The sequence below is a fragment of the Rhineura floridana genome, chromosome 7, assembly GCF_030035675.1.
Source record: "Rhineura floridana isolate rRhiFlo1 chromosome 7, rRhiFlo1.hap2, whole genome shotgun sequence".
In the NCBI taxonomy this organism is placed as follows: Eukaryota; Metazoa; Chordata; class Lepidosauria; order Squamata; family Rhineuridae; genus Rhineura; species Rhineura floridana.
The window spans coordinates 84380443-84524621 of record NC_084486.1 but is presented as its reverse complement, the minus strand read 5'-3'; the positions used below and the strand labels follow the sequence as shown (position 1 = coordinate 84524621).

Genomic DNA, 144179 nt, shown 5'->3' with positions numbered 1-144179 from the left:
GGATTGGACCAAGATGAAGGAGGTGTGAAAATTGGAGGGAGAAATATCAATAATTTAAGATATGCAGACGATACCATACTACTAGCAGAAACCAGTAATGATTTGAAATGAATGCTGATGAAAGTTAATGAGGAAAGCACAAAATCAGGACTACAGCTGAACATCAAAAACACTAAAGTAATGACAACAGAAGGTTTATGTAACTTTAAAGGTGACAATGAAGAGAATGAACTTGTCAAAGATTATCCATACCTTGGCACAGTCATTAACCAAAATGGAGACAATAGTATTTGAGAGAACTAGAAAAGGTCATCAAATGCAAATATGTATCACTGAACACTAATGTCAGGATCATTCAGACCATGGTATTCCCGATCTCTATGTATGGATGGGAAAGTTGGACAGTGAAAAAAGCTGATAAGAGAAAAAACAACTCATTTGAAATGTGGTGTTGGAGGAGAGCTTTGTGGGTACCATAGACTGCAAAAAAGACAAATAATTGGGTGTTAGAACAAATTAAACCAGAACTATCACTAGAAGCTAAAATGATGAAACTGAGTTATCATACTTTGGACACATAATGAGAAGACATGATTCACTAGTAAATACAATAATGCTGGGGAAAAGAAGAAGGCCAAACAAGAGATGGCTTGATTCCATAAAGGAAGCCACAGACCTGAACGTACAAGATCTGAACAGGATGATTCACGACAGATGCTATTGGAGGTCGCTGATTCATAGGGTTGCCATAAATCGTAATCGACTTGAAGGTACATAACAACAACAAATAACATTTTCTATCAGATGCATAAAGCTATTCTTATCTTTATGATCTGGGGGGATAGCTTAAAATCTATATAATTAACAGTGCCTTAATTAAAAGTGTGTGATACATATTTTTAAAATATGCATGTGTTGAACTGACATAACTGGGGGGGGGAAAACTGTGAGAAAGACATCTCAGGATACACAAAGGCAAGTTCGACATCAATAAAAGCAGGCTAGAAATTAAGGCTGCACCTCTGTGCACATTGGGAATAAGTCTCATGGAACTTATTTCCAGGTAAACATGAGCAGAATTGAATTGTGCAGGTAAAATTAGGTTGATAAAGGGAGAAAGAAATAGACATACTGGAGAAAGAGAAAAATAAAATGGAGAAGGCCCATGCATCAATTATGACATTGATGGGTGAACAACATCAGAAGGGAAGAGGGAGGAGTTAGCTGTGTACGAAAATGTTTCAGAAACGGGCTTAATGTTAGAGAAGACATCCACATTTCTACAGAACACAACAGGTGTTTCTTTTTATGATAGAACAAGCACTTTGTCCACAAGCCAAAGAAGGCCCATGCACTTATGCCTCTTGATTTAAGTATGTTAATTCTCTGTTTAGTTGTGGCTGTTGTCTATATTCAGTGTTGTCTGCTTCTTTCAGATTCAGCCAATGTTATGTTTGATGGAAATAAAATACACATTCACAAATCTCTGGGTGCTCATATCCTCAGTGTGGATACTGGACAGTCAGAACAGGCATTCATATCTGTCTGTGTATGCCTGTCATTAGCCTCATATGTATCTACATTATCAAACCTATACGTTGTTGCTGGTTTGTTTGTTTTTTTAAAAAGAGTTTTCTTACCACCAGGGCACATTGAGTACAGTGCTGAACAACTGATCAAGGTTTTCTCAGATATTAAAATCCAGATAGACTTTTTGGAAGGCTGCATGTTCATCTCATTTTAAAACTATGGTATTTAAAATTGCACATCCCAGGGGACAAAGGAGGAATGAATGACTTGCCTAAAACTGTTTCTGACTTTGACACTAAATAATAAAAGACTTTCTTGGCCAGACCAATTATAGGTCCAGACTGCTGGTTAATTTAAGTGATTCGTACCTGGAAATGTCAAATGAATTGTGTAGTACATACTTCATCATAGAACTTGTCTCAATTGGTAGTCCACGTTTGGGTTTCTTCATATGAAGATACCTAACTGACCACAGTTTTCTATCCTTTTGTTTATGTTTGAATAAATGTCTCACTATGGCCCTCACATTCCTCCTCCTTGATCAGGACATTTTCAATTAAAAAGTGCAAGTCCTTTTAGACACATGTGCCTTTTCACCATAATCTCCATGCAGACTATTTTGTTAGTTATCTGTTAAGGGAAGGAGTAGAGTTGCTTCTGTCTCTGGAAAGTCCTTGCCACTTTATAATGCCACAGAAAAGTTTCAAGGACACACATGCACAAACATGTGCTTCAATATCTATTTTACTCACGGCATCATTTTGTGTGTGTGTGTGTATTTGTAGAATATGCATCTGCATTGCACATATCTTTCCTTATTTAACAAGATGGGGATGCCCTTAAGTATAGGAAATATACATGGACAAGTACGGGGAAAATTAAGAACAAACCAAAATTAATGGAAATCACAGTGAAATGCAAGCAGAAATCTCTGGCCTGGACAACAATACAGAGCAATCCTTGTATGTTTATTCAGAAATAAGCCTTATTCAGTTCAATGGAGCATACTCCCAAGTAAGTGTGTTTAGGGTCACAGGCAGCCTGAAACTGCAATCCTAAGCACACTGACCAGGGAATGAGCCCCATTGAGCTCAATAGGATTTACTTCTGAGCAATAGGATAGCTACATATGCATTTTCCAAAAAAAGGACAAAATTTGCATACACTTTGCATATGCTACTTTAAATGTTTAGATACAAATATGGAAATACTCTATTTATTTTTAATACAATCCAGCTCACTAGAGGTGACAGGAGAGACTGTGACCTGCTCAGTTTACTGTGTCCACTTGCAACTTCATGGCCCCTGTTCTCCCTTCTTATGTTGCTCTCCTGGACTGGAGGACCCTTCAAATAGAGGACTGTCCTCTGTAAAGTAGGAGAATAGACCGAACTGGTTGGACCAATGGTCTGGCTCAGTACAAGGCAAACTCTTACAACTTTTTATATTTTACAGAACAGGAGCATAGGGCACCAGAATGCACTGTCTTGTTCTGAGCCCATCAGTTTTACTTTCTTCTCCTTTTGATGCATAGCTGAAAGGAAAAGGAAGGCTAGACAGACAGAGACAGAACAGTTATTGTGTGACAGAAAAATACTGCCATGCAAATTAATCTGTGATGAGCTGCAAATCCAAAAGTATTAATGCACGAATGGTTGAAATTGAGGTATAATGGAGGCCAAGCATAGGACTGAGAGGAAGTGCTCCAAGGTCACATTCAACTTGCAAAAGTGTGAGAAGGCAGGCTGGGCTGGGAAATAATAGCCAAAGGGCTCTGCAAGGCAGCAAGAAGCAGCTTGCTCTCTGTGTGGGAGGTTCTAACCAGGGAGTTTTTACTGCTCAACATTTAGATGCTCTGGCAGGGCTCACACTGAGAAAGTTCACTGAGGTCTCCTGCTTAAGGCTGCCCTCTTAAGCATTATTATGCAAATAGAGTTTTGGTCCTGGGAAATGTGGGTGCAAATCCCATCTGAGACATAGACTCACTTGGAAGACTTTGGGCAGCTCAGAGTATGTCTACACTACAAGTGTAAACTGATTTGGAACTGAAATTTTTACACTATAATGGTCATGACTGCTCTCAAAGAAGCATGGGAATTGTACCTGTATTATCCTTCCAAGGATTCTGACAACACAAATCACAATTCCAAAGATTCTTGGAGCAACCGTAGTTAAATGGGAAAGAGAAAGAATAGTGTAAACACACTTGCCAAGTTTTGGTTTTTCAGCTGGTGACCTACCTGACATGGTTGCTGTGAGAATGAATAAGACATGGACATATTACAAACTCTGAGGTTCATGCAGAAGGGGGAAACTGTAAGCATAGATTTTTAAATTTTGAACCAATACTAAATATTAGCTCCTTTTCCCCTGGAATAAATAGCCTTTGCAGACAGGACTAAAATCAAAAGCTGCAAACACAATTAAACAGTTCTGTCCCCTAAAGGCTAACAAAACAGGAACATTAAAGCAGGCTGAGTGGACAGGCAATAGGTTAGAGATCTAGGCCAAATCAGCTGTCTCTCACAAGTGAGCATGTTTGGCCTAACATGAGCCATTCCATCAGTCTGAAGAGCAGAAGGCCTGGGGCATGACTACCACTAGATGACAATTGAGGGAGGGCCAAAGGCAGCTCTTTTCTTAGCACAAGCAACAGAACAGCCCTGCTTCTCTACCTCTGCTCTTCAGACTGATAGAATGGAATGAACTATTTCCATCCCAGTTGATCATTGTAAGGATTTTGTAAGTTTAAGAACTGGTACTTGAGCTTGCTTTTCCCCCCCCCTTGCTCCCTCCCCATCCCTTTTCCTTGTGTGTCATGTCTTCTAGATTGTTTTATTACTGTGAGCCAGAATGGGAGCTTTATTTATTATTTATTTATTTATTAAATTTATTAGTCGCCCATCTGGCTGGCTGTCCAGCTACTCTGGGCGACGTACAAAATAAAAACATACATTAAAACATTAAAAATCTCAACAACAATAATAAAACCTAATCCACCCCAAAAGCCTGCCTGAAGAGCCAGGTCTTCAAGGCCCGGCAGAAGCTCATCATAGAGGGGGCATGGCGGAGATCATTTGGGAGGGAATTCCACAAAGTGGGGGCCACAATTGAAAAAGCCCTCTCCCTAGTTCTCCCCAGTCTAACTGTTTTAACTGGTGGGACAGAGAGAAGGCCTTTTGAGGCTGATCTTGTTGAGCGGCATCCCTGATGATGTTGGAGGCGCTCCTTCAGATAGACTGGGCCAAAACCATATAGGGTTTTAAAGGTCAGAACCAACACCTTGAATTGGGCCCGGAAAACAACCGGTAACCAGTGCAACTCCTTCAGCACTGGAGTGATGTGATCTCACCGGCAGCTGCCTTTAATCAGCTTTTTTGGCTAAAGAGTAAAGTAAAAAAGCTTTCAATAAATAAAATGTTTGGAGATGCACTTGCGGTTCCTAACAATATGTATGGCTGATGTATCCTCCCATATGCATCTCTTCTTGTTGGTTCTTACCTATAAAGCCCTAAACGGCATCGGACCGCAATACCTGATGGAGCGCCTCTCTCGCTATGTACCTACCCATTCACTACGCTCGACGTCGAAGGCCCTTCTCCGGGTCCCAACCCATAAAGAGGCCCGGAGATCAACAACTAGATCTAGGGCCTTCTCGGTGGTGGCCCCCGAACTATGGAATGCCCTCCCAGACGAGATACGCCTGGCGCCTTCTCTGTTATCTTTTCGGCGCCAGGTAAAAACTTACCTTTTCGCCCAGGCTTTTTAAATTTTGTAAATTTTTAAATATTTTAATTTAACATTCTAAACTTAATATGATCTTAATTTAAATCTCAATGGCAGTTTTATTAATGTTTTATAATTGTACTATATATATATATTTTTTCCACACTTGCTCATATTTTAATTGTGATTTTATTTGTTGTACACCGCCCTGAGAGCTTTCTGCTATAGGGCGGTCTAGAAATGTAATTAAATAAATAAATAAATAAATCTTCGCCATGTGTAGATCCTGAAAAGGTACAGCCTGGGACAGTGTGGGGGGTTCTCTGTGACATGAAAAGCGTGACTCTCTATTGTCCAAATAAACATACATTTCTTTTTTCAACAGCTTCCTTTATCATATGAAATCATGCAGAGAGCTTTAGATGAATTAAGAAAGCTTTATTCTCTGGAGTCAAAGATAGGGCAACTTGCGCTGGGATCAATGTGAGCATCATGTGGACTGCAAGCTCATTGACACAGTACAAGGGTAGCCTGTCCTGTGATAATAAAGCAGAAGACTGAAAAAGTTCTCCATCCGTTGCTGGAATGCAGGCATCCTGGCAGCAGCTATTTACCACCACTTGTGCAGGAACAGAGGACAGGAAGCACAGAACAGATAAGAGGTGTATGTGTGTCTGGGCAGGGGAGATTGGTTAGAAGCTGGGATTTGATCAAATTAATAGAATTAAGAATTTATTAGGCCACCTATGATCACCATCCTTCCTGTACAAGAACATTGTATGCAGAGTCCCATGATACAATAACACACACCCAAGCATCCTCAACTGAGAGTACTCTCCAACTTCTTGAGAATCTCTAAGAGAGCTTTCATTGTTGAATGGTCCTTATTGCTGGACACGTTTCCCCCCTGATATTTAATCTAAATCCACAAATTCTTGTTCTGCCTTGAATCGCTAAAATAAACAGTTGTTCCCTCTGTTCTTTCTTAACATCCTTTGAAATTGTCAACATAGACTCCAACCTTTCACCTCTTGTTAACTATTATTTGGGCAAAATCTAAACTCTTATGTTGTCCACATAGTTCTCCTCTGAATCTCTTCCAACACTTCAAGAGTTATTATTTCATTTGTTACATTTATATCCCACTTTTCTTCCTTGATAGAACTCAGCATGATGTACCTGGGGTCCCCAGAAGGTCCCCCATCCAGGCTTTGACCAGACCCAGTCCTACTTAGCCTCAGCAAGGTTGCTGTATCATGGCCCTTAGAGCCATCACCTTCTTTTGTTATGGTGCCCAGAACTACACCAATTAATCACATAAGATTTTAGTAGTGATGAGCAGAGCAGCACACCCTAAGCCTTGGAAACAATGTTTAATGTAGCATTAGTTTCTTGTTCCACTATATCTCTTTGTTGACAAATGTCCAAATTGTTACCCACTGCAGCCAGGCTTCACTTCACACACACACACACATCCCACCATAGCAGTGTCATTTTATCTGGAAAAACATAATTGCTAAGGCAAAGAAGAACTCCAATCTTACCTTTCTCCATCAGAATTATAGCCTCTCTCAGATAGTGTCACTTAGCAAATTGCTTCCTAATCTTCTTTTGGTACTCCTTTCCTTTCTTCTGTACAATGGTATATTTGAATTTTATGTTGTTGCTATCTTTTGGGTTCACTAAAATTCTAGCCCCTCCTCCAGTGTTGTAATCTTCCCCAGTTTTAGATTACCTGTGAATTTTACAGGTTTTCAAACTGCTCTTTCATCCAAGTCATTGATGAAAATATTGAAAAGTGCCAGAGCCAGCACTCATCTCAGCAGAATGCCACTGAATACTTGCTTCACCTTATTTTAATTTATTACTCCCTTTTGTGTGCAGTTTTTCAAACAATTGTTTGGCTGCCTTTTATTTAATATTGAATTGCACCTGCAAGCAACCTGAAAGCAATGAAGACATGGGAGATCAGGTTCAGTGTAACCATATCCTATACCAGCTAAGAGTTGTCTAATAAATGAAAGAGCATCCCTCCAGAACAGGGCAATGGTCTGACAGGGAAGCTACAAAGGCTTGGACAACAGTGTCAAGGCCTACTTCTGAGAAGGCAGACTGCAATTTCTTAAGAAGGCCCAGACAATAAAACAAGGATGTGCAGCATTCCCCACATAATGCATTTATCTCCTTCATCTAGGTATAGTTATTCTCTATAGAAGGGCTCAGAGAGCAGGATAGGTTTCAGGAACACAACTAGCATGGTGAGAAAGTTAGGAGGCTCATTAGGATTTGGATGGTATTCCTCTCAGAAAATTCCAGGACTTGTGTGCATACTCTGAAGGATATAATGCCATTGCTGTTCCCCTACCTTGCTAACACACTTCTTTTAGCAGAGGGAGACAAGTTTTCTACTGTTACACACCAAAATATAGCAAAGCCATGTAAGGGATTCCTTTATATTTCCCCCCAGCTATATTGGCTCAGGTATCCAGGCAAGCATCCACTCCCCTGTGTCACTTGTCTCTTTAAAGGCCTCGGCTCTGAGTTGATCCCCTGTAACCTGATACTCTATCACTCCTTCTGGTAATTGCTGGTACCACAGATAAATGTATCTGATTCACCCTTAGCGTAGCCAATGACAAGGCATGTGTGTGAAAACAAGATTTATTAAAGTACAGATGTTATTTAAAAAAGCAAGTTCACTTTGTGTCCATAAGCATATGGTTTCAATATGTTTCTCTTAGTCTTTCACTTAAGTTACTAGAAGTTCTCGAAGCTCTAAAAGTTCTACCTATCCTACCCACTCTACAATATACCTAATCTATCTCTTTGGCTTCCCCCAATCTAGGGAACTGTATTTTGTTAAGGGTGCTGAGAATTATAGCTCTGTGAGGGGTAAACTACAGTTTCCAACATTCTTTGGGGGAAGCCATATGCTTTAAATATATGGTGTGTATGCAGCCTGATGTTTTGCAGTGCCTGCTGACTCACCACTGTCCAGTACTTCGCCAACTGTTGGCTCCACCTCCTGACTCACTTGAATGGTATGGAGAAAGAAATGGTAGACCCAGCACTAGATGGAATAGTGTGCTCCTTGTCCAGTCTGGCCTTGCGCTTGCTAAATATAAGTAACATATGCTTACTCTTCTACATGAAGATATTTATATGGCCTGCTTTGTCCAATTCACAAAATGAGTCAGAGCCAAGCAGTTAATATCTTCCTCAAAATAGATACATTGTTGCACACACAGCAATGTCCGAGTTGTGTGAGACTTCCAGCGCCAGGGTTTGGTTTAGTTGGCAAGAAGGTCAGTAGAGACTGTGGTGTGTTTATGATATATGGTTTATTTACACATATTCACAGCCTGAGCTTAAGATGGACAGGTTCTCCGCATTAACAGTCCATCAGAACTTGCTCCCATCGCCCATAGCTTTGGAAGTTCAGACACAGAGAACAGGCTTCTCTGTGTCTTTCCAGCTTTACCCCAAGACGAAACTAAAAAAACACAAGCCTCACCTTGGCTCCAAGATGGGGGGAGGAGGGCCTCTCCCTGAAAAGAGTTCCAATAGCAATAGGATCTCTCTTAGCCACATCCCTTTGGATATGCAGAACGACCACTCAGTAAACCCATTAACTCACAGTCTGACTTGGCTAAATTATTACTTATGCAAAGGAAGCTAGTCTGACCAGTGGAGCAGGTTTCTTCCTTTGCAGACACACAATTATAAGCTAGAAAGGGTGTCAAATATATCATCCAAACCCACCCTCACAATCCTATAACAGTATATATGGATGTTTCCACAAAGATACAGTGCATTTACATACACACAATGAGTCCACTGTAGGTGCCCATGGTCTGCATGAGACTTGCCATACTGCTCCAACCAATGTAGTCCTCTCAATCTCTGCCTCTTTCCACTCTTTTATAACAGAGGCTGGGGATCCCGAATGAGTAGGTCCCAAGCACCTAACTTTCTGTATTGCCATGGTCTCTTGCCAGATGAGGAAACTGCTGACCCGTTCCCTCTTGGACTAGCACCACCACTGTGGATGGTCAGAGGTAATACTATAGTTACCAACTCATCAGATGCCAGGTGATACAAGAGACCAATAGGATTCTGTTGTTGTTATGTGCCTCCAAGTTGACTACGACTTATGGCGACCCTATGAATCAGTGACCTCCAAGAGCATCTGTCATGAACCACCCTGTTCAGATCTTGTAAGTTCAGGTCTGTGGCTTCCTTTATGGAATCAATCCATCTCTTGTTTGGCCTTCCTCTGTTTCTACTTCCTTCTGGTTTTCCAAGCATTATTATCTTTTCTAATGAATCCTGTCTTCTCATGATGTGTCCAAAGTATGATAACCTCAGTTTCATTATAGCTTCTAGTGATAGTTCTGGTTTAATTTGTTCTAACACCCAATTATTGGTCTTTTTTGCAGTCCATGGTATCCGCAAAGCTCTTCTCCAACACCACATTTCAAATGATTTTTCTCTTATCAGCTTTTTTCACTGTCCAACTTTCACATCCATACATAGAGATCGGGAATACCATGGTCTGAATGATCCTGACTTTAGTATTCAGTGATACATCTTTACATTTGAGGACCTTTTGTAGTTCTCTCCCCAGTCCTAGCCTTCTTCTGATTTCTTGACTATTGTTTCCATTTTGGTTAATGATTACGCCAATGTATTGATAATCCTTGACAAGTTCAATATCCTCATTGTCAACTTTAAAGTTACATAAATCTTCTGTTGTCATTACTTTAATCTTTTTGATGTCCAGCTGTAGTCCTGCCTTTGTGCTTTCCTCTTTAACTTTCATCAGCATTCGTTTCAAATCATTACTGGTTTCTGCTAGTAGTATGGTATCGTCTGCATATCTTAAATTATTGATATTTCTCCCTCCAATTTTCACACCTCCTTCATCTTGGTCCAATGTTTCCGTCAGTGTGTTCCCCTGTTGATTATTCAACATCCCTACTCTTCGTTTAAATTTCCCTTTAATTTCTCTGATCTTTTGGAACAGGGCTCTTGTTCTACCCTTTTTGTTGTCCTCTTCTATTTCTATACAGTAACTATTGTAATAGTTCTCTTTGTCCCTACGTACTAGTCGCTGTATTGTTGCATTTTGGGTTCTGACCGTGTTTCTATCTCCTTTTGCTTTTGCTTTCCTTCTCTGTTTAACCATTTGAAGAGTTTCTTCAGTCATCCATTGAGGTCTTTCTCTCTTTTTAACTAGAGGTATTGTCTTTTGGCATTCTTCTCTGATAATGTCTTTGACTTCATTCCATAGTTCTTCTGGTTCTCTGTCAACTAAGTTTAAAGCCTCAAACCTGTTCCTTATTTTATCTTTATATTCTTCTGGGGTATTATTTAAAATGTATTTTGGCATTATGATTGCTTTGTTGTTCTTCTTTAGCTTTACTCTGATTTTCAATACGACCAGTTCATGATCTGTACCGCAGTCTGCTCCTGGTCTTGTTTTTGCAGAAAGTATGGAACTTCTCCATCTTCTGCCACCAATTATATAATCAAATTGATTCCTATATTGACCATTTGGTGATGTCCATGTGTACAGTTGTCTTTTCAATTGTTCAAAACATGTGTTCGCAAGAAACAAATTATTGGCTTCACAGAATTCAATAAGTCTTTCTCCTGCTTCGTTTCTGTCTCCTAGGCCTCATTTCCCCACAATTCCTAATTCTTCTCTGTTCCCTACTTTTGCATTCTAATCCCCCATCAGCACATCTTGTTTTGGTGTGTGATCAATTTCTTCCTGTACTTCTGCATAAAATCTCTCCAATTCCTCTTCTTCTGCATTTGCCGTCAGAGCATAGACTTGGATGATGGTTATGTTGATAGGTTTCCCATTTAATCTCATTGATATAACGTGCTCAGACCTTGCGTTGTAGCTCCTAATTGCTCTTGCTACATCACTTCTCACTATTAAAGCAACCCCATTTCTTCTTAATGTCTCATTTCATGCATAAAATATTTTGTAGTTGCCTGATTGGAAATGTCTCATTCCCATACATTTTAGTTCGCTCACACCAAGTATTGTAATGTTGATGCATTCCATTTCTTGCTTGACAATTTCTAACTTTCCCTGGTTCATGCTTCTCACATTCCATGTTCCTATTGTGTGCGTCGTACAACTCCGGATTCTCCTTTTGCATCTGTGCGCATCAGCCTCTGGGCTTCCTTTCGGCTTTGACCCAGCTGCGTCATTAGTCACAGCGCTACTCGTACTTGTCCTTTGTTCTTCTCCAGTAGCTCGGTGAGTGCCTTCTGACCTGGGGGTCTCATCTTCCAGCACTATCTCGTGTTGCATTTTGGATACTCTGTTCATAGGGTTTTCGTGGTAAGAGATATTCAGAGGTGGTTTACCATTGCCTTCCTCTGAGTTTGGATGCATCTTAGTCTGGTTTGACCATTCTGCCTTGGGTGCCCCTGCTAGGAGTCTAGCGTCTTGGTCTAGACTCCTGACGGCATTGCTGGATTCTCATTCTGAGCAACCTGTTGTCTTGGCACTGATAGAGCATTCCTTGCCCTATCCATCCTTGCTTATGAGCCTGTTTATTTCTCAGCTTGATTACCAGGTTGTGTCCAGGAGCTACCACCCCTGATAATGCCATGAGCATGTGTCATTCTCCACTTGCCACACAGGTTGCTGATACTACACTTTCAATTGCCATGCTTCTTTATGGTGCTACCAAGACACATACCTGCAGTACCCTAAGAAAATAGGGCTACTGGGAAAACACACTATCAATTGCCACTGAAAGTTGGTGAGTTAGGGCAAGCACAACACATTCCCATCACTTTTGTCAGTCTTAGTGACCCCTATAGGTCAATGGGAATACACACACACAGAGAGGTATACCTTTGCTCACCAACCACCCCATTAACCCCCTAGAAAATCCCCTTCGCACCACACACAAATACTAATCTCTGTTTTCACCTTCCCAATCCCACTTCCCAACCCCCCTTCTTGCATTCTGCAACCCCACTTTGCACCTCTGTTTTCACCTGCTCCCCCATGTCTATGTCTCCTCCTCCCCCTACTTTTGTGCAGCTTCCCCTTGCACACAGAGCACCCCCTTGGTAACTGTCCTGGCTTCCAACCAAAGAAGCAAACTCAGGACTGGAAGACTGGATTTTTCTTCGTGAAGCTTTATTCAGGAAGTCAGTACAGGAACACAGCATCACATTCTAGGCATGAATCAGAATACTGGAACATCTTTCAGGGTACCAAATATTCTAGGTTTATATCAGGAACAAGGCATGGAGACAAGGAGTTGCTGTAACAGTGCTAAACAGGCATTACCAAACTGTTATATCAGAGAGGGACAGGGACTTACATCTACAGATTTATTATTATTATTATTATTATTATTTATTAAATTTATATACCGCCCGACTAGCAATAGCTCTCTAGGGCTTTCTTGCTTTTGCTATAAGGTGAAGGCTCTTTCTAGGAGCTGAAAGCATCTTCTGAAGCCATATCTTGTCTAATATCCTTTATCTTGGTGAAAGCATCAACTCTGGCTCAGACTGACTGTTTTCAATTTGCTCTGTCAGCTGTTCATTGAGTTTGAACTGTTCCACAGCTAAATCTGGGCTAGGTGCCTGGGCAGATTCATCACTAGATGGTTGAGGAGAAAGGAGGAGGGGTTCTGGCCTTTTCTCAGTAAATCTATTAGCAAGCCCTGACACTTCTGAAGACTTTTCTCCTGAGCCTCCTTCATTCCTTTCCGCAGTACTGGCAACCCCCTCCCCAAGATCTGTACCCCACTCCTCATTCTCCTACTCGTCAGAGGTTCTCCTTGGGGCCCATGACAGTAACCTCCTGCATCTTCCTCCTCCCACACATTGTGACTATTAAGCAGGGGTCCTGTATCATGTGCCTTAGAGGGGTCCTGTATCATGTGCCTTAGAGCCATCACCTTCTTTTGTTATGGTCCCTGTAACTACACCAGTTCATCAAATTAGTTTTTTGTAGTGATGAGCAGAGCAGCGCACCCAGACCTTGAGCAGAATGAGCAGGAGTTTGAGTACAGCAAGAAGGGAGTTGGGAAATGCTCTGTTGTTAGCTTCTGTGTTGTACTCATTTCTGCTATTTTTCTTTGTTAAAATTACCACCTTCAATGTTTCTCACTTCCCAGTCTATTCAGACTTCTCTTGTTGTGTTAAGCCATCACTTTTACCGTCAGTGTTACCTCCCTTCTTGCTTCCATGTCATGGCTGTGGCTGTTGTGCAACCTGCCTTCTCTTTGCTCCCCTACTCAACCCTAACTTCATGCAAATCCCAGGATTGTGATGAGGCACTAATAATCCTCCAATGGGGGCTGGCTTCATGAAAATCCAGGATTGTGATACAGCAGTACATATCCTCCAATGGGGGCTGAGTGATGGCGTTTTTACATTTTTATTATGTGTAAGATAAATACTCCTATAGGTTCTTAGGAACATGCACACAACAACTTGGATGGCTACTGTTTAGGCATATCTGTTTGCTTGTGGCTCTTCCTTATTGTTATTGTAGGAACCTGACAGGGAGAGCCAGGGAAGGGCGTCACAGGCGCCATCTCTGCTATCTTTCCGGCACCTACTGAAGACCTTGCTTAATGTTAAGTTAATTTTATATCAAGTTGTTAAACGCTTAAGCTGTCTGTTTTAGGGATTTTATCTGATTTCTTTTTTACTGTATTGTATTTTATTCCTTGCTGTGAACCGCCCAGAGAGCCATAGGCTAGGGGCGGTATAGAAATGGAAATAAATAAATAAATAAATAAATAAATAAATAATAAATACATTGTTAATAATAATCTATAGCATGTTTAGCTGTAAGTGATGTTTAAATGAGATAAGAATTGTCATCACACAACAACTGAGGTAGGCTTAGCTTGAGAGACAGTATCTTGTACAAGGCCACCCAGTGAGCATTATGGCAAAACACATATTTGAACCTCAGTTCCATACATTGAAACTCAGCATGCTTGGCCACTGCATACATCATATTCTGGCCTTTCCTCACTTAACACTCCCAAACCTTCCTCAGTAGGAAGGATGCTTCATCAGGTCTAGATGAAAGAACCTGGGGCCAGAACTATGAAGTTGGCACCAGAGACAGGCAGAGCTTGGAAAAGTTACTTTTTTTGAACTACAACTCCCATCAGCCCAATCCAGTGGCCATGCTGGCTGGGGCTGATGGGAGTTGTAGTTCAAAAAAAGTAACTTTTCCAAGCTCTGGCAAGTCTACTGCTCCCAGCAACATGCAGGAAGAGGCAGACTTGGTTCATCAGTCTTGCTCCTGCTGAGCTCACTGCCAAAAGCTGCTTTTTGAACTCTCCGTGAATGGGCTTCACCCTCCTCCCCAGGGCCGGTGCTAACATTAGCCCAACTAGGCAGCCGCCTAGGGCGCAGACCTCAGAGGGGCGCAGTGCTGACCTTTGAGGAGTACAGTTTTATACAGTTAGTTTTTTTAACCCTTGGAAAAAATGCAACTAAAATAAATTTAGCAGTTTCAAGTTTTGTGCTTTTCATTTTGTCTACATCTGTTTTTGAAAATTGAAGTTAGCAATTTGGAGTGTGTGAGTGCAAGTAGTTAGCCTTGCCTAGGGCGCAAAATAGCCTGGCACCGGCACTGCTCCTCCCCCTGTCATGATAGCACTAGTTGACTTTCTGCTTGCTTTGTCCAGCCTCTTCATGGGCCTTGACGCTCACCACTCTCATGTGAGCTGCTCTGAGGTCTGGCCATTGGTTTAGGGTGCCTTGAAAGGGCAGCAAATGGTTAGTTACTTGATTTCTTATTGCTTGATTTTTACTGCCAAGCTGGGAGAGAGGTGCTTGTGAGATTTTTTTTTTTGCCTGAAGTTCACAAAATAATTTGATCGGCCTTGGATTATCTGTACCTTGACTTGAGAGGGTGCACAATTTGTTGCCTCATCTCAGCCAACAACATATCTTGGGCCATCAATGGCAGTTGCTATTCTCAAGGGTTGCCACTGTAATAAAGGGGAGCTTTTTGCTGCCTTCCTTCCATGGCTGCTAGTCCAGGTAGGCCAGCCATGCAAGGAATTCGCAGGTAGACTGCCATCACACTTTCTTTACATTCCAAGTGGAAGTGAGATCCAGGGGTGTAAAGCAAATGTTTATGAGCAGAAGCTGAGAGAGCGAGCATCCAGCTTACTTGTCTCTCACTGGAGCAAGATAACTTGCTTCCTCTGTCAAACCCCATTTATACTACATGGAGCATGAATCAAATGGTCTAGGCATGTGAGCAGGAAATATCCCTTTGAGTCTGGCAGAAGACCCCAGCAGCCCATTTTATGAAGTATATTAAGAATAAAAAGAAAGTAAGAGGACAAGAAGCACAATGTTCTTTCAAGAAAATAAACAGAACAGTTTAGTTCAAGTCTGTGTATCCTATTGCAGCTACTTAAAAACAGGCTTCTGGTCTCCTCATGCATAACATACCAGTGTTGATGGTTAGGTAGAAGTAGAGCAATGAAGGACTGCAGTCCAGCTTTAAGGTTGCTTGTCCCAGGAAGGCCTTGATTACAGGTGGCAACCAGCCACTCACAAGGCTATCAAATAGCCAGAAAGATGCCCAGGGGATTTTTCCAGCAAGGTGCCAGTGACAGGCAGGTGGTGGCTGCCGAGGTATGAGAAACAGCCTTTCCTAATATGTATATGTTGGGAACTTGGAGACAATGTGACTCCTCCACTTAAAGATGATGGAGAATATATAGATGATATTAGAGAATATGAAGATATTACAGAAATTGGGCAGTCTTAGTGACAGGCTAGCATAGGGCAGGCCTGTGTTACAGCCATATGTTCCTGACTACTCTAGCCCAGTTTCTAATCTGATACAGTGGATTTACCCGGACTCTGAATAGCACCTTATTTGGGACACTTACCCCATTCATGCCTGGCATTCTGACTTAATTCTTATGGTTTGGGCAGGCAACCGTTACATTTAAATCTGTATAACAAACACCTACTCTCCTGCCTTTGCTCATTTGTTCCTTTTCAACAAGGGCAGGAAATAGCTCAGTCTTTATGGGCTAGAGTTGAAGAGCTACTTGAGCTCAGCCTCTAAGAAATGCAATTCTTTGTTAGGTTATTTCCACACTTCCTCCTTTTCATAACCTTCTGTAAAACCTTGGTGTTTACATAAGAGTCCAGGGAGAATGCCTGGTTGTGATGGTTCCTTGCATGCTAGAAACAAAGAGTTTATATCAGGCCCTTTTTTTGTTCTCCCTCTCTGAGGCTAGATAAGGGAAGTTGATCTATGAGATTTGATGGGCTAAGAATCAACATTTTAAAGTTAAGGCAGCAGCCCTATAACATATATATATAGGATTGGGCTGCAAGTGAATCATCCTTGCTAGCCTCTCTACTCCATCCTCCCCCCATCACACTTTTCTGCTGATTTCCACTAGCCCAGCCTTGCCAGCCTAGTGCCCTCCAGATATTTTGGACTACAACTCTCATCATGGAAGTTGTAGTCCAAAATAATAAAAGGGCACCAGGTTGGCTTAGGCTGCACTAGCCCTTTATTATTATTCCTCCCCTTGATTTGCTCTCATTACGTTTGTGGGAATATAAATAAAAATGGGAATTCTAACATTATTTTTATAGATTTATTTGTCCAATATATGTAATCTTTCACTGTATGGCCAACCAAAGTATCTTCCTTGCAAACTTGTTGAAAGTCCAAATACGTAAAAAAAAAAATTCCTTCCTTCAAACTTCTCCCATTTTTTCTTCTTTGAAGAGGAGTCTTTTTATTTTTTTATTATTATTAAATGTCTTAGTAAGAGGGAAATGGAGACATAAATCGGCATGGAAGATATGCCCACACAGCTGGAAGTTGCTCATGTCCGTCCCATGACTGAAGGGTCCCTAGATTAGAAAGAAATTACCTATTTTGTTAGAGGCCATTTTAAATTATAAATGCATTAATAGAAACTTTCCTGAGGCTTAAAATGGAAGGAGCTCTAATCCTATTGCCAGTTTCCTAGGAGTAAGCCGCACTGAACTCAGTGGAACTTACTTTTGAGTAGACATTTCTAGGATTGTGCTATTAGTCTCCTTTCTCCTCCTGCATTAAGGATACAATCCTGTGTCCACTTACTTGGGAATAAGTTCATTTAACTGGAACGTCCAGGTAAATATCCCCCTTTTCTTCAGAGAGCACAAGGTGGCATACATTATTCACCTAGGGTTGCCAGGTTCATGGCCTGAGACTGATCCTGTATCTTTAGGAGAAGAGAAAGTCAGCCAAGTGCAGGTGTTCTTTCAACACTGTAATGGGAAAAACCACAAGGTGGACTTCTCCCTTCCCCCTGCACAACTTTTAAGGATACAGAAGACCTCTTGGAGGCCAGGCATGGCAACCAAGAGGTCTTCTGTATCTTTAAAAGTTGTGCAGGGGGAAGGGAGAAGTCCACCTTGTGGTTTTTCCCATTACAGTGTTGAAAAAACACCTGCACTTGGCTTTCTTTTCTCCTAAAGATACAGAATCAGTCTCAGGCCCTGAACCTGGCAACCCTATATTCACTCTCCCTTTTCATTTTACTTTCACGACTCTGTGAGGTAGGTTAGTCTGAGAGTGTGTGACTGGCCTAAGGCCATCCAGTGAGAGCCTAACTGAAGAGAAGGGATTTCAATCTGGGTCTCCCCAGTTCTAGACCCGCACTCTAACCACTATCCCACACTGACTGGGACTGGGGAATATGACTAGGATATGGCTGTATATTAGGAATCAAATAGATGAGATCAGGAAACTCTGTCTGAATGTTTCACAGTTACATCACCCTTGCCTGTCCATTTCAGGCATTACCTCAATTTCTCCTAAACCAAGAACTTGGAGTTGGAGCCACTCGTGAAACAAACCCATTGCAGGCAGTTGACCATGAGAACCGCTCACATAGGCTAGTTTGAAAAGGAGAGCTTCAGTGAAAGGATCATTCTATTTAGGTGACTGTGTCCATAAGGAGAAGCAGATGAGCAGTCTGTGAAATAATTGGGACTTTCCCACGGCAATATGTACACATAGATTGCATTCCTCCACAAACAGCTTTGTTTCCAGAGTTCTGTACATCTTCTCAGTATGTCAAACTGCAGCATCAGCTAAGTCCTTTGTGGCAATGTGCTGGTGGGGGAAAGGCCCAGATGGGGACTGCAGCAACATACTTGTTACTTGCACACCACCTGATCAGCCAGAGAGCAAACATCAATGGATAATGTCACAGTTTGTGCATTGCTAAGAGACACGTCCCTACATGCATTTATTTGCTTTACCAAGTCTGTTTAGGCAGGCAGGTAGGCTTTTAAAAAAACCACACAGAGAGGGGATATATTTTCAAGAAATCCCCAACTGGGATCATGACCTAGTTAAGCAATTGTGAATTAGTAACTTGCTTCACTGTAGGAAGAAAGCTATCTAACTTGATTGCAACTGAAGAAACAACACTGCGAATCTTCCCCCTGCTCTCGTCATGTTGCTAGATTGTCCTAAGGTCCAAACATTTTATTAAGAACTATTCCTTGCACTTCAGGTTCCTTTGGCATAATGTACTTTGACCCTTCCTGCTCCATGTTCTGCACTAATACAACAACAACAACAATAATAATTTAAAACTTAGTCCAATCCTCTGCACCTCTAATAGTATAGTTTAGATTACTTTGATTCCTGCTCCAACAACCTGCTTCAGAAGAATGAGGCCTACTAAGAACATTCTGAATACTTTGCCTCTAAGCAGGTACAGATATACATTATTGTGTCCCAAACTAGGGCATATGGAGGCAACATCTGACTATTTGGCAACATCTAACTAACTGAAAGACAAATATCTGTGTAGCAGGTGGGTATACAGCCTGACCTCCTCTCAACTTAGGAATTTAATTGTGATTGGCCTTCTCTTCTGTGTCACAGCCTGGCACTCACATGGTTATTGGCATTAGGGTTGCCAGGTTCATGGCCTGAGACTGATCCTATATCTTCAGGAGAAGAGGAAGAGGAGTTCGCCAAGAGGTCTTCTGTATCTTTAAAAGTTGTGCAGGGGGAATGGAGAAGTCCATCTTGTGGTTTTTCCCATTACAGAGTTGCAAGAACACCTGTACTTGGCTGACTTTCTCTTCTCCTAAAGATACAGGATCAGTCTCAGGCCATGAACCTGGCAACCCTAATTGCATGATTCTTTTTGCTTGTTGCTGATTCATCATGGAAAGAACCTCACAATGTATAATCCTAGTGTACTCTGACAAAGATTCTCAGAAATTGCCTTGCCCATTGATACTATATTTTTTGTTAAATTGTTTTGTTTATGTTTGCTGCTCTGGGATCCTTGAGGAGGAAAGGTGGCATATAAATTAAATCTATCAATCAATAAAAGTGGCATCATTACATCAAGCAAACATGGAACAAAGAGAATGTCCTAAATTGCTGCCAGTTGATAAGTAGTACTATGTCCAGACTTGGAACTGACCTAATATGTGGCCCTTCAGATGTTATTGGATTCCAACTCCTATCAACCCCAGCCACATGACTCAGAGGTCATCCACAATTCTATATAAAGCAAGGCTAGGTCAATTGCCAATTGGGACCTGTGGGATCTTTGACGGAACATGGAATGGTTGGAAAGTCTGATTTCCCCCGATGGCCTGTATTATCTTAGATACTGAGTACAAGCAGATTTTAAAGAGACCGTTTATTGATACTAAAAAGGATACAGCTTGTGCTTGATTCTTCAACGGACTCTAGATCAGGCTGGGAACCTGTGGACTTCCAGATATTGTTGTACTACAACTCCCATCATCCCAGGCTGCCGGGCATGCTGTCTGGGGCTGATGGGAGTTGAATCCAACAACATCTGGAGGGCCACAGTTCCCCATCTCTGATCTATATACTAATTTCAAGCAGGATAGTGGGTGCACTGCTAAGTGCTTAAGATCAGCAGCTGGTTCTGAAAATGTCAGCCTTGGTTTCCTCACCTGTAAAACAGGAGTGATGATTACCTGCCTTCAGGGCATTCTAGGGCTTAATTTGCTGACATCAACACAGTGCACTCAGCTTCTCAGTTGGAAGATGTTATGGTAGTATATAATATTGTATAATAAATCAAAGGGAATTAACCCATCTGCAAATCAATCATGTCTATGTGAATCGTGAAACCCTTGAGAAAGGGTTTAACCTTTAACTGGCAGATTGAACCCAACATATGTATTTGCTGCATTGCAAATATTTACATACAAAAATCAAATAAGTCAGGATGGGGTGAAGAAGCTAATATACTTCTCTTGGATTGTACCCAGCAGAATATCCATGATGGAGGTGTCACACGTAAACTGCAAAAAACGTTAATAATATGTGCACGATTAATATACTTATACTTTAGTACTGATGTAGATCAACAAAGATAATTTTTTCTGTGTTATTCTGTTAAAATTCTGTTAAAATTCCCCAAAATTATCTACCAAAAAAGGACTAAGGTAGGACTAAGGTCATTATTATTCTAATTAGTTGTAGGCAGGGAACAAGCAGATGAGAACTCTTATACCTATGGTAGAGATGGGGAAGCTGTTGATACACATGTCTGTGGGAATCTATGTGTTTCCCCTCTTGCGAATCTTTTGTGTGGGCCATCTGCATGTCACCCTGGGAATGTATCTAAGGGTTAAAAACCTAGAGATTCACACCCATAGCATCCGTTTATTAAAGCAGGGTGGGAAAAGGAATTCAATGACACTTTAAACAATATGTCAAATACAAATCTACTTGTGCCTTTCACACAATACCCTGCATTCACAACCACAGAGAGAGCTTTGCTAACCAGAGTAGAGAAAAAGGGATATGGAGTTTTACTTATTCAGCGCTCAAAGAAGCTCTTGCAGCGCTCTCTCTCTCTCTCTCTCTCTCTCTCTCTCTCTCTCTCTCTCTCTCTCTGTGTGTGTGTGTGTGTGTGTGAGACAGAGAGAGAGAGAGAAGATATATATATATATATATATATATATATATAAAAGCCAGAATCAAGAATTATGGAATCAAGCCAGAATCAGCATGGGCCAGAAATTATTTACTTAAGGTTTCTGTGTGATTTTCAGCTCTTACTCATGAGTTCTCCTATGCAGTTGCTCTGAGTTAGGATTGCAGTTAGGCAATAGAATCCTTTAACCTGCTGCTTCTGAGTCTGCTGTGCTGTTTCTTGCCAGATGAGGGCCAGAAATTCCCTTCTTTTCTAGGAATTTGGTCTCATAGGACTGCATAGAAGGGAGGAGAAAGCCGGGGTTTACTATGTACTAGTCACTTTCATTTTAGGAGTGTAGTGGTTCTCTAGGTTAAACATTTCCATTTAGGTTTGGACTTGAGATTCCTGTCTCAGGGTGGGGTGTTTGAATACTGATCTCCCAGGATTGTGATGTTTTTGGAAATAAAAGGTATTGTCTTATTTCCCCAGGGTTTGATTGCATTGTAGTGGATTCTGTCTTTGGCATAGGGTTGCCAGGTTCATGGCCTGAGACTGATCCTGTATCTTTAGGAGAAGAGAAAGTCAGCCAAGTGCAGGTGTTCTTTCAACACTGTAATGGGAAAAACCACAAGGTGGACTTCTCCCTTCCCCCTGTACAACTTTTAAAGATACAGAAGACCTCTTGGAGGCCGGGCCTGGCAACCAAGAGGTCTTCTACATCTTCAAAAGTTGTGCAGGGGGAAGGGAGAATTCCACCTTGTGGTTTTTCCCATTACAGTGTTGAATGAACACCTGCACTTGGCTTTCTTTTCTCCTAAAGACACAGGATCAGTCTCAGGCCATGAACCTGGCAACCCTACTTTGGCAAGAGGGAATTTCACTTCCTTGGGGTTGAATTCACCTGTGGAGAGGTTTGACCAGGTCCACCTTTGGTTTTGTAAATTCCAGTATTGTTGCCAGTAGAGAGTCAGGCAGAGTAGAGGGCAAGGCAGACTGGCCCTCGAACGTATGTCAATATGTAACGGGGATGGATTCCCAGCAGGTCCCACTGGTCTTGCCAACTTCTTGTCCACTATAGGGAACCAAAGAATAGACTGCCGTGGACTGCCATGTGACTCTCCAGATGTTTTTGGATTTCAACTCCCATTAGCCCCAACCACATGATCAGTGATCAGGAATGAGGGGAGATGTAGTCCAACAACATTTGGGGGGTCACAAATTTATTTATTCATTTTATTATACAGCCATGAGAGTGGCTGTATACTATAGCCAGCGTGGATTTTTCACATTCTGCAATGTTAAATTGTAAATACCCCCATGCCATTCTGATGCTTCCCATAAGCTCCTTTCAAAACAAAACCTTAAAAACCTTATAGTCCCAAACTCAGAAAAGCTTGCTTAACAACCCTCTCAATTTTCATGTTGATAAACAAAACAGTCAGAAAAAATCAAGAGTTCAAAGTCTAAAGAGAGAGAGAAAAAATCCAGATGATATTTGGACTTTTTTCTGTCAAAGTTCTCATAATCTGTTGAAATTCATTAAAAATCAGCCATGTTCACAGAGTACCTGTAATCCTGTTACTGACCTTGCCCTGTACGCTGACCTTCATCTTCTGCAGTTTAAAAGTTAAAAAAAATGCCTGGCTGTTTTTTAATTAATTTAATGAAGTTTGCATTAAACTCAATGATAAGCCTGGGCATGCTCAGTAAGAACCAACTGTCAGTGTTCTAAAAGCCAGACTCATAGCTGCTTGGCTTGCTTAATCGGGGCCACACCGACACCAGACTTTGATTTAAGACAGTCATGGCTTCCCTCAGAGAATCCTGAGAAGTGTAGTTTGTGAAGGGTGCTGAGAGGAAACTCCTATTCTCCTGACAGAGCTCTAGTGGCCAGAGTGGCTTAACAGTCAGCCACTCTGATTGAAGCTCTGTGAGTGGAACAGGGAGTCTCCTAGCAACTCTCAGCACCCTTCATTAACTACACTTCCCAGGATTTTTTCAGAGAAGCCATGACTCTCCAAAGTGAAATCAACACCTGGTGTGGATATGGCCAGGGACAGCTTTGGTTTCAATTTGGGTGGGAAGCTACACGTGCCTGCTGTAGAATAAAAAGATGGGGGAAACCCTGAAAAGCAATGATACTGTTCACAGTGTTTTCCTTTTGGAAAGTAAAGGGACTTCCCCTCTGCCCAATGCCCACCCACCCAATCTCCTCCCCTTCCCCTCTTCCTTCCCTCCCTGCCCCTCCCCCAGGTCATTGTTGGACTAGGACCTGGGAGACCAGGGTTCGAATCCCCACACAGCCATGAAGCTGACTGAGTGACCTTGGGCCAGTCACTGCCTCTCAGCCTCAGAGGAAGGCAATGGTAAAACCACCTCTGAATACCATTTACCATTAAAACCCTATTCATAGGGTTGCCATAAGTCGGGATCGACTTGAAGGCAGTCCATTTCCATTTTCAAACATGATTACACAGAAATAAATCCAGAGCTTGGAAAAGTTACTTTTTTGAACTACAACTCCCATTAGCCTGATCCACTGGCCATGCTGGCTGGGGCTGATGGGAGTTGTAGTTTAAAAAAGTAAAATTTCCAAGCTCTGAATAAATCCCATTGAACTCAAAAAGTATTCAACTGATCAAACCCACGCTCCCTTCTCCTCCCTCCTATCCCCTCCCTCTTGCCCCTTCCCTCTTCTTCCCCTCCAATCCCCTCCTACCCCTCCCCTACCCCTCCCTATGGTCAGTTTTACCTATCTTAAGCATGATTGCGTGGGAGTAAATACCATTGAACTCAATAAGCATGCAAATGATCAAACCTGCTCTTCCCTGCCCTTCCTTTGCCCCTCCCCTCCTTCCGCTCCCCTCCTTTTCTCCTTCCCTCTCCTCTCCCCTCCCCGTCCTCCTCCCCCATGGTCAGTTTTACCTATCCTAACCATGATTACATAGGAGTAAATCCCATTGAACTCAATAAGCATGCAAATGGTGACCTGCCTTTGCCCTCCTTCCTAGAAGCAAGTCCAGTACATTTTCAATCAGATTTCATTTCTCTCTCATTCACTTAGTTCATGGAATGTGTTTCAAACATGCAAATTAGTGGAGAGAGACTGAATGGCAGTTGACTAAACTGTTGTCATCATATAGTCCCATTTTAGAATGACTTATTAGTTATCTTTTTAAAGAAGCTGGGTTGGTTAGCTGACAAAGGACAGCAATGGTATTAACATTTGGTTATCATGCATAAATGTATGTTATTTACACATAAGCATGATAAAAGAACAAGTTTAAAATCTAATGCACACTTATCCTAGAAGTAAGTACCACTGAACTTACTTCCAAATAAAGCATTGCACAGCATGTATTTTGGAAAGTTGGTGATCCTGCCTCCTCTTGGTCCAAGATCTGCTAAAAGAATCACCTAGGTTCACTATACTTGATCTCCAAGAACTGGATGTCACAGGTTAGATGTCTTATACTTTGACCTGCATTTTGGACAATACATTTTGTATTATACTGGATTAAGCAGTGTTGGTTCTCCACTGACTGGAAAACACTGGTTTGAGACCTGTTTGTAACAGTCAACACAGGACTTCTTTGCACTACTTTTTAATTGTACCCTCTACTCAAGATATAGATACATCATTGTTTAATATACCAGACAAAATTAGCAGTGAGAATTTAGATAAAACCTGTAATTCATAGGGTCCTTCTATCCTGAATAGAACCTGACTTATTGAACATACAAATTACACATATTCTAGCCTCACTTTTTTTAGGAAGTAGTTTACCTTTCATCCCTATTCTTCTTTTAACTAAACCAGTACTTGTCTGGCCTTGGACCTTGCCTTCTTTTCCAGGTACTATATATTAAGGATGCAATCATGCTCCATTAAAAACAGCAGGAGGTTTGTTCATTTTAAAAAATTTAAACATACAGCTGAGCTTATACATTTTCCTTCTGGCCAACACATTAGAAAAGTATATTACACCCTGCATATTTTCCAGGATTTGGAACTGTATCCCCCACCTGGTGGGAAAAGCTGCTGCTGATAAGAAGATATGCAGGAAAGTTCTGATAACAGATAATATCACTGTGTTTACTTCCAAAGGAGAGGGGTATTGCTATCTTCAGAAAAATAGAAGAAAACAATAGGTGGCATTTATTGTTTCTTTTTTTAAAAAATCCTTTGTGGATAATTTCTAAAATAATAATTTAAAAAAACTTAAAATGCAGCTGCAATATGTTGGCCTTTGACTTTAGGAGGACTGGATGTAGGATCTAAAAGCCAAGCATTTCAGCATTAATTTTCTTTAACCTGTTCCCCACGAAGAAAGGTTGGTAGGAAAGGCTGGGCCTCTCCATGGGTCCCCCTCTACACTACAACTATAAACTGTTCTGAAACCAGTTTTGAACTGTGTTAACTGTCATGGCTTCCCTAAATAACTTGGAAGTTGTAATTTTATGAGCATGCTGAGCATTTTTTGTTAGACATATTTTCTGCCCCCTTAAAGTTCCTTGGGTGGCCCTGGCTCTGGAATTGTATCAAACGGTTGGGGAACCTCTGGACTTCCAGATGTTGTTAGACTCTGCTTGTAGAATGCTCTCCCGGGGGGCAAGCCTGGCACCACCTTTCTGTATTTGTAGGAGCCAGGCAAAGACTTTCTTCTTTATGCACCCTTTTGGCCCTTAATTTGAAGAGCTGCAGGTATTTGTGGCCTCTTTTAGTGGGACAGGATTTGTAAGACCTGTCTTTTATCTGTACAAATGGACTTTTAGGCTTTTATCGGTTGTGTTTGCTTTATTGGGTTTTACTGTAAGTTGCTTTGAATCACTTTTGGGAGGAAAGTGACTAACAATAATAACAATAATAACAATGACCTGGGAGACCCGGGTTTGAATCCCCACTTAGCCATGACGCTCACTGGGTGACCTTGGGTCAATCACTGCCTCTCAGCCTAACCTAACTCCAGTGTTGTTTTGAGGATCAAATGGGGAGGGAAGAACCATGTATGCCACGTTGAGCTCCTTGGAGGAAAAGTGGGATATAAATGTAATAAACAAACAAACAAATGAACTTTCATCAACCCCACCTAGCATAATAAATGGACATGGATGACAGGAGCTGTGTAGTTGGGCTATATCTAGAGCTGCTGATTCCCACCTCTGTATTGTTGTTATGTGCCTTCAAGTCCACGACTTATGGCGACCCTATGAATCAGCGACCTCCAAGAGCATCTGTTGTGAACCACCCTGTTCAGATCTTGTAAGTTCAGGACTGTGGCTTCCTTTATGGAATCAATCCATCTCTTGTTTGGCCTTCATCTTTTTCTACTCCCTTCTGTTTTTCCCAGCATTATGGTCTTTTCTCGTGAATCATGTCTTCTCATGTGTCCAAAGTATGATAATCTCAGTTTCATCATTTTAGCTTCTAGTGACAGTTGTGGTTTAATTTTAACACCCAATTATTTGTCTTTTTCACAGTCCATGGTATCTACAAAGCTCTCCTCCACCACATTTCAAATGAGTTGATTTTTCTCTTATCCGCTATTTTCACTGTCCAACTTTCACATCCATACATAGAGATTGGAAATACCATGGTCTGAATGATCCTGACTTTAGTGTTCAGTGATACATCTTTGCATTTAAGGACCTTTTCTAGTTCTTTCACAGCTGCCCTCCCCAGTCCTAGCCTTCTTGTGATTTCTTGACTATAGTCTCCCTTTTGGTTAATGACTGTGCCAAGGTATTGATAATCCTTGACAAGTTCAATGTCCCCATTATCAATTGTAAAGTTACATAAATCTTCTGTTGTCATTACTTTAGTCTTTTTGACATTCAGCTGTAGTCCTGATTTTGTGCTTTCCTCTTTAACTTTCATCAGCATTTGTTTCAAATCATTACTGGTTTCTGCTAGTAGTATGGTATCATCTGCATATCTTAAATTACCGATGTTTCTCCCTCCAATTTTCACACCTCCCCCATCTTGTTCCAATCCTGCTTTCCGTATAATATGTTCTGTGTATAGATTAAATAAACAGGGTGATAAAATACACCCCTGTCTCATAGCCTTTCCGATTGGGAACCAATTGGTTTCTCCATATTCTGTCCTTACAGTAGCCTCTTGTGCAGAGTATAGGTTGCGCATCAGGACAATCAGATGCTGTGGCACCCCCATTTCTTTTAAAGCATTCCATCATTTTTCATGATCTACGCAGTCAAAGGCTTTGCTGTAATCTATAAAGCACAGGGTGATTTTCTTCTGAAATTCCTTGGTCCATTCCATTATCCAACGTATATTCGTGATATGATCGCTGGTGCCTCTTCCCTTTCTAAATCCAGCTTGGACGTCTGGCATTTCTCGCTCCATATATGGCAAGAGCCTTTGTTGTAGAATCTTGAGCATTACTTTACTTGCATGGGATATTAAGGCAATAGTTCGATAATTACTGCATTCCCTGGGATCCCCTTTCTTTGGAATTGGGATGAATACTGAACGCTTCCAGTCTGTGGACCATTGTTTAGTTTTCCATATTTCTTGACAGATTTTTGTCAAAATTTGGACTGATTCAGTCTCAGTAGCTTGTAGCAACTCAATTGGTATGCCATCTATTCCTGGTGATTTGTTTCTTCCAAGTATTTTAACAGCAGCATCCACCTCGCATTCTAAAATTTCTGGTGCTTCATCATACGGTTCCTCCATGAATGAATTTGCCATCCTGTCATCTCCTTTATAGAGTTCTTTAGTGTATTGCTTCCATCTTCCTTTTATTTCATCTTGGTCAGTCAGTGTGTTCCCCTGTTGATTATTAAACATCCCTACTCTTTGTTTAAATTTCCCTTTCATTTCTCTGATCTTTTGGAACAGGGCTCTTGTTCTACCCTTTTTGTTGTCCTCTTCTATTTCTATACAGTAACTATTGTAATAGTTCTCTTTGTCCCTACGTACTAGTCGCTATATTGTTGCATTTAGGGTTCTGACTGTGTTTCTATCTCCTTTTGCTTTTGCTTTCCTTCTCTCTTTAGCCATTTGAAGAGTTTCTTCAGTCATCCACTGAGGTCTTTTTTTTTTACTAGAGGTATTATCTTTTTGCATTCTTCTCTGATAACTTCTCTGACTTCATTCCATAGTTCTTCTAGTTCTCTGTCAACTAAGTTTAGAGCCTCAAACCTGTTCCGTATTTGATCTTTATATGCTTCTGGGATGTTATTTAAATTGTATTTTGGCATTATGATTGCTTTGTTGTTCTTCTTTAGCTTTACTCTGATTTTCGATACGACCAGTTCATGATCTGTACCGCAGTCTGCTCCTGGTCTTGTTTTTGCAGAAAGTATGGAACTTCTCCATCTTCTGCTACTAATTATATAATCAATTTCATTCCTATATTGACCATTTGGTGATGTCCATATGTACAGTCTTTTCGGTTACTCAAAACATGTGTTCGCAAGAAACAAATTATTGGCTTCACAGAATTCAATAAGTCTTTCTCCTGCTTCGTTTCTGTCTCCTAGGCCCCATTTCCCAACAATTCCTAATTCTTCTCAGTTCCCTGCTTTTGCATTCCAATCCCCCATGATTATCAGCACATCTTGTTTTGGTGTGTGATCAATTTCTTCCTGTACTTCTGCATAAAATCTCAATTCCTCTTCTTCAACATTTGCTGTTGGAACGTAGGCTTGGATGATGGTTATGTTGATAGGTTTCCCATTTAATCTCATTGATATAACGTGCTCAGATCTTGCATTGTAGTTCCTAATTGCTCTTGCTACATCACTTCTCACTATTGAAGCAACTCCGTTTCTTCTTAATTTCTCATTTCCTTCATAAAATAATTTGTAGTTGCCTGACTGAAAATGTCCCATTCCCGTCCATTTTAGTTTGCTCACACCAAGTACTGTAATGTTGATGCGTTCCATTTCTTGCTTGACAATTTCTAACTTTCCCTGGTTCATGCTTCTCACATTCCATGTTCCTATTGTGTGCGTTGTACAGCTCTGGACTCTCCTTTCGCATCTGTGCGCATCAGCCTCTAGGCTTCCTTTTGGCTTTGACCTAGCTGTGTCATTAGTCACAGCGCTACTCGTACTTGTCCTTTATTCTTCCCCAGTAGCTCGGTGAGTGCCTTCTGACCTGGGGGTCTCATCTTCCAGCACTATCTCGTGTTGCATTTTGGATACTCTGTTCATAGGGTTTTCATGGTAAGAGATATATAGAGGTGGTTTACCACTGCCTTCCTCTGAGTTCGGATGCATCTTAGTCTGGTGTCTCAGCTTTGACCATTTTGCCCTTGGGTGCCCGTGCTAGGAGACTAGCCTCTCGGTCTAGACTCCTGACAGCATTGTTCTCAGCATCTTCAACACTCTCAACCCCCCTCACCACATTAAGGTGTACATCCTAGAGGGAGCCACCCTTGTATAAAAGAATGTTATCGGTTGCCTACTTTTCCTTATTTTTAAAAAAATATAACTTAATCCACACATTTTAAGAACTGTAAATTGTAAAGTAAGAATTGTAAAGGAAGGGGGCTGTGAGTTTGTCTATAGTGCCCTTATTTTGCTAAGCACATCATGTTATCTAGTTGACATACCCACAAACATCATACTTTGATCTCTTTTGGGGCCCCATCCATCTACATTGTAGATAGGTCTGACTGCAGGATCAGTGGGGGCTGCATGCATGTACAGGAAGGAAAGGGTTCACAATGTCCATTCAGGTTTGAGTTAAACACAATGACTTGCTATTAAGTTATCTGAAGCTTGTCAAAACCATAGTGGCACTGGAATCTACTGTGTGTTACACCCCTTCAGATAGCTCAGTCTCACAAGGAAACCATTCCACAATGATGGCAAAAATCATGGCACAGTGAAGGAAAATTACCTGAATCTCCCTCGAATCTGAACAATCTAGCACCAGTTCCAAATATTCCAGGGAAAATATCTGTAAAAAGGACAGTGCAAGCTGTTTCAATATTTAGAATACTGTTATCCCAAACATAAGGAAATGGAAAGACTTTTTAAAAAATTGGTATCTTTTTCTAAAAGAGTATCACAATAGACATGAGATTTTTTTTTAACATATACACTGATGGAAAACTGGAGTACTTAATTATCAGCAGAGCTTCCAATGCAGCTGCTACCAGAGCATTAAATTATCAGGATGTTTTTGCATGTTACCTAGGAGTGATGGTGGGGAACTGTTATTGTGTCTCGCAAGGAAATGTGTGTGTGTGTGTGCACACACACGCTTTTCCATGGCTGAATCATATGCTATACTCACACTGGGAGCACATGAATCTGGCTATAGGGAAAATGCATGCTTCACTTTTCTCATGAGAACTGGATATTTGGGAGAGAATGTCAGGTTTGCCACTGCTGGATAATATGCAAGGTGGCCCTTACAGAGCTTCATCCCTTTAACTAGAACAGCAAATGTTCCTCCTAATCCTAAAGTGTTCACATGCATCTCATTCTAATTGCATGCTGAAACCTTTCTAACCTAGTGCTGGAGTCTCCAGCAAGGAACTTCACAGCATGCAAAGTGCATGGAAATTAACTAGTTAATGAAGAAGTAGCAAGGTTTAAATAGACCCAATTAGATTTCTTGTGTCTGTTTTGCTGTTTCCTTAGTTTAGTTTCATATTACTCTTAATACTATACAGTTAATGGTTTTAAATGTATATGAATTCAAATTATTTAATATATGGAAACATATCTTCTGGTATTTGTCAGATGAAGGTCTGCTCAGATAGGTTTGGAACCCTCACAAATATCTACAAAACCTCCACATAGATATTAGTGTGAAATGTGTGTACAGCATGGGTGATAACCATTCTACCTTCACATCTCTGAAAAAGATTGTGTATTGCAATCTGCAAACAGGAAACAAGGTACTTCCAAGTTCCATGGGGACTGGCACACTTCATTGAAATTTTTTGGAAAGTTTCCTTTCAAAATGTACATTTCCTATCCCCCTTGAAAAAACACATGTTTATTTTTCATCTAACCCAAATCTGTATATGTTGATATCTTGGCACTACATGCATAGAATGTAAGCTACTCTGCATTATATGTAAAGCCCCCTTTAGGCATTCTTTGGATAAGGAAGACAGTCAGTCATCTGGGAAGTAAGATCACATCATTAAGACCTGTACAGCACTTGGCACTGTGGTAAATAGTAGCAATAGGAGCCAATAATAAAAGATGATATATTCTACTAGCCAAGTAGACTGGGATGGTGGAATAGAGCTGCAGAATTTAATAAACAGTGGATGTGCTATGGGGCCTTCCACCTTTCCTTGTTGTGGTAGAAGCAGGAATTTTCTTGCTTGCATAATTTTCAATAATAATAAAAATTAAATACTGCTAATATCTGAAGAAGCGTTTGTACAGGTAGATCCTCCCCCCAATCCTGCTGCGCCTGCCAGTATTTCCTTTTTGAATTTAGGGAACACATTGTAATTCAATGGTAGTGTATATATGCTTTGCATGCAAAAAGTCCCAGGTCCAACCTCTGCCATCTCCATGAAAGTGCAGGAAAGTCCCCTGCCTGACAACTTGGGGAACTGCTGCCAGTCCCAGTACTGAGCTAGACAGCCGAATGGCCTGATTCGATATAAGGTGGCTTCCTATGCTCCCCATGATACACCTGTTAAAGGTTTAAGATCTTATTCCTCTGGTGCATCAAGCAATGGTCACCCTCGACACAGCAGCTGGTAGGTATACAGTATGGTATGCCGGCAGTGTGTATGTGTATGTGTATATATACAGTGAGAAAACCGGTATCATGCCTATTACATAGGTACACCTGACCACGTTTCCCCCACCCGTTGTGGGGTGTGTAGTGTAACCCACTGTGACTCATACCCTGACATGAAGCATACAGAGCGGAGTGTGTGTGTAAGCTGAGCAATGGCTGGCTCCCCTCCGGCAGAGCGAAGCCGCTGTCTGCAGCTCCCCACTCCCAAGTAAGTAAGACCGCTGACAGCAGGCTAGCGGCCTGCTAGGGCACCCTCCCAGCTTCCTCTTCGACAAGGAGGCCGTTGCCCCTTTAAGAGAGGCCGGACGCGTTGTGTTTAATGTATCAAATTGTGGCGGGTCACGTGAGGCCCTGGAGAAGGGGTTGAGCAGCAGCTCGGCAGTAGCCACCGAGAGTCGATTGAGCCGGGACGCGAAGGGCTGGTGGTGGTTGCGGCTGGGCTAGGCTGGGCGCCGACCCGGTGGAGGGAGGGGACCGAATCAAGGGGAGGCCCAGAAGTGAGACAGCGGCTGCCTCCGGATTGGACTCCAATTTCTCCTCCTCTTTCCCCCCCTTTTTTGTCCTTGAGGACTCCACATTTTGTGATTTATCTGAATCGATTGATTGATCGATCGATCGATCGGTTGGCTATTGATCGGTTAAAGGGGCGCTGCCGTTCGGTAGACGCGAAGCCGGGATCGGATTGAGCCGCTGTTCCTTTAAGCCAAGCCGGGGGGGGGGAAGAAGGGGAAATCCTGCGATGCGCCCTTGATCTTTAGTCATCCTTCCGCCCTTGAGTTCCTTCATACCCTCTTATTCCCCCCCTTTTCACACCAACCCTAATGCGCTTTCACCACCCTTGGGAGAAGAGGAGGCGAGGAAGAGGCGGCGGCGGCGGCAGCAGCAGCAGCATCGCTACCTATTCCCATAGGCAGATCCCCTTCACCTTGATTGCCACCCCGTCGATCTACGCAAAAGACTTCATTTAATTTTTATTGTGCCATCCGCTCTCTTTCTTTCCCCACTCCCCGGCTCGGTCTCGCATAATATTGCAAACCTTGGGGGAGGGGGTTATAGGGTTTTTAATTCGTTTTTATGTGCGCAGTGGAGGGGGGGATCTCTCCTAACAAGACAGAGCTCTTAGCTTCCTCCACTCCTGCGTCTTGGATGGGAAAGGTTTTTTTAAAAAAATCTATATAGTTTTTGTGTGTGTGTGTGCCGGATCTTAATAATCGATAAATGAACCTATTTTTCCAGTTTACGTGATCCGGAACTGGTATATTATTCTCTGCCTTCGTTCAGTGCGGTAGCGCGGCGTTAAGATACCTCTCCTCTACACCCCCCCTTTTAATTTTCGTAGTGTCTTTCTCTTGGGTTGAAATCGTGGGTTTATTCTGTTTCTCTTGCCTGTGGGAAAGGTGAAAGAGATCGTCTGATCCGCTGGTCTATTAGTTTATTCTTGTTATTTGTGACTGAGGGAGCTTGAGAGAGAGAGGTGCGGAAGACAGAGGTGTGTGTATGTGTGTGATAGTTTTTAAAATAGATTCTTTTAAAAAAAGATGGGGGGGACCCAAGATGGCTGGAGGTGGTTGTGAGGAGCATGTAGGGTTTTTTTGATCTGATGATAAAAGCTAAAAGGCACAGCAGCTGCGGCTGTATAAACTCAGTTTAAAGCCCTCCCCTTCCCTCCCTCTTTTCTCTCCCCCCCCACAGCAGGCGCACACTTTACAGGGTGGTGCCATCCACCAGTCTCTAACCCCCCTTCTAACAGAATTGTTTCTACTTTCTTAAAAAAAAAAATTAAAAAAATCAGCTCAAAATGGCTGAGGACTGACTGTCCTCTTGGAATTGTACGTTTCAGCAGTTCCCTTTAAGCTTGTGCGTGTCTCTCCTCTCCCCCCCCTCTCCCCTCTCCCCCTTCCTTTTTGCAGGCTGGTTCCAAAAGGAGAAATAGCTTTCATGTCAGAAGGAAAACAGAGAAGCAAAGGGGAAGAGGCAGGGGCTAGGCTCTTCATTAGCAGTTGAGAAATTCCTATTCAGTTTGATCAAGGCATACTTGTTTTCCTTCTAGCGAGAGCAACCCATCATTCTCCAAAAGACCAAGGATTTTGAAGTGGGGAGTATGTTTCAGTTTCAGTCTTGCTAAAATAAAAACAGAGGCAGATTTGAGAAGACAAAACCCCATGGGGTATTGTGAGCAGGTTGTTTCTCTTGGTTGAATTTGTCTTCGGTGGTTTCCACCCTCCTGTGTTGTCCTCTCCCCCCCTTCTCTTCATTCCTATTTCTGAAAGGAGCAAAGGATGGGAGGGTCCCTTTGGCTCTGGGCTGGAATTTCATCTGAATGACTGACCCGTCTTCCTACTGAGATTGCACTGTCCCGAAGCCAATGAAGATTTTTTTTTTCACCGTTCAGATGCATTAGAAGTTAGATTGTCTTTTTTTACTTTTGTGTTTAATCTTGTATTTGGATTGAATCGCTCTCAACTTGTTGTGACTTAAAGACTTGAATTCTGAACTCTTTGATGGGAAGAAAACGAATTTGAAAAAGGAGTCTCTTGAGTTTGGTCAGGAGGGATAAAAGCTCTTTCAAAATATCAAACATTGGGCAAAAAGTGATAATTTGGCTGTATTTAATGTAGAAGTTTTATATGGCATTTGGACTCCTTCCTTCTGGATCTTGTATGGATTTGTTTCAGTTCTCGGTAAGTTTTGTTTTTGCATTTTATTATCAAAAGTTAAAGCTTTATGTAAGAGTTAAGATTGCTTTGAAACCTTACAAGTATCTTTGCTTTGCAGCTTTGATTTGTTAATTTAATTGCATCTATTGGATTTTGCTGCTGGGTTTTCTGGGAGTTATTTTATTTGAATTTTAGGAGATAATTCTTAATTTTAATTTTATTAATTGTTTTGGTTCATTAGCAACTTAGTGGCCTTTCTATTGCAAAAGTGGAAACTCATCATCACCTGCGTTAGACCAAAAACTGACATTTTAAAGAGAGATTCTTAAAAATAAAAAATCTGTTGGTGTGGAGACATGGCTGAAAACTGGAAGAACTGTTTTGAAGAAGAACTTATATGCCCTATTTGCTTGCATGTCTTTGTGGAACCTGTGCAGCTTCCTTGTAAGCACAATTTCTGTAGAGGGTGCATAGGAGAGGCATGGGCCAAAGAGACAGGGCTGGTGCGTTGTCCTGAATGTAACCAGGCCTACAACCAGAAGCCCAACCTTGAGAAGAACTTAAAGCTGACCAACATTGTGGAGAAATTCAACTCTCTCAATCTGGAAAAGACTCCCTCAGTATTACACTGTGTATTCTGCCGCCGTGGGCCACCTTTGCCTGCACAGAAGATCTGTCTGAGGTGTGAAGCTCCATGCTGCCAGTCCCATGTTCAGACGCACCTGCAGCAGCCCTCCACAGCACGTGGGCACCTCCTGGTGGAGGCGGATGACGTCAGGGCCTGGAGTTGCCCCCAGCACAATGCCTACCGATTGTACCACTGCGAGGCTGAGCAGGTTGCTGTCTGCCAATTCTGTTGCTATTACAGTGGGGCACACCAAGGACATTCAGTGTGTGATGTGGAGATCCGGCGCAATGAGATTAGGGTAAGTGTGGAACATTGCCTCTGTATTGCTTTTTTTCTGGAAAGTACTAGCAGCGTGTATGTGGTGCTGTACAAGAGAATCTGGAAAAGCAAATTCTCTGCCCACAGTCTCCAGTTTCTAGAAGACAACCCCCCCATGACATCAGATCTGCCAGGCCTGATCAGAGCCCAAAGAAGGGGCCATTGAGACAAGGTAAATAATAACTGGTGGTGCAGAGAAAAGGTGTCTCCTCCCCCCTCCCCGATTTTCTTGATTGCACATCTAGTGGATCAGTATTGGCCCAGCAGCTCTGCTTTTTAAGTTCTCATTCTGCCAAGAACAGTTTTATCCTTAATGAGAGAGGTTGCCTGTCTGCTCTCATGCTGTCTTTTACAATAATGAACCATTCTGCCCAAAGGTGACCTTTTAATTTTTCTTTATTTTTGCAAGCCTATAGAATATATCTTCCCATCAGTGTCAGTAAGGTTTTTTGTAGGTTGCTCTGTGCAGTCTTGCTCCACCTATCCCAGTGCTGTGCTGACATCTTAAGATGTGGTGAAAATGACAAAAGCTGACATGATCTTTTCAGGCCTCATTAGAAATGCATCTAGGGAAATGGACCCTTGCTGAACAGGATGTGATGGGGGAAGGGAGGAGATAAAGCCTGCATCCATGTGTGTGTGAGTGTGTGTGTGTGTGTGTGAGAGAGAGAGAGAGGCGCTTTCCTTTCAATGTGAATGTGACTATTCAAACAGTGTGTGAAGTGGGGGGATGGGGTGTGCGGTGGTGGTCTCTGAGATTGTTTGTCACCCTGTGCAAACAATAGGACCTTTAAATCTTCTAACTGCTCTGTAAACAACTGGGAGAATAGGAGGAAGTCTCCTAAGCTGCAGGTAACTTGTATATGGTTTGAGATAAGTGCAGGCCTATTAGCAGGTAAAAAAAGATTCCTCCTGTAGATACTATTCTCAGTGGTCAGCAAGAGCTGCAAATGATTCTTGGCAATTCTCTCCTCCCCACCCCTAAACCTATTGCTTAAAAAGAAAATAAAGCTCCCTTTGCGCTCTGGCCTGCCCTGGGAACCTTTCTGATAGGCCCAACCCCTGTATTTCTCTCACAAGAATGGGGCGGAGAGGAAATCCAATGAACTCGAAGGCTGAGTGCTCTGAAATCTGGTTTCGGGCAGCTTTTTCTCCCAGGGGTTGGGAGCCAGGCCTTGATTACAATGCAGCTCTCCTGTTGTAAGGCTTGTCAATGTCAAATCACCATTTTCCTCTCTCCCTTCCCCATCTTTCTGGGCCAAGCTGCTACGAAAGCGGGGGTGGTGGTGGTGGAAATTCCACATGAACTGTCAGTCTCTCCTGATTTCCTTGGCTTCATGCTCCAGAGGCAGGTGCGAGGCCACCTCTTCTTAACTGTCCAGATGGGAAGGTTATCCCAGTGACAAGCCATTTTTTAGTATTGGGGAAAGGGAACTTCCTTGGTATCACTGCCTAATGCCCAGCAGCTTCAGGGTAACATTTTACCCGAACGTCGGAGGAGAGTTTTGGGGAAGGGCAGGGGAGACCTTTATCCACTCCCCAAGTCATTCAAATCTGTGGTTTTTAGATATTTATTTGAAACCGAAGATGCATTGTTGGTATTGGTGGTGCACATGCATGCTTTGGGGGTTGAGACAAGCTCTCAGTAAGAATCCATGAAGGCTGACTGGGTATACATTCTCAGGATCACTTAATATGGGCTTAGCAACCTGATTAAAAATAGAAAAAGGTGGCTACTGAATGTTAAAACAATATATTTCACCCATAAACTCCCATGGGTTGTCTACGGTAAAATGAGGTTCTAATCCGCTTTGGTGCTGGAGAGCTTGGAACCAGAAGTGGTATTTACTCTGGATTAATATGGAGTTCAAGGGTGTGTGAGCTTGAATGTGTGGCATAAGTCAAACAGCGTACAGGTGTCGTAATACAGCTCTTCTCCCAATTCTGGCTGCCTCGGCCTTCCCTCCCACCACTTTTTTTTCTGCTTAGGCTCCTGCCTCTTCTTTCTGATCTGATCCAACTGCCTTGAAATCTCAGAGCAAGCAGTGCAAACAGGCCCTCAGATTCTTTTCAGGCATCATTGTGTAGGATAAATATTTAACAACAAATGAACAGTAGTGCCTGTAAAACAGGGACAACTTCCTGTGTATTCTAATGCTGCCAAAATGAGTCACCATTCAGCCATTAAAGGGGGTAGGTGGGTGGAAAGAGAGGAACTGTAAATAAAATTGCTATCTCATTAATTTCCAATTGGACAGCCAAGTCCTTGTGGATGAGGTGGGGGTTTTCAGGATAGAAAGAAGAGCTTGTGAGCTTGGAAGAGGAAGGCTATTTTTCCCCCTTCTGGGTTTTTTGGGGGAAGCCAAAAGACCTCAGCGGAGGTGCCAGTGGCTCCACCACGCCCACACAGGAAGAAGGAAGATCTGGCTAGGCTGTTGAGAAGCTAAAAGGGTTGGTTTATCCCATCCCCCTCCTTGCTTTCTATTAATAGGCCCCCATGAGGGAGAAGAGTGGAGGAATGCTGGGTTAAGCAGAAAAGATGCCTTTTTTCCCAGATCTGGGAGCGGCTTGGTGATGACGTGACTGGTGAATTGAGATTGGCAAATCCCAGTGGCAATTCAGTTTAGAGCAAGCTTGTTCTTAATGAGTCAATTTTTAGGAATTTTTAGTTGTGTCCACACCCACCTTTTTGCCAGAAGTTTTACCTTGTGCTTTATTTTGCTGAAGGTTTTTAGTATGGAACCTACAGGCATCCTGCCCCCATTTTAGCCTCTCCCTGCTGCTAATAGTCAGGCCACATTCTGTGTGAGTTGCTCAAAAATCCTTCCAGAACCTCTAGTGGGGATTTGCCTAAATAAGCAGAGATGGCCTGGAGCAGCTTCAACAGCTGAACAATGTGTCCTTGGGATGGGATGGGCGGCTCTGGGTTCTTTTCTCTTTTCTGTTGGCAAAGAAGCTATTGTACATTATAGTGTGTGTGCTTTTCTTGGCTTTGCCAAACCTACCACCTTTTGGGTGGTAAGCTTCTTAAAATATTAAGGCTAGTTTGTCTCCCATAGCTCTTTTTAATCTTACCTGCCACTACTAAGCTTACATGTGTCATTTCTCATTGAAGTTCTAAGATTTCTTTAACAGAGGCTTTCTATGCAATAATATCTGAATACTATCTCTGTTTAAGCTCTGCAAGAGCTGAGCTACTAATCACACTAGTGTCCCCCTCTGCATGTTAGCTTAGAGGTATGTCCATACCAGTTGTCTTTCACATAATATGCTTCTGAATGAAGCCCATGTGACTGCCTTTGCTTTCACACATGGCTCTTTGAGAGTACCTCCCCTTCACCTCTGTTTGTTTTCCTCCACTGTTGAAATTTCAGCTGTAAATGAAGTGGAGCAGAGACTAGCCTCTTTTGCTTATATTATGTTGTAAAATGCCATGCATGTTGTAGGTGATACAAAAAATTAATAATAGCTGTCATCTGATGCTGTGTGCACCTCTTCCTGTCTCCAAGTACTGCCTAATTTCCTTGCTTGAAGGTTAGTACTTCATTAAAGAAGCATCAACCTTTCAGCTGTGTCTCTTGTGGTCACCTTTGGCTAACATACTGAAATGTCCCTCCTCATGGCCATTGTTGTACTGTCCTGCAAAAGAGCCTTCTCTCTCTTTTTAAATAAAAATGATGATCTTATATGTACTTATTCAGCAACCCCCCTGGAAGCCTCATTCTCTTTTGGATATTCTTATGATGGTACCCTGCACAGCTTTCATAGTGCATGTTAATGAATCTACTACTATGCTTTTAAAAAAGAACCTTCTAGTTCCATGAGAAGAAAGCACGTATAGGAACTCAGCAGACTGTGGGAGATGTTAAAAAGTGAGGCATACTGGTGTAAATTTCCCCCAAACTGTGAACAAACTTTAAGTAGTCCAGCAACATCTGGTGGGCAACTGCCATAATCTCTGACCAGTAGCCATGTTGGCTAGGGCGGATGAGAGTTGGGAGCGTTAACAACAGGTTCCCCAGCCCTGCTATTAGGAGAAGACTTAGATCCAGACTTGCACAGAAGGGAGTAGAAAATATTAAAATCTAATGTTCAGCCTTAAAACAATGGAATTTGGGAGTGGTAAAGTTTAGGATACTTTTTCTTGTATTGTTTCTACCAACACTGGAGGACCATTTTAATGACTTAATTTTGGCTAAGTATCAGGATTTCGGATAACGAAGTGGTAGGAAAAGAATATGTGAGACACTTAGATGGGGGTGGGAAGAGCGATTAAATGCAAATGCCTGGGTTGCTGCCAGGTATATTAGAAAGCTTATATAGGCTGCTGAGTTGTGAGCAAGTGTTTTTTAAAAAAACGATTAGAACATAAGGAGAACCTGCTGGATTAGGCGGAAGGCCTGTCTAGGTGAGCACTCTGTGCTCACAGCGGCCAACCGGATGAGGACTTGCTGTATCAAGATGCTTGCACATAGAGTGCCTTAATAGATTTTTTAATATTAAATTTAGACTGTCCTGCTCCAGAGATTTAGGTAAGAGTCATAGCTCAGTGGTAGGGCATCTGTTTTGCATGCAGAATGTTCCATGTTCAATCCCTAGCATCTCCAGGGAGGGTTCAGAATGTTCCTGTCTAAAACCCTGAAGAGCTGCTACCAGTCAGTGTAGACCAGGATGGGAACCTTGGCCCAGAGGCTGAATGTGTCCTTCTAGGCCTATTTTTCTCACCCTTAAGACTTCCTACTCCTTACCAGCCCTGCTGCATACTCTCCTTAAGTACGTTTACCTGGCTGGAATGTGTTCTTGAACTGTGGAGATGTATCTTGCTTACCTGGAGGGAGAGGGGTGTGTAGAAAATTTTGAGTTTGGCTGGGATGTAGTCTACTATCCAAAGGTAGGAGTCACATCTGTTGCTCCATCTACTATGCCCCTGGCCCCATCCATCATTGGCATGCGACACCCCCCTCCCCCAAGGTTGCCCATGATGCAAAGCAACTGAAAATATTTGCCCTCCTCCAGTGTAGATAGTAATGATCTAGGCAGACCAGTGGTCTGACTCTGTATTTGTCAGCTTCCTATATTCCTAAGATTGAGAAACTCAACAGAAATGTATTATGTTTTGATTAGGGGCTGCTTGATGTCACATTTGCATGGTTGTGGTAAACACACTGCACATATGTATGGAAACCGGTTGTGTTTCCTCATGTCTGGAGACCTGCATCTTCCACACTTTACTGCAGCAAACCATGGTGTGTAGCTGGTGCAAGCAAGAGTGTTGTATTGAATGTGAAACATCTTCTAGTTCCCTAGGGTTATTTTCCCTTTTATTGGTTGCTTCTGTGTATCAAGAGATGGTGATGACCAGAATAAAAAAGGCTGGTTAGTATAAGAATTGTGGTAAAACTACAGAGGGTTGTCCTGCTAGGAAGAAGCAGAGCTGATAGTGAAAGGCAATCATTTGGTACTTGTTTCTATGCTAAATAATGGAAATTTAAGGTGAAAAGCAAGCACGCATATACTTTGAGTGTGCACCGTTTTACAGATTGTCTGCTCTTAAGCAGAGCTATGAGTTTTGTTTGTTTTTAATACACAGGTCTCATTTCCATATGTCAAATTCTTCCTGTGTTTTATGAGAAACTGTGTTGTCTTTGTGTCGGGGAAGGCCTCTTCTGTACATTCTGGTATGGACAATTTGCCCCAAGGGCCACAATAGAAACTGGTGACAAGCCAAAGCTTTTTTTTAGTTGTGCAATAATTTTGCATACTGTTGACATGAACATGATGCATAGAAATACCTTGCACCCATATGTGAACATTGTAGCTGGTTTCAACAGCCTCTCCCCTTCATCCTCTCAAAATGTTGCGATAGAATACATTTGGATTTCATCTTTGCTTTTATCTTCACACTTGTTTATCTTAGAGAGTAGAAACTTTCTAAGTAGAGGTATAGGACTCTTTTAAAAAGGACATAAATGCTGTACAGTTTTGTTTTTAGTTAGACCTTCTGGGAAGATCAGTCTTCTGGACTCTTGGTGGTAATGGGAAGCTAACTTTTCATAGCACTGCTAAGGAAAGGTTTGCAACCTATTTGGCCAGTTGCTGAAAATGCCAATGGAGATCTCCATTCCACTGCTAACTTTGAACGTTCAATGCCATCATTTGTGGGTTAAATTGAAGAAAAGGATATTTACCCAACTATGTGCATTATGGACCTTACTAATGCCAGGATATCTGTTGTTTATGACTATTTCTTGTGAACGGTTCCCTACCCTGCTATTACATATATTTATTACATGCCCTTCACCAAAAGGTCCTAGGGTGGGTTACATATTGATTGATTTATTTTATGATTTATATCCTGCTCTTCCAGTAGGAGCTGAGTTAAAGTGTCAACGTTCATAATAATTAAAAAAATGCCAGAACAGAATAACTAAATTCATAAACAATACAAAAATACTAAACAGAAGGATAAACAATAGATTGGAACTCCCCAAAGGCTTAGGTAAAAAGGTGTGCCTTAGCATGCCTCCTACACATATACAGAGTTAGTGGCAGCTGACATCTAAAATGAGGAAGTTTTTGAGCCTTGGTGCCATCACAGGGAAGCCTTTTGGCATGTCACACCCTACAAACCTCTGAAATAGAATTGCTAGCAAAGCCTCCCCTGCTGATCTTAACTCCCAGGCTGGTCTATATGGGAAGAGACAGTATTTTGGGACCCATGTAATTTAAGACTTAAAATGGCAAAGTCAAGACCTAGAATTGGCCCAAAAGTGAACAGTCAACCATTGCAACTCACTTAAAATCAATTTAATGTGAGATCTGCCAGCCATGCCCATCAGCACCCTAGTTGTTCTATCTTGCAGTAGTTGCGCTGGAAGCCCCCCGTGCAGCACATTGCGGTAGTCCACTCTGGAGGTTACCAGAGCGCAGGTCACCACTGATCAACACCATTGATCAGGAGCATCCCAGTCAGGAACAAAATCCAGGTGAAAAGGAGCTGCTGGAGCCTCATTTTGGCAGACCGGCACCAAGTGGATTTGATATTTCTAACACTTGCAGCCAGTTTATAGATACTCCCGGAAACGTAATTTCTCTCCAGCAAGGACCATAGCTGAAAATAGGTGCTCCTGGCCACTGAGGCTACTTGGGTCTCAAGTGACAATGTTGGATCTAGGATCACCCCTGGACTACACACCTGCCATTTCCAGAGAAGTGCAGTCCTATCCATGAAAGGCTATATCTCTGCTTTCCAGACTTGAGAACTTGGCACGGGTAATACCTCCATCTTGTCTGGATTAAGTTTCAGTTTATTAATTATTTACTTATGTTCCCTAAAGTATAAGCAACTGTGAACTTGCGGAGGAGCTAAACTCTTGCAAGGTTTGGTTTGGTACAGTAGTCTAGCTTGTTGCAAAAAATTATCTTAATTGCTAATAATTGTCTTTAGGAAATGCTAATAAAAAATGAGCAACACCTCCCCCCTCCAAAGTATGAAATGAAAGATTAATGACATTCGGCCTACCAAAATAAGGTTTGGTGGGTTTTATGCCTCTGGATTGGACTGATGCAGGGCCGTATTTTTGTGGCAGAAAGGAAGGTATTGTTCTTGGGCGATAGGGCTCCTACCTGAAAAGATGTATATGCTGCTGGAGCTGAAAGAGGAGCCCAAGCAAAGTGAGTGTACATTGGAACCATTTAAGCTGTATACTTCCTGCTGTCTAAAACTACTAACTGCCCTAACTGGGACTAGGGAAAATATTTAAAATTTCTAGGCACCAGAATCAAAAGTGTTCACCATCAGCACTGGAACTTTAGGGATTTGGAATGCCTTGACCTCAGGTGTAGGATTGTGCCAGCATGGGAAATCTGCAGCCACTTCCAGTAGGGGCCACTGGCTTTTGTAAGATTCTGGTCCTGGGTCCCATATATCTTTCAGGCTAACTTCTGGAACCCTATTGTGTCCTAAGAGATGCTGGCTGCATTCATACACTTGCATGTTTGGGAAGAGCCTGATTTGGAGCAGCACTAAACCATAGTTTGCTAGTGTGGACACAAACTATAGTTTGTTTGTTTACATAGAAGTAATGAATTAAGCCTCACATCTCAAGCACTGGAAGAGGGCAATTTTTATGCAGTGTTTGTTCATGATTCTCCAGGCCATGGTTTAGAGGATAGTTGGAATGTAGCTACTGTTAAAATTTGTCTAACGCTGGAGTCTGCACAGTTTGCAAAGGCTTGTGGCTTGTCTTCTGTTGTCCTTAAAATTTGCTTCCTCATCTTTGAGCCATTTCCTTCTTGACATCTTGCATTCAAAGTGTTAAGGGACTTGCATCTTTGCTACATATTTTGCTTGCTGAAGAATTGCACTGAGTTACCTTAAAAGTTGTTCCTGGAAGATGCCTGCGAGAATCTCTAGCACTCAACTTTTATACTAGTTCATTTTTAATTTTTCAGATTTGCAGCCACTGGACTATTTTTTTAAAAAACCTTCCTCAAACCTTAAGAAAATTATCTGAAAGACTATAGTATGAAATGAATACATCTTAAAAAATGCCCCATGTCCTATATGTGTAGCTGTGTTCAGCTATACTTTTATAGCAAATGCAGTAGACTTAATGATATAGCATAGGCAGCATTTAAAATACCACTCTTTAACCACATGTAGTTCCTCTTAAAGTTGGTCCTTTAAAGCAGGGGAGGGGAACCTCAGGCCTGTGTGGGTGGGTGCATGCGCACACACCCTCCTCAATGCTTTTGTCTGGCTCAGATGTGTCCTTGACAATAGCGTAGTGGCAAATTCAGAAGTGCAGGTTTCCTTCATTATAGTCACACCGCACATCTCATTCTAAGATTATACAACCTACGACTATACAGTGAAATGAGCTTTCATTCTGTTACTCTGTTTAGATTTCTACTGAGGTTTGAATGCAGGATGAGGGTATGTCTTTTGAGGTTCAGCCATAAGAAGACAATGATAGCTTCCAGAAGACTCTTCTCAGTGGCTAAAACACTCCCCTTGCATGCTGATCGGCTCTTAGGACGCTGGAGACATAGGAACCCTGCTCCCAAAGAAGTTAAGGGGTCTACAACCCCCTGCAACACTGGACAACTACACCCCTGTCCCTTGAACTGTGATAATGTCTCTTACTTGTCTGGATAGAAGATGGAGTGTGTAGAGGCACCTGATTTTTGCATGGCTAGAATGTAGCCTACCATTACATCCATTCCCTTTCCTGCTTTTGTCTCTGGCCCTGCCCACCATTGGCATGAAGCCCCTGGAAGGTTCCCTCAAAGGGAGTGTGGCCCTTGGGTTGATAGTAATTCCCCACCCCTGCTTTAAAGAGAAATGCATAACTTTTAAAAAGTTGCCTTTTAAAAGTAAAATAGTATGTGAATGAGATTCTGCCCCCTCTCAAGTTTATCATTTCTGTCTGGCAATGTAAACATTTTTTGTGTGCCTAAGCTTTTATGAAAGCTCAGTATTCCTCTCTTTCCTTGTAGAAGGAATATTGCCTTGCTGCAGTAGTTCTGCTCTGACATACATGTCCTACATACTATGGGTGGACATATCTGTTCTGCAGGGGACAAAGCACATCCCATTACCCCGAATAAAAGGGAAGCAAAATTTCACCTTCATTTAATATGGGAAGAAGGGCAATAGATTTGCCAACCATAAATGGATTTTTGTGAGGGAAGCATATCAAAAGGAGGCATCTTTGGGGAGAAATCTTTAAGTGAATACTGCAGCATTGTAAATAAGCGCAAGGAGGGGAGGGGAAGAAAAAAACTGTCAGAAACCTCAGCATGGACAGAACTAGTATGCTGTGCCTATCTAGACAGTGCAGGAGGTAGGTTATGCCCTTCAAAGACCCTATTCTCTTGCCTATCACTTGCATCAGCCAATCACTGCAAGCCCCCCCCCTCCATTGCCAATAGCAAAATGGGTCACCAAAGATGGCTTTTGTGTAAGAGAGATTCTGGCAGAAGTGCATTATCTTGCTGAACAAGAGCCCCATCACTTTCGGTATTTAAAAATGCAGGGTTACTGTAGCTCTACCCAAGCCACAGGGCAACCAAACAGTGAGAGAAGACAGAATTGCAGATCCACAACATACATTTAATTTGCCATGAAACTGACTGGGTGACCTTGGACCAGTCACTGCCTCTCAGCCATTTTCAATTTGTTAAGGGTGCCGGGAAGTTGTAGCTCTCTGAGGGGGAAATCATATGCTTTTAAATGCTTGTTGGATGTGATTTAAACATATGGTGTGGATCTACCCCCTAAGGGCTTCCTTAAGCTAGTCAATGTACTTGAAGGATAGTACTTAAGAACCCTTAAAGTGTAGGTGGTGATGTCATGTCCTCTACATGGGCATTATCTTAACAGAGTCGTCTTTCTCTTCTCTATCCCTCCCTATCTTTATTTTTCTTTTTTTGTGAGTGAACATACTTCCACTCATGGTCATAATCTTGCACAGATGAATAGGAGCCTAAGTTTTCTCAGGCTGGTCTGTAAATGTGCTGCTATCTGCTTTTCTGGCTCCCTTTGCTACTATGCCTGTCATTTTAAATGTTAAGCCACAGGCTTTCTCTTCCATCTTCCCCAGCACAGTTATTCCAGTCCTGAATCTTCCTCCCTGAGAGGGGCCCAGCCCTGTTGTTCCTCTCTAGTCCATTGGCCTACAGGATCCTTGATCTTCCTCTGCTTGGGATGGACTGCCTGAATGCTGCAGGATTCAGTTATTCCCCCTCCCTTTCTTTCCATTGGGAGTGCTGCCCAAATGCTAAATATGTATATAAAATGACTTATTAGGCCCTGGGTGATCTCTGCAAATCTGCCATCACCCCTTCAGCCTCCCTCCTCCTCAGCCTCCCTCCTCTTCCCAGCCCTCCTCCACTGGTCTCCTTGACTGATTGGTCTGGACAGCTTCTAAATTCTTTAAACTTTGTTTTTGTTTTCATGGAAATTTAGGGAGGCAGGAAATTAAATTTATGAGGTAACAGGAAGAACTCTTTAACTATTGTAGATACCCCAGATGCAGCGTCATCAGTGTTACACCAGAGTGGAGTACGTTATAAGGATGTAAGGCAAAGGTGCCCTGGGAATTCTTATCTCCAATACAAACTGATTTTGCGTTTCCTTAAGGTTGCACTATTTCTTCTTCCTTTTGCTGCCTTTTTAGTAAGTGCAGTTGGATTATGAATCTTCTAATACAGTTTCATTTTATCTAAGTAGCCTTTCCTGCCCCCACCTTCTCAGTGTTTTATATTGAATCATCAAGAAAAATAGGCAGGCTGGAGTGCCTGCTGAAAAAGGAAGGTTTGCAGCTAGGGACGGAATACAATAACATGGGGTATCATTAAACAAATAAGATGCATGCAATGGTCAAGGGTGATTTCATGTGGCAGGAGCTGGCAGAGGAGTAGGCTTCTGAATTTTATTACACCTATAAGATCCAGATAATTGTTTATCCATGTAAGGTAGGCTTTTGATCTTTTCTTTCTTTTTACATAAAACTTCAAGGAAACATACTAATTTTTGTTGCACTTTTTCCTTTTCCTTTTCCATTTTACCATCTGTGAAAAAAAGAACATATGGGAGTAAAAGTGAGCATGCAGAAGTGAACTTGTTGGGTAGACGGGAGGGTGGGGATTTTAGCTTGTGGCTTTCATTTGTGCCCAGTCTCATCAAGCCATGCTTGAATGGAGAGCACCGCAGAGAATGGTAGTCTGCTGCCATCAGTTAACAGTTGTATAGTGCCCAAAGATATGCTAGGTACTACTTGACAAGGTCACAATTTCGCCTTCCCTCAGGAATAATGCTGGTCCCTTTTGCTGTCTAGACCCACAGAGCTACGCACAGCTTTGGGGGGCTATAGAAAATACCTTTGGCAGTGATAAATTTTGGTGCTGTATGAGTCTGACCCTAGGTTGCATCTATACCATTTAGTGCAACCATTGGAGGAGCAAAGGCATGGTGAACCATTCTTTCCCCTGTATGAATTCTATTGAAAAGGCCAAAAGCATCTTAATTTAAAAGTCTAATTTCTTCCTGCTGAACAGAGGAACTCGATGGCAAAGCTTGACATTCTCTCTGACCTCCCACTAATTAAATGGACAGAAGACGTGCTTTTTAGTATAGCCTGCATTGTTTTGAAGGCTCTTTTTTCTTTATTCTCTTGTCTTGTGAATTGTGCTTCTTGTACGGTCCCATGCTGAAAAATGATTTTCCCAATTTCTCTCTGCTGTGTTCATATGGTTTTCCTCATTCACTGGAATTGCTCTTGATCTGAACCACTTGCAAAGCCCAATGGTATGCTTTTTCGGGCATTGAAAAGGGAAAGATGGAATTAAGGGGCTGCCTGATAGCAAACGTAGTTGTGATTGGTTGTGAACAAGAAGAAAAGGTGGTTACTCCCTGCTCCTAGCTCTTTCATCCTTCCCTGCCCCCACTTTGTGTGGCCAGTAGCCTAATGTCTAGTATAAGTAGGCAGTTGGCCCATATGTTATGGGGAGTGGGGAAAGCAAAGGGGATTTCCCTTGTGAGCTGCCTTGCTGATCCTCCGTTTTTAATTTGCAGCATCCCTCAGTGTTCTTCTCAGTAGCATACTTAAGCCATGCAGGAAACCGTTGGGGCTTGGAGCTATGTTTTCGCATAATTCTGGACTGTACCATTTCGTGCTGCAGAGGTAATCTTTTTCAATGCTTCCCCATATGAAGTTTTTGCCATATTAAGTAAACTTGCATATCAAGAAGACTATCCCAAGTCTATCTCTCTGATAACACTAGATTTCTACATGCACTGTTTTTTACTGTGCAAAAGTAATCAAATTATTCCTTTCCTTCCCGCCCCCTCAATTTGCAAACTAAGATGGTGCAGTCCAGAATTCTGCCCCAGTCTGTTACCTCATTCTTTGTAATGTGTAGATCAGATCTTGGGGTTGGGGAGGTGATGCAGGCAAACAAAGCAATCTTGATTTTGATTTCTTGAAAGGCATGTTTTTAGTCCTCATAGCTGTAGGTGGCTATTAAGACGCAGAATGTTTGGTTTTTTCTTAGGAGAAATATGTGTTTGGATTTTAATTGTTTAAATTGGATTTAATTTGGAGATGATGACAGTTCAGAGTGTCTTCTCCAGTTAGTGGGCACAAGCAGAAGACGCAAGGAAGGAATAACCATATTCCAAGAAATATGCAAGGGAGAGCACTGTTAAAGGTTTAGTAGTTTTCCAGAATGGCTAGTCTGGATACTCTGTGTTGAGTAATTTCCGTGCTGCATAGCCTGCTGTGGGCATTGTAATTGGGGAAAGAATGCTTTGAGTTATGAGCCTATCTGTAGCTCTGTCAGGACTAAAAACATGTATTTATGAACAGCTTTAAAAGCATTTGGGGGCAGGGAGGGGAAGAGAAGGAGGATCCAGCTTGGCAGACTTCGGCTTTTGCTGTGGTCATGGAGCTGAATGGGGCTCAAGGTGGTTTCTTTGGTGACTGTGCTGGCTTGGCGCTACTTTCTGAGCTTAAGGAAATAAGGATTTCTGCAGTCCTACAGGGACACATGGCCCAGGAAGTAATGCAAATATGGTGTGTTTGCTGTTAAAGATTAAGTGGTCTCCCCCCATATTCAAAGTGTTGGCCCTGAAATAAGCAAGAATTTGACCTTCCCGAGATCAACAGGAAGCAAACAGTTGATTTGTATGCCTTAGAAGTCACCTGTGTGCTTGCATGCAAAATAGTAAGCCTCTTCATTAAGTACCGCTTTTTCCATTTCAAAGTGCAGGCTCATTGAAAGCTTGGTATGAATTCTGAAAGGTATTCTCTTTCTATAAATTTTGTTTTTCTTTGTTGTATGGATTCTTAAAATGGTCAGCTGTATGCAGCACCTATAGTAGAGACTATTCTAAGTGGCAAAGAAGATCTTCCCCATACCCTTGATCTAAGGGATTTGGATGTCCTAGAGGACAGAAGGACTGAAAGCTAACCCCCAGCACAACTATGTATTTTCATAAATAATTCACACTCAATATTTGAAATTCTATATAATTCCCACTTCATGTTTCCTTTCATGTTTGTAGAAATGGTTTTAGAATAATCCAGTATTTGATTAACTCTAACCAGTAGGATTGACTTGCCAGAGTTTGCTGATTTAGCCTGGGCTGTCTCTTCAACCTTTTCTCTTCCACCATTATTTCCTGAAGTGTGTCCTTTCTCTTCTATTAAAAAATTAGTTTCATTTATGACCTCTAGGGCATTAAGAAGAATGCTGCAATCTGTCAAAACTTGCAAGAATCAGAAACTCCACTTGAACATTAAAATGGTAGTGGCTACTAGTTATTGCATGGTGTTTTCAGACTCCCATGGCAATCAAAATGATGTGATGGAGGCAGTGGTCATGCTGTTTTGTGAGGAGAGCTTTCAGCAATTAAATAGCAGTGCGTCAAACTGGAGGAAAATATATCTATCCGAAAAAGATAAAAGGTATGTGGCTTGGTTCCACAGACCTACTGTGGTGGCTAAGAGAATGATCTGTGAACCAGGAGGTCCCCGATTCAAATCTTACCTCTGTCATGAACTCAGTAGATGATTTTAAACAGGCCACTGTCTGCTTCAGCTTCCTACCTTTTCTGTGATATGGGGATGATCATATCCTACAGGGTGGCTGTAAGTGTTGTTGAGAAGCTGTGTGATGCACTTTTATGACTAGTCTCTAATTTTCACATCTGCATAGCAACCATTTTGTGACTGGTGCCCCCAGCACTCTCTCAAAATTTGAAATGTGCCATCTGGTCCAAAAAGGTTGGCAGCCATTGCCCTAGGAAATATTCTGTTCTGTTGTCTCTACAAGGGATTTATGGAAAAGTTAGGGTGGCACAGCACTGTCCAAATTAGCATGTCTTGCAAGTCCTCTGCAGGTAGAGTACTGAATCTATTTGGAGAGCTAGTTTGAACTATTCCACTCCTAACCTGCAATTTGTGTGTATAGCTGTTTGCCTTAGTTTAGTTTTGAACCATCAAGAGGCATGACATTGCTGATCTAAGCTCACTTAGAAACAGGCACAAACTAGACAAATAAGGCTTTTAAAAGCAGAATTCATAATGCAGGTCAGAAATAGGGTTTTTAAAATAAAAAAACAGCTCAGCGTGTACTTTTAGAGTCTATCTCAGGTGCCATTCCACAAAATGAGTTACATGCTCAAGTCAGTTAGAAGTACACTACATAACAAAATTGTTTGGCAATTGTCTCTAGGAACACTTTTCTATAGGCTCCCAGAGAGCTTTTGCCTTGGCAGAAGGTGAGAGGCTTTTGTGTTTTTCTCCCAACAGGTTTTAAGGCCTAGAACCAGACTTATAGCTAGAGACAGGAGGTTCACCAAGATAGCCTGAGGCACATTGGAAGGGTGAGCCTCCATTCTCCAAAGCCAGTGGTTGGCTTAGTTTTTATTTACTTGGAAGATTTATATTTCACCATGCAATCAAATGATCCTTAAAGTAGCTTACAGTAGAAGAAGGATCCAGTGTGGCAGATGTCTGCTTTTGCAACAGCCTCAGAGCAGAATGGTTCAGTTCAAAGCTATGCAGTCCAGCAGCCCTTAGAACCCTGGCCAATGGACAGGGCTAGAGTTGCTTCCCTTCAGCTCTGTAGTCCCAGAACAACTGGCAGTTTGAGCAGAGTGCTCTTTTTTGCATGAAGGGAGGCGAAGCGAGCTCCCTGCAGATTTTCCTACTCTGGCTCAGGTTGGTCTTCCCCTTGCCATGCAGCAGTAACCTCCATATGGGCGCGATCCATGCTGCAAGCTGCTCCCCCAACACACTTCCTGCCCAATCCCAAGAATCCAGTGCAATATGTAAAAACCAGAGATTTCAGCCCTAGTTCACAACCAACAGTGTGATAACTGTTACCATATCAGCCTTGATACCAAACTTGGAGGAGCAAAGGACCAAGAAGAACTTCCTGATACTAGTAGTGGCTATGCCAACACCTCTAGAAGAAATGCATCTGACCTGGAGCCTTTTAGCCCTCCATAGATTTCACTGGGAGGTGTGGAAAACTTCTTCCAAGGGCAAAATGGGTCATAGATCCTACCTTCAGACTTGGAACTTACAGGATTTCCCCAATAAAAAGTTTGTGGTATTTTATTTATTTATTTATTGGATTTCTTAGTCGCCCATCTGGCTGGCTAACTAGTCACTCTGGGCGACGGTATCCATTTCCTCCAAGGACATGACAGAGGCTTGATACCGGAGGCCATAATTTAGCTCTTACACCCACAAAGATAGTCCTGTTAGACTTGACAGATCTATGAGAAGGACATACATGCCAGTCTTAGTCAGGATTAAAAGGCTTGAATAGGTATGTGAGCCGTAGGTCTTCATGCAAAAGGATCTGACCTCCACACTGACTACGAAAGAACTCATGACAATTCTAGGGTATGAATAGCTGTGAAGAACGCTTATGGGTAGTATCTAGGCAACAGAAGTGCAGGATGGAAATCTCTATATAGATAAAATAAGATGATCCTACAGGAGGTTTCTTTTGATTTTGTTTTAACTAGTAGCATTATCAGTATCTGATTTTTGCTCTTAGTATTTTCCCCATCGCTCATGATGTTCAGAGAATTGATGCTCTACTGCATGAGCAGGGAGTACATATTAATCTGTATCTTTGTGACACATCTTAATGACCTATTCATTCAACTCTTTAAAAGTCATCAATGGTCCATTTCATGCAACACCAAAGGATGATCCTGGATTTGGTGATACACATGACTTTTTTTGTCTCAAGTCAAGCAATCCAGGATGATGTTCTGACTAAAGGGGAAAAGAGGATGAAGGTGGTCAGGGGAAGGACTGTAGCTCAGTGGTAGATTACATACTTTGCACACAAAATGTCCCAGGTTCAATTCCTGGTATCTCCAGGTAGACCTAGGAATGTCCCCTGCCTGAAACCCTGGAGAGCTTCTGTCAGTGTCGACCATACTGAGCTAGATGGACTCGTGGTCTTACTTGTATAAGACAGTTTTGTGTGTACCTCTCCAGGACTCGAGGATCTCTGGATTCATTTATTGAGATTATACTGCAAGATCATCCATATTGATCAACTTATGGTAGCGGAAGCATCATGGCAAGATATCTCATTGCCTTGTCTGATCTGATGGGAAAACAAATGTTCAGCCAGAGGGGGATCACCATTGACAACAAAAGAAGATGGATTTGAGTTTGGTGATGGATGCCAGTTTGAGGGGTCACTTGATTAGAACCAGTGTTTTTAATTTTTTTTCTTTTATATTGTTGTGACCTGTTCTGGGATCTTCTGGTGAAGGGCAGGTAATAAATATACTCATCATTTTGAGGCCTTGTGGTATGATGGAACTCTGATAATAGACCTGTTTTGTCTCCAGACACAACAAATACCCAATGTGTTCAGTTAACACAGAATACTACTTGATCTGTCATGCTTCTTGAAACTTCTCTGCTGATATAAGAGAAGAGTGCTCAACAAGATCCAGGTGGAAGTAATAATACAGGTAGTCTTAGGACACATCTGCACCTTAAAGTATTATGATACATTTTAATCATGGCTCCCCCCCCCCAAAAAAAAATCCCGAGAACTGTCATTTGTTAAGAGTGGTGAGACTTGTTAGGACGCAGAGCTTGGAAAAGTTACTTTTTTGAACTACAGCTCCCATCAGCCTAATCCAGTGGCCATGTTGCCTAGGGCTGATGGGAGTTGTAGTTCAAAAAAAGTAACTTTTCCAAGCTCTGACTGACTCCCTATTCCTCTCACAGAGGGTACACTTCCTAGAGTTCCCTGGGAAGAGGGATTGAATGTTAAACTACTCTGGAAATTGTAGCTCTATGAGGAGAAAAAGGGTCTCCTAACAGCACCCCTTAACAAATGACAGTTCCCAGGATTCTTTGAACGAAGCCATGACGATTAAAGTGGTGTAACAGTGTGGATGTGGCCTTAGTAGAGCCTCCAATGACCTTGCCTGCTCTGGTTTCCCAGACTACAAGCTAGAAATGTAGCCTCTGCTTTAACAGCAGTAGCTGTTCTTACAACTTCTATTGGAGGAATCTGTCACTACTCTCATTCTTATGCAGCAGTTGATTGCATGTTGTTTTGAATAGTCTACACATGAGTCTTTAACTATTCTTACAAGGTTATACAGCAGAGATGGGGAACTTGGGACCCTCCAGATGTTGCTGGACTCCAGCTTCCACCAATCTCAACCAGCATGGCCAACTGTCAGGAACTGTGGAAGTCAGAGTCTAATAGTTTTAGGAGGGCCACAGCTTCCCCATTCCTGATTTACAGGAAGGGACAATTAAGACTAATAGGACTCCTAATTCAACATGGAAAACTTCTATAGAATGATGGAAGATTCTGAATAATATCCTCCTTAAATGAAGATCAGCTGCTTTGCAAGTTTGCTGTGAACGCTAAACCCAGTGCTCTCGAAATTGAAAGACTATACTGGCAAGTGTTTTGCCATATCATTGGATATGGAATTTTGAATGAACCCATGTGTTATGTGCTGCTTCAGTGCAAGTACTCCTTTTGCCCTCTAGCGGTCCACTAGTTTCCTTCAAGAATCAGAGATTTAAGGGATATCTTTAAATATAAACTAAGCCACATTTCTGTGCCTTTTTATTCAGTAACCTGCACTTTTTTCATATTAAGGTAACTTTTTCTTGTTGCCATTATAATAACTGAGTGAGTATTGGCTGGAGGCTTTTTCTTTCCAATCCAATTTGTGAATACTTCATAAGGATAAAATGCCTTTTTGACCATGCCTGGACTTTAAGCCCAGGTTACTGCTTTCATTGTTCTTGAAATCTAGTCCTGCTGTCATTCTCTCTGAACAACTCATGGAGAAAACTAGCCATACACTAGGTGTTAAAACAATTAAGATTTTGAATTCCAAGTGGTATTCAGTTTAGGAAAGATAGTGTCTCTGCCATAATTAACAAAATAACACAGGTTGAGAAGCTTTAACTGTGTCTTTGTCAGAGTGGATAAAAGTATGCCTGTAAAGTCTCTGGTGCTCATATTCCACCCCACAACACCCCCGGTAGTTTAATACAGAAATGAATGGCTTGCACAGCATTCCTGGTTTGGAAGAAATAATCCGTGTGACTCCAGGAGGTGGGTATGTTGTTTGTGCACATAGTCTCCAATTAACTTGTTTATATAGCCTGCCTCCTGGTGCCGTAGAAGAGAATAACCCATCTTGTGCAGTGGCACCTAAGAGAATTGTGTGTGTGTGGGGGAGCTCACAGGTAAGTATGTAGTTCACTATTCTCTTAACGTGTGTGTAATTCCTTAACAGCTCCTTATCTATCTAGTTTTATGCCACACTCAATCCTCTTATTTCATAAAAAGAGCCAATTGCCATGTTAATTTTCATCCTGTAAGGATCTTGGGTTCTTATGCAAGTCTCTTGCCCTGCCTCAGAACGAATGTATACTGATCTGTCCATAACATTTAATTGAATGCCATGGTATCTCCTTGATCTACTCAATCCCACCCCTTCATTCCTGGAAGCAATTGTGTGTGACTGTATTTATGTAAACCCAGTATAGTCTAGTCCATTCACATGTTATACTCTGCATACATTGCTGCTTTCTATATGGGAAGAACTGGAAAATGATCCTGTATTTTGATTCTAATTTTCAGGGCAAGCACAAACCACAACTTGCCACTTCAGGTGAAATGCCAAACTAGTTTGTCTGAAATTGGGGAAGAAGGAGCACATGAACCAAGTTCAGGCAAACCACCCTCTAAATATATTGGTTATACAGAACTAGCAAGTCATCAGATGCCAAGATCCAGGAGATGTCGTCCTGCATATCACCATTTGCAAATGTCCGTTAGAGCTATAAAACCTTAAGTAGTCAGTGGATAGCCCTTACGAATGTTTTACCTCATACTGAAGAGTTGGTGGTTGTTTTTTGTGTGTGTGTCTGTCTTGTCTATCCCACACGCATACATGCTTAAATTCAGTTCTGCGTAAATGAGATTTCTCTTTATCTGAACCTTTTTTAGGTGGCTCCTATGGCATAATTTCTAGGGACAGGCCACTCTAAGAATAATTATTTAACATCCCTGTAGTGTTTTTTTCTTCAGACAAGTTTACGGTAAGGGATACAAGCCTCTCCAGGTGAATTAAAATATAAATGGAGATATGTCAGATGTGGCGGTCATTAGTTTGGTTTAATTCTGGTTTTAGGTGAAGTCTAACAAAAGACAAAGGACTCTTAAGTCCACACAGTGCGGCTAGGTATGCCAAAAACCTTATGGATCATAGAGGGTTTTCATCATGGTCCCTAGAACTGTCAATAAGTTGTTGGACTACTTACAGTAGCTGCCACTCGTAATACAGCAAAAATGTTACAAGGGGTTCATGGAGGAGTTTATGACCTTCCTTGACATCTTTGAGTTGAGGTGGCAGAGCGTGAGCTGTCCCCAGTTCATATCTCTCCTCGCCCTTTAACTCCCTAAGTAGCTTTGGGTGAGCCGCCTTGGCTCTCCACCTGAAATACAGGCAGAATACTGACCTGCCTTACAGGGTTGTTGTGAGGATCACTGAGGGGATGTCTGTAGAGTGCTGCTGCTGCTGCTGATGTTAGTTAGAAAGGCAGACCCAGCTTGCATTTCAGAAAACACTGGTAGACCACTTGAATAAAGAGGGATTGGGCTCCCTGCCTTGGTTAAGTTTGAGTGCAATGTGGTGCACATGACAAACACCTCCCAAAGAGCAGCAGGCTTAAATAACTTGGTTCTTGGCTTTGACTGCCTGTGTAATCTACTGCCTGACTCTCTGTGCCGCACCCATCCACAGAGCAGAGGATGGGGTGTGTGTTTTTTTACATGCACCCAAGCTGAGCTGAAAATACATCAGCTGTAGATGGCTCCAGATGAAACAGTTGGCAGACAGGGAAGTTCTGGATGACTATCTCTTCTTTCTCCCTCTCTGAAATATGAGTAAATTTTGGCAAGCCAACCTGCTTGTACAGTCTGATCGTTTTGGAGAGGCCCATGGTTTGTAATTCCCTCCACCACACACACTAAGCTCTCCAGCAGCACATATTTTTGGAACACCTTTATCTTACTATATGACCAGGAGAGTGAACCAGAGTAAGAAGCTCAGCAGTGCAGCTTTGTTTGGGCAGCGCTGCCTCAATTCAGTATTATTTAGTTTCCCTTTAATTAGCTGGCTTTAAAAATCTGCCTCTTTCCAGAATGCATTTTTCACTTGTCCTACTTATTTCTTGATAGGTTGTTCTCCCCTTCTTCCCCTTGCTGTGTGTGCGCGTATGTGTTTTGCTGACACTGCAAATAAGTGTGAGGTTAGATGCTCAACCACACACAAACGAATATTTATTATTATTATTGTCTGGAGGTTGTTCGGAGGATTTCTTCTGCCTTTGTAAGGGAAGAGACTGCTTTTGTGGCTGGGGAGGAGAGGCAGTATTAAGGAGATTCTAGGAATGTTGAGTTGCTTCTTCAGAGTGGATGGCCTAGTCTACACATACGGCAACTCAAGCAAACTGGAAGCAGGCAAGGATGGCCTATCCCAGACAAAGGGACCACGTGTGTGTGCGTGCATGCCTGCCTATCCCTTTGTTCTCTTGTGCTGGCATACCATACGCTGACATTCAAAGCTGCTCTCCTATGAGCTTGGGCTTGGGGGAAGGAGATGGGGGGGGGAAGATGGGCTGGATTACAAGCAAAATAATATAAAAGCCAGAAGATCTCTGGCTTTATTATGACCCCAGTGGTGGCGGGAAAACCACAGTGATACTTGTGAATCTTTCTCATCCCTCTCTTCCTCCCCCTCCAATCAGCTTATTAATGCACTTAAAAGAACACACACAAATATTTGAGGGACCTGAAGTTAATCAGAGTGCTACTATGAAATAAATATTTTATCATGGAAAGGCAAGCCTCTGTGAAGATTCTGTATTGCTGAGCAAATAACATCAGTGGGCTTATACCCTCCACCCATCCCCACCGCTCCAGTGTCTTAGTCGTGCGTAATCTATTAATTTAATAATTGCCCAGCTCCGGACATTTAGACTGCTTCTTTTTGTTTAGCAGTCTAAAAGTCAGGTTTTCCAATAATCAAACCTAGCTGCCAATACGATCGTTATAGCATGGCCTTGTATGTCAGCCTTTTTCAAGAAAATATTAACAGACTGATGCTTCTTTATTCCCCGCTCCTTTACCTCTACTTTTTCCTGAGCTTCCCATATCTCCAGAAGTGAGAAATTACTTTGAAGCTTTAAACTCCTTGGTGGATAGGTGCATTTGTGCTTTGCTTCCTCAGCTTGAGCCTAGATGATATTGGAAGCTGCCCTACACGGAATCAGTCCTTTGATCCATTTAGCCCAGTGATGTCTCTAGCACAGACTGGCAGCAGCTCCCCGGGTCTTTCCTAGAGGTGGAGATGTCAGGGATTGAACCTAGGTCAAGGGCCGGTTCTAAAGGGTGGCCAGGTTGGGCACTGGCCCGAGGGCCCCGGAGCTACAGCAGCCCCTGAGGGGCCCTCCGCTCCCCTTCCGTGATCTGCGCCCCCCCCACTTACCTGTCAGCTGGCTTTTTAGCATTGCCCTTAATGAAGATGGCGGCCGCAGCTTCCCTAAGGTACTGAAGCCGCTGCTGCCATCTTAGTTGATGGCAGAGATGTGCGCACATAGCACGCATGTGTGCCATCAACAAAGATGGCGGCGGAGGCTTCATTCCCCTTAGGGAAACCGCGGCTGCCATCTTCATTAAGGGCAATGGTAAAGACTAGACAGGTGGGGGGGCGCGGGGGCCCCATGCACGCACACACACATGCGCGCACACACACCCAACCACCGGGGGGGCCAGGGTAAGCTGTTGCCCAAGGGCCCCTGCATGCCTGGAGCTGGCCCTGGCTAGGACTTTTGTGTGCAGAGCTACAGCTTTTCCCACTTCACGGAGTCTTGCTCATTTTGGCACTAGTCCTCATGCTGTGTGAACTCTACAGTGTAGAATACTCATTAAAGACTATTCTGTCCTGGGATTAGAACCAGACTTCATATTCATTGTCTTAGAATGGGGCTGTTTTGGTCATATTCAGTGTTACACTGAATGTGAGCTGATCTGTCCGATGGTTCAAACTTGCCTCAAGGCTGGGTGACTCGTTTTTCGTTTTTCAAATGTAATACAAAGCATGTAACAGTATATTTTAATTTTTTTTCAGGTGACAATCCCTAGGAAGCATTTCTAAAATTTTGTTTATGATGCTGAGCTCTTTGGATGTGCAAAAATTAGTTTATAATTCTGTGCATGTTTACCTGAGAGTAAACCCCATTGAACACGATGAGATTTATATTTAAGTAAACATGCATAGGAGTGTGCTGCACATACGTTAACGGGTTTTTGTGTATTGATTTACCCTTACAAGTTAAAACAATGTTTACAGTATTCCAATAAAATAATTTCCAAGTAAAGCTTTTAATTAATTTTGAATACAGCACTTGTATTGCATTTGGTGGTGCATTTTACTGAGTTTTTATTCCTCATCAAATATTTTTAAGTCCAGCTGCTTTTGTCTTGTTGGGAAAACATTTAATGTTTTATACAGACTGCAAAATTAGTATAGTATACTTCCATTTACTAGATATCAGTCTAAATTGGGATCCAGTCAAGTTAGGGCATTAGAGAATTTTTACAAAAAACTTTCTGATGAAAAATGTTCAGGAAGACACATAGCACTGCACATCTGTTTGTACCTTATATCTCAACAAAGACATCAGAACTAGTAGATTTTTAGTGTAATACCTTAAGGGAAATAATAATAATAATAATAATAATAATAATAAATATCACACATAATTTTCTTATCTTTAAGGAAAGCAATTATTTATGTATTTTGTCTTTAGAATATGTTCCAAAATGGAATAATCTTACTCATCTGGAGCTCATTCTGTTTGCATTCTAGGTTAGCTTAATCATCTTCATTTTTTAAGCATGTACAATGCAGTCCTCTTAAATGGTGAAAATGACATTTTTCATACTGTTCTGTTTTGTTTTTTGTCAGAGTTAGATAAGTTTAATAACATTTCCATATCAAATTGGCCATAGTTGAAACTCAAACATTTGAAACTCTGCTTCAGATATTGATTTGTGAGGTTGATCACCTAAAAAGCAGCATACAAATACTTAAAATAAATATCCAAGGAGTATTATCAGAGGTTCCATGGGTAAAATAACCTATATGTCTTTGAACAGTCTGTAGAACCTATTTCTACAACTGTTTTTGATATACTGGCATCAGCAAAATTTAGGATCTATTTTATATCCTGACAGAAGAGGGTTGAGAACCTCTAGATCAGCCTTTCCCAACCAGTGTGCCTCCAGATGTTGTTGGACCACAATTCCCATCTTTCCTGACCATTGGCAATGCTGGCTGAGGCTGATGGGAGTTGTGGTCCAACAACATCTGGAGGCACACTGGTTGGGAAAGGCTGCTCTAGATAGTTAACAAATTCCGTGCATCCGAAAGTGAATAATTCACCTGAAAAAACTGAGCTAGTCTATCTCCGCTTTTGTCAGGTGGGTCTCAAAAGTATAACCTAACTAGATACCTACCTGTCCCATATTATGAAAGATACTTGTGGAGGTGTCGACCTAGATATGCTCGTGGATCTGATGTCTGATAAGAGTGTTCAGATGGTAGCTTATCTCATATGACCAAAGAACTAATAATAATGATGATAAAGGTCTATGCTTGAACTTTGGCTCATGTGAATTGCCTAATGCTGAACTGACAGCTCCAGTTAATTGGTGGCTTGGGAGTCAATTTTCCAGCATATGAGCCACAAGTGAATTTAAACTACCACTAACTATGTGGTAGAAATTTGCTTCTCCTGCTGTAGTTTGTAATACATCCAGAGATGTTCTCTGAGTAATGCATCTGTAAAAATGTATTGCTTATTGCCATTCAGACATGGTGCAAAGTGTGTGCTGATTTTAATTGGAAATTGAGAATGGGATGATGAAGGGAGAGGAAACGCTACAATTGAATAGCCCCTATTTTGAAACAGTTAATGGAACCAATAACTTTACTCTCTGACTGCCAACATAATTGTTGTATGTCTTTTAAATTTGAAGGACTTTATACATTTGGTTGAGGGTGCTAAATTACAGACAGTTGTACATTCTTAGATATCCACAGCCACAAGTCCATCTTCTTGCCCCTGGGTTGTTTGCCTTCCTAATACCCTGTTCTATGAATTACAAGTTCTTTCTCCATCCAGTTCTCTTCCACCCTCATCCATCTTTAGTTCCCTGCCTAGTCTGACATAGAATAGTAAAAATTCTGTGGAGAAAGTATTAGGCATAGAAAGAATCCTGGGAACTGGAGTTTGCAAGCATTTTGGCAATGGCAGTAGCTTGCAAAGCAACATGCTAATTGATCCATTGCTTCATAGGGAGCAGTGATGATACTAGTAGCCAGCAAAAATGGGGACAGTCTTGTTGGAACACACTCTGTATAATGTTGACTGCTTTCCTAATTCCTTGACAACCTGACTTTGCCATTCCCAGGGTAGGAAGTCTGTGCATGCACACATGTGGTAGTGGACAAATAGCCCTCTATTGAAACCACCACCACCAGCCACCATTAGCTATATCAAGGCTGAGAAAAGTAGGAAGCCAAACAGGCCAAGAACCTGGAGGCATAGAAATAGTCCAACATGGAGCAGCAGCTTGCTGCCTGACATCGGACCCATGTGATAGAAAGGGAGGAGTGACGGGGTGGGAGCGAAGCAGTTTCCTCATAAGCAAAGCAGCAGCCTCTGCATTTGAGAAATCTGAATAAACCAAGCCCATAGGAAATCTTACAGCTGACTTAAATTGTTTCTGTAGCAGCAGAAGGAGACTGAGTGTGGTGCAGTTAGCAATCTTGACACATGATTTCTTCTTACCTTGGCAGAAGGCACATGGTTTGTGTGAGTTCGTGCATGTCTATGCAAACCTGCTTCAACTGGATAAAGGTACAGTTAGGCACCTTAAGATCATTCTTTGGGTCCAGGGCAGTTGCACTGCTGAAACAAGGCCGACCTTAGCACAATATGTGAGATCTCATGAAGGTGAACTCTTTTTGTAGACAAGGCAGGATACAAGTGTAATAAACGGAAAGGCTGTGGTGGGAAGTAACTTCACTGGACTAGGCCTTGGGAATCTGATCATAGCCTCTGAAGATAAAAAAAACTGGAGGAAAAAATAGTAGCTTCTGGGTGTTGAGATCAATGGTGTCTAAAGTCAATAAATCAAAATAGAATGTATTCTCGGCTGTTGTTGGTTCTCAATGTTAAGAAATAAATTCATTTAATTAAAATTTTGTATTTGTGTCAAATAGCACATCAGAACATTTGCATCAGGACTGCACAATTCATGTTTCTAGATAAACATTACTAGAGAATTCTGCATGCTGCAGAGGTTTGTGATATGACCACTACTTTTAACATGGTCTCTTTTGTGCTACACAGCAACAGCCACTCTATGAGAGGCACGTTAACTGTGCATTTTCAGCAGATAAAATTCCTGATCAGGGACCTGCAGTATAGGCAAGAGAGCGTCTTTCTGTTTTTAGAGAGTGCAAGCAAGCAGTAAGGGGCCCTTCGGTAGAGGTAAAACATACCAATAAATTGGTACAACAAGGAAATTGGAAATAAAATGCTTTTAAGTTTTGTGTGATGGGCAGCATGATCCTGTACACGTTTACTCAAAAGTCAGTTCCACTGGTTCAATGGGATTTACTTCCTAATAAGCATATTTAAGATCGCATCTGAATAATAACAACTGAGGCTGCAATCCCATACACGCTGGGGAGCAAGTGGCATTGCCCACAGTAGATTTTCTGTTGAGTAAATCTACTTAGAATTAGGTGCTAAGCCAGCAAATGGATTCGATATTCCTCTTTGCCTTATCACAAAGATTTTAGCCAAGTTTACCTAAACCTATTTGTTAGCAACAAACATCAAAAAGGATATTATAGAGTTGGAAAAGGTTCAGAAGAGGGCAACCAGAATGATCAAGGGGATGGAGCGACTCCCTTACGAGGAAAGGTTGCAGCATTTGGGGCTTTTTAGTTTAGAGAAAAGGCGGGTCAGAGGAGACATGATAGAAGTGTATAAAATTATGCATGGCATTGAGAAAGTGGATAGAGAAAAGTTCTTCTCCCTCTCTCATAATACTAGAACTCGTGGACATTCCAAGAAGCTGAATGTTGGAAGATTCAGGACAGACAAAAGGAAGTACTTCTTTACTCAGCGCATAGTTAAACTATGGAATTTGCTCCCACAAGATGCAGTAATGGCCACCAGCTTGGATGGCTTTAAAAGAAGATTAGACAAATTCATGGAGAACAGGGCTATCAATGGCTACTAGCCATGATGGCTGTGCTGTGCCACCCTAGTCAGAGGCAGCATGCTTCTGAAAACCAGTTGCCGGAAGCCTCAGGAGGGGAGAGTGTTCTTGCACTCGGGTCCTGCTTGCGGGCTTCCCCCAGGCACCTGGTTGGCCACTGTGAGAACAGGATGCTGGACTAGATGGGCCACTGGCCTGATCCAGCAGGCTCTTCTTATGTTCTTATGTTCTTATGTTCTTAAGTACAGTAGGGCCCCCACTCATACGGCAGGTTAGGTTCCAGACCCCGCTGAAAAGCAAAAACTGCCAAAAAGCGGATCAGCTGTAGTGCGGGGGTCTGGAACCTAACCCGCTGATCGCTCCGGAGGAGAAGATCAGCTGTAGCGCGCTACAGCTGATCTTTCCCTCCGGTGGGATTAGCTGTAACACGGGGGTCTGATAGCACAGGAAGAGAAGATCAGCTGTAGTGTGCTACAGCTGATCTTCCCTTCCTCCAGCGAGATCAGCTGGAGCATGGGGAGCTCCAGCCCCTGCTCCAGCTGATTGCCCTGCTGGCGCCATATTAGCTAGCGGAATGCTGAAAAGCAATTGTTCACAGATCTTTTCAGGTGCTACAGGAAACCAGTTTGTCTCCATCAATATTATACATACAACTCTAGGGAAGTGCTGCTACAATCATAGCAGCCTTGCTAATTTCTCCAAAGCAAGCAAAGCAACCTCTTTTTTTTGTTTGGTCAATTAATGTTCAAAATCTTAGAATATGGCCTGCATATGGGTATTTGTACCCTTTTTTTTAAAGGCAGAATTTAGCCTGTTTGGGTTATTATTAATTAATTAAGTATTAATCCAGCATAATTGACCGGTTCTCAAAATCAAAAGGCTTTTTATGTCTTTAGCTCTTGTGTCTGCTATGTCGAGCCCTCTTTCATTCATTCCTCTTTCATTCATTCTCGAAGTATTTCATAAGCCAGATTCTCTAGCTCTCGTGAGTTTTGATTGGGAAAGATGCTACAGAATGCAAAGAGGAAAGATTTATTTGAGTTGGGTTTTTTTATAGTCTTACTCTGTTCCTAGTCTTATGGCTTCCAGGGCTGAAATTTATAGCTAGAACATTTTATTTGGTTGGTCTTGTCTTCTATTTCTTTTATCCCAGAGGCATTGGGACAAGTTTGTTTTACACAGTGCCAATGAGGAGAAAAACAGAGAGAAACAACACAAATCACTCTTGCAAAAATTCTAGCATGTAAAAGCAAACTACAATAGATTTGTAAGCTGATATTGGGCCAGATCTGGCAAAAGTCAGTCCTGCATTTGAAAGATGTATGAGAGCATCCTGAACCCAAAGTAAGCACTTAATCCATTTGACAATATCTTGAACATATTAGGTCTATAGATTTAGATAGTGAGCTATTCCCCGTTGTAGCTTACAAAGGGCAAACTAGTTAGGTTTTTCACTTTTGAGTCCCATGCTACTAATGCAAACCAGTAACCCAGGCTTGGCTGAGGAAGCCCCCCCCCTCCCATTACTATAGCTCACCTGCAGTGCATGTGAGAAGTAATTCTTTGTGACATCATAAAGAAGCTGTGATTTCCTGAATGGCTTGTGCAGTCCCAGCCAGAGGAAGAGGGTTCACCCCTCTTTCACATAGATCCCCAATAAATTTAGCAGCTCAGTAGAAAAACATACTGCATGATAATAGCCTTAAACCCATGTATGCCAAAGGCAGTGACATGGCAGCTGCTAAGCTCTGGTGCAGCAACCCTTCTCAGAGCTTGGAGTGAGTCCCTTTTAAGTTGCTGAATTGTCTTCATTTACAAGCAAACTGTATGCCAAGAGCTTAATGGCTACTACTTCTCCCCTTTGTGGTAGGTTTTATTGTTTAGAACCACCCTTCTTCCCTTTCTTCAGACTGTGGAGGGTGCCTACATGACTCTTTTATCCACATAAAATCCATATTAATAAACTTATTTTGGACAAATTATATGATATTAACAGTACAGGGGGGCTTTGTTATCTAGGGTAAGAGGTTGTTTCAGATTACAAGGATGTTTCTCAAAAGGTCACCTGAATTAAGGTTAAACCATGTACATACACTTTTTTCTAAACTTAAATTCATTTAGAGTAGATTTAGTGGGTCAACTAAAATCTGCACGATTGAGAGGCAGTGTGTTCCAGTGGATGATTGGATTGTTGGATATGATTAGACCATGGATTAACCAGGTACCTCATGAAAAAATAATATCCCTTACAGCAAGGATGGGGAACCTTTTCCAGCCCAAGAAATGCATTATCTCTGTCTTAGGTGTTCTTCCGGGGGACATGTGCCAATGGTGGGTGGGACCAGAAGCAAAAGTGGGCAGAACAATAAATGCAACTCTTATACAGTACAACCACACACACCACTGGTTTCTACACAAATCAGTCTCTCTGTCACACACACCTCTCCACCCAGGCAAGTAAGAGGCCTTATAATAGTTCAAGGATGCATTCTAGCTTGGCAGAATAACTCAAGGAGGGTGTTGAGCAGGGCAGTGAGGGTTATGACCCGCGAGTGCATCTCAAGGGTTAAATAGTCTGGAGGGCTTCATTGAGCCCCTAGGCCTGAGGGTCCCTACCCCAGCCTTACGGAGTGGCTGGGAGCAAAGAATAAACTAAGAATGTTAAAACCATGTATTACACAGCCACAAAAGTGGCTGTATACTATAGACAGTGTGGATTTTTCACATTCCACATTGTTAAATTGAAAATATCCCCCATGCCATTCTGATGCTTCCCATAAGCTCCTTTCAAAACAAAACCTATAGTCCTGAACTCAGAAATGCTTGCTTAACAACCCTCTAAATTTTCATGGCAATACACAAAACAGTCAGAGAGAATAGACAGTTCAAAGTCTAAAAAGAGGGAAAAAACCCAGAGCCCTTTTGGACTTTTTTCTCTGAGAGTTCTCATAATCTGTTGAAATTCATTAAAAATCAGCCATGTTCACAGAGTACCTGTAAACCTGTTACTGACCTTGCCCCATACGCTGGCCTTCATCTTCTGCAGTTTAAACGTTAAAAAAATGCCTGGCTGATTTTTAATTAATGTAAGAAATTTTGGCTGGAACCCTATGATAACACGGGGCATGCTCAGTAAGAACCAACTGTCAGTGTTCTAAAAGCCTCACAGCTGCTTGGCTTGCCTAATCGGGGCCACACCCACACCAGACTTTGATTTCACATGAACAGTCATGGCTTCCCTTAGAGAATCCTGGGAAGTGTGGTTTGTGAAGGGTGCTGAGAGGAGACTCCTATTCTACTGACAGAACTCAAGTGGCCAGACTGGTTTAACAGTCAGCCACTCTGACTGAAGCTCTGTGAGGGGAACAGGGCGTCTCCTAGCAACTCTCAGCACCCTTCACTAACTACACTTCCCAGGATTCTTTCAGAGAAGTCATGACTCTCCAAAGTGAAATAAAAGCCTGGTGTGAATGTGGCCAGGGACAGCTTTGGTTTAAATTTGGGTGGGAGGCTACATGTGTCTGCTGTAGAATAAAAAGGAGAGGGAAACGCTGAAAAGCAATGATACTGTTCACAATGTTTTCCTTTTGGGAAGGAAAGGGGCTTCCCTTCTGCCCAGTGCCCATCCACCCAATCTCCTTCACTCCCTCCTCCTCCTCCCCTCCCTGCTCCTCTCCTGGGTCAGTCGACCTGGGAGACCAAGATTCAAATCCCCACATAGCTATGAAGGTCATTGGGGGACCTTGGGCCAGTCACTGCCTCTCAGCCTCAGAGGAAAGCAATGGTAAAACACCTCTGAATACCATTTACCATGAGAACCCTATCCATAGGGTCGCCATAAGTTGGGATCGACTTGAAGGCAGTCCATTTCCATTTTCAAACATGATTGCACAGAAACAAATCCCATTGAACTCAAAAAGTATACAAATGATCAAACCCATGCTCCCTCCTTTGCCCTTCTATCCCTTCCCTCTTCCGCCTTTCCCTTTCCTTTGCCCCTCCCTCCCCATCCCCTTCCAATCTCCTCCTTCTTACCAAATTCTTCCAAGCTATACAAGAGGTGGATTGGACTGTGAAAGACCAAACCAAATTGTGTTTGCATTTTGACAAATTTGTAGGGCAGTTCAATATCTCAGAGAGGAGGTCAGGTCTCCTGCTCCCCTGGTGCATTCACTATAGCCGCTCAATTTCCCTGCTTTTTAAAGTTTGATAGACATATCTGTGGGCTATAGTTACGTTCTTAAACCACAAGGTTTTTTGCCTATTAGTGAATTGTTTTTTAATACTGTATAGATTTCAATATAATAGCTATACTTAAAACTGGGTTTACAATAGTCTTCCTCTAAGTGTGGAAGGTTCTGCCATTAGCATTTTCTCTTCTGGGACAGAGAGAAGTTTAGTTTGTTTCAACCCCACCCCCTCAGTCATTCATTCTTGGCTCCTAATTATGAGTCATCTACATAAGGCCTCTGCTACCTACCAAAGGTTCAAGACGGTCTATTTACTGTATTGTCTAATAATGGGTTTCTCCTTAGAGTGATGGTTTCTCTTTGTTCCTTTAGTTTGAGAGGAAAGTAAGTCTTCAAGAGCATAATTGTGAAACCTGCAGCAGAGGAGCAGCTTTCTACTTTAAAACAAAAAATTACTTTAGTTAACAGCTGAAACAAAAAACACACCTGGATGTTCAAGTAGCAAAGCTGAAGGTGGGGGGAGTCATTAAAGGTGAGGGTTGCTACCAAAATATGGAACTGTGGGGTAGCTGCAACCTGTAACATAGGAGCTGTTTGTAAGAAAGTCAGTTCAATCTAAATAGAAATGTATATAGCCTTATTCATCTTGTCCCATATGTGGTTATAATGTGAAATGGGTAATTGGGCATAGATATCTGCTGAAAGTGCACAAGTTCTTTGGAATAACTTAAGTATCTACTTTGCATGGTGGTGCTATGGGAAGGACTGCAGCAGTAGTGTCTGAGCTGAGCTCAACTATTTCCCAAAAAATACAGGTAAGAATCTTTCTGGATAGTAACTTTTGCCCAACCAAAGCAAAGATGTTGGGAGTTTGAGGTACCAAGATGTCTCCCCTCAATGAAGCATTTCTGTTGTCAGGTGCGATAGCACGGGCTGTAGCCTGCACTGTGAGAGGAAAAGGAGGCAAGCAAACCAGTCAAACCCTCCTCTTCATTTAAACTACTGTCACCAAGCTGGATATTTTCTCTTTCCCCCACCCTCCCCCAGCTGCATTCAATAATTAGCCTTAAGCCTTTTGGACTTTTATACTCGGTAGAGTGGAATAGCACTGAGATGCGGCGCATATAATAAGGCCCCAGACTCCATTTTTTTTCAAAACAAATTATGCTATTACTTAAAGGTGTTAGTAAGGCAAAAATGAAAACAGTTTTTGAGAAAATTATTTTAGAGAAAAACTAATTTTTTACCATTTGAATAGTAGTTGAAGGCCCAAATAAAAAAATAAGTGGAGACAAATGCATCCAGGTATATTTAACTAAGCCAGTATGTATCAATTTGGACCCCTCAGTTTAGCTTCTGGGTCATCTACTTTTGTCTGCTGCACTGCCCAACTATGCTCTCTAACATTTTTCCAGTCCAGTTCTTCTTCTTTTTTTAACTTATATGCAATATTTTCACTCCTCTCAAATGTTTAATCAGGAGAACACTCCTGATTATTTTTCCCCTTTTGGTAGGTTTCTGGGCTGAACGTTTGACCCCCCTGTACACTGTTTCCTTAGCAAAACATCCCCTTGGACATTTGACCCTCCTGTGCATGAGAGCCTCTAAGGCAAAAGCAACAATCTTGCAAACAAAAACCAATCATATCATGGCTGAAAGTCCCATTCTTTCACACTGGGTTATTGTGGTTTCCCTGAACTCAAGCAGCCATATAGTTGGGGGGTTGGGCAGGGGGAGCAAACTCCCTCTGCAACTAGCATGTTCAGTCCATAGCAATTGTGCTGTGTGGAAAGCAGTGCACAAATGTGATGAGTGCTGTTTGGTCAGTGCTTGTGACATCACTAAATGTTGCACAGCTCTTCTATTTCTTAAACATAATTGTTCTACTGCCTTACGAGATTCTTATGTTGCATGCTAGATGAGTGCAAGTACTCATATAGTGACCTTTTAAATTTGCAAATAAATGCAATGCTGTACCCCTTGCTCTGCCATATGGTAAATCTCCTGCTTTCAAAAATATTTTTCAATTTAGTGAAAGTGTTTTACCCATAAATGGTGTGTGTAGCATCCTTTACTTTTTCCTGTACCCACTTCCCCAGCCTGTACCCACTTCCCTGTCTAGGTCACTCCCCTTCTATATGGGGAAAGAATATATAATAGTGTGCTAGATCAGTGCTAGCACAAGTATAGTATAGTGAGTAAAGGCAAAACATCAGAAAATTGTAATGCAATTTAAAATAGCTTATCTAGCATGCTTTCAATTAAAAATAGGCATGTTCAAAACCTTCAGGTAGAATTCCTTTTTGGTTCTCTTTTATTCCCCAGCCATGAGCAATGGTTTTCCATGGAAAATCCATCTGCCTACTTGAATTTTGGCAGGTTGTGTTGGTGTTTTGCTGTTCTTTCAATATTGTCAGTTGCTTGCATCACTTAAGGGCCACATGTGCAAGTTCTGTACTGAGATAGAAGATATGGTTTGGTGCAAAACTGTTGGACTGTCATGTAAATGGCCTGTCACAAAAAGGTTAAAATATTATTACAAAACTGCATAGTTGATGGTTCAAGGGTGAAGTATTGTGAAAATGCAGATATGGTGGGAATACACAATTCTTGCATTACGTGTGAGCATAGGTTCATATGACAGCAGGTGATGTCTGGACCTGAGACCTTAGCGAGCTGCAGTAGTGTAGTGGTAAATTCAGAAGTGTCGGGTCCCTTCATGATAGTCACAGTCACTCCCCCTTCTAAGATTATACAGTCTTCTAAGATTATTGAATCTTAGGCTTGAATACTGCTTTCTGCATCTCTGTCACTGCCACCATTTGACTCACTGTCAGAGATATTACTTGAATTACTGAACTTCATGTCTACACACTTATCTCCTGCTGCTACCAAACTGCTTGATGATGTAGAAGGCATCAGAATATCATCAGGATTCACTGTCTCTTCTTCTGCAGTTACAGGTTTCCCACTCTCTACAGCTTGTCTTGGCTTTTTGAAGTAGGAATCCTAATGGCTTGCTTACAGTTCACAGTCTTTGGGATTCTTCTCAATGGCTAACACACTCCCCTTTCATGCTGATCAGTTCATAGGATGCTGGAGACATAGGGACCTTGCTGGGACCTGGCTCCAAAAAAAGGGGGTCCAAGACTGCTCCCTGTGACCCTGGAGGACTACACCTCTGGTGAGCTGTTGCCAATCAAAATAGTCAGGACTGGGTTAAATGGACAAAATAAGTTTCACATGTCTTTTATTGGAGATTGCACAGTCATGGGACTAGAAGCTGGACCAAGGTAGTGGGTAATGTTGTCCAACTCCTGTTCCATATAGGACTACCCTCTGCTTCTCTCCATAGAGGCCATAATCTTCCACAATCAGCATGCATGCTTGCCATGCTGAGATGTTTACAGAGCAAATAGCCTGATGAAATGTGAAAACACATTTTTTGAACAACCAAAAAGACGACTGTACACGTGGACATCACCAAATGGCCAATATAGGAATAAAATTGATTATATAATTGGTAGCAGAAGATGGAGAAGTTCCATACTTTCTGCAAAAACAAGACCAGGAGCAGACTGCGGTACAGATCATGAACTAGTTGTATCGAAAATCAGAATAAAGCTAAAGAAGACCAACAAAGCAACCATAATGCCAAAATACAATTTAAATAACATCCCAAAAGCATATAAAGATCAAATAAAGAACAGGTTTCAGGCTTTAAACTTAGTTGACAGAGAACCAGAAGAACTATGGAATGAAGTCAGAGATGTTATCAGAGAAGAATGCAAAAAGACAATACCTCTAGCTAAAAAGAGAGAAAGACCACATTGGATGACTGAAGAAACTCTTCAAATGGTTAAAGAGAGAAGGAAAGCAAAAGCAAAAGGCGATAGAAACAGAGTCAGAACCCTAAATGCAACAATACAGCGACTAGTATGGGACAAAGAGAACTATTACAATAGTTACTGTATAGAAATAGAAGAGGACAACAAAAAGGGTAGAACAAGAGCACTGTTCCAAAAGATTAGAGAAATGAAAGGGAAATTTAAACCAAGAGTAGGGATGTTGAATAATCCACAGGGGAACACACTGACTGACCAAGATGAAAAAAAGGAAGATGGAAGCAATACACTGAAGAACTCTATAAAAGAGATGCCAGGATGACAGATTCATTCACGGAAGAACCATATGATGAAGAACCAGAAATTTTAGAATGCAAGGTGAAATCTGCTGTTAAAATACTTGGAAGAAAAAAATCACCAGGAATAGATGGCATACAATAGAGTTGCTACAAGCTACTGAGACTGAATCAGTCCAAAGTTTGACTAAAATCTGTCAAGAAATATGGAAAACTAAACAATGGCCCACAGACTGGAAGCGTTCCATAAACATCCCAATTCCAAAGAAAGGGGATCCCAGGGAATGCAGTAATTATCGAACTATTGCCTTAATATCCCATGCAAGTAAAGTAATGCTCAAGATTCTACAACAAAGGCTCTTGCCATATATGGAGCGAGAAATGCCAGACGTCCAAGCTGGATTTAGAAAGGGAAGAGGTACCAGAGATCATATCACAAACATACGTTGGATAATGGAACGGAGCAAGGAATTTCAGAAGAAAATCACCCTGTGCTTTATAGATTACAGCAAAGCCTTTGACTGTGTAGATCATGAAAAACGATGGAATGCTTTAAAAGAAATGGGTGTGCCACAGCATCTGATTGTCCTGATGTACAACCTATACTCTGGACAAGAGGCTACTGTAAGGACAGAATATGGAGAAACCGATTGGTTCCCAATCAGAAAGGGTGTGAGGCAGGGGTGTATTTTATCACCCTGTTTATTTAATCTGTACGCAGAACATATTATACGGAAAGCAGGATTGGACCAAGATGAAGGTGTGAAAATTGGAGGGAGAAATATCAGTATTTTAAGATATGCAGACGATACCATACTACTAGCAGAAACCAGTAATGATTTGAAACGAATGCTGATGAAAGTTAAAGAAGAAAGCACAAAATCAGTACTACAGCTGAACATCAAAAAGACTAAAGTAATGACAACAGAAGATTTATGCAACTTTATAGTTGACAATGAGGATATTGAACTTGTCAAGGATTATCAATACCTTGGCACAATCATTAACCAAAATGGAGACAATAGTCAAGACATCAGAAGAAGGCTAGGATTGGGTAGGGCAGCTGTAAGAAAACTAGAAAAGGTCCTCAAAATGTAAAGATGTATCACTGAACACTAAATTCAGGATCATTCAGACCATGGTATTTCAGATCTCTATGTATGGATGTGAAAGTTGGACAGTGGAAAAAGCTGATAAGAGAAAAATCTACTCATTTGAAATGTGGTGTTGGAGAAGAGCTTTGCGGATACCATGGACTGCAAAAAAGACCAATAATTGGGTGTTAGAACAAATTAAACCAGAACTGTCACTAGAAGCTAAAATGATGAAATTGAGGTTATCATACTTTGGACACATCATGAGAAGACATGATTCATTAGAAAAGATAATAATGCTTGGAAAACCAGAAGGAAGTAGAAAAAGAGGAAGGCCAAACGAGATGGATTGATTCCATAAAGGAAGCCACAGACCTGAACTTACAAGATCTGAACAGGGCGGTTCATGACAGATGCTCTTGGAGGTCACTGATTCATAGGGTCGCCATAAGTCGTAGTCGACTTGGAGGCACATAACAACACAACAACATAGCCTGATGGTTAAGGCAAGGCAAGCCACATACAGAGTAAAGCCAGCCCACCAAGAAAGAAAGAGAAAAAAGTCTGCCTATGGGTCATTAGCCAGACCAGTCTGGGGGGAAGCTTCAATCTGTCCACAAATATGGAAGCCAATCAGACCCAAAGTGTAAAAGTGTATCTGCTCAAAATTCACATGCTGCCTTCTAAAGAAACAAAATAAAAGCAAATACCATCTGTTTCAGAACACTTGACTTAAAAGCAACATGTTAATCCTTATGATTATAGTCTATCCTGTTAGCTTTACTCAGGCAGTATGAGGCAGTAGTGTTAGTTTGTTCTGCTTTCATTTTCCTTGGCTTGTTCTGACAGGCCTTCAGAAAGGAGTATCCCACTCTAATGAGAAACTTGGTTTGTTCTGTGCCCGTAGGAAGGGGCCCAGAGAGTTAGGGGAACAAGAGGTTCTCCTTCTAAAGATTTGTTTCCACTTCTGCCAAACCCTATAGATAAGAAGCACTCCTCATTGCTTCTATCAGTATCATAAAGCCTAGCTGCGTGCTTGTTTAAAAATATAGATCTGTATAGTTTTGCTTTTTAAAATTAACAACACAAAAACTTGTGTTGCAAGCTACAGCCAGCTGCTGGTTGGCAGCTTTGCTTGAACATCTGGTGTTCCTGGGTTGTTCTAACGATAGGATTCATAAAAGATTGTAATTCAGGCCTTTAGAATTCTGAACAACCACCCCCTCAAAAAAGTAAAATCCAAGCTGATTTTTTATTGCATTTTTTAAAAAGGAGACAGCTGGAGGGTGTGTTAGCAAAATAGTCAGGATGCTTCAGCAACTTTGTAATTAGCACTGCTACATGGAGGTTGAATGGAAAATCTGTCCTGATGCGGAAATCTCCTTTCTAAAAATTGCTGTGAGCCCTGGCTGTGGGCTTTGCTAGCTGCTGGATCAGAGATCCTACCCCAGAAATTCAAGTGTTTTTGTTTCTTACTTATGGAGGACCCCAAGGCTTGCCTTATAACATAGCACTGAGAGGCAAAGTTCAAACTTCGCAGGGTACTTGATGCAGGAGGCCTAATGCATACTTCATGCAGCAAATCTTTAATAAAATTATATGGGGTGGGGGCTTCTTTTATTTGGAAGGGCATAAACAAGTATGCACATATGCTCCCATTGTGTGGTAGTTGCAGTATCATGTGTACTGGTTCTTTTCCTTGTCCTTAGCTAAGAACTAACTGATACTGGGCATATAGAAAAGCGGGTATCTCCTGCTTGACCCCTGATCGATCAGTGGTCTAGGAAAAAAGATACCCCAGTTACAGTGCTTTGGATGGATATGTGGATTCTATTGCAGCAATTGCTTTATAAATGCAGGACAAAAAGTACTGTTTAAAAAGAATGAGAATGAGTAGCTGTGCTGATATGAACAGCTGGAAGATGTGGATACAATCACAATCTCTGCCCACGGGCCCCTGTATTTAATACCTGTTTGGAACTGGTATTTAATAGCTGGGAAAACTTAAAAAAAAACACCCTGCAAAGAGGTAGCATTCATGTTTTTAAGAGCTGGTGTTAAAAATGTTTAAAATTCCCAGGTACTAATTGCATATTTTGAAGCTGCATAGGCAGTCAGGTGCTTGGGATTTTTCAGGCCATACCCATATGCAACACAAATTCCCAAATGTAACATGAATTTGACTTATCATATGACAAGTGCCTCAAAGTAGTACAGGCCTCTAGGTTTTTTTTTCTTTAAAACTCAACCCACCAAGTTCCATCCTGGGCAGCACAAATGGAGTCTCTTTGGAGTACAAAAAGGGTTGACTGACTGGGCATTGACATTGAGGCTAGGACTACAAATCAGCTATGGAGTGCTTACTGTGTATGTAGCTTCTGACTTGCCTGAAATGTGAGGCCTGGTAATTGGTGTGGGAGCATCTGAAGTGCAAACATGACTGAAGCTACGCAGGTGTGGGCCTGAATCAGACCCTTGGATGAGGGATTACTGATATACCTAATATAGTGGAACCAGATAAAAGTGTTTGTGTGTTTCAAAGCTTGTATATCAAGCATCTAAGCTTTTACTATAACATTTGTCCTGAATTTTGAAGTCCTAGGTATGTGTTCCTGTGACCTAGTTTCTTAGCAAGGCTAAGAAAGTAATGGACATATGCTTATTCAGCACGTGTCTCTTTTACAAATGGCCTCTCAGAAGTTCTGTGTGTGAGACCATAACAGGATCTCAAGACCAGACTGTTTATTCCAACCTGAGCAATTCTAGCTGAAGCATTTGCTCTCTTCTTCACCCATGCTCCCTATTAGCTGATCCTGTTGATTGTGGAGCTTTCAGACTCTGGCAATATGGAGACTTAAAATATAGGGGGCTTGCATTCTGATCCTTACCATGTTTTCTTATTAATTAATGCTGTTTATTTCAGCGGAGCTTAGGACTGCCTTCAAAAAACAGTTACAATGAGGTTTGTCTGGATACTGGAAGGTGCCACAAGTATACGTGCTGTGAAGGTTTGAAGCTTAGCTGGTGAGGAAGGGACACAGAGCAAACCTAGGAGTTGTACCCATCCGGTCAACAGATGCAGGAAGTCTGATAGGGGACCTGGTCTGTCTCAGGAGCAACACGGCCTCTGACTACAGCAGCACTGACCTTGAGGGCTCCAAGAAGAGAATCTGAGGAGCAGAAACAAAGAGGCAGGAAGCTGGAATCCATGCATGTACACATTCTTTTCCTGAGCTTGGCTGTACTGCACATCCAGCTTCTAGCTAAATGCAGCACCATGTACTGAATGCTTGAAATACCTATTTTATTTTAAAAATATTTTTATTGGGTTTTATGCATGTATAAGGAGAACAAAAGTAACAAATACCAAATCCTCTCCTTGTTTTAATTTGGGTTTTTTGTTCACTTGGTATTTGTTACTTCTTGAAATACTTGTTTTTATTTATGTAATTCTTATTTTATAGATAACGTCAGCACTTGTAATTTTTTTCGAAGAGAAGGTACATTCTCACAAACACAATGTCAAGAGAGTTCTGTTATATTACAGCACAAGTGTTCATAGACACAGGAGTGAGCCTGGATGCTGATAAGTCTATTTCTTAAATGGCTGGTTCTTATGTCCCTTCTTGGAGAAATATTCTGGCATGCAGTCTCCACCGATGTCCTAAAGTGGTATAATTGGGAAAAGTGTGGCCATTTGGTTCTATAGATTCTATTAACACTCTTGGTTTCTACAGAACTTTTGTCCTCATGACTTTGGATTAATTGTTCTTGCAAGGGCTTTTGTATTGTTCAGATGTAATAATGGTAATCTTAAGAGGAGAATCTAATTACTTTCCACCCTTTGGGGGGCATTCATATGTCTTCCTCTTTGTGCAATTATCCCCCTTTCCCCTACTGATTTCTTATGAAGCTTATGATTTCTTTCTGAAGCTAACATCTGCATCAGTGTTGTGGATTTGTGAGTTTAAGTGAAATCTTACTTTTCCATATGCACTGTGTGATGTGTGTGCACACATACTACAGAATTAATTGACTTAAATGGGATTTTCTTCAGAGTGTGTTTGGGATTTCAGCCTTGCAGCCCAAACCGTTTACTCAGAGGTGAATGGGGCATGCTCCCAGATGAGTGCGCATAGGATTGCAATCCAGGTGCTCTTAGATGAGACCGATTATCTGGATCCGTTTCAATCCGGTTTTAGGCCTGGTTTTGGCACTGAAACAGCCTTGGTCGCCCTGTACGATGACCTCTGTCGGGAGAGGGACAGAGGGAGTGTGACTCTGTTGATTCTCCTTGATCTCTCAGCGGCGTTTGATACCATCGACCATGGTATCCTTCTGGGGAGACTCGCGGAGTTGGGAGTTGGAGGCACTGCTTGGCAGTGGTTCCGCTCCTACTTGGCGGATCGTCGCCAGAAGGTAGTACTTGGAGAACATTGCTCGACACCTTGGACTCTCCATTGTGGAGTCCCTCAGGGGTCGATTTTGTCCCCCATGCTTTTTAACATCTACATGCAGCCTCTGGGTGCCGTCATCAGGAGTTTTGGAGTGCATTGCCACCAGTACGCTGATGACACGCAGCTCTATTTCTCCTTTTCATTTTCTACAGGTGAGTCTGTGGATGTGCTGAATCATTGCCTGACCGCGATAATGGACTGGATGAGAGCTAATAAACTGAGACTCAATCCAGACAAGACTGAGACACTGTTGGTGAGTGCCTCCCCTGCCCAGATGGTGGATGTTCACCCTGTTCTAGATGGGGTCACACTCCCCTTGAAGGAACAGGTTCGTAGTCTGGGAGTTCTTTTCGATCCTTCCTTGTCTCTTGAGGCGCAAGTGGCCTCGGTGGCAAGGAATGCGTTCTACCACCTTCGGTTGGTAGCCCAGCTACGCCCCTATCTGGACAGGGATGACCTCGCCTCAGTTGTTCATGCTCTGGTAACTTCTAGGCTGGATTACTGTAATGCGCTCTATGTAGGGCTGCCCTTGAAGACAGTTCGGAAGCTTCAGCTAGTGCAAAATGCAGCAGCCAGACTGCTGACGAGGACCAGCCGGTCAGCACATATAACGCCTGTTCTGGCCCGTTTGCACTGGCTACCTATTTGTTTCCGAGCCAGATTCAAGGTGCTGGTTTTGACCTATAAAGCCTTACACGGTGTGGGACCGCAATATCTTGTGGAACGCCTCTCCCGCTATGAACCTACCCGGTCACTTCGCTCAGCATCTAAGGCCCTCCTCCGGGTACCAACCCATCGAGAAGCCCGGACAGTTACTCGATCTAGGGCCTTTTCTGTAGTGGCCCCCGAACTGTGGAACAGCCTCCCCGAAGAAGTACGCCTGGCGCCTACGCTTCTATCTTTTCGGCGCCAGGTTAAGACCTGGCTATGCTCCCAGGCATTTTAAGCGTTTATGTTATAATTTAAATTTTTTATTTTTAATTTTTTTCTTTAGTTGCTGCTTGTGTTTATTGTTTGTTGTCTGATTTTATTGTTGATATTTTGTATTTTAACCTTTTTGTACACCGCCCAGAGAGCCACACGCTATGGGCGGTCTATAAATGAAACAAACGAATAAATAAATAAATAAATAAAATAAACCTGAGTTTAGATTCCCCTTTTCCTTCTCCATATTTGGTTCTCTGTGGTTTTCCCTCATTTACTTTCTTAATGGCTCCAACCTGCGCACTCTCTCTCTTTCTCTCTCTCATTCTCTCTCTCTCTCCTCCCCCCCTCCCCTCGGTCTTCCACTGGCAACAGCCAGGAACCTTTGAGGAGCAAGTGTAGGAACAGATTTCATTCATTTGTCCCAAAGTTAGGGGGAGTGTCTGGGCATGCCATCATGTGGTTGAGATATCTATCCACCATTTCACTCCCCCATTGTAACCTCTGCTTCTAGTCCAGCAAGTGGGCAAAGAGTGACTGCTTGATTTTTTTCCTCCTCTGATGTCTCTGAGCTGCTTTTCAGCAGAGCAGATTCTATTCCTTACTTAACAGAGGGTAACGTCTGCTCTTTTAGCCACTTATCTGCTCACTTGGCCTCCAGCTTAATGTTGCTGTGATTGACAAGAGGCCATACTGCTGACCTCATTCCCCTCCCTTCCCCCAAAGAGCTGAGGCACATGGTGGCGCCCTTCTGTTGCCATGGTGACTGGGCCAGAGCAAGTCCTTTACCCACATTGCCTTAGAATAGATGCATTGAGGTTTGATGGAGGCCTTTGCATTAGGGGGTTTATGGCTGGCAACATTCCACTCTTTTGCTGAGTGAGGGAGTGTAATCTTATTAGAATCTGAGACACAAGGAGCTCAGTGGTCAGTATCATTTTCTTCCTAGACCACCCTGTCTCCCAAAGTGGGGGAGGAAGCAGTAGCTATTGTGCAGAGCTGCAGTTAATACCAAACATAATTTCACTCATGGACAGGGGCTGAAATGGACAAGAAAGTATGTTTTTAAAGATTGTTCATGTGTGTTAGATGAGCACCCAGATCCTCACTTGCATCCAGATTCTCTGAGAGAGCATCTTCATTCAAAGTGGTGCTGGTTAGCTAAGGGCTGCCTTGTCTGTACAGCAAAGTCATGTGATTAGCCTGGACTATACCACTTAGACTGCAGGTTTGATGACTGCATTTTAAAATGCCCCTGTGTTTTGCAAAAATAAATAAATTGAGAAACATAGTGCATAGTGAAAAGTCTAGCCTAGTTCTCTTCCTTGTGTTAACTGTCTGTGTGCAGGGACAGATTGTATATCTATAGGAATATTCAAAATACGATCCCCCTTCAGACTGAAGTGGTATGTGATTTTGATGTATGGCTCTAGATTCTGTGTATATGTGCGGAGAGTGCATATGTTTGTGCTATAAGCTATATATGTATGTGTGAATTAGCACAACACATTTTCAGATTTCCTTATAGGAACTATGGTATGCAAGTTTATTGTACAAACTTGTGATAAAGGTGGGGATCCCGGACTACTTGCAGATGATTTTGGGAACAGGGGCTGGACTATGCATTCCTGGGATTGTGAACTAGTCAATCCTGAGTCCATGCCATTCCCATAATATTGTTGTATGGGAACTTTGCCTGTAACCTCTTCCCCTACTCCTTCAACCTCACCCTTGCAATCATCTGATGTGATCTGGGCCACATCATATCAAAAGCAGAAAGCAAGTATCAGCAGAGCAAAGAGCTCCATTGGCCTCAAACAAATGAACTAAGCCACAAGAGATTATAGTAGGGCCCTGCTTTGTGGCGTTCCGCTAATACAGCAGCTTTCAATTAGAGTAAGGCCCTACTCATACGTCACTTGTTCCACTTTTACAACATTTTTCGGGCGTCGGGCTCCATTCTATTGAATGAGTTCCGCTTTTAGCGAGTTTCGCTTTTAGGTCGGGGTCTGGAATGTAACCCGCCGTATGAGTGGGGCCCTACTGTATTTCCTCAGTGTGACTAATAAATCTGACATGGGGACCAAGGCCATGGGGTGGGCTGGCAAGGTAATTGGTCAGAACCAAAGGAGACTTTGAGTTGCACATCTCCATGCCTATCCTCTAACCTGACTCTGCTTAGGTCTCAATACAGGAAAGGAAACCTGGGAGAAAAATAAGCATGGAGGAGGAAGGGGGGGGACATTCCTGATCTGCAGTGTTTTGTTCTTGAAGGCACTAAAATGTTGAACTGCCCTTGTTCTGGATCTTTTGTTTGTGTCTTAGAAAACATCACCTGATGCAGCACTCGCCATTAATATTCAAGGTATTTTTAAGTAATCCTACTGGTACAAAAAAAAAAAGGTACAGTTACAAATAGAAAAATCAACCTGCTGGAAAGGAAATGCAGATCTCCTCCATGGCAACGTACAAAAATATCAAATCTTCCAGGGTCTCAGTGGGCTGATACCACCTCCCTCTGCATTATTTCAAGCTGAGATAAGAAGACAATTGGGCTTCAACCTCTGCAGTTACACTAATTCTTTTCCTGTGTCCTTGGGAAGGGAAATGAGTAAAGTTACTCAAGTCAGTAGCAGAGGTGTGGAATGGCACCCAGGTATTGAAACTTTTAATGGCACCTATTACTATCTACTACCATCCTGCAGTTACAGATTATCTAGTCTGGTAGAACTGCATCTGCAGTGCTGCAGCCAAGCGCAAGCAATTGGATACTCATCATGAGATTAAAGTTTCTGTGAATGTGTGTTGGACCAGACTGGCCACATAATTGGTGGGATGATTGAAGGCTGCCCAGGGCTCACCTGAATCTTGACCAGATGTGAAATTCTATATGATAAGAGAATGATCTGTCACTGCCATTGTATAAAGCAGAGGTTTCATAGCCCTGTTGTGGAACTCTAGCTCCCATCAGCCTAAGCCAACATGGCCAATGACCAGAGATGATATGAGCTGCAGTGCAGCAATATCTGGAGAATACCATGTTGGCTACTCCTGATGAAAAGTAAAGCTCTGCTTACACACAAAAGTCATGATGGGTGTTTTGATAGTTAATAATATGTCCCAGTTGAGTTACCCCATCATCTTTGTTACAGAGTTCATTGCATCATACCTGTTTCACCCTCCGAGCTAGGGCTCAGACTTTCATTAGGGTTGTAACTACAGTAAAAGGCTATGAAAAGTTTGATCCACCTTCAAGAAATTCATTGGGAATATTGCATATAGTACTGTTTTGCCAACAAAAATTCCTTCCTCTCTGCTATATGAAAGGAAAAATGGATGGAAGAATCAAGATACAAGCTTCATCATGCATCTGTGAATACTTTTTTTCCTTACACTTTCTCTTAACATTTTCTCTCCCCCCATCTCCACACCCCATCTGCTTTTTTGGGACATGAAGAATTGGGGGGTGGGGGGTGGAATACAGCTACAGGACAAGAAAGAACAGTGGGACTGAATCCTATAGCTGAGTAGCTGGAGAGTTTCTCTGATCGACTACCCAAATCTCAGTGCTGTGTGAGTTCTTTTCAGTGTGCAGTCGTCCTGAGCACCAGTGCTCATAAAGCTAAAATGGAGGGTGTCTTTGGACTGATGTTTGGAAAAATTTTATATGATAGCTAATCCACTGTAATTTTTCCATAGGAACATAGGGTATCAAGATACAGCTGTTGAATTTTCCTTTTGAAATGGACTGGCCAGGATTTTTGAGAAGGAGTCCAGAGTCGACTGGGTGGCACAATGTGCAATCAAAGGATCTGGGAAAGCCTTCCTGACCTTGGATTTCTGAAGCCTGAAATTTAATTATCCTGATCTTACCATGCATGACTTGAAAGTTATGGCCCATAAAATTATCTTGTCTGCACACTTGACTCTATTACCTTTTCATGATGTCATCTAATTAGGGTTGGTTTTGGGCCACAAAACTAGAGAAAGGAAATTTCCCTGTCTTTCTTCTAGCACAGCCTTTCCCAACCTTTGGGTTTCCAGATGTTGTTGGACTACCACTCCCATCAGCCCTAGCCAGCATGGCCAATGGTCAGGAATGGGAATTGTAGTTCAGCAACATCTGGGGACACGAGTGTTGGGAAAGACTGTTCCAGCCAGTCAATCTCTTGCTGGTTGGCTTCCATATATTATGTAGGGCAGCGTTTCCTAACTAGTGGGCCACCAGATGATGTTGGACTACAATTCCCATCTTTCCTGACCATTGGCAATGCTGGCTGAGGCTGATGGGAGTTGTGGTCCAACAACATCTGGTGGCCCACTAGTTGGGAATTCCATGAATTCTCCATCCTATGACCTTGATGGAGTTCCTTCTGCAGATGTGAAGTCTGTGATACAATGTAGGAGTGTTTTCTTTGGTGCTGTGGATTCCACTGGAAGTGTATAAGTTAGCAAACAATTCTAAAGTTATATAGAATGAATATAATTTGCATGTCATATTCTACCGTATTCTTATAAGGAAGTTTGTACATTCAAAAGTAAAGATTATGAGATGATGTCTGAAAATGTTTTACTATGCAATTTTGGAAATCATAAAGTTCATGCTGTTTGTTTGTGTTCTGATTATTTACTACTTTTGCAGCCACTTTTTGAAGAAAAAAGGAAAAGAGCCAATGTGTGTAGTGGTTAGTATGTTCAACTGGGGAGACCCTGTGTTGGAATTGCTTTTTAATATGTTTTTAAACCTTTTTTTAAATAATATTTTTTTAACCTTTTTTAAAAGATGTCTTCAAAGCTTTTTTTAAAAAAAGTTTTTAAAGTTGTTTTGTTTTAATGCATTTTAAAGTCTGTTTTTATGATGTTTTAAAGTGTTTTTAGTGGTTTTGTTTGCCGCCCTGGGCTCCTGCTGGGAGGAAGGGCAGGATATAAATCAAATAAATAAATAAGTTCAAATCCCCACTTAGCCATAATGCTCACTGGTCACTTTGGGCCAGTCATTTATCTCTCCTAATCTACCTCACAGGGTTGTTGCAAGCAGGCCCAGGCCAGCGGGTGGCCAGGTCAGGTGCTGGCCGAGGGCCCCTGCTGCTGGGAGGGTGGAGCTCCTGCTCCACATCCCTGCCAGCACTGGGTTGCGGGCTGTGACTCAACAGCGGCACAGATTGCAGAGCAGGAGCTCCATTCTCCCAGCTGACATCACCCTCACACGTGTGTGCAGTTGGCAGGCTCTTAAATACGCCAGGTCAGTTCACCCGCAAGGTGGTGTAACCAGGGCATATTTAAGGGTGTGTGCATGCGCACACACAGGGAGGAGGCAGGGGCCCTTGGTGGGCTAGTGTTGCCCCTGTTTGAAAGGATAAAATCAATTGCAGGGAAGCTTGCCCTGACTTCTTGGAAGAAGGGCAGGACAAAGATGCAAGTTTTTAAGAAGAGAAAGAGGAGGAGTCTGGCCAGTTTGAATTTCAGGGTAACCAAATCTGCTTATTGTACCACAGTGCTCATTTATGGCAGCTCCCTGTAGAAGCTTAAGTCAGTCTGGCATTCTTGTGGCTTCAAAGATTATTTGTTCCAAGTGCTGCTCATCAATGGGCAAGTGATCTTATGTTAGCCTTGGCAAATGCGACAGTACAGCATGCTTCCTTATGACAAACATATCAGATTATTATCTTTGTTTTAAAGAGGGAGGGTTTATGCTTCTGTGATCCAGCAGCATCTGCTTCTGGGAATACATAGCTTTCTGCCTATCCATATTGAAAGTAGGTGGGACTCTAAATGTTTGTTTTGTTATAATGGGAACACAGTAGTAGATTTGTACTACAGGTACAGATAACAAAGAGTTGTTGAAAACAAACGTTTAAAAGTAATGCCTTGTACTCAAAATAATCATGGAATTCCTTACCACATTGGTGATACTTTTTATAAGTAGGTTCTGATTTAATTGCCTTTCACTTGCTTTATTTGTCAGAATTAGAAAACAGTTTTTCCCCAAGATGAACACTGTGCACCCAACTCTTGCTCTCAATGAGTTCTTGATGAAGAATTGTGTGTTTGTTAGAATGAGTGCTTTTGAGTTAGTCAAAACTGTGACCCACTGTCAAAATAATCATGAATTTGTTGAAAATAATTAAGACTATGTCTTTTAAAAATCAAGGTATCTTTGGAAGTTTTAAAATAGTCCTGTGAATATGTTTTAGAGAAACTAGTATTTTGATGATGGCAATATGTGGTATTGATGCATCAATAAATAATGAATAACAACCTGTACAAAGCAAGTAAAATGGTTGGCTCTGCCCCATTTTCCGGAAACCATTAACTTGTGTAATTTGGAACATATAAAATGAAGTGTTAAAACTCAGACAACATTAATCTTTGTGGTGCACAACTGTACTACCACCTTGGGCTTGAGGAAAATCCTTGTATTGGTATGTGGAGATTAATTTTCCTTTCATAGTGGTGCAAGGATAATTCTATTTTGTTTGTTTTTTTGTCCGCTGCTATGAACTGGAAGATGTGGGTTCAAATTTCTACTCAGCCATGACGCTTATAGGATGACCTTGTGCCACTTACACTATCTCTTAGCCTACCTCACAGGGTTTTTGTGAGGGTAAAAGGGAGAAACCATGTGTGCTATCTTATGTTTCTTGGAAGGATGAGATAAAATGTAGTTTACATAATAATCTCATGGGATTGGGCCGCTCTATTTTCATATCTCTCAGACAAGTGCTAACTAAAATGCTAGTGATGTTACATGATATTACTCTTGTAAAGCAAGTTCAAAACATTAATTTTAGCCAGATATAATGTATGCTACTTTGTACATTATTAGAGCTGTACTTGTCTTTGTGTCTTGCTAGAACAAATTTAATTCTGTTCCAGCAGGTTTGAATATAATTCTGGTGGACGATGCTGTAAGCGATAGAATTATATAAAATGTCTATTGTCTCAAATGTCCACATCAGTTTGGGGCTAGAATCCCCAATAGCAAAAGCTGCTCTGAGGAAGTAGAATGCTACTGCCCTTCATTCAGAAATCTGTTGTGTTTAGACACTGGAATTGCGTCTGCATTCTTCCTCTTCACTATTGTATCATTGGTTGCTAAGGAAACCAGCTATGGTAACTTTAGAAGGGAGATTTCAGTCAGTGTGGCAATGGGGCTGATGCAGAAGGGTGCACAATGTCATCTTTCTGTTCCACTAAGGAAGCTTGTCTTTTGCATACCTGGGGTGTACAATCCACAGTATGTTAGGTTACTCCATGAGGGCCCCCAAATCAGTTCTGTGTTGGTGCAGTCCAGAGGGCTTTTTTGTTAACTGCTGAACATGCCAGCTTTGTTTTGCTTTGTTTTTAAAGTAAGTATCTGGCTCTTAGTTTGGAGAGATCAATTTGGTGATATTATGTTGATGAGGGCTAACGCTGATGTAACATCGTGTTAAAAGTGTATGAGGTAGAAAGTCCTCAGTTAAAATACCAGCCTAGCCATGGGCAAGCCCGCTACTTTCTTAAGCCTGTTTTGAAGCACTTTGTTTGGCATTTACATAGCCTCTTTCCCGTTGTTGTTGTTGTTGTTTATCTGTTCTTGAGTTATTATTTAACTCAGGAACAGGTACACAAATGAAAAGAGGTTTTAATCCCATTATTTCCAGTCTTAACCTGATGCGCTTTGGGGGGAGGGGTGTAACAGTTTCAAAATAAGGCTATGGGCAAATTGTCCACTACTGTGGATTGCTGTACACTGTGTTAATTTAAAATACTATACAAATTAATTTACATTTGGCAGTGTCCAAATTACCCAAGCTGTCCCTTGCCGCCTCATTTTTTCAGTGGAAAATCCTGGGGAGTGTAGTTTGTAAAGGATTCTGAGAGTTGTTAGGAAACACCCCCTATTTCCCACACAGAGCTACAATTTCCAGAAAACTTTGGAAATTGTAGAACAGCTCTTCTAACAACTTCTAGCACCCTTCACAAACAACAGTTACTAGGATTTTGACTGTTTAAAGTGGAATAATAGTGGAATAAAATGTATGGTGGCTCAAGTTTCTGAATATTTATAAATGCTAACAATGCAAAAGGTAGGAATGCAGATTAATGTAAATAAATGTTTATATATTTGAAAGAGTCCTGTATACCCAGGAGCTACTGCCCTTTAAATTGTAGCATGCAAAGGCAACCTTGGAGAATTGATTTGTTATGTTGCCTTTTATTTGCGCTACATATTCTTTTTACCTTTTAAAATGCTAGTATTACCATTTTACAAGATACTATTTGTATTTGATCCAAAAGGAGTAATACATTGAAAAAGGTGTGCATAGCCCCCCCCCATTTTCTAATGGTAAACGTTTTTTTAAATCAACTTCCACAAGGGGGTATGATATTACTTGAGGGACCACCCTGTCCCATATACACCTGCCTATTCTTTATGTTTAACCAGAGAGGCACTATTACATGTTTGTCTCTTTTTTACAAGGCAGGGAGCATTTAGTGTGTCTGCACCTAGGTTGTGAAACTCCTTGTCAGTTAATATTAAGCAAGTACCATTAGTACTTTGTTTCAAACGACTGTTTAAAATTCTTTTGTTTACACTGGCCCGATGTATAGCTCAACCATCAGCTATTGCGTATCACTGTCCAGATGTTGACTAAGTATTTTGATGGGCTTTTATGGATGTGCTAGGTTCACCACCTAGATACTTTGTTTATTGTGTGGTAAATAAGCCTATAAATAAACAAGTGAGAGTTCAAACTATCTTTGTGTGCATAGTGGGATGCGAGTTTAAAAAACGAAGCAAGTTTTGTTACTCTTTCTCTGAAGCAGTTAACATTCCTGAGAAGCAAACTTCACAGAATGCTCTGAGTATTAAAAAATTAGAATTTTGGGTGCAAAACCAATCCATGAATAATTGATTTATTGGTTAGCCAATAATAGAACCATCAGGCAACGGCTTTGTTAGGTAGCAAAGAACTTTCTAGGGCATCTAACTGACCACAGTTTGAATACCAAAAGACATCTTGGTTTGATCTAAGAAGAGAATTCTTACTGAATTTGAGCTGTCTTTACAAATTTTGGATGACATGGTCTATTATAGATGATTTATTTCCTACATTTATTTGTTGCCTTTCAGTGCAACGCTCTTCCAAGGTGGCTCATACATGATAAAAACATAAAATACAGCTAAAATCATCTCATTGCTGTTTACTTTTGTCATTGTAATCTAAAAACTACACAACATAACACAGCAAATTGGATTAAAACAAAACAAATGGCAACAATTTCAGCAATCAAATATCCACCACAGCATCTTGATTAAAAGCAAGATCAAAAATTAAAGGTGTACAAGGCCTGTATAAAAGCTAATAAAGTCGAAGCCAACCATATATCCCTTGGAAAGGAATTCCACAAATACCGGGCCACCTCCAAAAAAGGCCCTGTCTCTAGTACCTGCCATTCTAATTAACCTTGATGGTGCCTACTAACAGGATCTCTGGAGCCAATCTCAAGGCCTGAGCAGATTCATATGGGCGCAAGCATTCCTTCAAATGACCTGCTCCCAAATGGTTTATGGCTTGAAAGGTCAATACTAGCACTTCGTATTGGACTCTGAAATGATCAAGTAGGCAATGCAACTGGTACAATAGAGGTGTAATAGGTTCCAGGCAGGTATATTTTGTACCATTTGAAGTTTCCAAACCTCCTTTGAAGGCAGCCCCTGTCAAATACATTACAGCAATCTAATGTGGACGAAAGCGGTGCAAGAATAACTGAAGCAAGATATGTTATCCTGAACAGGTGAAAGGCATTCCTAGCCACTGACACAATCTGCGCCCCCATAGATTGTGCTGAGGACCCAACCACTTGCATAGTTGATCTTTCAAGAGTACCATGATGTATCCCAAATGAGTTGCAAACCTCCATCCAGATCTGCTGAATATGTGGTTCAGTGGAGAATTTGGCCTTTTTCCTTAGGATATCTAGGTTCCGATCCTGCTGTGCTGTAAGCTCCTGGGATTTCTTTCTTAATGATCCTCCTCACAAGCGTATTTGACAGAATGAATGGGATAAAGAGTTGTAGAGCATTTAATGCTAGAATAAAACTAGCTATAAACTAAATAGCAATTAGGGAGAAGGTGGATTCACCATTGTTATCCCAAGGCCCTGGAATAGCCTCCTGTAAAAGGTATGAAGTTGCCGCTCTCTCATTTTTTTTCAGAATAATAATGCAAAAGCAAAACGTTCTTGTTTCAGTGGGCATTTAACTACAGAGACTTGTTGCACTGTTGCTATTACATTTTTTCTGTTTTGTTGTCTGTTGTAATGAATTTTCTATTCTAATGTGATTGTTGGATGTTAGGTATATGTGCTAATGTCTTGAGCTGTGAAGTTAGGCAGGATGATAAAAAATATTTTAAATAAAATAAATAAAAATGAAACATTAGCCCAGAAATACTGAGTTTGGACTATTGGGAACAGTCAACTAAAACTATTCATTACATAAAGAAAGTGAGAATGGAAGTAGAACTATCTTGAGAAAGCTAAACATCTCTTATTCATGTCATAACTTTTATGTAGAACCATGATCTATTTCATGAGGTAAGAGTATGGAGGAATGAGAGAGAACAGATTCTGACATAACACTGTCCGTGTGGTTCCCTCTGCCCCCAATAATTTGTATGTTTAAATGCACATTCACAGATCTATTGAAAACCTCAAGAGCCTTTCAGCACAATGAATGTATTTTTATTGCCCACAGTTCACCTATCTCCCCTGATGGTTGTGCTTCAGTTACAGCAACAGTATTGTTCCAAGCTGTCAAAACACTTGTACCTGAGGAAAATGTGATGCACCCCTCAAATAGCACATCCATTGTTCTGCTTGACATGTGGAATATGTGTGAATGTCATTGGTAACTTAACTGTTCCCTGTGATATTAGTGATCAGCAATGCAATTCCTCTTTCCCACACCTGGCCTACCCTATTCTGTGGGCTTCCTTCTTAAGCATGTTTACTTTTTTTGTTTTTAATGGAAACAATGTCCTTTCAGGCTGAGTAACTCCTGCTCTGCAATACTCTTCCATGAATACTTTTAAATAGGGAAGAGAAGTAAGCCGTCTCCCCTGATTTCCTATCTCACATATTCAGTGAATTTAAAAAAAACAACCCTTTGGCATAAGCTTGGCTTGGATTCTGAGTTGCTCCTCCAAACCCCTCCTCCCAGTTTCTTCATTTGCAGTGAGTCCTTCACCTCCCAAGGAGCAGATTTTCAGGACTCAGAGGGGGGTGCAGAGGGCAGGGAGAGACAGGAAAGTTTTCTTCTATTCATGGAAGGAAATTTGGGATTCAAACCACTGCATTTTTCCTCTACTGTGCCTAGTGTGCACATCTAGGAAGACTCTGGAAAGGAGTGGGCAAATAGCCCACAAGTATTATCCCTGCAGCAAAGTCTCCTCCCCTGAATCCATCACATGTGGATGCACTATGGTCACTGGATTAAGGGATCTTCAAAATGCAGAGGATCCTTTGTTCTCTGGTAAATGAAATAATACAGTGGAAAGCATTCCCCCTCTTCCAACTCTGGTCTCCAACATTAGGGGTAGAGATGCCTGAAGAGTGATGGGTTAGTAGATTGCCTGGAATAGACTCTCAAGTGCTGCACATTTGTACCTCCTACATTTGTATTTCTATTTTAAAGCTTCTCTCATGAGTGTTGCAAATGCTGGTAGTTCTCCATAGCATCCAAACTGGGAAAGAACTGAGGACTTTGCCAAATGTTCCCTATAATGAGGATCAGTTGAGGTGCATGCAAAAGTCTCACCTCCTGTGCTTGACAGGAAAGTGAATAAAAGCTAGGTCATGGATCTTCAGCATTGATTTATTGATTGATTTTTTGATTTCTATTCCACCCTTCCTTCCAGTAGGAGCCCAGGGCAGCAAACAAAAGCACTAAAAACACTTTAAAACATCATAAAAATAGACTTTAAAATATATTAAAACAAAACATCTTTAAAAACATTTTTTTAAAAAGAAGGTTTAAAAACATATTAAAAAGCAATTCCAACACAGACGCAGACTGGGATAAGGTCTCAATTTAAAAGGCTTGTTGAAAGAGGAAGGTCTTCAGTAGGCGCTGAAAAGGAGCACCCCCAGACTATGGACCTGCTCTTTCAGAGGGAGTGCAACCCCATCCAAAGCAGGCAACTGACCAATTATCTGAACTCGGGAACCAACCCACAGTGCCTTCGTCTTGCTAGGATTCAGACTCAGTTTATTGGCCCTCATCCAGCCCACCACCAAGTCTAGGCAGCAGTCCAGGGCTTGCACAACCTCTACCAGTTCAGATGTTACAGAGAAATAGAGCTGGGTATCGACGGCATACTGCTGACACCTTGCCCCAAATCTGATGACTGCTCCCAAGGGCTTCATATAGTTGTTTGCAATTAAATTTGCATTTACTGGGCTCATGTTTCCAAACTGATGTTAAAATTCATGTGTGTTCACATGTTAAAAGTGAAGGTATGAGTCCTGTTTGGAGTTGCCATATTTTTAGGCAGGCAGTGTCCATATAATCCTTTTTTATTTTATTTTACTTTATTTTTTAATGTTTTTGCTCATTGTGGGGGATGCTAGACTTAACATTCATAGCTCGGCTTTTGTAGAGCTTATCTTAATTTAGCAGAGTAGCTGAGCTCTTGGAAGCAGCTGTGGTGGCACTTGTCATGGCCCCGTCAGAGGACTCCTCAGATGAGGACGACTCGGGAGTAACAGCAGCAGACCCAGGAGCAGCAGGAGACACGGAGGAGCCTCCTGAGAATCCACCTCCTTCTGCCCCTCAGCTGCAGAGCACACCAGGGACAGCAGAGGCCCTGGAGCCAGACACAGACAGTGAACAGGATACTCCCCCCTCACCTGCAGAACATAGACAGCAGAAGGTCAGGCAGAAGAGAGGCAGGCCTGTCTCCTTAAGGCCCAAACGCTGAGGGCTCACACCTGCTGTCCATCCTGCTCTTTATAAGGCACACCTTGGCTGCAGCTTGTTGCTGACTGCAACGTCAGGCGTGGCTTTGTGTAGACCTAGTTTCCCTGCAGCATCTCTTTGACTGACCTCCTTGGCAATTGATCCCGGACCTCCACTGACCTCGCTTCTGGACTTCTGACTCGGCAAGTACACTTCGGATAGGCCTGGCAGATTTACAACCCGACTGCTGGCTAAGGACTTTCCTTCCCTGCCAAAGACCCAGGAATTTGCAGTCCGCCCAAACAAAGCAGGCAACAAAGGAGTGGGGGAAGTGCTGAACATGGAGCAACTCCAGCAGGAAAACTTGCTCCTGCACTCACAAGTAGACCAGCTGCTGTTGGCCGTCCAAGGCTTGCAAACCCAGCTAGCAGCAGCCCCACCCCGTCTCCCTACAGGGAGAGCCAAGTGCCCTGTGACTCTCCCAGATAAATTTACTGGGGCTTCCGACCAGCTCTCAGCCTTCTTGGCCCAGGCCCAGCTCTTCATGGAGTTACGCACAGAGGCCTTCCCAGATGATAAGACCCGGGTGGGATTCTTGATTAACCTCTGCACCGGGGCAGCAGCTAGATGGGCCACGCCCCTGCTCCTCGAGCGGAGCCCCGTGCTCAACGACCTAGCCGCCTTCACCAGAGAACTGAAGGCTATGTTTGAGGATCCAGTCCAATCTGCCACAGCCAACCACCGGATACGCAGGCTGCGGCAAGGCCGACGCCCCTTGGGGGAATATGTAACAGACTTGCGTCTATTGCAACAAACCCTGGGATGGAACGAAGCCGCTCTCATGGACCAGTTTCAGGAGGGGCTGTTGGATGAGCTCCTGGATGAGCTAGCTAGGGTGGAGCGCCCTGGAACCCTGCAAGCCCTCATACGCCTGTGTCTCCAGATTGACGGGAGGCTGGAAAGCAGGCGTGCTGCCAACCGACCCCGGCCAGTCTACAGAGCATCAGCCCCAGTGGCTGGGCCCTTGGAGCCTGTCGGCAAGGACCCTACACCCCTGGCAGAACCGATGCAGCTGGGAGGGGCTCGGCCACGTCTCTCTGCGGCCGAAAAGGTGCGACGCCGGCAACAGGGCCTCTGCCTGTATTGCGGGACCCCGGGACATTTTGCAGCCCAGTGTTCCGCGAAACGACCCACAGCCCCTGCCTTGGGAAACTCCCATGCCCCGGCCTTCACAGGCCCCTGAGCCGGGGCACCCTCATGGTTCAAGGGGCCTGCCACTTCAGTTCCTCACCGCCCAAGCATCTGACCGTGTTGATCGCACTGACAGTCCCCGGAAGGGAGACCCTACAAGTACCCGCCATGCTGGACTCAGGATCCACCAGCAATTTTATGGACGTGTCCTTTGCCAAGCTCCACTGGGTTCCTAGTCAACCCATTCACCGCCCCCTCCTGGTGGAGACTATTGATGGCCGGCTTCTCGCCTCGGGCCCTGTAGTACAGGAGACAGTGCCGCTCGACATGGCCCTGGGGGAGCACGAGGAAAGCCTCCAGTTCTACCTGGCTGCCGCACCCCACTTCCCGGTCATGCTGGGCCTGGCATGGCTCCAGCGGCATGACCCCATCATCCAGTGGTCCACGGGCCGACTGACCCTCGGATCCCCCTATTGCCAAGCCAACTGCTGGAGGCCGAAGGAGCGCATCCTGATGACCCAGGAGGCAAGTTCCGTGCCCGAGGCCTTACCAGAACAGTACCGGGAGTTCGCGGATGTGTTTGGGAAGCAAGAGGCAGACCAGTTGCCACCCCATCGTCCTTACGACTGTCCCATTGACCTGCTCCCCGGAGCCAAGATTCCCATGGGCCGGCTTTATTCCCTGTCAGAACCCGAACTGGCAGCCCTCAGAGAGTTCCTCGACAAGAACCTGCGCCGAGGGTTCATTCGCCCTTCCACGTCCCCTGCAGCCGCCCCTGTCCTCTTTGTCAAAAAGAAATGTGGGGAACTCCGGCTGTGCAATGACTACCGCGCCCTCAAACAGATTACAGTTTGGAATCGCTACCCTCTGCCCCTGATCCCAGAACTGTTAGAGCGACTGCGGGGCGCTCGCATTTTCACCAAACTAGACCTGAGAGGGGCCTACAACCTGGTGCGTATGCGGGAGGGCGATGAGTGGAAGACGGCCTTCCGCACCCGTTATGGGCACTTTGAGTACACCGTGATGCCGTTTGGCTTGTGCAACGCCCCTGCCATCTTCCAGCACTTCATGAACGACATCTTCCGGGACCTCCTAGACCGCTTCCTGGTGATCTACTTGGATGACATCCTGATCTACTCGCGGAACCCCTCGGAACATAAGGAGCACGTTCAAGCGGTGCTGCAGCGCCTGCAGGAGCACCGCCTCTTCGCCAAGCTCGAAAAATGCGCCTTTGACCTCACGACCATGGATTTCCTAGGCCATCGGATCTCGCCCTCGGGTATCCAGATGGACCCCGCCAAAATTGAGACCATCCTCCACTGGGCAGCTCCGCGAAGCCCCAAAGATGTGCAGCGCTTCTTGGGCTTCGCCAACTATTACCGCCGGTTCATCTCCCACTTCTCCGAACTCACCACGCCCATATCAGACCTGCTTCGAGGCAAAGAGAAGTTTGTTTGGACCGAGGCCGCTCAACAGGCCTTCCGGCGCCTCCAACACGCCTTTACATCTGAACCCATCCTCCAGCAACCCGACCCTACCCGACCTTACATAGTGGAGGCCGATGAATCGGATAAGGCAGTGGCAGCGGTCCTACTTCAGCCGGTGGGGAGCAAGCAGTCCCTGCTCCCCTGTGCGTTCCACTCCCAGAAACTCAACGCTTCGGATCAGAACTACACCATTTGGGAGAAGGAGTTACTGGCCATCAAAGTAGCCTTTGAGACCTGGCATCATCTCCTGGAAGGGGCACGCCATCCGGTCCAGGTACGAACAGACCACCGAAACCTGGAGCACCTGCAAAGCGCCCGACAGCTGAACCAACGCCAGATCCGGTGGTCCCTTTTTTTCTCCCGGTTCCAGTTCACGGTCACCTACCTCCCTGGCCACCGAAACACCCTAGCAGACGCGCTCTCTCGTAAGCCAGAATACCGAGCCGAGCAGGTCGATCGCCCCCTTCGCCCAATTCTTCGCCCAGAGAACTTCGCCGCTACCCACCAGCCACAACCCCTCCTTGACCGGGTGCAGGAACAGCAGCAAAAGGACCCCTACGCCCTGGCCCAGCAGCGAGAGCTCCAGTCAGGGATGCCCGCCGGGACAGCCCCTTTTCCTTGCAGCAGGGCCTCTTGTATCACTGGAACCGGTTGTACGTTCCCCCGGGAGCTCTGCGGGGAGAGGTGCTCCACCTCTGCCATGACAGCCAGCCGGCAGGGCATTTTGAAACGTATAAAACCCTCCACCTGGTCCTATGGGATTTCTGGTGGCCCTGGGTCCAAGCGGACATCAAGGACTATGTAGCGACCTGTGATACCTGCCAGTGAGCCAAGAGCCACCCCGGCAAGCCCCCAGGGCTCCTGCTCCCACTGCCTACCCCCCCCCCGGGCCCTGGCGCTCGGTCTCCCTGGATTTTATCACGGACTTACCGGCCTCCCGGGGAATGACCACCATCCTCATAGTCGTAGACCTGTTCACCAAGATGGCCCATTTCTTCCCCTGTGCCGGCCTACCCTCTGCCCCAGAAACTGCGCAACTGTTCTTGACCCAGGTTTTCCGGTTACACGGCCTCTCCGACCACCTGATCTCTGACCGAGGAGCCCAGTTCACCGCCCGGTTCTGGCAGGCCCTGTTTCGGGCCCTGAACGTCCAGATCCTCTTGTCCTCCGCCCACCACCCTCAATCAGATGGACAAACAGAACGTACCAACGCCACCGTCGAACAATACCTGCGGTGTTACACCTGCTTCCAACAGGACAATTGGGTGGATCTGTTACCGCTGGCGGAGTTCGCGTATAATAACTTCGTGCATGCCTCCATGCGCCAGACCCCGTTCTTTGCCTCTTACGGCTACCACCCCCGATTCTTCCCCTCAGTGCGACCCCCGTCGCCGGTCCCCGCTGCAGATGTCATGCTGCAGGAGTTGCAAGCCCTGCAGGCAGTCCTGAAGGAGCAGCTGGAGCAGGCCAAGGACGCGTATAAGTGCTTTGCTGACTGCCACCGCCAACCAGGCCCGCCGCTGAAGGTAGGCGACTGGGTATGGCTCTCGACCAAATTCCTGCGTTCGCAACGGCCGTCTCACAAGCTGGAGGCTCGGAATGCAGGTCCCTTCCGGATCACCCAGCAAATTAACCCGGTGGCGTTCCGGCTCCAACTCCCTGCCTCCTTCCACATTCACCCTGTCTTCCATAGATCACTGCTGACTCCCGCTCTCCCGCCTCACCCCTTGGGTAGTCAACCACGGCCCCCATCACCAATACAAGTCAACGGGGAAGAGGAATTCGAAGTGGCGCAGATCCTGGACTCCCAGAGGCATCGGGGCCGCCTCCAGTACCTCATAGACTGGCAGGGGTACGGCCCTGGGGAACGTTCGTGGGAAGAGGCGACGCAGGTGCATGCCCCTCGTCTGGTCCGGTGCTTCCACCAGCGCTACCCGGATAAGCCGGGCCTGGCGGGAGGCGGAGGGTTGGTCGTGGGGCGGGGGATAGTGTCATGGCCCCATCAGAGGACTCCTCAGATGAGGACGACTCGGGAGTAACAGCAGCAGACCCAGGAGCAGCAGAAGACACGGAGGAGCCTCCTGAGAATCCAGCTCCTTCTGCCCCTCAGCTGCAGAGCACCCCAGGGACAGCAGAGGCCCTGCAGCCAGACACAGACAGTGAACAGGATACTCCTCCCTCACCTGCAGAACATAGACAGCAGAAGGTCAGGCAGAAGAGAGGCAGGCCTGTCTCCTTAAGGCCCAAACGCTGAGGGCTCACACCTGCTGTCAACCCTGCTCTTTATAAGGCACACCTTGGCTGCAGCTTGTTGCTGACTGCAACGTCAGGCGTGGCTTTGTGTAGACCTAGTTTCCCTGCAGCATCTCTTTGACTGACCTCCTTGGCAATTGATCCCGGACCTCCACTGACCTCGCTTCTGGACTTCTGACTCGGCAAGTACGTTTCGGATAGGCCTGGCAGATTTACAACCCGACTGCTGGCTAAGGACTTTCCTTCCCTGCCAAAGACCCAGGAATTTCCAGCCCCCCCTGACACTGCTGATGCAGTGTAGAGCTGACAGCACTGAGCAACTTTGCTCAGGCAGAATATATCTCTCATTTATAACTAGCCAATAATATTGCCCAAAAAACCCCTTGGTGCAGAAATGTAACAGCAGTTTAGATAAAACACTCCAGAAAAAAAAGAGGGTGAGGGGAAGCAACCTAAAAAGCATTGGAATAGGTATCTCCCTACATGAATCTGTCCGGGATTTGAGATCTTCAGGTGAGGCCCTTCTTGTGCTCCCCACACCTTCGCAAGTACATATGACGGGGACACGAGATAGGGCCTTTTCGGTGGCCGCCCCTAGGCTATGGAACTCCCTTCCGAGTGAGGTGCGATTAGCTCCCTCCTTGCCGTCTTTCCGGCAACAAGTAAAGACTGTTTTATTTCAACGGGCATTTGGGATAGAGAACGACCAGGATTAAGTGTCATAGGATCAGTGACTACATTATATGATCTTATTATTTTAAATTGTCTGCTGTTTTTAACGTATGTTTTATGATTTTAATTTTTCTCATAGTTTAATTCTGTTTTTAATTGTATACTTTTGTATGTTTTAATGGTGTTTTTTAGTTGTAAGTCACTCTGAGTCCTATTGGAAAAAAGGGCTGGGTAGAAATAAAGTTTACTACTACTACTATTATTATTATTATTATTATTATTATTATTATTATTATTATTATTATTATTATTATTATTATTATTATTATTATTATTATTATTATTATCTCCTTCTTCCGTAACAGGCATGTAGTCTGCTTTCTTAATGCAATGACACAAACAGGAGCCCACCCAACTTCCATAGGGCTTGCTGCAACCTCCCAGCCATTTCCTCCTCTCATCTTAGGCCAGATGTTAACAAGGCCTGAGGTCCCAGGGCCTTGAGGTGAAAACAATGGAAAATCACAGGAGAGGCTCCAAATTCTTTTTTCGCCATTAAAAGAGAAGATGGTGGCCTTTCCCTGCAGTGCAATTAATCTCCCCTCCCCTTGCATTAATTCCCCAGAATTAATTATTTGATTATAAACCCCAAGTGGTAGTTTATAATAGTAATAATCCCCTCAAAATTGGTCTTTGCTATTGTTTCCCCCTCACCCAGAAACCCTCTTGCCTGTTCTAACTAGTTAACATTTCCTCCTGCTCTGTCCTTCCCCTGTTTTCATTAAATTCCTTAAATGTTTGAAACTAGGCAGGTTTTTTTTCCTGAGGGGGATTAAATGCACTATAGAATTAAGGGCAAACGTCTGTGGATTTCTCTCCCTGTCTCTCCCCCCCCCCGGTATCCATTGTGGGCAGTGATAGCATACCCTTGACATAGCATCTGGAGGTGCCCAGCACTGACCCTGTACTAGCAGCTCTGGGCAGGAGACCTGTTTCTCCAAGCCAAGCTGTTGAGCAGATGAATCAAACTGAGTAGCCATTTTGGGATTGGTAAATAAGGTTTAGCTTTCCGCCCTTCTCCTGCCCTTCTCTTTATAGAAACGGTGTTGGGCAAGGGGAGTATATTTTTCCCATCTGATAATAATGGATTTTTTTTAAAAAAGAAAGAAAAATAGAAGTATTTATAAGCCACTCTTCACCTGAAGGTCCCAAGGCAGATATATACACCATCCAAACCAAAGATTAAGTAATGATTCTCTGGGAAGAGGGACTGACTGTTAAACCACTCTGGGAATTGTAGCTCTGTGAGGGGAAGAAGGGTCTCCTAGCAATTCTCAGCACCCTTAACAAACTATTGTCCCAGGATTTTGGAAGAAGACATGACTGTTTAATGTGATATGATATTGCTTAAATGTATAGTGCAGATGGAGCCTAAAATTGCATAAAACAAAATACAGAATTCAAATGCCCAGTACATCTCCCCTTCTCCACAACCGTGGACAAAGAGGTGCAACTTCATCTGCCAATGGAGCAACATAAATTACACTGCTTGCTACCACAGAGAGAAGAAACAGATTTTGTTGGGGTTGGTTTGAAAATGCTTTGCCTTCCCCTTTATCGCCAGGTCTGCCTGCTGAGGTCTGCATATATATTTTGTTAGGATCACTGAACTAGCTTGGGTAGATAATGTAGCTTTCTTTTTCTCTCTCTCCTGACCTTAAAAATATAGTAAATATTCATAAGATCATACAGAAATTATCTAATTGGGGAGGAAAATGAGAAAATAATCCTCTACGTGTTTGTGGCTGTATCTGATCTGCACAAAAATAAATCCATATTCTGATCCATAATCTAAACCAGGGGTTCCCAAACTGTGGTTTGTGGGCCACAGGTGGTCTGCAGCACATCCATAAAAATCATACAGCATCTAGCACAGCATATTACAATTGCTGCAATAGGCAGAAAAATAATTAGTCTCCCAGAAATGTTCAAGTGGTCAAGTTTGGGAACCACTGATCTGAATCAGAACTAGGCTGTAGCATGTCAGATCCATCTTAACCCCATTGGGGAGCAACAGAGTGATTAATCAACCACTGCATCCAAAACTGTGCCTGCTTATGCCAGCCACAATAGAAGGTGGGCAGGAGTTGTTTTTCCTGGGTTTTGTTATGGCAGCTCCAGGATGGTGTAGTTGAGGGATCTGAGGGTTTTCAGGGCTTTGGATCTAAAACCACCAGACGCTTCTGCCCTGAAACACCCTGTGTCAGGTCTTTCCACTGATGTGCTTCTCTACAGGCCAACAGAGAGGAGACTATGCAGTATCCTAACCATCTCCCCAACCATCAGCATGGGTGTGTGTGTGCATTGTTGGTCATTAATTGTATTCTCTATTATAGAGTTTGATTTTTAAATAAGTTCATCCAACTGATTAGGCAGTAGATTTTAAAATAATAATTTATTTTAATGTTAAGTACCTTAAAAAGCCACTCATGGTAGGCACCATCTTAGCAGAGGAATTTCCTCTTCTCTTTCCTACTCTCTTCTAAAGTTGTACTTCTTGTGACATGCATGCTGCCTTAAAACACAAGAAAAGATGTTAATAACTCTTGTTTTTTCCACATATGCTGTTAGTTGATTGAAAGTCATACAGTTAATTGGTTAAGACTTCTCTGGTCTTTTTTTAAAAAAAGCCAAATCCTGTGACCTGATAAGCAAATTTTATCACCACCATCACCATTTATAAAGTGCCTAAAACTAAAAAATTGAAAAGGCTCACAATCTGATTTTGGCTGACATAATGTGGTGGTGGTGGTGATGAAGATTGGTGTTTTTACTTATTTATATTTATTAATTTATTAGTGATGGCTAAAAGGACCAGATGGACAGAAGCAAAGGGAAGAAAACCAACGTGGTGTTTTTTAAATAAATGATTCTTGTTTGGTTCACAGTATTCTGAAGTCACATAATACAGTTCTGTCACTGAAACTAAGAGAGCCTGGGATAAGCACTCTTCTGGAAAGTATATGTAAGCTGCTCAGGCTTCTTTGGAGGCAGAGTGGTCTGCAAGTTTAATAAACAGATCATCCTTTTCTCTGTTCTGTGGAGGACAAAGCCTTCTGCTTGCCATGTGTTCCCCAGGCAATGCCCATTGATCACAGCACTGTTTATATACCATATCATACATGTTTTTTTGCAGAACAGCTGTCCAGTGTAGTAGTAGCTTTGCCATAGATGGATAGGAGTTTATTCATACAGCCATGTTAATCATGCAGTATCTCATCGTATGAAAGCCAGTGTGGCATCCTGGTTAAAGTGTCAGTTCTTTTTACTGGTGCCTTGTTTTGTTTCTTTTTGAAATCTAGAAGATGTTTTTCACAAGGCAGGATACAGTGTGTGGCACAGCTTGCTTGTTTAAGCTCCATGGGATCTGTACCACAAAACATATTTATTATCTCTAATATGCCTTGATCCTTCATTGTCGGCTGATTGAGACATCCTGAGTGATCATACTATGAGTATGAGAGCCACAGTGAAGTAATGGGTAGAATGTTGGGCTTGGGCCAGGGAGACCTAGATTCAGATCCCTCTTCTGACGAGAATCTCCCTGGGTGGCCTAGGACAAGTCACCACATTTCAGCCTAATCATGACCCATAAGGTGTTTGCAAACATAAAATGCCCTCACTCCTTGGAAGAATGGCAAGTGCAAATGTAACAAACAAGTAAACTACAATCATCCATTATGAAAGTTGATCAGCAATAACCAGTTTAACACAACAATTGTAGATAGAGCTTAAATAGTGTGAGGAATGTGTTGATCAGTAGCATACCTGGGCAATGTTATCTGGTACAAAGGTGTGCATTTTATTGTTAAGTTTATATGCAAAACCCACTGGTTTGTGCAGAAGTCAAAGACTCTGCAAGACTGGTTTATCTGGATCTTTATTTTTATCACAAAAATGTCATGTGCTTGAAATGAGAGCAACTTTCCCTGCTATATGAAGTCAACCAGGAAGCTTTCTGATCCAAAAACCTGTTTGTCTGAAGTTCTTTCCTATCTCTGACTTCCAAGCCAGTAAGTCATTATAAATATTGTCCTCTTTTTACTAACCCCCTTTTCAAAGAACTGTTGGAAGTTGCAATGTTTGGATTCATTTCTGACCAGGCAGTCATTGTGTAATTGTCAAAAATGCCATTTATGCTTCTTTCTCTGGTATTTTTTTCAAATCTGGGAATTGGGGTTGGGTGAAGACCTAGAAAAGCCAAGTGGTGGAGGCAATTAACTAAAATGGGGGACAGTATGGAAGTTGATCCCTTCTGTTGATGCTACACTAGAGCAGGCCTACATAACTTGTGTCGACTTACCAACCATGCATTCTGTTTTGCATGTGCCTCTGTACAACTGTTTCTATTGTTTCCCTGGGACTACAAAAATTAAGGACAAGAGTTGTTGAGTACCTCGTAGACCAAATATGTAGCTAGTGAACTGTGTTTGGCTTCATGGGCTACAAGTTATGCAAGCCTCCACTGGAGAATATAAACATTGCAATGCTATTGGCCTCTTTGCTTGTTGCTTGTCAGTAATATACATTCCTTCCACCACTTAATCTTCCAAGTTGTTGCATAGTGTGCTTTCCCCCCTCCTTTTTGGCCAGTTCTGCCTAGAATGTGTTAACTTATTTTGTTCTTTGTCGACATTTCCAAAACAGTGCTATTAACAGTTAAGATAACCAAAGTTAATCTCCTCTTCTATTTGCAATGCCTAGGTTCTTAGGTGTTTTAGAAGTAGTGAATTTTTTAAAAATCCCTTAAAAAAAAAAAAGTGACTATAAAGATCATGGATACAAGAATTGCATGAATCGTAACAATTGCAAAAAATAAAGATTGATAGCAGGATTGAGCCATGCAAAATTATCGTCAGTTAATGAAAATTGAACTCTTGTTCAACTTTGCCCATTGTGTTAACGTTGCCCCTTGAAATTAATAGCTGTGAGGCTATGTAACTTACGTTTTTAATATGTATTTTTTAAAAATGTATTGTTTTGTTTGCTGCCCTGGGCTCCTTTGGCAGGAAGGGTGGAATAAATATCTAATAAATGATAGTAATACTATTTTTAAAATATTAAGAAGGATTTCATTGCTAGAGATCCTTTCTAGATGGTGACAGAGCTTTCTCCCATTATAGTTGCCCTCCTGTGATGGCAGTGGGGCTGAAAACAGGACAGTCTTTGGACAACTGCTAGCAGGATCCTAGACGCCCTCATACCTCTAAACAGAACAAAGCCACACCGGCATGAGAACTGGCCTAGTTAGTTCCTTCCCATTAGAGGCAATTGGAGGGAGCAAAAAGAAGCAGAAACAATTGTAAGATAGTAGGGCTGACAAGATAGTAGCAGCGGTGGTGTCACTGTGGCTCTCCCACAAATAGGGTTGCTCTGCCTGTGATCCTTGAACTGGTAAAATATAACTTTAGTCTAATCCAGGATGGTTTTAAAAAACAAAAATGAGATCTCCAGGTAAGGAGTGCAGAGCCTCCATCCTCTCCAGATTAGCCATACAATTGATGATCGTGGTGGTTTTCCCTTGGGTATTTTTGTGGCTAATGAGAAAATAAGTTTCTGATGGGGGTGAGGGGTTAGAACCTTCTAGATCAACAAGAAGGGAGTGCCTTTAAGTTTCTGAGAGTATGTTCTTGAAAGCTCATGTAGGGAAGTAGCCAGAAAATGACTGAGGCTGTATATTTATAACACAGGATGATCAAATATGAGTCCAGACAAGGAGTTCATGTCTCCCCTAGAATTGGTGCAGGTGAGAAGGACTTATTTCCCTGTAGCCATGAAGCTCACTGGGTGACCTTGGGCCAGTCACTGCCTCTCGGCCTCATGAAGACCCTATTCATAGGGTCGCCATAAGTCGGAATCGACTTGAAGGCAGTACATCTACATCTACTGGTAAGGGCATTGGCCGATCTAGTTCAGCATTCTTAACACTGATTGGCAGTGGCTGTCTGGCATTTCAGGCAGGAGTCTCTCTCAGCCTACCTGGAGATTTCCAGGGATTGAGCCTGGGACATGTGTTCAAAGCAGATGCTCTGCTACTGAGCTATGGCTCTTCTCCAATTGTGGTAACAGTATCCCATAGTTAATAGTTTACCATGAATATGCAGGTGGCTTCTGCTTCAGTCCTCTTGAAGGGCAAGTGGGAGTAACAAACCACAATGCCTGACTTCACAGTATGTCCGAAGCAGGGATTGTGCTGTATTTCACTCCCAACAAGCCATGATTTGAAGCCAAAGTATCATTCTTGGTTTCCTGATCATAGTTTGTTTGAGTGAAATAAACCATGATACCTGGTTTAGCATTACTGCTAAGCTAGGCATTGTGGTTTGTTGCTCCTGCTTGAGCTAGGAGAGGAGCAAAGTGGTAGTGATAGTCAATGGTCTACTGTGAAGCATGAGAGCCAAGAATTCAAGGAAATGTGAGGCTTATGGCTCTCACAACAGCAAGTTCCACTTCATTATAAATTACCCTGCGTCTAGGTAACTTGCAAACCAGTTCTGGAGTTGAGAACATTTTTTTCTGAGGCTTGACAATCTTTCCTCTGTTTGTCCCTTCTCTTGCAGAAGATGCTGGTGAAGCAGCAAGACCGCCTAGAAGAACGTGAACAAGACATTGAGGAGCAGCTCTACAAGCTGGAGTCCGACAAGCGGCTGGTTGAAGTAACTTGGATTTCTCTCTTCTCCCACCCCCGCCAGTGCTAGAACTAAGAAGGGTCTTGGGGCTGCAATTATCCACCAAATTCCCTATCAAGGAAGGTCCTTGATAGAAGAACTTGGAAGCGAGAGAGATTTGCAGCCAGCACAGCAATAATCAAACTCTCAATGGATCCAGTCTCACCAGAGTGTCCTTATAAGAGGACTGCCTGCTATAATAATAATAATAAAATAATAAAATTTTATTTCTGAGTCGCCTATCTGGCCGAATTAACGGCCACTCTAGGCGACGTACATTAATACACTAAAATACAATATAAAATAGATAAGACCATCAATCATCTAACCCACTCTTCCAGTTAATAACACGTTAACAACTAACCCATCCCAGAAATCCCATAGGCCTGCCTGAATAGCCAGGTCTTCAAGGCTCGGCGGAAACCAGTTAAGGAGGGGGCATGACGAAGATCAAACGGGAGGGAATTCCAGAGGGTGGGGGCCACAATTGAAGATGACCTCTCTCTGGTCTGTACCAACCTTGCTGTTTTAGTTGGTGGAACCGAGAGGAGGTCCTGTGTGGCTGATCTCGTCAGGCGGCATAATTGGTGATGCTGGAGGCGCTCCTTCAGATAAACTGGGCCGAAACCGTATAGGGCTTTAAAGGTCAAGACCAACACCTTGAATTGGGCCCGGTAAACAATTGGCAACCAGTGTAGATCTACTAACACTGGAGTGATGTGATCACGATGACGGCTGTTCTTAATCAGCCGTGCCGCCGCATTTTGTACCAATTGTAATTTCCGGGCTGTTTTCAAGGGTAGCCCCATGTAGAGCGCATTACAGTAGTCTAAGCGAGAGGAGACCAGGGCATGTATCACCCGTGGGAGTAGATGAACAGGAAGGTAGGGTTGCAGCCTTCGTATCAGATGTAATTGGTACCAAGCCGCCCAGCTCACTGCCGAAATCTGAGCCTCCATGGACAGCTGGGAGTCTAAAATGACCCCAAGGCTGCGGACCTGGTCTTTCAGGGGTAATCTTACACCATCAAACACCAGGTCTATATCTCCTAATCTTCTCTTGTCTCCCACGAGCAACACCTCGGTCTTATCGGGGTTCAACTTCAGCCTATTCCTTCCCATCCATCCACTTACGGATTCCAGGCACTTGGACATGGTATCCACAGCCAACTCTGGTGAGGACTTAAACAAGAGATAGAGCTAGTTCCTAAGCAAGCTAGTAGCCATAATTTAAAGAATATGTGGTGTCCTGGAGTGAAATCTTGGGCAGAGAAAGCATTAGCGGATGGTTCCACAAGCATCTCTCCATGCTGCTGTTAATCTAAGACCTTACTGATCTTTGGTTCCCAGCATCCTATCCTCCTGGTGCCTTCTTTAAGCCATCTAACTTTCTCCTTCTGTGAGAAGGAAACAAAAAGTCCTGGCTCACAGACTCCTTCAAGTTATTATACCCTATTCTCTTCCTGAGTGTTTGATATTCACTCTGCTATGACTAGATACTAGTTTCCCTGACATTAGATTAGAGCATTGGCTCCTGACTTGCAAGTGCCAAGCTATGACCACTTTGTCCTATTCATTCCTTGAACGACTCTGTATTCTAGCAACTCCCTATTAGTTTGATTAAAGCAAAGCATTGACCTTTGTTTAAGAAAAAAAACAGTGGAGAGAATGACATGCCTAGGCGTAACCACTGTGTAAAGGAACATTGGTAATCTAGTTTCAGAGTGCATCCTCCCATCCAGTTTCGGTCATGAAGGATGCAGCAAATAGGTGTAAAGGGAGGCTGACCACAGACATTTTTCTTACCCCTTCCAGGAGAAAGTGAACCAGCTAAAGGATGAGGTGCGCCTACAGTATGAGAAGATGCACCAGATCCTTGAAGAGGACCTCCGCAAGACTATGGAGATCCTAGACAAGGCCCAGGCAAAGTTCTGCAATGAGAATGCTGCCCAAGTGCTGCACCTCAGTGAGCGGATGCAGGAGGCCAAGAAGCTGCTCAGCTCCGTTCAGGTCATGTATGACAAGACCGAGGACATCAGCTTCATGAAGGTGAAGTGGGGAATGTTTGGGGAAGGGGAGGGTCCAGTGGAGCACTTGGCAGTAGGATAGGGGAAGGATTTGGAGATTATGTGACAACCTCAGCTCCCAAAATAGCTGGCTGAAGCTCCTATCTGCCTCAGCTCGGCACAGCATATACCTTCATCTACAGCCTTGGCCTTTCATTCTAGAAACTGAAGCTCCTCTATCCCACCCCTGCTTCTCCGTGGATGAATTAACTGTTTGGCTGTAACATGGGAGGCCCACTCAGTCCCTACGTTAGGCTACTTACCTGTTCTCTGTTGTGTGTCTAGAGTGTTCCCATAAAGTGGCCAAGCTTCAGGGAAAATCTCAACCCAGGGTAGTTTTGGTCTTCTGTATGGGCTCAGAGATGTGGGGTAATGTTTGTCAGAGTTACTTCCTTCTACTTTTGTGTGTGGATACTCAAGAACGCCATGCAAAATGTGTGCCTTGTGTTGGTTGTGAGTAGAGCAGACACTTAAAATTGTCACATTTCAATTGTGGAAAAAATGATTGGGAAACGATTGGACACTCACTTCTCTGTGTGTTGAGATTCAGGGTGGTGCGGGAGAGAGTATTGGACATACAGCAGGGAGACCCAAGTTCAAATCCCTACTGACGCTGGGCCAGTCACCATCTCTCAGTCTAACTCACTTCACAGAGTTGTGAGGATAAAATAGGAAAACTCCATGTAGGCTACCCTGACCTTTTTGGAGGAAGTGGGGGCTGGGGGCATATGTTTATCAGAAATGTTGAAGATCCCAGGGCATAGCCATGAATGCACATGATGCAGCAACTGTGCTGAAGCTCAGCCGGTCTAGCCAGACAATGCCTGGAACCTTAAGCCTAATCTACCGCACAGGAGTGTTATTTAGAATGAGAGGCATCTGGCAACCCATCTTTAGCTGCCATAAGAAACATCAGATACTAGGGGTTGCAAGGGGAATACATATGAATGGTTACAACTTTGGAGTAATGTTCCCCTAGAGAAACCCCCCAGCTTTTTTCACTTCAGGGAGATGGAGTTTGTCATTCAGATGCTGTTTTCAATAGCTTGTCATTGCGGGAGATCACCCTTGCAGCTGGGCGGGCATAGACATGGTCTCAACTGGTTTCCCCTTCTGGTTTCCTCGACTGATTCTTCCCATGCCATGCAGTAAACTAGTGAGTAAAAAGGTCATCTCAGACCTTGTACTTGGGTTAAGGAACTGCTCAGCAACCTCCTCTGGGGTTAATCTCCCCATCACATAGACCAGATGGCCTACTCCTCATTTTTGAAAGACTACATAACCTTGACCACTTGAACAATATTGTCTGCCAAAAAGAGACTTTCAAAGTAAATCTTGGCAGCTCATTGGCAGGGTATTTACACCCTGCTAGAGTATATCCCTTTAGCTGGGCTGATCCACCAGTGTTGGCCTGAATGTGCTTCAACAAATCCAAAGCCATGAGTGGTAGTATGTAGAAATGAGAACCTTTTTTTTTTGGTCAGGATGCAAGATAGCTGTATAGAATTGCCTTTGGGTTGGAGGACAGGAGGTTTTTTGTTGTTCTACTGTGTGTAATGGGGAGATGCTAGAGTGAGATAGAAAAATGAAAACAATAGGCCCTGTAATCTTGTGCTTTAAAATTTGTGGGTTGTCTTTTCTAGACTGCAGCTGAAGTGACAAGTTAAAGTCTAGAATAAATATGGTGCAACAAATAAGTTGTTGGACTGGGACCTTGGCTGAAGTTTCCATCTGACTTGCTAGGTAGTTTCTGCCTGGCACATCTGGTTGCTTTAGAGAACATAAAGAGCACCCACAAGATTGATGAAAATAGTCCTTCTAGTTACACCTTTATGATCCAGGAGGACTGGAGCAAAACCATATATATCTCAGAATAATTCTGTAAACTAACAACATTTATTTTGCCCTTTGTTAATTTTGCTTCTATGAGTCATATAATTGGAAGGTGCCTATAAGGCCATTGAGTCCAACCCCCTGTTCAATGCAGGAATTCAATGTGAAGCATCCCCAACAGATGGCTGTCCAGCTGCCTCTTGATTGCCTGCAGTGTTGGAGAGCCCACCACCTTCCTGGATAATTGGTTCAATTGTTGTGCTGCTCTAACAGTTAGGAAGTTTTTCCTGATGTTCAGCCAAAATCTGGCTTCCCGTAACTTGAGCCCATTATTCTGTGTCCTGCACTCTGGGATGATTGAGGAGAGTTCCTGACCCTCCTCTGTGTGACAACCTTTCAAGAACTTGAAGAGTGCTATCATATCTTGCTGGGAGAGAGGGTGGGATATAAATCAAATAATAATAAATAAATAAATAAAATATATTCCCTCAGTCTTCTCAAGGCTAAACGTGCCCAGTTTTTTCAGTCTCTCCTCATAGGGCTTTGTTTCCAGTCCCCTGATCATCCTTGTTGCCGTCCTCTGAACCTGTTCCAGTTTGTCTGCATCCTTCTTAAAGTGTGGTGTCCAGGAGTGTAGGGCACTGCTAAGGACAGAGCTTGAAATCTGGTGGCAGACACTTCCATACAACTGAGGGAATGGAAGGATGTCAGTAGAGTCTTAAGAGAATATATCTTGGATATAATAACAGCAGCTTAGCATTTATGTAGTACTTCAAAGTGGATTACATATATTCTCATTAATTCTTACAACCCTGTAAAGCAGTGTTAGTTCCTTAATTCGGTATAAGGAGCTGCCTAGTACCACGTCAGGCCAGTGGCCCATACAGCTAAGTACTGCATCCCTGATTGGCAATGGATTTCAGAGCCTTGGATACATCGTTCTTGGCCTTGTTACCTGAGATCCTTTTGCTAGGGATGCAGGGACTGAATCTGAAATATCTACATGCAAACAGAGTGCTCTGCTCTGAGCTGTGACCCCTCTCAGATAGTGCTCCTGTATCCAGGAAGTACAGCATGTGGCTATTTGTAAGTGAGGGTGGGTGGGTGAATGAGAGAGAGGAAAACCATTGTTATGTAGCCAATAGGAAAAACACCAAAGCCTACAGAACTGGAAAAAGGTGCAGCTGCTGTGCCAGGAAAGGTCTGCATGACTTTCACTTTCTGATTTCATTTTCTCTGTTGCCTCCTAGAATACCAAGTCAGTGAAAATCTTGATGGATAGGTAAGAAATCAATTTCCTGTCGATTTGAGTTTGGGGGAAAGGGGATGCATATGCTGCAGGAAATCTAGATAATCTTCTGGGGGCAGAGTCATAGTTATCAAAGGGTTATTCCTCCCATGGCTTTCGATGGAGGTCTATATTGTGTAGCATACCCCTGAAGGGTCCTGAGTTAGTCTGACTCGATACAGGGATGAGGTGTTACAGCTGAATTATTTTATCTTTATTTTAAGAAAAATGTTGGAAAACTGGCCAGAGTCCAGCACATTGATGAGAAAGTAAGGGAAAGAAGCCTCACTTACAGTGAAAGAATTAAGATATACAATCTGTTTAGCTTTCCGAAGGAAAACCAAGAGGAAATTTGTTTATAATGCCTAGCCATTTTCATGGGGAGAAAATACTTGGTACTAAAGGAATCTTTCATGATTGGATATCAGATGAGAGCTGATGATGAGCTGTACAAAATCCAGTTAAAAAACAGCACAGCATTTTCATGGGGAATTCTAACCTGTAGGACAGGTTGCTCACACTTCCACATTGACCAAATCCCACCTCGAAAGAGCATGCCTGCTTGAACTTTACTGAAGTCATGCTTCTCTCCACAGTGCAGAATAAATCCCCCAAACTAAAATGAATTCCTGCTTTGGGTTAGTGATACTAGAGAATTTTGATAATTATTATTGATGGGAAAATGTAAGAGAATGGTACAGTAGTAAATGGGAAAGCTAGGAATGTGGCTGTAATGGGGATCCTTTGGCCCTCCAGATGTTGTTGTTGGGCTTCATTCCCATCAACCCCAGCCAACATGGCCAGTGGTCAGGGATGGTGGACATTGTAGTGCAACAACAACAGGAGAGCCACACAGTCCCCATCCCTGGAATATGTGTTGCTTCCAAATGGAGTTAAGGAGACAAAATTGCAGAACTGTCTCCTCGCTTCGGCTGAAGGAAGACAGAAAAGTCTTAGAGAAGTGAAATATAAGGTTGGGCAGAGCCCCCTTGGATAAAAAACTTATGTTACTAAAGCCCTATCCTAAGGAGGTCTAGGAAAGAGCCAAATGGCCTAAATCAGAAGGGAATTTGTCTTTCCATCAGAAGGTAGAAGGGAGAATCCCACTACTTCAGTCTGTAATGCCTTATAATGCCCCTTCTTTTTAAGGACCCAGAACTGCACAGGAGGCAGCCTGCCCCCTCCCAAGATTGGCCACCTCAATTCCAAGCTCTTCCTGAACGAAATTTCTAAGAAGGAAAAACAGTTGCGGAAGCTGCTGGAAGGTGAGTGATGCCTCTTTTTACTCTTCCTTCCCATGGGCACGGTCTGCTGAGCCTTGGTGGTCAGCCTTGGTAGCCTTGCTGGTCAGGGTAGTACTTTGAACTAGAGATCTAAGTATAATCAAAAGAGTGAGGATGACAGAGGTGGGGAGCAGATGTTACACAAAATTGTGTTCTCCAGGGCCAAGTTTATTTCTGCTGTATGCTGGATCAGTCCCTGAATTTGATTTTGGTTGTCACCAGCTAGCCCAAGTGAAATTAAGGCAAATCCTAAAAACCCAGGGCATTTTGCAAACACATGCAACTTTTTTTTAAAAAAAAAGCAAAGTAGGAGGTAGCAGTGCTGGAATAATCACACACTAGACTGTCTTGAAGCTTTCCAGCCTGAGCCGCAAGGAGTATGAGTAAGCAGAGGAGAGTAGTTTCGCAAAAGGATTGGGCAGCTTATTAAGGGAAGCTCTTCTTGTTCCTGCAGTGCACTCAACTCCAGAGCAAACCTGAGGTGATTTCTGATCTTTGAGAAGGAGGGAAGAAGGTGGTGGTGCTTTTGCCATCTTCTGCCTTTTGAATCAGAAACAGGTGTATGTTAAACTTGGGAATGCTTAGACAGTGTGCTTTTTCGTGAAGATCATGATGTCAAGATTTGCAACCCTAATACTGAAACTTCAGGGTGTTCTTTTCCTTTTTTTTCTCTTCCCACCCACCCTCATTCCCAGTAGTCAATCTTTTCCCTTTCTCGCTGCCCCTTGCAACTTAGCTTTATGCATATTTGCTTGGAAGCACTATCCAATAAACATTTGGGAAGAGCTTACTTCCAAGTAAAGAATTGTACACCATCTGATTTTAAACACATTTGCTTGCTGCAACTTCAGAGTCTAGCTCACATGTATCTTGGCATAAGATTTCAGCCTTAGTCTTGCCCTTTTAGTCCCCAACACCTCTGTTGCTTTTGTATTTTTTCCTGTGTGGCCCAGTACAATCCCACTTCCTGTCAAGAAAATTATGTGACTCCCTGTAATGAACGTTAAATGTGCATGTTGCATGTTTCACTTTTAGATTATAGGTAACACATGGGAGGCAAAAACACTTGCTCTATAAGTTGGCTGTAGTTTAGCTTCAGCTGGAGTACTTTTCAAGTTTTGAAGGGGATTCAGAGAGTGTAATTGTGGGTTAAAAAGCATGATATTCAAAGAAAAGAAAAAGGAGCTGAGCTTGGCACAAAGAAGACTGGTTATAATAACTTTTCAGATATCTGAAATACTGGCTGTTGTAAAGAAGATGGTAAGTGACTGTATACCAGGATCATTAATCCTGTTTACCAAGAGGGGAGAACCTCAGGCTGGGGGCTGAATGTGGTCCTTCTGCCTAGCTAGAGTGTGCCCTTGAAGTGGAGTGATGCTTCTTGCTTGCTTGGATGGGTGAGGTAGGGATGCGTGTGTGTGAAGTATTTATTTGTATAGAAAGCTCTGAGTTCTACTGTACAGTCTCATCCATTTGCTCTGCCCACGTATGCCTCTAGCCCTGCCCACCACTGTCATGCAGCCCCCAGAAGAGTGCCTAAGAGGGAATGCAGCTCTTGAGTTGAAAAAGGTTTCCTACCTTTGACTATACACGCTTTCCTGGAAGTAGGTCCCATTGAGTAGACATGTATAGGATTGCACTGTGAGCCTATGAAATGAAACCTTTGAACTCGAGGATAAATAATGAAGGAAAAAACATCTTAATTGTAAAAGCAATTTGGCAGTAAAACAAGCTGCTTGTGACAGTGGTGGAGCATCCTTCCCTAGGGATTTTGAAGAAGAAGCTGGCTGAAAATCTGTCAAAGATGGTTTAAGTCTAGGGTTTGCAGGGAATTGGAATCAGCTCCCTGATTCAATGACTTACTTAACTGACCTAATATATTTTCAGTTGTAAAACTAGGATTACCTGGACTCAGAGCACAATTTTTTGATGCAGAGTCTGCAAAGAGAATAAGCAATGCTGAAATGGTTCACTATTCCAAGGTGATTATCGAGAACGTTGTAAGAAGCTGCTAAATACAAGCATAGATCCTTCTCATCTCATATACCTTGTGGTCTGCAACTAGTTTTGTCAAAGGGTGAGAAGGTGCAGGGGAAGCATAAGGCTGCAAGGGGAGGGGCAGGGCTTGATTGCAGAACAACAAGAATAGGGTGGAGGTAATGTTAATGGTTGCAGGTAGTACCAGAAAAAGGAAAGGCTGTTTTGGAACAGGAAGTCACAATGGCTTCATGTAGCCTTCCCCAACCCAGTGCTCTCCAGATGTTTTAGAGTGCAACTCCATCAGCCCTAGCCAACACATCAGTTGTAATCCGGAACATCTAGAGGGCACTGGGTTGGGAAAGCTGGCTATGATGGCTCAAGGAGGGCAAGATCTTCTAGGCAGAGGGAGCATCATGTCAGCAGGCACAAAGGTGAGACTGGGAGAAGAGATGGTAGGGTTCTTGGGTCTCTAGTGACTCCACTCATGTAGTTTGCCTGGCTGATGTTACCACCAGAATACTGTAAAATCCTGGTCTGGATTTGCAGCTAGGTATGGAGTTAAACAAAAAAAAATTAGTTGTGCATTAGGCTTCCTTCACCTACTGGAGAAAATCCAGCTCAGCTTTGTTTTCTCCAGGTGTTGTAGTTCTCCACACCCCCTTATCTTCCTCAGTCTCTTAGCCCCTGGACTCTGCCAAATGACTAGGCTGATAATACAGAGCATCCCAAGTCAGGACCTGCCTAGCAAGCAGGGTGAGATAATGCTTGGCTGGTACAAGGCACGCAGTGCATCCAGAGGTTCACCTTATACTTCTGTGGCTGAAATGCTGGGGATAGGCCAGGAGTGGGGAAGCTGGAAAAACTGTCTGTTAAAGGGTTCTGGCTATGTAGCTTAACCTTTGAGCCCCTGGTCTGGGCCCCCAAAATCCAGGTTCTGCACTGAAAACACCTCCAACTCAGTTTTGCAAATATGAGAAACAATGTATGCTAGCACCATCTTCAGATTCTTGGCAGCGTACTAGGGATATGCCATTTTGTGAAACTTGTGTTTTCTGTTCATTTGTTTGTTAGAACCTGAGGCTGGCAGCCAGCTCTGAGTTCTAAAAGAGGAAGGACCTTAGGCACTGCCTTTTTGTGTAGTGTTTGGCATTCTGCAGGTATTCTGTGCCAAATTCTGGAGGACATTATGTGGCCACAGATTTGCAGGTTCCATAGGCCTATAATGAATCATTCTCTCATGTTTAGTACTTGGCTAATTTATCCTAAAGTGAAACCCTTACCTTACTTCAATGTTGGATTTATTTACATTTATTATTTATTTATTACATTTGTATACTGCCCCATAGTTGAAGCTCTCTGAGCGGTTTACAATATCATGGAAAAATTAGAGAAACAGTCCCTAAATAATTGGAGACTCTTTCCCCAGCTTGTGTTTTGCTTTGAGATACCTAGTTGTGAGATCAGATTTTAACTTTGGTATTACTTGCCAAGACTTACATTCCTGCACTGAAAACTCAGCAATTGGATCTCTGGAGGGGATTGATTCTTGTTGGATCACTAAATTGAAAAGTCAGAACTGCCTTCTTGATAAAGGTGACAGCATTTGTCTTCTCTGTTTCCTTCAGGTCCCTTCAGCACCCCGGTGCCATTCCTGCAGAGCATCCCTATGTACCCTTGCAGCGTTAGTAACTCAGGAGCTGAGAAACGCAAGCACTCCACAGCTTTCCCAGAAGCCAGCTTCTTGGAGTCATCCTCGGGACCTGTTGCCAGCCAGTATGTGAGCCAGGGGGCTTCGGCTGGGGAAGGCCAGTCTGCACAACCCATGGTGCCTTGTAGCTCCACCCAGCACATAGTAGGACTCCCTAGTGGCCCTCAACCAGTTCATTCTGGCTCTATGTTCAACCCTTCTCACTACCCCAACAGCACATCATCTCAGCAATCTGTGCTGTCTCAGTATGGTGGGCGCAAAATCCTTGTCTGCTCAGTGGACAACTGTTACTGTTCCTCGGTATCCAATCACAGTGGGCATCAACCATACCCTCGGTCAGGCCACTTTCCATGGACAGTGTCTTCGCAGGAATATTCCCACCCACTCCCACCTGCTCCATCTGTACCTCAGTCGCTCCCGGGATTGGCAGTGAGAGAATGGATTGATGCATCTCAGCAACATGGACGCCAGGATTTCTATAGAGTTTATGGTCAGCCTTCCACCAAACACTATGTCACCAGTTAACCATCTGGTTTGGATGGAATCTTAATTGATTTTTGGAAGTTTTTTTAAAAATCTAGCTTTTGTTGTTGTCATTTTTAAATCAAACCCATTTCCATTATTCCCTACCACTTGCCAGAGTCTGAGAGAAGGGCATTGCTGTCATCTCTGTTTTTAATTTAATTTTTAAAAAATCTTCCTTTGTATCAGGATGGGCGGGGGGAAGTTGTGGTGGAAAAAAATTAACAAGGATATCAATCAAGTATCTACTTCTGGATCATGTGACGTTGCTACTTTCCAGTTTGGAAAACTTTTAAAGGGACAGATGATCCTTTTCTATTTCAAAGTCTCTGGGCTCTTTTGGTTTTGCTTTTAAAATTATTTTTCCCCTCCCATTTTTTTAAGAGGAGAAAATTTCTATCATTGATTTATTAAGAAATGACACTTGTAGACTTTTTTTAAGGCTGATTTTTTTTGTGTTAAAAGACCACGTATCGTGCATATTGGCATTTTTCTTTCTTTCAGAGATTTGTAAATACACAATGGCAGGAAATGAAATGCACAAAAAAAGGGAGAAGAAACTTAAAAAAAAATTAAAAAATCTGTTTTAGTTTCCAGGAGGGAAATGTGTGTCAAGATGCATACATTCCTTCCTGTGTTTGGTTGATGCAACTTCCTCTAACAAGCACTTTGTATTAAAAAAAAGTGGACTTCCTGTTATAAGGTGCAGGTATTTATTCTGTAACCAATTTTAGAACACACACAAAAATATTCAAATAAATGTGATCACTTAGTGCACATTTCTTGTTCTGCTTTGCCTCCGTGGGCACCATTTTGGCCAACACCGCATCTGGGAACAGGAAAACTATATTCAAACAGAAAACTAACAGCGTTTAAAAATAGCTCATGCTCTGCTTTATGTGTTCCCTTTGGAATTATCTTAATTAGAAATGCAACTACTGGGTAAATGTTGAAGAAGGTTAGTCAAATATGCTGGGTGATATTCTGTACCTTCTGGAGTAAATCAGGAATATAGTTTGGATATAATGAAACAATGCAGTACTGCAGAATAAAAAGCACATGTGATTTATGGATGCTGTATTTAGAAATAAGATGCACAGCCAGTGATAGATGGCTTTTACTCCTCATCTGCTAGGCTTTGGTTAAAAACTCTTAGATTAAGAAAGATGTAGCTCTTCATACCTGTTAATCTGGCAAGCAATGAAGTGTAAAATATACAACTCAGTGGCTTCCTGGACAATCTCTGCTTTCATTCAAAACACTGTTTTCTAGTGCGTTCATTAGCATTATTCTCAAGAGTACATGGGTATACCAGAGATGCAGTTTTTAAACCATTAATGATGATGTATAGCCCTGTTGTACCATATGTAGGGTACAATCTTTTGCATACGGTGACTGAACGTGGTAGAACTTACCTCTGAGTAAAATTGCATAGGATGGCACTGTTGGTTCATTTTTTAAACTGAAATTTAAATCTACACTTCTTTGAACTCCAGTCACCAAACCACCCCTTTAACCCTCACATTTGCTTCTGCAAGCATCTGTTTTTATAGGCAAAGGAGTGAGGCCGAGAGACAAGCGATTTACCCATAGCTACAAATAGTACAAGGCAGGGGTGGGGTCTGTACTCTGAACATCAAACACTGATCATCCATATCCCTCCAACCTAATTCCCCTTCTAAAAATGCATTCCCACATATCCCCCCAATGAACTTCTCCTTCCTCCACACAAGAAAGAAAATCCCCAATTTTTCTCATTCATGCAGGTCCATTTCCCCTGTAATCTTGGCTCTTCAGCCAGATCCTATGCATTAACACCTGAGCCTCTGTTCTCTAGCTTCCATATCCAGCATAAAATAACAGGAAAATAAAGGCAGTGAAATTTAAAAAATGTGCAGCCACAGCAATGCCAGAGCCAGCCAGCCAACCTGTCTGAACCACTCACCCTTGCATGATCTGTGCTGCCCAGCAATGCAGATGCCATGTGATGCTCATCTGTAGAAGCAGGCAAACTTATTTTATGCGCTGCACCCCATTTTATTTAGTTTTTGTGTATGCACGTTGACTTTTAATGGTTTGAATTGCCCTACAGATAACGTGGCTAAATTGTGGGTTTATTTTTGCATTATGTTTTTACCCTTAATACGCCAATTAGGTGTGCTCTGCCCACTTGTGAAGCAAACTGCAACTACAGCCTCATCTCAAGATGGTGATATCATGGATTTGTAGGTGTTTGTTTCTATATTCTCATCAATCTGGTACATCTGGAAAAGTTTAAAGAAGCAACTGTTCAGTTTCTAGCAATCTGTGGTTTAGTTTACTTTGGTCATGATTCCTAATCCCCTGAAGTTCATCCCATTAGTATCTCTCCAGCTTAAGAGACTTGCAGATAGTCTGTTTTCATTAGCAAGGGAATATCTAGATCTCCCCACACACACACACATACACACACACAAGCCTTTTATGAGCACATGGTCATGCTAATCTTTTTTTTAAAGAGGAAATAAGCGTTTTAAGCATTATAATGTAAAATCAATCAAATTTTGATATTAATAGATCTGTCCTAGAGAGTTTTTATTCTGAGTCACTTTTTGTCAACTTTGATAAAATTTGATATTCCAAATTGTTAGGGTGGTGATGGTGTTGAGCTGAAGCTTGCTGGATGCAATGCACTGAGCTGGAATAGGGAATGTGGCCAAACAGGAATATGGGCTGCAGTTAGGGTTACGGGCTTTTATATACCTTTCTAGGTTTCTTGATACAGTAGGAAACAAAGCAGCCATGGCTGTTCCCAAGTGGTACAGCTAGAGACCTGCTTTCCATGGCAGATGAGGGAGGAAAGTGAATGACAGGACCAGAAAGTCAACTGGTGGAAGGAGTCACACTTCCATTATCTCCTGATCCACAGGAAGATTTAAAGGTGCATGGGAGAAGTGGGAATCCGAGGGACCAAACTAGATATGATAGCAGACCTGTATCTTTTTAACTCTATGTCTGCACCAGTTCCATAAAGTGTGTGGAAGTGGGTTCCCAACTAAAAACAGTGAAACATGGGTGAGGCGTGCTGAGTTCTCCCCTCCCCTTAGTTTACCACCTTACAGTCTGTCCCCTAATACAATTTTTTCTCTCAGGCAGACTAATACCTGGCTAGGAAAAGGACCTCTGGGAGAACTGCGGTGGGAATAAGTAGCAAGAAAAGGAGTGTGTGTGTGTGTGCTTTTATTTATTTTATTTTTAAAATATATTAATTGCTTCATATTTGCAAAAATTAAAAGCCATGTACAACAGATGTTCTACAAGTTATAAGAACATTTAAAATATTCTGCTGTTTCATGAAATGGACAGTAAGCATGGCTGGGCTCCCCCCCCCCCGGGGGCCTATCTCAGGAGTGGGCAACCTTTGGTCCCCCCAAATAAGCTAAAATTCCCATCAGCAAGCATGCGTGCATGCATGGCCAATGGCCGGGGATGATGGCAGTTCAGCAACATCTGGAGGGCCAAAAGTTCACCATAGTTGGTGTATCTGAATAAAAACATCTCCAATAGGTATTGGCATTCACATAAGGTTGGTACCTATCCAATGGTAACTGGAAGCGAATCCCATAGCGCAGATGCTAACAGAGTAAAGGTCTTGTTCAATGCTGCTACAGAGCAGACCTCCAGGGTATGCAACACCATCAAAAGAGCCTCCCCTGACGACTGCAGTGCCTAACCCAGGGTATAGGGAATCAGGTGATCTCTTGAGTATCCTGATCCCAAGTTGTTAAGGGCTTTATATACTAGCACCAAAACCTTAAATGTGTCCCAGTTGTATATTGCCAGCCAGTTTAGATCTATCAACAAAGGTGTTACCTGGTGACAGTAGGTTGTGCCAGTGAGCAGTCTAGCTGTGCATTCTGTGCTAGCTGCACCTTCCGGACCAGCCTTAAAGGCAACCCCATATAGAGCATATGTTGAGCTTACAATTTTAGAATGAGGCCTGTTGCTGTTGCATCTAGTTTATCTCCTGCTTGCAATCAAGTTTCACAGTGCAATCATATACATGTCATCTTGGAAGGAAAGCCCATGGAGTTCAACAGACATACGCCCAAGTAAATCTGTATAGGAGTGCTTCAGCTTCTGAAAGTATGACTTCAGGGCCCTTACCTGTATCTATAAAATGGTGTACAGTAGCTTAGAGAAGTGTATGAAATGCTGCTGCTGTATTGTAGCAGGGAGCAAGCTGTTGTATCCCAAGTGACTTTTTTCCAGTATAGAGATTAAACACGAGGATTTGCTTTGGGCACATTCCATTATATAATGGCAATGGATGCAGCCAAAGCATAGCAACAATAAAAACAGCCATTTGTTTGTTAACACATTAATGCTTAATATCCTTGAGTTGGCATGTTTTGGAAGACAATCTGAGCATGAGCCACTTAGCAAGGCAAACAGCATAGCCATGAGTAGCTATGTTTTGCACCCGTTGTCAGAGGCAGTATGTCTTTGAAAACCTGATGCTGGGAATCACAAAAGAGTGCTCTTGCCCTCGGGTCCTGCTTGCAAGCATCCCATTGGCATCTGGATACCCATTGTGAGAACAGGATCTTTGGACTAGATGGGCCTTTGGTCTAATCCAGCAGGGTTCCCATGTTCTTAGGTGAAGCTTTCATAACATAGAGGGCACATGCAGGTGATTCTGTGTTTAAGCATGTAATGGCATTTCAGAGGGAACTTCCAAAACTTAATGGAAAAGGCTCTACAGTTCTGTATCAAATTGAGGCTTCATTTGAATTTGACCCAAGCGCTAGTCTCCTTCTAGACTAAGTGGTTTAGTGCTGCTTCTGCTGTGGTGCAATGAGTGAGAAACCACATACTCTGTTTCCCTGACTTGGAAAATCTGGGAATCGATTCCTAAATGATAAGTCCAAAGAGTGTTGCCAATTCCACTTTTTTAAACTGCTGGATTGTGAGAAATTCCAAAAGAGTTGCCTTCTCTTCTTTCCCCATCCCCCCTGCCCTTCACTGCTACTCCCTGTTGAGCGAAGGTAGATTTCTCACAAGCATGTGTCAAGGTGCATGAGTTCTAACTAGGCTCTTAAGTGGCTCACAAAGAAGATAGGCATTAAAAACACTCTCCCCTTTCTTGATAGATAGATAGATAGATTGATTGATGATTGATTGATTGCAGTCATTAACTAGGGTTGCCAGTAGCAGACCTGAGAGTGTTCTTGCACCTTTTAAGGATTATGAATTCTGCATGCAATCTTTATTACTTCATTCAAACCCACCTAGTTTCCATGCCCTGCTTGTAACTCACCCTGTTACTAAGCCTAAGCATGTGTAACTCAAAACAAATCACATGTTATTCCCCTATATACCCCTGCTGCTGTCAAATTTTAGATTTTAACCTCCTTAGAGTAGGAATTTCTACTCTTCTAAAGCAGCATGCATACTGGTGGTGCTATGTGCATTTATAAACAAATAATGAACATGGAGACTTGAATTTTGCCAGATGCAGCTTTTTTAACCAGAGCTCCAATTATGGAAGAAACCACCTGGTGCAATTTATCATGCTATGCAACTGTTAATAGGTACAGAAACCCTCTCAAGGTCTAGACTGAGCAACTCTAGTTACAACCAGCATTGAAAAAGGTTCTTCAGTGGCTGAACTTGGGGATGGATGATGTTTCTTGGCCTAAAGGTAGGAATATTAACTGAATGGGATGTCAGTTTGCCTTACAGAGAATACAACTAAAATGAGTCTTTTTTAAGGGATAGAATAAGGAGCAAAGGAGAGGGAAAAATCTTGGTTTCAAGGGTTAAGGTCTTCTAATTCATATTCCATTGGGAGGGAGGGAGTGGAAGCAGGAAGCCCTTTCTACAACCAGCAGCTAATAACCTCCCTAAAACTAGGATACTTTCTAGCCAGATCCCGAGACTTCTGATTGGTGAGTGATCTCATTTTATTCCTAAGTGGATAGTTCGTACACAGCCATGTAGGGCAGAGAGTTGGATATCTTAAGTACTTGTTCTGCTCTGCTTTGCTTCCAGAAGCAGTTAGACCACTTTCTTTAAGTTCATGGGCAAGGCAGTGCAACAACCATCTAGATAGGAGTGTAAATTGCCAGAATTTGACTTGATCATCTTACAATACAGTCCTATAGATCCTTTAGCAGTATCACTGCACATGACAAAAAAGGCACAGCTATCCAGACCTGGAACGCTGCATAAAGGAGCTGCTGCTCTCAACCAAAGCTGATGCTCTTCTCTCCCGAAGCCACGGCAGAGATACTGGGAAGCAATACCAATATGCTTGCTTATTTATTTAAAAGCTCTATATCTGCTCTTTCGCTTATGACAAAAGCAACAAAATATAGTATAAGTTTAAAACATTAAAAACAATATACTCTTAATGCAACTATCAATAGTAAAATAACCTAAAAACAGCAGTAGAATTGCACACACAGCCTGATGAAATAAAACATTGTTCTTTTGGTAGCAAGAAAAGCCCTGTGCATAGGCTTGCTACCAATTGTACCCTCCTCCCTCCCAAGAGGAGGGACGCTTCATCTCTTCCTTCTATACCTGAAGTAAAGCTTTTGAAGTGTGGTGGAATGAAGTACATAAGTTTTTTAATAATAGCATTGGATCTGGCTTATTAACAAGGCATACATTTACTGTGTCTCAAGCAACAGGCTCTTCCTAGGGCTTGGGGCAGCCAGTGATTTGATTTCCACATATGTGTCTGTCGGAAGATTTGAAGAATGTCCAAATATGGTTGACTGAACAAATGTCTTTTCAGTAAACTAGCCATGTATGTAATTCTGTGTAACCCTTCATAATTATCACAAAACTTAACATGCAAACAGAGAAAACAAAAAACAGAAGCAGCTAGCATCTTTTGCTCCCACTGAAATGGAAAATGGAGCCTGCTAAATTTATTCAAGGAACATGGATGGTGTTCATATTTGACAGAAGCTTTTCTCATTCAGCCCGAATAATTTTTAACATAAAAGTCCAGGGGGTTGAAATTGGATCAGGAGTGGGAAATCCACATCCCAAACTTCCAGCACAAATTTCTTTCAACCAGAAGAGCTTCTTTACAAAGTCCAACTGGTAAAAAATTCAAGTTTCCTGGAAGCAAGAGCTTTGGGGAAAGAGATTAAGTTCAAATCCCTTTTTCTTTGTCTGCTAGAGCCTATATTTTAAGAGTACAACATGCCAATCACATCATCTCTCTGCCATTTTAAACCATACAGTTCTGAGCTGGGGGAAGAGAATGGCAAAGCTGGAAACTCCTAAAGATACACATCCGTTGAGAGAAGACCATTCTGTCTGATTCAGATGCACTAACTTTGGCAGTATATTGTTAGTTACCAGTTTGGCCATCAAGGTTCAAGCAAGATGGTGAGTGGAAGAATATGCCAAGGCTGGTACTTTGCACAAAAGAGAGTTGCAGTTGTGTGCTGCTCCTAGGCAACTTCTTGATATCATGTAGCACAAGATGCTACTGTGAGAAGATGGTGAGGTGCAAGGAGACTACAGTTCTGAATTTTTCCATTGCCCTCTGATACTACAGTCCTGAACAAAACCTAAGTATTTTTTGCTTATGAGAGGAATACCCGACTGACAGTGCAGCAACACTGATCACACTATTCTTATCCAGAGTAGGAGCTCTCCTCTTGTTAACCGGTATGCTGTACAGAGCTTGAATACAGAATCTTTCATTCCTTTTGCTTAGCTAATAATTAGGAGATTCAACGCCAACCTTTCTGTTTCAATTTAAGGGACGTTTTGTAGTTTAAGGGTTTGTTTATACTATCACTGTTCTGTGATCAACAATTCTGTTTCCTTGTTACCTGGTTTGTTTACAAGACTAAAGTACAAATCAGAAGCTGCAACATGTTGAAAACTTAGGGGTCCGGACTCTCTCTTCCATTTGAGATCTTTGAGGATAACTGACTGAGTTGTACCGGATTTACAATACTGTATAAAATGAGCATACAGTATTTTGAAAGCAACCAGAAAACCAAATAGGTGTGAAGAAAACAATGGGACTTCTGATGTCCCAGATTTTGACCAAGAAAAATAGTCTGGTGTGAACTACTGTGGACTGGTTGAACATAAAGCCTAGCATATGCAGACAGTGGGCTGAGTGCTCCTTTTTCCCCATCTGATTAACCTCTTCAAATATTTGCAGTTCCAAATGCTATGCCACCCAGATGCAATTTTGCCTCTGGTCCTGCCCACCCCTGGCATGTGGCCTTCAAAATATTGTCCAGAAGGGAATGTGGCCCTTAGGCTAAAAAAGGTCCCCCACCCCTTGTTTTTAAGCACTACCATTCAAAGGCTAGCTTAAAAAGGAGGAAGTATAATTCAGGTCATCACTGGACCAAAGTGCAAGAATAGATCTGGACACACACACCCCACAATCATCTTGTTTATTACACAGCCACAAGAGTAGCTGTATACTATAGCCAGCATGGATTTTTTTCACATTCTGCAATGTTAAATTGAAAATACCCCCATGCCATTCTGATGCTTCCCATAAGCTCATTTCAAAACAAAACCTTACAAAACGTATAGTACTGAACACAGACTTGCTTAACAATCCTCTAAAGTTTTGAAAATTTACACAAAACATATAGAGAATCAAGGGTTCAAAGTGTAAAGAGAGAGAGAGAAAAACCAGAACCCTTTCGGACTTTTTTCTGGGAGAGTTCTCATAATTGCATTTTTATATGTTTGTAGGGCAGTACAATATCTTAGAAAGGAGGTTAGGTCTCCTGCTCTCCTGGTACATTCACTATAGCTGCCCAATTTCCCTGCTTTTTAAAGTTTGATAGAAATATCTGTTGGCTATAGGTACGTTCTTAAACTGCAAGGGTTTTTTTCCCCTATTAGTGAATGTATCTTCAGTTTGGATGCAACTCTGATAGGAAACTGGTTTGCTACAATTTTGTACACAAATTTCATCAGTTAGGCAGTGTCACTAAGGGCCACCAAATCTTAATTTTTGGTTAATGGTATCAAAGGCCAAGGCGGGCTGTGGCAATAGGTGATAGGACTGAGAAGAGCTCGTGCTGAAACGCCATCTTCTGCCAGTCAAGTACAGATGAGGAGAGCCCTGCTTGGGGGGATGTGGTGAAGTGTGATCCTATATTTGTGCTGTGAACACAGTGTGGTCTCCTCTGAAAATTATCATCTCAGGGAACAAAAGTGTCTGAAAAATCTGCAACCCATTTCAATTGAGCCCTGTTTTCTTAGGTCTAAAACTGGGGAAAATGTGACTTGCAGGTAGGATTGCCAGGTCTCTGGTTTTTGCCAGAGATTCTGGGTTTGGGGGATTCTCTCTGGGTCTCTGGGTGTCACCTCAATCTCTGGACTCTCAGCTTTCATTTAAAAAAAGTTTCTTGGTAGTCTCGTTCAAGAGATATATACCAAAATGTCAGCAGCCGTTCCCCTGCACCTTCTGTTAAATGAGCTCGTAGCTGGCTGCTCTAACTGCATCCTTACAGGTTTGTAGCCAGTAAGTGAAGTCGGGGTTGTGATTGACAAAGGATTTGCTGACCTTCAGGCAACAGCTAGAACCCATTACAAGTTCAGAAAACTTTTTTTTCCTGCTTGCCTGAAAATCTCATAAACTGAGTAAGTTTATAGCTTTCAGCAGTAGCAAAAGTTTCTCTCTTGTGTGCAGGAGATCTAAATGCCATTACAATATGTTATGCTTTTCTAATTATGGGGAGTCAAACAAGTTTAAATTTTTCTGGGCTTTTGAAGAGGGCGGTGTTTTGAAAATCTTTCTAATATGAAGCTTTAATTCTATTCTCGGTTTTCTGGGAGTAAAGCTGCAATGCTAATCCCACATACCAGGAGTAAACGCAATAGGATTTACTTTTGAGTAGACATGGTTAGGATTGTGCTGTAAATCTTTTGAGTGAACATAGCAAAGGACTGTGTTTGTGTTGTAAATCTTTCTCTCCCCCTCTAATCTTATTTTTAAAGCAATTAGGCAGGGCTTACTTAGGTGTCACTGCTTTTACTATGTAGGAAACTAATACTGATTATTATTATTTTTAAAAATGTTCTGCAATGACCAACTGGTTTTGACAATAAATTATTTATATGGGGTGTATGTACATCTCCAGTGTGTGTGTACGTTGAGTCTTTCCAACATCCCTGTGAGGTAGGGCTGCCAATTGGAAACCAAGGCAGCTCACAAGAAATAAATCAATCTAAAATTCAATAACCATAAAAATACATATAAAACAGTTGCAAAACAGCTTAAAGTGACATGATTCTAAATTTTGAGTTGGGTGAGTAAAGTTCCTTATCATTTCAGACTGCAATTCTGTGCACACTTCCCTGTTTGAGTAAGCCCCATTGGGACTTGCTTCCAAGTAAACATGCATATGATTGCACTATAAATGCCTTTACAGGTTGTGTAAAAGATAAACATCTTTGACAGTCATGCATATATAAATATTTCTTTATACCTGTCCCTATAAGTATCTGATTTCACACTATGTTTGTATATTATTATTTCCTCTACATTTTAAGTGTGCCCTTCTTCCTTGGGGTGGTCACGGTTCCCCTCTGTTGTTTACACCCTGAGGACAGATTAGGCTGAGAGATGGTGAGTAGCCCATGGTCACCCAGTAAACTTTATAGCTCATTACCATTAAACAAAAATAATTAAAATTATTTACATGCAGGCAAAGTTTATGAAGTAGACCCACATAATACATTCAAAGCACATCCGACTCACATTTAAAGCACATGACTTCCTCCAAAGAATCCTGGGAAGTATAGTTTACCCCTCACAGTTATAATTCCCACTGCCCTTAACAAACTACTGTTCCCAGGATTCTGTGGTGGGATTCATGTGCTTCATATGTGTGTTGATGTGTGGGCAGGGCAATCCAGGCAGGGGGTTGCCAACTCTGCTTGGATATGGCTATCTTTGAAGAGGATCCCTAGTCAAGATTTATCAACAGCACAATCCAAACCATATCTACTCAGAAGTAAGTGCTATGGCCACCCCATAAAATTATTAGCCCCCCCATGACATCACTAGGGCCCACCCCTGAAATCTCAGGGTTTGGGATGCTTCTGACCTGGCAACTCTACTTGCAGGGAGGGGGTGTTACAATTTTTTAAAGCCCTTGAAAGGGTGATATGGGCCTCATTCACACCTTACATTTAAAGCACTGTCATACTACAGAGCTACAATTTCCAAAATGATTTAACAAGCAGTTCCTCTTTTCCGGGGAACTCTGGGAACTGTACCTCTGTGCGAGGGAATAGATGGGTCTCCTAACAGCTCTTAGGAACCTTCACAAACTCATAGCTACCCCCAAATAATCCTGGGAACTGGAAAGTAGTACAATAGTACTTTAAATGTATGATGCAGATGTGGCTGTATTTTATGGACAGTCCATGCAGCCCTTGTGAATGACTATGACATATGCAATTTTTACCTCATAACCCTCATGGCAATCCTATGGACTGTGTTTATAGATTTCACTGTACAAATTGGAAGTAACAAAATGCAGTGCTGCCTACAGAGTTCCCCCCTTTTTGTGGAAATTTGGCTGTTTGAGTTGCCATGAAAACAAAAGAAAACAAATTATTATGAAATATAATCTGCTTTATGTAAACTAACCCTGGACAGAAAGGTGGATATAAATTTATAATGTTAAATCACCAGAGGAATAAATCCTTCCCTTTTTTCATTTCCCCAAAGAACTCATGGTGCAATCCATTCATCATTAAAGTGCCACAGGACCCTCTCATCTTCTTTCTACGCAGTATCACTGCTCTTTGAAATCCTCATATGATAAAAGGTTTATAAGCAAAGTGTTTTTTATCCTTTTTGTGGCAAAACTTCAAGACTGCTCAATTATCTGAATGTACAGGTTCTTGCATGAAAATCCACATACACTGTTATCAGCAAGGAGGCTCACAGTCCTATGGTTCTCAGAATTCAAATTCCATTACCTACATTGCAATAAGGTCATTATGCAGCTGTTATGCTGCAAATTTATTTATGACATGTGTCCATGTGTACAAGGAATCAGAAGAATTAGTGTATATATGTTCATACTTAAGGTACACATGCATGGGAAAACCTAAATACATCAATTCGTTTTATTTATTTCAAAATATTCTGCCCCACCCTTCAATGTTGCTGATCCCAGGATGAGTTGCAAAACACAAAATATTAATGCAAGAAAACAGGAAAAGATAAAAATATATCAGTTAATATAGCAATTATAAAATTAATACTAAAATGATCTTAAAAATGCAGCTAAGTTCTGTCAAAATTTACACTACATAAACGCCTGGGAAAACTGGTACATTTGAAATTGGCACTGAAAAGAATAGGCAGCAGTTGCCACCCTTACCTCAGAGGAAAAGACATTCCATAACCTGGGCACCAGCCCAGAGAAGATCCCCTTTCCTTTGTTTATATGTATAGCACACACATTGTGCATATGTACAATTGTGTGAACCTTTAACTGCATGGTAACTTCATATACTTCTGTGCAGTTTTCTAAAACATTGAGCTAGTAATGTAGAATGGTTTAACTTGTCTACCTGGTATATCTTGTTGACTGTTAGCATTCTGTAGTATTTTCTGCATGCCTATTTCAAGTGTTTGTTTTGGTAATAATAATAATAATAACAATGTACCGGTACTCATACCTTGATAAACATGTTATGAGTGCCAGCATAAAACGGTTACCATGGGCAGCAAAAAAAAAAAAAAAAGAGGTGCCAGTACTCTGTACTGGTGAGTTCTATCACAAAAACGCATAGTCTATTTCTTACCGCATCTACTGCGACACTATCAGGATCTTGTTCACAGTACAACAGCATGCATAATTGGGTGAACTAAAGACTCAAAACAAATAAACTAAATGCTCAACTGTGGGAATCAGCCAATGCATATACAATGCCTTGTATACATAGATAAATGTATAAATTGTACACCTACATTTAATGCGGCTTCTGAATATGGAAATATCTTAAGGCTGCAATCCTATGCATTCTGTCTTGCACTGTAAGTTCCGTTGAACACAGTGGGACTTGGTTCCCACTAACATAATAGGATAGTGCTATAAGTTGTTATCAAAGACTGACCAGGCGCTTAAGGCCACTGATAACTGAAAAAGTAGAGAAAGAACAGAAGTCAGAGAAGAAAGCAAAGAGTTTCAGGGGTACATACATATGTTGAAGAGGTAAAAAGAAAAAAGGGGGGATTGCAGTATTGCCACTAGGAAAGGGATATTTGACACCACCTTTATTAGTCTGTCTTAAAACATTAGTTTTCAGTTGAAGACCTTTGTTTTCTCTCCAGCAATCAATTCTTTCTTTGAGTGAGGAATTGGACATGGTTCGTATTGTTGTCCGCAACCAGCCACTCCTTCGTACCAAGGACAAGCTGGGATTGGTTTTCCCTGAACTGGCAGTTGATCTATTACCAGCCATGTAGGGAAGGAAAAAGAGAGCCATTCGTTCCTTGCAGATTGCATGGGTTCGATGTCCATGGGAAGAGGATTTTGGAACAGATCCTGGTTTCAGCATCATCTTAATTGAATCATGTGCCCCTGAAGAAATTGCTGTATTACATAGAACAAAAGTATCTGTTATTGGTGGGAACATTTTAAGTGTGTCAGGCCAGGTAGTAAGAGGCTCAATGAATGCACCCCCGAAGAATGACTCCATACAAGAAACAGTTAAGCCCCCAGAGTAGCTTGAAGCACAGTGTGCATCCCTAGAGAAGGGTGCGGGGGATGCTGCTTGTTTTTCTCAGGAGGTGCAGATGTGCCAAAACATACAGCTGTGCATATTGAGGACACAGAGCTGAGAATGAGAGGCTTTGTATTTCATCAGTATTTTCTTGCTGTCTTTGTGATGCAGCAAGCTTCCAGCTTCTTTCTTCTCCCCCGACACCAATCCCAGCCAAAATCACACACAATCAGTGGCCAAAGAATATCTGCAGCATACAGTATTTCCTGCTGTTTTAGAAATGGGGACGATAGGAGGGGCAAAATCAAAACTGATGTCCCAACTGTTTCAGGAAAAAATATGCATGCGTGCGTGTGCACAGATATCTAAGGAAAGTAGCTTAAAATTAAGAGTAGAAAAATGTTGGGTTTTAATTCTTCATTTGCATTTCAGAACCTTCACACTTTTTTTTTACATTCAGACACTTTCCCACTATTGTGGGCTACTAAGGACTTTTTTTGTGTTTTGTTTAGTTGTCATGGGGAAGATAAAAACTTTTGTTTACAAAAGTGACCCTCAAAGGCACAATAACTCTACAAATTTAAATACCTTTGAAAGTGAGCTTTGGGGAGAGCAAACAGAATTTTGCGAAATAAAGCTCCTGTTTTGACTTAGAGCTACAATTCCCAGGAGTCCTTCAGTGTGTAGGCCATTAACATTATACAGTAGTTTCAAACTCCTTTAGAGTTGGAGCACAGGTCAGCACCAGGACACACATGTTTGATATAGTATGCCAAATGAAGCTGAAAGCAAAGCACAATCTGCTGGAAGGAGCCCTGGAAGAGTTTGACTGGAGAAACAGCTGTCCAAAATCCACCACAACCACACCTATTGTTAATTTGTATGTTGGCCTTATCCATGAAGTTCTGATGTCATGGTAGCTGTCATGGTGGTGTGTTTTAACCGGCACTTTCAAACAGGAGTATCTTCACACCTGCCTTAATCAACCTCAGTCAGGTACCATACTATTCTCCAAGCCATCTTAGTGGGAATTGAACTATTGCTGCTTGCTTTATTTGAAAAGAAAAGCTCTCTGTCACTTGCCCATATATCTGGCTGACAATTCTTTCACCTCCACAGTAGTTTCTCATAGCCATAGCAGTGGGGAATCTGTTCGAGTGTCTATATACAGAATATATATTTTTTTCCAACTGATGCTGCCGAAGGCCTTACTCTATTGGCAGAGGGGCTGGTTTTGATTTTGTTCCATGTCTGCCAACTGCTTAGACATGAAGCACCATCCCAGTAACATCTGCTGAACATCTGCAAGGCTCACAACAGCCCTGTAAAATGTGCCCATAAAGCACTTCCCAACATGTCTGGTCCCAGCTCAGATATACACAAGAACTTACAACAGGAGCTCTTAATTCCTCAGGGGACAATATACTTCAGCCATCTCCTACTTGACTGTAGCAGTATAACTGCTGCCCAGGAAACAGCTCAGGAGAGAGGACCCCCAAATTAGTTCTGCACCTATGTTTATCAGAAAAACAAGCTTGGCACAGGAAAGAGGGAAGTGTAAGAACATCCAAAGGCAGAATGGGTGTGTAGAGGACGCAAGAAGCAAAGGACTGTTAATTGATACAGGCCTGCTAATGTGGGGAAACTGAAGTGGCAAGCTGATTATAAAAGACAGGGCAGCCATTTCAGATTGCAGTAGGAATGTGAGTCATAATCAACAAGCATCTAGGCCTACTTTACTCTTTTAGTACCATGAGCCCCTCAGCATATAGAACCAAATGTTCCAAATAAATATATTACACAGCCACAAGAGTGGCTGTATACTATAGCCAGCATGGATTTTTCACATTCCACAATGTTAAATTGAAAATACCCCCCATGCCATTCTGATGCTTCCCATAAGCTCCTTTCGAAACAAAACCTTAAGAAACTTATGGTCCTGAATTCAGAAACGCTTGCTTAACAACCCTCTCAATTTTCATGGTGATACACAAGACAGTCAGAGAGAACCCAGAGTTTAAAGTCTAAAAAGAGAGGGGGGAAAACCAGATCCCTTTTGGACTTTCTTCTGTCAGAGTTCTCATAATCTGTTGAAATTCATTAAAAATCAGCCATGTTTGCAGAGCACCTGTAATCCTGATACTGACCTTGCCCCATACTCTCACCATCATCTTCTGCAGTTTAAAAGTTTTTAAAATGCCTGGCTGGTTTTTAATTAAGAATTTTTGGCTTGAACTCAATTATAATGTCAGGCATGGTCAGTGAGAACCAACTGTCAGTATTCTAAAAGCTGGACTCACAGCTGCTGGGCTTGCCTAATCAGGGGACCACACCCACACCAGACTTTAATTTCACTTGAGACAGTCATAGCTTCCCCCCCAAAAATCCTGGGAACTGTAGTTTGTGAAGGGTGCTGAGAGAAGACTCCTATTCCACTGACAGAACTCCAGTGGCTGGACTGGTTTAACAGTCAGCCACTCTGATGGAAGCTCTGTGAGGGGAACAGGGCATCTCCTAGCAACTCTCAGCACCCTTCACTAACTACAATTCCCAGGATTCTTTGGGAGAAGCCATGACTGCCTAAAATGAAATAACAGTCTGGTGTGAATGTGGCCAGGGACAGCTTTGGTTTAAATTTGGGTGGGAGGCTTCATGTGCCTGCTGTAGAATAAAAAGGTGGGGGAAACGCTAAAAGCAATGATACTGTTCACAATGTTTTCCTTTTGGAAAGGAAAGGGGCTTCCCCTCTGCCCAGTGCCCATCCACCCAATCTCCTCCCCCTTCCCCCCCTTCCCCCCCTTCCCATGGTCAGTTTTACCTATCTTAAGCATGATTGCATGGGAGTAAATACCACTGAACTCAATAAGCATGCATATGATCAAACCTGCCCCCTCCCCCTTCCTTTGCCCCTCCCCCTCCAATCCCCTCCTTCCCCTTCCCCCTCCTTCTGCTCCCCTCTCCCCTCTCCCCTCCCTTTCTCTTTCTCTCTCATCTCCCCCCCCTCCACCCCCATGGTCAGTTTTACCTATGCTAATCATGATTGCAGGAGATGGAGAAGTTCCATACTTTCTGTGAAAACAAGACCAGGAGCAGACTGCGGTACAGATCATGAACTGGTCATATCGAAAATCATAGTAAAGCTAAAGAAGAACAACAAAACAATCATAATGCCAAAATACAGTTTAAATAACACCCCAGAAGAATATAAAGATCAAACAGGGAACAGTTTGAGGCTTTAAACTTAGTTGACAGAGAACCAGAAGAACTATGGAGTGAAGTCAGAGACATTATCAGGGAAGAATGCAAAAAGACAATACCTCTAGTTAAAAAGAGAGAAAGACCTCAATGGATGACTGAAGAAACTCTTACAATGCTTAAAGAGAGAAGGAAAGCAAAAGCAAAAGGAGACAGAAACACAGTCAGAACCCTAAATGCAACAATACAGCGACTACTATGTAGGGATAAAGAGAACTATTACAATACAGTAGGGCCCCTCTTCTCGGTGCCTGCGTCTCGGTGCCCTGCTTTTTGGCATTCCGCTAATATGGTGCCAACAGGGCGATCAGCTGGAAGGGGGGCTGGAGCTCCCTGTTCTCCAGCTGATCTCGCTGGAGGAGGGGAAGATCAGCTGTAGAGCACTACAGCTGATCTCCTCCTCTTCTGGCATGATCAGACACCTGCACTCGATCTGATCTTGCCGGAGGAGGGGAAGATCAGCTGTAGTGCACTACAGCTGATCTTCTCCTCCTCAGGGCGATCAGACTCCTGCACTCCAGCTGATTGTGCCGGAGGAGGAGAAGATCAGCTGTAGCATGCTACAGCTGATCTCCTCCTCCTCCTGCATGATCAGCGGGTTAGGTTCCAGACCCTCGCGCGCTACAGCTGATCCGCTTTTTGACGGTTTTCACTTTTTGGCAGGGGTCTGGAACCTAACCTGCCGTATGAGTGGGGCCCTCCTGTAGTTATTGTATAGAAATAGAAGAAAACAACAAAAAGGGAAGAACAAGAGCCCTATCCCAAAAGATTAGAGAAATGAAAGGGAAATTTAAACCAAGAATAGGGTTGTTGAATAATCAACAGGAGAACACACTGACTGACCAAGATGAAATAAAAGGAAGATGGAAGCAATACACTGAAGAACTCTATAAAAGAGATGCCAGGATGATAGATTCATTCACGGAGGAACCGTATGATGAAGAACCAGAAATTTTAGAATGTGAGGTGAAAGCTGCTCTTAAAATACTTGGAAGAAAGAAATCATCAGGAACAGATGGCATATCAATAGAGTTGCTACAAGCTACTGAGACTGAATCAGTCCAAAGTTTGACTAAAATTTGTCAAGAAATATGGAAAACTAAACAATGGCCCACAGACTGGAAGTGTTCCATATACACCCCAATTCCAAAGAAAGGGGATCCTAGGAAATGCAGTAATTATTTGACTATTGCCTTAATATCCCATGTAATGCTCAAAATTCTACAATAAAGGCTCTTACCATATATGGAGCGAGAAATGCCAGATGTCCAAGCTGGATCTAGAAAGGGAAGAGACACCAGAGATCATATCGCAAACAAAGATTACAGCAAAGCCTTCGACTGTGTAGATCATGGAAAACTATGGAATGCTTTAAAAGTAATGGGGGTGCCACAGCATTTGATTGTCCTGATGCACAACCAATACTCTGGACAAGAGGCTACTGTAAGGACAGAATATGGAGAAACCAATTGGTTCCCCATCGGAAAGGTTGTGAGACGGGTATATTTTATCACCTTATTTGTTTAATCTATACGCAGAATTTATCATACAGAAAGTGGGATTGGACCAAGATGAAGGAGATGTGAAAACTGGAGGGAGAAATATCAATAATTTAAGATATGCAGACGATACCATACTACTAGCCGAAACCAATAATGATTTGAAACGAATGCTGATGAGTTAACGAGGAAAGCACAAAAGCAGGACTCCAGCTGAACGTCAAAAAGACTAAAGTAATGACAACAGAAGATTTATGTAACTTTAAAGTTGACAATGAGGACATTGAATTTGTCAAGGATTCCTCAGCACAGTCATTAACCAAAATGGAGACAATAGTCAAGAAATCAGAAGAAGGCTAGGACTGCGGAGGGCAGCTGTGAGAGAACTAGAAAAGGTCCTCAAATGCAAAGATGTATCACTGAACACTAAAGTCAGGATCATTCAGACCATGGTATTCCTGATCTCTATGTATGGATGTGAAAGTTGGACAGTGAAAAAATGGGTAAGAGAAAAATCCACTCATTTGAAATGTGGTGTTGGAGGAAAGCTTTGCGGATACCATGGACAGCGAAAAAGACAAATAATTGGGTGTCAGAACAATTTAAACCACAACTATCACTAGAAGCTAAAATGATGAAACTGAGGTTATCATACTTTGGAGACATAATGAGAAGACGTGATTCACTAGAAACGAAAATAATGCTGGGAAAAACAGAAGGGAGTAGAAAAAGAGGAAGGCCAAACAAGAGATGGATTCCATAAAGGAAGCCACAGACCTGAACTTACAAGATCTGAACAGTGTGGTTCATGACAGATACTACTGGAGGTCGCTGATTCATAGGGTCGCCATAAATCATAATCGACTTGAAGGCACATAACACAACCATGACTGCATAGGAGTAAATCCCATGTAACTCAATAAGCATGCACATAATCAGACCTGCCTTCCCCCACCTTCCCCTCTCCTCTCCCTTCCTCCTCCCCTCCCCTCTTCCTTCTTCCTCCTTCCCTGCTCACTCCATCTCTCCCTCCCTCCCACTGGTCAGTTTTACCTATCCTAAGCAGGGTTACACGGTGGTAAATCCCACTGAACTCAATAAACATGCAAATGATCAAACCTGCCCTTCCCCTCCCCTCCCCTTCTGCCTGCTCACATCTCCTTCCTCCCCTCTACCTTCCCTTCCCTCCCTCCTCCCCCTCCAGCCCTTCCCATCCCCTGTGGTCAGTTTCACCTATCCTAAGCATGATTGCAGGGGAGTAAATCCCACTAAACTCAATAAGCATGCAAATGATCAATCAATTTTCAGCAAACTTTCTTACCTCCCGGATCCCATTTCTTACCTCCCGGATTAAAAAGCAGAGAAATTCACTAATAGGCAAAGAAACCTTGCAGTTTAAGAACGTAACTATAGCAGATATTTCTATCAAACTTTAAAAAGCAGGGAAATTGGGCAGCTATTGAGAATGCACCAGGGGAGCAGGAGACCTGACCTCCTCCCTGAGATATTGTACTGCCCTACAAATTTGTCAAAAAGCAAACACAGTTTGGGTTGGTCTTTCACAGTCCAATCCACTTCCTGTGTAGCTTGGAAGAATTTGGTAACATGTGCCTCTGAGCATATGGTGAGTGGTTGCCATCTCCAAAGATAGAGAATTAAATTTTTGTATGTTTGTTGGTGTTCTTCTTACTTTGCTTCTTTCCTGTGTTACTACTGTTTCTTCTAGTGAATATACTGTAAATATTTGTAAATGGCACACTTACAAAAGGGGGCTCTTCGGCAACCCCTGTGGGGGGTGGGGGAAGCTCTGGCGAGCCCTGTGGGGGAAAGAGGTGTTGGAATAAGCAAATGTTGCATGTTCACTTGGGGGGGATATTTGGGAAATATCCCATGTACCTGTTCACTGTGATGTAACTTCCTTATGGGTGGAGTTAGTTACCTGGTTTCCTCCTTCCTTTGTCCTGGAGGATTTTTTGAATATTCTCCATTGCTGATCTATCCACCATAGAGAGAGGCCGCATGGCAAATGATGCTCTCTGCTGAGAGCATCAATACCAAACACCAAAAATGGACTGAGACTTCTATTTTCTTTCATCTAAGCTACAGCCTATGTTTCTAACATATGAGGAGGTCGTGAGTAAATGTTTTTATCTTTTACCTAAGAAGATTGTGTCTGTTGTTATTTATATAGAGAAAGGTGGGGCTGGTTACATTCTCACTCTGCTGCTTGTGTTTTTATATCTCTGCTAAGAAATAGGACCAACCAAATTAGTTCCTATTTCTCTCTGGTATTTTTATAATACCAAACAAGAGGGCAGGCTCTGGCCACCCTTTGGGGGAAAAGGGGGAGGGCTGTGGTGACCCCTGTGAGGGGGTGGTGAGCAAAGTGAACAAGGTTGCAGCCCCTAGTAAGTAAAAATAATCATATGTATATTGAAACACTGGGATGGGGAGGCAGCCCTCCTCCCCCTCTCTAAATGCCACTACAGTTAAAAGGAGAATTATGAAAAACAAAAGAGCCTACCTCAAAAGAGAGCAGTTTCAGGGAGAAGAGATCCATACAACATTCAAATATGGTAAATAATTGTTCGGGGGAGGGGGGTTGAGCTAAGAAGCAAGGAAAGTGACCAGGCTTGGAGCAGCAGTAGCAATATTAGGAGGAATCATGTGAAAGGGCGTTGATATTTGTGAGAGAGACCAAAGGAGAGGCTCCAGGGAGAGTTTAGTTGGGGGCACCTTTTGGAAGAGGACTGGGATAGTCACATCTGCACACACTATTTCAAGCCGCACATGATTATTCCTTAAAAGCTCCATTATTTCTGACTATAATGAAGCATATGAAATCTCTGGAACAAATTATCTGAAAATGCATTTTTTTATTGCAATGCAGTCTGAATATAGCCATAAGTAGGTTTTAATTTAACCCATTCTGGAAAATTAGTGGAATCTCTTTGCCTTCTGCAATTAAAGCCTGAAATGGCCCCTCCGGCTTTGCCCCCTCCAAACAGGACTGTCACCTATCATTATGGTCTGTGAACAAGTAGGGGAATCTGTGGCCTCCAGATGTCACTGGACTGCAACTCCTATGGTCCCTGGACATTGGCCATGCTGGAAGGGGATGATGGGAGAGTCCATAATGTCTGGAGGGCCACAGGTTCCCCACTATGGCATTGAAACATAAATCTAAAAGTGAGGGAATTGCTAATTTCATCTTGATCTTCTCATGTAACTCCCTTTCCAGAGACTTGCTCATACTCACATGGGTTTGTGAACAAATACTGATTCTCTGTCAGCTTTTCCTTTCTCCGTTGCAAAGGGAAGACGGGAGGGGAGCCCACTGTATCTCTCCAGGGAGTTTGTTCAGGCCAAGCCTTGAGCTGTCAAAGTCTCACACTTTAAGGCTTCCTTGCAAAGGGAAGTAGGAACTTAATGCCCTCTCCACAAAATTACATCTCTGAAGGAATTTGACATGTGCTATAATGATTGACATACTGTGTTAGGATTAGGGAAGAAAAACTTAAGTATTTGAAACTCTCTAAGGAATAAGTTTTTAAATTATTATTATCAGAGGCCTCTGTTCCCCTGCTTGCCAGCCAGGGGCTCCCAAACACACACATACATGCAGGGTCTCTCTCTCTCTCTCTCTCTCTCTCACACACACACACACAGAGGCACCTCCCAAAATGCCCCCCAGGCACTTGCTGCTGCCCCATTTAGGCAGCTGACCTGCCTCCCGCCTGTCCAGGCTGCTGCTGCCACCTCACCTCACCCACTTACCTGCCTCCTGCATTGTCACTGCTGCCCACTCCACCACCTTGCCTTCTCCCCTTGCTTGCCTGCCCCTGGCTCCCTGTCGCTCACCCACCCTCACATGCATGGCCCCATCTACTATCCGTGCTTCCCTCACTCTCTTCCCTCGCTTGCCTGCTGCCGTGCCCTGCCCCCATGCATGACAGCATGACAGTTTATAAAAAATATTATATAGTTAGATATATTATTGGGACAGGCATTATGGTATAATGTACATAGTTGAACAAAGAGTTACCATTCTCTTTGCAGTGTAGCAAGCTGATTTCCCACCCACCTCTCTTTTTACAAGAACATGCCATAGCTTTAAACAAAGTTTGTGGCATAATAGCACTGAAAATAATTATCAAGTGTGTTGGGTAGGAGAGACTTGTTCTTTGCTTGGTCAGTTGTCTTTTCTAGGCTGGGCTTGATCTGGAGTCCTGTGTTGATCGTTGTGCACCGATCTCCCCACATAAAACAAATTCACGCACAGGCGTCTTCCAACCAAACCAAAAGTCCCGTGGTGATCGGCTAATGGCGACGGGGGCAGGACTGTGAAATCCGGACGCTCCTAGTCATGGACCGGCACATGGGCGGTGGATACAGACTCAGTCGTCCTGGCTCAAGGACCGAAGCAGTTGAGTAGTTCGGCAGCTATATCCATGACTGAGCAGTCCTATTCAGGATCCACTCTGCTCACCCCGTATGGGGAGGAGGCTAGAAAAGGTGCTCTAAACATAGTCTGCCTCATCTCTCTCCCTGACTGGATTACTGCATCCAGTGGGGTCACCACTTAGTGGTCGCAAAAGATAATTGAATTTTGGAACATGGAATATACGGACATTGCTGGACAATACACATAGTGAACGTCCTGAACGGAGGACTGCCATCATTGCAAGGGAGTTGAGACATTTTAATATTGACATAGCAGCACTCCAGGAAACTCGAAGAGCAGGAGAAGGACAACTGAAGGAAGAAAAACGAGGCTATACCTTCTTCTGGAAAGGACTGCCTGAATAAGAACAATGAATACATAGAGTAGGCTTTGCTATTAAAAATAATGTTGTGAAGCTCTTGTCAGAAGTTCCTATTGGCAATAAGTAAAGTGAGATTTGAACTGGCAACTTCCTAGTTCACAGTACACACTCTTAGCCACTGCATTACATTCAGCATCTGTCACGGTCCCTTTCCCTCTCTCCACCCCAAATCTAGCAAACATACCAAACAGCAAAGCACTTGAATTGCATTTGCACTATAATATTGCTGTTTAAAAGCTCAAGGTTGACTTAAAATTACAAGATCTAAAAATAATGCATTTACAAGTTTTCATTTGCCTTCTGGTTTATTGCAAGCTAGTAGAATGGTACAATTCAGTACATCACATGAACAGATGTGACACTTCCCCCTGGGAACATAATCTACTTTCTAGCAGGAAACAGCAGCTGTCCTGTGGCAGCCCTGGAGGCAGCAAACCATCAGGCTTGTCATGGATGAGAGGCAGGGTTGGCCAAACCAACTTGTTTCCTGCACTAAGACCCAGTCCTAGGGTGATATGGTAAGTCATAAGACAGGAGCAGGTGTTCCAGCATTTACAACACTGACATCTAAACTTGGTGTTTTTCTGTCACCACATAATATACTAGTTTTTTTTTAAACTCAGGTAAGTAAGTATATCTGGCGCCATCTCTGTTACCTTTTCAGTGCCTACTGAAGACCTTCCTCTTTCAACAAGCAGACACCTCATCCCAGTCTGCGTCTGTGTTGGAATTGGTTTTTAATATGTTTTTAAACCTTTTTTTAAAAAGATTTTTTTAAAGCTTTTAAAAAATGTTTTTAAAGATGTTTTGTTTTAATACGTTTTTAAGGATGTTTTTGTTTTAATATATTTTAAAGTCTGTTTTTATGATGGTTTAAAGTGTTTTTAGTGCTTTTGTTTGCCGCCCTGGGCTCCTCCTGGGAGGAAGGGAGGGATATACATTTAATAAATAAATAAATAAATAAGTATAGTGAAAGCAAAATGAGGAGTGCTTAAACCTTGTATGTAGTTAGTATTCCTTATTTAATCTATAGGGGCTTTCCAGCTTTATTCACCACACATTTGTAGACTACAAGCTAGGGCCAAAACATTAGTTTTAGGGCACATCTACTAAATCCCCAAGGCAAAACTCAATGATTTTCTTACAGGAAAGTTTCTGATTTCTGTAAATAAAATAAGATCCAAACATAAGAAAATAAGCACAACATTGCACGCTAGTTAACTTTGCCCTACATAGATGGAAACAAGTTGCAGAACAGGGCAAAAGTCTTCTAGTTACGTTATCAGACATTTTACTGCATTTAATGTGAATTCCTCTATCTCTGAGAGAATCAAAGCAAATAGCTTAGCATGGACAAATGCTGAATTTACCATACATGTATAGAGGATGGGGGGTTGGAACCAGAATAAATTAGTTGCACTTGTTCCCTTGAAATCAATGGGTCTTCATGCCAAACTTTTTTTTTTCCTGGAAAGCGAAATCCACTTTGATGCACAAGTCTGAAATAAGCCCTGGAACATAAACAAATAGAAGCCTGGTTAAATATAAACTTAATATAATATGTTATTGTGAATTATTATTATTATTATTATTATTATATGCTGTTATTATTATATAATATGTTGTTGAGAGTTATTATTATTAACAGCAACAACAACAACAATAAAAACAACTGTATGGTACATATAATGAATAACAGATTTAATAGTGGGAAGGCACCCATTTCATACTGTTTGTTTTATAACCTGTAACAAGTATGTATGAAGTATTTTGCTTTGCAAAGATGTCATTCTTATGGGATGATAGTTAATCATTGTTATTGAGTGCATTTTTCATGAGAAGTTAATTATCCTTCCAAGCCCAGCCTTGCCTTATCTTGGACTCTGGTCTTGCACAGATTATAATTATTAATTCATATTCTTTCTGGCACACTTGGGTGGCTTGTGGACCCGCAGGGTCATTCTGCATTATAATTAAGTAGATGCAGACTGCATACTAGCATTTGTATGATGCACCTCCAAGTCCCCTTTCAGTGACAGTATCCAGCCCCCACATAATAGAGGGAATAATAGATTTACTGGTATGGGGAGGAACAGGTGTGCTGCTCTCTGTTTGACCCTTAAAAAAATCTGGTCAGTTGTGCCTTCCAGACCCAGCAGTGAGAAGAGCATGGCCTCTAATGAATTAAAAGTGAATGTTAACAAAGGATTCAAGAACCAATAGAGCAAGGCTGCCAAACAAGGATAAACTTGTGGTGTTTTCCACTTTAGAAGGGGGTGGAGGTTAAGAGCTATGCCATGATAAAATTTTATAAGAGCAAGTCCATCTTCCAAAATAATAACAACAACAAAGTGGAGTGAGCATGGAACAATAATATATCTTTAATGCAGGGTGATTAACCTCTGTCCCTTCTGAAGTAGCTGACTACAACTCCACCATCCCTGACCATTGGCCATGGCTGCCTGGGGCAGATGGGAGTTGGGATTCCACAACATCTGGAGGGCCCCAGGTTTCCCACACCTTCTTCAGCCATTCCACCAACTCCAGTGTAAACGCTGGAAGCACAGGCTGATGGGCTGACGGAAGAATTCTGCTGAGCACAAAATAGGTTTCAATACTTAATGTGTAACAATTATACAGGCTGTAGTTGAAAAGAAGCCAGATCTCTTGAGATTTTCAGTTATTTCTGCTTGAATCTGATAAATGTGTTCTGCTATTTGTTTAAAAATGGTGAATGAACTAAGTTTGCATACAAACACACCTAAATACTGATTTGAGTCATCATGTTTCATATCCTCCTCTCCCACCCAATGACTGAACCTGGTTATCCTTTACAATGCAATAGATAGATGTAAAAATCAGCAATTTAGATTTAGCTATTACTCCCCCCTCTTTTTAGGCAGACTGTCTTTTTGTTGTTTTTTGTTTAAAAGCACCAGTTTCAAGATGTTCAAATAATGTGTCTCAGAATGAAGTGTGCAGGGAGCATGCTCACTAGGCCCACCCCCAACATCCTCATCTTAACCAGCTTCACAAACACACACAACCTTCTCGTGTTGAAGCTGAAAGCCTGAAGGTGAGTTCTTTGTGCTTATGGTTGAAAGTGCTTAGAATCCTCCTCGCAATCAGGTTTCCTGGTTGCAGGGAAGATTCAGAGCACATATGAAGAATGCCCTTTCAGGTGGGGGTGCAGCCAGAAGTGATGGGGATGTTAGAAGCAGGCTTCCTTGCTTTATTCCCACACAGATTCTTCAAATGCTTGAATAGGGCGACAGTCACCAGCCAATCAGAACTATGTGCAGTTGACATCTGTTGCTAACTAGCAGAGCTGAGTTCAACCTTGGGGGAAAACAATTGTTTGTTTAAACAAAACCCTGATCTGTGCACTCCCAGAATGAAGATGTGTAGCATATTATGTAATCTATACATCTTTAGAAAGCGTAATCTATACATAATCTATATATCACCATCCAATCAGAACCATGCACAGTTGACATCTGTTGCTAACTAACAGAAATGAAGCAGACCCTGCTCTGTGCACTTCCAGAATGAAGATGTATAGCATGTTACATAATCTATCATCTTTAGAATGGATTCGTAGAACACCAAACTAGAACAATCTTTCAAAGAAAAACATGCAAGAGTTGAGTTATTCAAAACTTTTTTTGTTGTTGCAAGAATGGAAAGATCACTAAAGCAAAATTAGAGTTGAATCATCCAATCAACTATGGAAAAATTTTGCAAAGCAAACAAGATGTATTATCACCTTTATATAAAATCACATTCCAGTATAACACCAAGAAATGGAACCCAGGGCAGAAATTGGCAAGTGAGGGGTTGAGATGGTGGCTGGTTCAGTTCCCACTGAGTTCCATGGGACAAAGTGAGACACAGCTGAATGGTGCAAATTGTGTTTCTTGTCCAGGAAACAGGGTAACCAGGACAAATTTAGGGGAAAGCCCATTCAAAAACATTAATAGAAGGGCTTTCTGTTTTCTGGTCATGATGGATTTATAGTGCAGTATCATGCCTTCTGCAGCATAGGGATGGGAGAGAAATTCGGTTTGCTTTGTATTTTAATGCAAAAGTAGGTAATTTGCAGTTCCCAAAACAATGCACAAACAAATGGTAGCTTTGCTTCAGACTTTACCCTTCTCTGGACAGTTCCTTCTACTTCTGTCTTTTGATGTTTTTTGTGCCTTTAAGTTGGCATGAGACCAGATACCAAACCAAATGCCTTTTCTTTTGGGGCATCTTTTATACCTAAATGTTTAAAAGAAACTATGAGAGAAATAGATTAGTCCCCAGGAGGCCATATTTTTATGACAGCAATATTGTAACTTGGAAAACCCACAGAAGGGATATCTTTTTTCTCATATCACAAATAATAAAAGCAGGTTAATCAGACAGAGACCATGTCTCACAAAAAGTGCTTCCATTAGCCAGGGTGGTCTTGCCTTGGTCTAACCTGCAAGTCAGACACATGGGAAGGGGTACTTCACACACTTCTGAAGCATCTGGTTCAGACCACCACTAGAGGCAGGATACTGGGTTGAATAGGCTATTGCTTGTATTCCAAAATGGAGCTGTAATACAAACAAGCAAAAAGTAAGAAATGTCTTGATACTTACTGAAGTGAATGAAAGGATTTTGACCCTTTGGCAGTTTCTGATCTGTTTTGCCTGTTTAAGTTTGGTTAACTATTTATAGAGTGAAAGAATGTCTCCATCTCATAAACAGCCGTTTCCATAACTACTTCCCACATCTAGCATAAGCCACAGCAGAGCAGATTCATACAAACATCCTGCTTGATCTGGATTTAGGGTAGGTTGGGGGGTCATGGTGGGTTGTTTATTAGCATGTTCAGTTTTCACAATCAGCAGTTTCAGTGAGGGTGATGAAAGGCAACTGAAAGTATAACATGGAGATGCTGACAAAGCTGATGTGAAGGATTGATGTGTGTAAGAGTGTGTGAGACAAAAGGAGATTCATGAACAAAATACCAAAGAGTAGCCGAACTAGTTTTTACTCAAACTAGACATGAACACAATTGACATTAATGTATTTTATTATGTAAATAGCAGCCCTGGGGATCCTGAACAGCCCTGTGATGACAGAGAATGGGGTCCTGCTAAAAATACCACCCCCACCCTGCCACCTCCATTGGCGCCAATGGAAGATTATCTCCCCCTGCAAATGGCTTCCCTCCAGATGCAAATAGGAGCTTGTTGGGGAGTGATTTTCATTGTGACCACCAGGGGTGTAGTCATCCAGGGTCTCAGGGGTCTTAGACCCCTTACTTTTATGGGAGCAGGGTCTCAGCAGAGTCCCTATGTCTAAAGTGTCCTATGAGCCAATCAGCATGAAAAGAGAGTGTGTTAGCCACTGAGGAGAACCTTCTAACATGCTTCCTTGTCCTTTCCTGCTGGTTGAAGCCAATCACAGTGAAAGGAGGTGAGTGAGCCACTGAGAAGATTCTTCTCAGTAGCTAAAACACTCCCCTTTCATGCTGATTGGCTCCTAAGGACATCTGTTGTTGTGGGAGAACACACACCTGGGAAGGACTGAGGAGTGTGGAGATGGCAGCAAGCAAGCCAGCTAGTGAGGGAGCATGGCTGTGAGAGGGAGTAGCATGGCTATCACGAAGGGATCCTGCACTTCTGGATTTACCACACTACTGCAGACCACAGTAAACCCAGGAGGGGGGGAAGTTGGAGTTAGATTCTAACCTAAAAGATAATCTCATCCCTTATATACCCAAATGATCACTGTGCTTTGCAGAAGATAGCATCTTATCAGGAGGTCCTTCTCCATGATGTCATTAGAGTGGTGGTACCTACCCTATTGGGACTGCTTCCCCTTACATATCAGACAGGAGCTGGCTCTCTCTCTATATCTTTATTGTTATGGTCGGTGACCAGCATAGGAGCTGTCTCTATTGTCTTTTCAACATCCTTTGAGGACCTTTCTTTTTCAACAAGACTTTTAAGTGGAGGTTTTAATCACAGTGGGTATCTGCACTGAATTTGACATTATCTTCTATATATGTCATTGTTAATCATTTTTATTTTTTTTTTCAATAATTTTTATTCAGATTTTCATAAAACATACAAGACGAAATCATAAAACATTCAAAGACAAAAAACAAAATCAAAAATAGTTAAACAAAAAGAAAAAAAGAAAAAAAAAACAAAAATAAAAAATAAAGAGTAAAATATTGACTTCCCATTTGTCAAAGATCAAATCAGTTATAAGTCTATAATATATAACAATCCTGTCTCTTAAGTCATATTATAAAATCACTTTCCTCCAGTAGTTATCTTACTTAATCATCAAATCTCATAAACATTACTTTATTCTTTCCACAAAAAGTCAAAGAGAGGTTTCAATTCTTTAAGAAATATATCTATCAATTTTTTTCCCAGATAAGCATATCGATTAATCCATCTCATTACTAATTATGATAATCTTATTGTCATAACCATAGTCAAAATAAACATTTCAATTAATCCATCACATCAGAATCTGTTAGGTTCAGTAATTTCAGTAGCCATTGTTCTATTATCCCTATTAGTTCCATTTTCCATCTTCCATCTTCAGTAGTCTTGTTAAGTCCAGTAATTTCAGTATCCAATCTTCCATTATCAGTATTCCATAATAATCTTGCTGTCAAAGCCATAGTCATATAGTAAGAGTCTGATGGGAATTACCTCTATCCCAAATATTTTCTTGCCATCCATTCTGAATAGGTTGCTGAAATACTGCTGTAAAATCATATCTCTGTTCTTTTTTTCAAAATACACTGGGTCATCTCTTGAAAGTTTTTCCATTGTCACATGGCTGCAGTTAATTCCATAGATTTTCTCTATATTGGGCTCCATCACATCATTCCAGTCCAGAAGATTATCCATGCCATTGATAACTTTATCTCTAGAATCTTCATTAATTTCTTCAGAGATAACATTGAGTTCCAAACAATAGATTTTATTTCTAAAGTCCATAGACTCCAAATCTTGTTCCTGTTCCACGTTTGTTCCAATCTCCGGGATCTCCTCTCTCACAGGGACCCCTGTTCCAGTCTCCAGGGTCTCCTCTCTCACAGGGACCCC

The 144179-nt window shown here is 42.4% G+C and overlaps 1 protein-coding gene across 1 annotated transcript; it reads left to right on the top strand.

Annotated features, from left to right (window-relative positions):
- Positions 1 to 32312: 32312 nt before the first annotated feature.
- On the top strand, positions 32313 to 114526 carry TRIM8 (tripartite motif containing 8). Its single transcript, XM_061636153.1, has 7 exons — positions 32313 to 34670; positions 34888 to 35572; positions 102967 to 103062; positions 104889 to 105122; positions 108223 to 108254; positions 109410 to 109525; positions 113149 to 114526. Exons 2-7 carry the CDS (start codon positions 35003 to 35005, stop codon positions 113754 to 113756), a joined length of 1656 nt encoding a protein of 551 aa, XP_061492137.1. The 5' UTR covers positions 32313 to 34670; positions 34888 to 35002; the 3' UTR covers positions 113757 to 114526.
- Positions 114527 to 144179: the final 29653 nt, after the last annotated feature.

Excerpts from the sequence above, each read along its gene's own strand:
- TRIM8 (XM_061636153.1), top strand. The coding sequence starts at position 35,003 with ATGGCTGAAAACTGGAAGAACTGTTTTGAAGAAGAACTTATATGCCCT. Across the intron at positions 103,063-104,888 it reads CCGACAAGCGGCTGGTTGAA|GAGAAAGTGAACCAGCTAAA; the intron begins GTAACTTGGATT and ends TACCCCTTCCAG. Across the intron at positions 109,526-113,148 it reads GTTGCGGAAGCTGCTGGAAG|GTCCCTTCAGCACCCCGGTG; the intron begins GTGAGTGATGCC and ends TGTTTCCTTCAG.